The 144,179-nt window shown below is 36.2% G+C and overlaps 9 protein-coding genes, 1 non-coding gene and 1 pseudogene across 11 annotated transcripts; 8 read left to right on the top strand and 3 right to left on the bottom strand.

Moving 5' to 3' along the window:
• The first annotated feature begins 19,089 nt into the window (after positions 1-19,089).
• Positions 19,090-19,196, top strand: LOC116135257. The gene has a single exon (XR_004128867.1). It is a non-coding gene; the product is annotated as a small nucleolar RNA R71 (small nucleolar RNA).
• Positions 19,197-26,006: 6,810 nt separating this feature from the next.
• On the top strand, positions 26,007-26,474 carry LOC116135231 (uncharacterized mitochondrial protein AtMg00810-like). The gene has a single exon (XM_031420927.1). The coding sequence runs from the start codon at positions 26,007-26,009 to the stop codon at positions 26,472-26,474; it is 468 nt and encodes a 155-aa protein (XP_031276787.1).
• Positions 26,475-37,129: 10,655 nt separating this feature from the next.
• LOC116135232 (polyvinylalcohol dehydrogenase-like) lies at positions 37,130-41,379 on the top strand (the record flags this gene model as incomplete). Its single annotated transcript, XM_031420928.1, is given in 6 exon segments — positions 37,130-37,147; positions 39,404-39,541; positions 39,544-39,841; positions 40,240-40,853; positions 40,926-41,122; positions 41,124-41,379. Coding segments are annotated over 6 exon segments (1,521 nt in total), but the record flags the coding sequence as incomplete, so codon positions are not given.
• A 626-nt stretch (positions 41,380-42,005) lies between these two features.
• On the bottom strand, positions 42,006-47,028 carry LOC116135250 (protein IQ-DOMAIN 31-like). Its single transcript, XM_031420944.1, has 9 exons — positions 46,946-47,028; positions 46,730-46,802; positions 46,274-46,392; positions 45,619-45,909; positions 44,441-44,644; positions 44,076-44,156; positions 42,896-43,668; positions 42,564-42,805; positions 42,006-42,044 (listed from the first exon to the last, which is right to left on the bottom strand). The coding sequence occupies exons 3-9, from the start codon at positions 46,358-46,360 to the stop codon at positions 42,013-42,015; spliced, it is 1,710 nt and encodes a 569-aa protein (XP_031276804.1). The 5' UTR covers positions 46,361-46,392; positions 46,730-46,802; positions 46,946-47,028; the 3' UTR covers positions 42,006-42,012.
• An 18,183-nt stretch (positions 47,029-65,211) lies between these two features.
• Positions 65,212-69,674, top strand: LOC116135233. The gene is made up of 6 exons (XM_031420929.1): positions 65,212-65,606; positions 65,730-66,060; positions 66,129-66,743; positions 66,963-67,732; positions 67,994-69,149; positions 69,660-69,674. Exons 1-6 carry the CDS (start codon positions 65,212-65,214, stop codon positions 69,672-69,674), a joined length of 3,282 nt encoding a protein of 1,093 aa, XP_031276789.1.
• Positions 69,675-77,201: 7,527 nt separating this feature from the next.
• On the top strand, positions 77,202-83,339 carry LOC116135234. The gene is made up of 12 exons (XM_031420930.1): positions 77,202-77,448; positions 77,525-77,601; positions 77,720-77,770; positions 78,779-78,886; positions 79,218-79,306; positions 79,716-79,738; positions 80,194-80,297; positions 81,292-81,346; positions 81,465-81,530; positions 81,828-81,863; positions 82,783-82,862; positions 83,220-83,339. Exons 1-12 carry the CDS (start codon positions 77,202-77,204, stop codon positions 83,337-83,339), a joined length of 1,056 nt encoding a protein of 351 aa, XP_031276790.1.
• Positions 83,340-100,506: 17,167 nt separating this feature from the next.
• Positions 100,507-103,321, top strand: LOC116135255 (probable LRR receptor-like serine/threonine-protein kinase At1g14390). The gene is made up of 7 exons (XM_031420952.1): positions 100,507-101,773; positions 101,907-102,040; positions 102,131-102,374; positions 102,465-102,656; positions 102,740-102,794; positions 102,879-102,990; positions 103,075-103,321. Exons 1-7 carry the CDS (start codon positions 100,507-100,509, stop codon positions 103,306-103,308), a joined length of 2,238 nt encoding a protein of 745 aa, XP_031276812.1. The 3' UTR covers positions 103,309-103,321.
• A 352-nt stretch (positions 103,322-103,673) lies between these two features.
• LOC116135235 lies at positions 103,674-109,026 on the bottom strand (annotated as a pseudogene).
• Positions 109,027-109,317: 291 nt separating this feature from the next.
• Positions 109,318-111,464, top strand: LOC116135241 (pentatricopeptide repeat-containing protein At2g02750-like). The gene has a single exon (XM_031420937.1). It carries the CDS (start codon positions 109,318-109,320, stop codon positions 111,166-111,168), a length of 1,851 nt encoding a protein of 616 aa, XP_031276797.1. The 3' UTR covers positions 111,169-111,464.
• A 4,420-nt stretch (positions 111,465-115,884) lies between these two features.
• On the top strand, positions 115,885-119,250 carry LOC116135244 (vacuolar protein sorting-associated protein 32 homolog 2). Of its 2 annotated transcripts, none has more exons than XM_031420940.1 (8): positions 115,885-116,090; positions 116,215-116,325; positions 117,387-117,486; positions 117,682-117,767; positions 117,841-117,932; positions 118,360-118,474; positions 118,593-118,788; positions 118,907-119,250. In XM_031420940.1, the coding sequence occupies exons 2-7, from the start codon at positions 116,254-116,256 to the stop codon at positions 118,782-118,784; spliced, it is 657 nt and encodes a 218-aa protein (XP_031276800.1). In that variant the 5' UTR covers positions 115,885-116,090; positions 116,215-116,253; the 3' UTR covers positions 118,785-118,788; positions 118,907-119,250. The 2 variants fall into 2 exon arrangements, with proteins under 2 accessions (XP_031276800.1, XP_031276799.1); XM_031420939.1 differs by having other exon boundaries at positions 115,886-116,090; positions 118,912-119,248.
• Positions 119,251-137,415: 18,165 nt separating this feature from the next.
• On the bottom strand, positions 137,416-139,773 carry LOC116135243 (glucose-6-phosphate/phosphate translocator 2, chloroplastic). Its single transcript, XM_031420938.1, has 5 exons — positions 139,133-139,773; positions 138,609-138,834; positions 138,311-138,533; positions 137,924-138,137; positions 137,416-137,691 (listed from the first exon to the last, which is right to left on the bottom strand). The coding sequence occupies exons 1-5, from the start codon at positions 139,640-139,642 to the stop codon at positions 137,680-137,682; spliced, it is 1,185 nt and encodes a 394-aa protein (XP_031276798.1). The 5' UTR covers positions 139,643-139,773; the 3' UTR covers positions 137,416-137,679.
• Positions 139,774-144,179: the final 4,406 nt, after the last annotated feature.

Consider the following 144,179-nt stretch of genomic DNA (forward strand, 5'->3'; position numbering starts at 1 on the left):
TCCACATGTCTGTCTGCGGGCGAACTCTCTCGATAATGAGAGTCCGAACAGACTTTTCGGGAGTGTGAGCTACTTTGTGGAGCTCCCTATGGAACCTGTCAATATAAGATTAGAAGAGCTCATCCATCTCCTGCGTTATGTTGCTCAGGTAGCTTAGTGGCATTGAGAACTTCCTGTTTGCCTGGAAGTGCCTTAGAAATGTCGAGCTCATTTAAGGCCATGAGGAGTTGACTGATCCTACTGGGAGCGACCTAAACCATCACTTGGCATGGGAGGTAAGGGTCACTGCCAAGCAACGGCATTTTGCCAAGTCAGAGACTTGGTGAAGTTCCATGAGATTGTTGAACTCGTACAAATGATCCTGCGGATCAGAATTCCCATCGAATGCTCGCATGTAGGGCATTCTAAATCTTGATGGGAGGGGAGCGGCTAACACTGCTGGAGAAAAGGGAGAAGCTTTTGCGACTTGCCCTTGCTCATTTCGCTGAGCCTTAAGCTGATCCAAAGCTCGCTATAGCTCCTTAATCTAAGGCAGCGAAGCTAACTGGGGATCATTTTCCGTAATGTGGGTTCGACCCTCACGGTTGGGGTTGAGGATAGACCAATCTCGACACACATTGGCTAGAGTCGTGTGATGGCATTGAGTGATTCGGGGAATCTTCCCGACCTCTACGGTGGTGCAAACGACCCGTGGATGGTGGGGATCCCCTACACGACGTCGATCAAAGTCGTCATTTTGGCAATAATGGGAATCTCCCTGCCTTGCACTTTTGTGGGAGTGCTCATGCGACGTGGCGCAGGATGGCTCAGGTCGCAACATGTCACCGAGTTGCAATGCCATGGGTATTCTACCCGAGGCACGATCGGTGTTCGCTGGTCCCTCAGAGCCTCTGGGTCAGCTGCGCACCACGTGTTTTCCCTTTCTTTGATGCGCTACAGTGAGCATGGTATGGGCTTTTGCCCTTTTCCACGCTTTCACGCGACCTGCAGGCTTTTTCGGCGGTGGCACCGCCTCATTGGATTCGTGTAATAACTCCATTCTATTCAAATACTCATAAAACATGTACATAATAAAATACATATAAAATAGCATAAAAAGGTTGGGCCCAAATTTTTCTTTTATTAAATATATACATTCTTTAAATACAAAAAGTTGTATCATGTACAAAACATCAAAATAGGGTGGACAGTGTAGCCATTTCCCTTCGCTTGCCGACGCCCATCTGACCGTGTCCTCACCTAGATCCTGCAAAACATGAAAAACAACGGGGTGAGCACAACTAATGCTCAGTAAGTAAATCCTCTACGCATCTATCCCCGTAACTATCTCTCTCTAATTCTTTCCTTACAATTCTCATTTACTCTCTCTTTATACTTCTCACTACTTTCTCTTTCTCATAACTCTTTTTACTAACTCTCTTTAGTAGTCACGGCCTCATCTTACCGGAGGCACGGCCGGGACTCGCTCCCACTCTACGTGACTTCTACTCATTCTAGCCGATCGAACTTGGTTATGCATGGATTCGGAACCCTTGGCCACGTGAGTCTATAATCTCTCTCTCGGGTACTCGGGTATAGCCCTCATCCGCATGCACTCTCACGGGCTACACCACTTTTCTCTCTCTCATACTCATGCCGCTCTCTCAATGCGGCGTACATGCGGGAAACTCTACCCATTACTCACGGGTTCCCCATCGCATAACCTACTCTATTCTCTTTTCTCTTCGTTCTCTAGTGCTCATTCTCTCTTTCTCTCTCTTTACTCTTAAAGTAGCTTATACTCACATTCTCTACTATGTCTCAAGCTACTTCTTAAGTGCATAAACAATGTGTATGGATAGCTTATGCTCACTAATGCACTAATGAAATGCTAAATACAAGATTTCGTCAAAACAGTCATTCTGCACAGGTCACACTAAAAAGGCCATAACTTGCGTTATACACATCGGATTGCTACGGTTTTAGTCTCGTTTTAAAGCTTAAAAACAGGGCTACAACTTTTATGTTTTGGTCGCAGCCCAGTTCAATCCGTAAAATGCCCAAAATTTACTTAGAAAGTCACGGCTGTGACAGGGCAGATTTCACTTAGGCATTTCCTCAAACAACTCATGTGCATACCAAAGCTCTACTTATCTATAACTCTACTCTTCTCTTTAATCATCAAAAATGGGAGGAAAGCTCACTCATACAATCAGAATTCCTGCCAAAGGAAACACTCCCAAAAATATTCATACACAACTCCTCCAACTTCAACTCAAACTCAGCTCATCATTATGCAATCACAACACTTCTCATAACTCAATTAAATTCATATCAACATAGATAAATACTTATAACATCTCAATTTCTCAGCAAGCATACACATACATATACATACACAATCTCTACTTAAAAGCTTATTCAAAACTCAACTTGGTTGGATTTACTTACCTTGTGAGGGAATAGCTTCTCTAACACTTTTCCTTTCCTTTGGTAGCTTGATTTCTCTCAACAACTTTAAACAACAACAACAACAACAACATAAGACTCTAACCAAAACATACTAAAACTCTCATCTAAAGCAAGAATCCTTACCTTAGGATGCTTTAGATTAAAAATCTACTCAAAACTACTCAAAAAGTCCTTGGAAATCTTGAAAGATTGGATGGAAAATTGAGAGAAGTTAGAGAATGGTTATGGCGGTGGAAATGAATGAATAAAAGGTTTCTCTACACTTTAACTCTTTTTAACTCATATTATAACCATCATTTCCCATTTTGCCCTTGCTCTTCCTTTGAAATTCCATCCATATCCTTTGATTCTTTGCAAATACACCCTTATTACCAACACATTCTCTACTTAATTTCCTTACATTTTACTCCCCACTATTCCTACTAATTAGGGGTAGAATGGTCATTATGTCCCAAAGGAAGAATTCTCTAGAAAACTCAAGAAAGTTGTTGTTAGGCTCTTCGCCGCGGCAAAAAACATTCCGTCGCCCCGGCAAAACATGGCAGAACCTACCCGTGGGTGCAGCACCTCATCGCCGCGGTGAAGATTCTCCTTCGCCCTGGTGAAGATTGGATTTCCAAAATTCACCAAATCTCAACCAATTTCAAAGCAAACACTTAACCAATACAATATACAAACTCAATTGAAACTGAATCAATGAACTTTTAAGTAATACAGCAAATCTTAAATACGTACCTCAAGCGGGGCGTTACAATTCGGGTGGCACGATTCGATCCAATCGGTCTAGCCTTTGGCTGACCGTTTGGAGAATATTGTTGAACCTCTCCAGGTAACTTATGACGGCTGGATCAAGCCATGAGCTTGAAGAGATATCCCCCATGGTATTTTGCTAGGCTGGGGGCACTTCAAGAGAAATGTCCTCCTATACCTGGGGGATCTCTTCATTACCATAATTGGTTCGCTCAGATTCAAAGCCACGAGCCATTTGCTGTAGTGGGACCGATTAGTCAGAGATTTTCCTGATGAAGAATAGGTACTAAATCTGGCCCTCCTTCTAGCGCCAAACTTTTGATGCTTGATTTTGACACCAACTACTCGGACGTTAGAAATGCTAAGCGGGCTTAGAAGTCACACATGATTATGGAAATATTTAGCTTAGTAAAGGGTAAAGAACAATGTTTAAAGTGGTTCGGATGCTCAAAGGCGAATCCTACGTCCACTAATATTGTATTAATGAGAGTAAAGTCAGGTCGCGTTCAACGAGCAGAGTTACAGCTTAGAGAGTACAAGGGAGAGAGAGGGAGAGAGATTATGCTATTCCAGAGTGAAATTAGCCAGTCCCGCAAATGAGAGAGAAGGCCTCTATTTACAGCGGGATTAATCAAGGTAATGATTACTAAATCTGCAAGTGGGGTGGATACCGTGCAAATCCTTCTCTGCTTGCTCACCTGCCCGAGTGATTCCCTCGACTTGTGCAGGGATTGGACACGTGGATGATTTCCAACCATCCGCTGACCTGGCGTTCACCCACTGCACTGACAGGGGCATGCCACCCATGTCATCATGCGACGTGGCTGCGTCTGATCGGTCGCGAAACCTTCCTGAGTTCTGACCACCCTATGCTGACAAGACTCTACGTCAGCCCTACTTTTTCAGGCATAACAATGTACGTTGAGTTAGTGAACCTGGACGCAGATTAAGGTTATATGGGACATGCATCATGAGAGAGAAATATTGAACAATCCTGCCACTCCGTGTTAGCATTCATCTCATCCAGATATTAAACGAGGCTAAGTAGTGTATGTTGTATTGAGTTGTTTAGCTAATCCAGTTGAGTTGATTACTAATTTGCGAAACATTTGTCTGAATGTGGAAAAAGATAGAAAAGGTATTTAAAAAGGCATGGAGAAAGATTACGACCAGTACTCACTTCAAAATATTCTCGAGACTTGATCTTCCGCTCATTCAGACTAGATTCAAATGACTAATTTCAGTTGAGTAGCTTTATCTCCTTTTCTATACTTGGTCCCCTACAAAATGGCTGGCTTGGTGATCACCATTTTTCTGTCACATATCCAACCTGATTTCTATATAAATACAAGTGATAGAAAGCAAAGGAAAATCAGAAATAGTCCGTTGTCAACTGGAGTTCCCTTGACCACTTCACTGGTGCACATTTGCAACCCACTGAAGTGTTTGGGGGAACTCTGGCTGCCACCTGACATTTAATTTATTTACTACTGTATTAGTAAAACATGGTTGGTTGGATTATCCTCAGTCTTCAGCTTGATGGTATGGCTCATTTCTTCTATAGTCTTTTTATGCATTGTCCTTTGCTAACAGTCTATAATTTTGTATTTAAATCACAGTTTCTTGTAATTCTATAATATAAAGTGATCACACTCCCAGAATCGTATTTTTGTTTATCAACGGGACGTTTTTTGCCAAAATCTTAGGACACGGGTCATAAATTTTTTTTTTCTAAAATTCTTAATAACAAATTGAACCAAACAGTTTAAACCAGACTGGAGTCCATGCTAGTCTCCTTTTCCGATTCCTAGTGGATATCCTTCTCCCGGTAGAAGTTGACCGCTTCTTCTTCTTTTTATTAGCCTTATTCCGTGGGACATTAGTAGAACTATATACAAGCCAGGATATTTTACCTTCCTCAATCATTTGAAGTTTCCAACATCTTGAAAAAACTGCCCGTAATGCTTTTTAATCGGTTCAACGTTTTTCCCGGCATTTTTCTTGGCGATGTTTTCAGAAAATGAGAGAAGAGAACTAAGTACTTGAGGTCCATAAATAGATTGCTTTCTTGAAAAGTCTACTCATTAATTATGCTTTACTTTATAGGTTAATTGGTGGTGCTGGGGAGCGAAGCAAATAAGTAATTAAAAGAGATTAGATAGATTTGACAACGTCACCATTAGCGACAAAATTGGAAAAGGAAGATATACATTTTATGTTATTAACTGGATGCTTAAAAGAGAAAGGAAAAAGATTTTTATGTAAACTGATCTCCTTCAAAAGCGAGCAGAGAGACATTGCGTTTCTAAGTTCATGATTCTCAGTCAGGGCAACTCATGTATTTTTATATAGAATTGTTTCATTTTGCCGGAAATATATGAAAATGCAGATGATTAGCATCCACAAACGAAGGCAAAATGAAGATTCAAGATAATCTTCGATGATGTTCTTAGTCTTAAAGTAACATGCAAGGTGTTTAATTGATAAAAGAATTAAAGAAAGTATGAGAAAAAATAAGAAAATAAGAGAAAACCCTGGAGAAAATAAGATCTTCAACCTGAGTCGGTTTTTATACCAGGATCTATGAGGAAAAATGGTTCTCTTATTCTCTCAACTGATGCAACTTAATTCATAATTTTACTTTATGTTCCTATACATAATCCTCGCAAAATCTCATGAGATATTTGCTTTTTTGGTTGCACCTAAAAGAAAAATGCTTAATGTATGTATGTGTGTGTGTATTTGTATATATAAAATCAATATATATATATATATATATACAACAATTATATGAATATTTAACAATGATTTAATTTAAAATTTGCATAAAATTAATAGTGTAACAAAGTAGTTACAAAATATGATGACGAACAACATATGTTTATTGAAAGTTTTTCCAATATTTTGCAAAGAGTTTTTAGAAGGCAATTCTCACATCCGAACTGACTCTGCCTTCTTCAATATACAGGCATAGATTTATATTACACAAAGAGACGAATTTCAAGTACTCTTGAATCCGTTACAATGATATCAAATAAACATAATAATAAGAGTTAACCATTTCTTTCCCACCCAAATAATGGTTTAATGACACTTTTCTATCCACAGACTTTTAAAATACAACTTTACCACCCAAATTTATATTCCAACAGCAAACAGAGAGCAAACTCGGTCCAGACTGTTGGGACTTTTGAAAATGGGAGGCTAATGAGTATTTTGATGGTGGAAGGTTGAATTTTGGTGGTTGGGATTGATTGGAATTTCACTTAAGAGGGGCGATTGCATAAATCCTAATCGCTCGATTGTCAGTAATTGATAGGGTCAACGGGAGTAAGGTTTAAGGGATTTTAGTGAGTGATGATTAGGAAAGATAATGGTGGTGGTATAGAGTCGTAACGATGTAGAATCGAAAACGGAATATTAATTTGGTTAATAAAATAATATTTTAAAAATCTATGGGTGAGAAAGTGTCATCACCCTATTATTTGGGTGGGAAAAAGTCATTTACTTTAATAATAAGTGATAGCAAAGTCAAAAGTAATTAATAGTTCCTGACAATTTTGAAACATTCTTCAGTGATAGCCCCAATTTTTTAAGAAGAGTCGATATTGATTCATGAACCGTGATAACTGGTATAATAATTTTCTTCCTCATGAAGGGATGACATGGGTAACGATTCTACCAAAAACCAGCGGGTAGAACTAGAATCGTAATCAAAACCTACCCGAAACTGGCCTTCACAAGATAGGTTTTAGTTCCAATTTTTTTGAACCGCCATTGTGCGGGTCTGGGTCTAGTTCTGGTTCCTGCAGAACCAGGCCCGGAACTTGGAATGGGAACCAAGGTTGGGAAATAGAACGGGACTTAAAAGGAATATCAGTAAAGATGGGGGGGTCTCTGGAATTTTACATATAAAAAAATTTTAAACGGGATTAAAACACATGGGTGACGTGTGTGGACTGTGAGGCCTCCACTTGGTTGGTGTAGATTATATTAAACAATAAATAATATTTTAAAAATATATATATTATAATATTAAAGTTTTTATTAATTTAGCGTATAATTGGAATTATGATCTAATTAAAAATGTTTTAATGTTATTAAAAGAATTATTTTTGAATAAAATAGTATATTTGATTGAATAATATTTAGTTATTTATTTCAATTATCAAGTTCTAAGTATATCTATAGTAAATTAGTAACTAATTAATTATATATGATAAATTGATGAACATTAGTACATTACTTAATTAAATAATTATATATTTAATTAATTATAATATTATAGTATGACAACTCATGGTATATTAAGAAAGATAAGCGTTTTGTAATCAAACTTAAATTAATGACATAAAACTAACTTAGACTCATACTAATTATTTAATTAAAATTCATAAATCATATTAATATTTAATTTGATTCTTTTATCACAATTAATGTTAATTTAACTTATAGGCAAATTCAAAAACTTCATTTTCACTCTAGTAATTATAATATTATATAAATTATTTTTATCTACTCATAAGTATGATTGTATGAATCGAAATTCAACAAATACCAAAGATAAGTGATTAGTCATTAATTAATTAAAATACAAAAATCAAAGCCACCTACTAATTGTGTATGAAACTTTTTTTGAAATAATCTAATTATTAGTTATTTTATTTTATTTCTCTATTAAAAAAAAGATATTATAATGTTAAAGTTTTGAGGTCTTGTGATTAAGACTTAAGAGAATCAAAATAGCTTTATTAATTATTTGATTAATTAAGTGCATAATTGGAATTAGGATCCAATTAAAAGTGTTTTAGTGTTATTAAAAAAATATTTTTGAATAAAATAGTATATTTGATTGAATAATATTTACTTTAATTATCAAATTCTAAGCATATCTATAGTAAATTAGTAATTATATATGATAAATTGATGAATATTAGATTAGTACATTACTTAATTAAATGATTAAATATTTAATTAACTTATGGGCAAATTCAAAAACTTTATTTTCATTCTAGTAGTTATAATATATATATTTTTGGATAGTAAAGTTCACTAAAATTTCTTTCCCAAAATTAATTCCACAACTATATTTTGATGTAAAATTTAATAATTTATATATATAATATATTTCCAAGGATCTTGACTATGATTGGATACAAATGAATAAGTAATGAAAAGTGAAAACTACTAAATGCTCATTTTCTTAATTTTTAAGGGGTGTATTTACATTTTAAGATTAATTTGTCATTTTTTAAATTAATAGGGGGTAATTAAAATTTCACAGGGTACTCGATAATGCAGATTTCGATTTCAGGAACCTAAGAACCGGTTCCGGTTCCTCCAAAAATTGTAGGAAACCCAGAACCACTCACTCCTACTCATGATTACTAGGCTCTTGAGTACTACTGACACTTGATTTATTTGACGTAAAGATCCCGTTGATGTGTTTGACACTAAGCTAAGTTTACCATAATTTTTTACCTTTGTGCCAGAAAAGTTTATTGATGTTGTGGCTGACATAATTGTGGATGTTGTGTAATCCATTTATGAATTTCTGGTGGACTCATGTTCTGAATAGAAAAGCTAGACCACCATTCATAAGGAATTTCCTCCTCAATTATCTAATTTTAGAGGAGAAGATGTTGTAATAGTGAATTGTCATCTCATAATCCAAGCAATTAAAAATTTTATGGAAAATGCTAGTAAAGGTTCATCACTATTATTGAACTTTTTTTTTGCAAATAATTGAAAACCTTCCCAAATAGAAGGTAGGAAATTAGTTTCATTCAAACCAAAACATTGAAACCATTTTGGAAATGATTTAGGGAAAGATTTATCAAAAATAAAAAATCATGAATGTGTTGTGTTAGATAAAAAGAATGTATTGAACCATGCTTTTTGACAATCTTTGTAAGAAAGTTCTTGAGGAATGAAAGTTTGAGAAAGGCGAAGTCTTTCATAAATGTTGAGCTACCAATGTCGGAGTGTTAAAACTCTATTTTACATTTTGAACATGCAATTTTGTTGGGATCATTTTCATCATGCTTATAAGTAATTTCTACTAAACCTGTGTCAACTAAAATGAATTGATAAAATGTTCTTGTTTTTAATAAATCATCAGGAATGAAAAGAAATTCCAAAGGGAAAGTATGTGATAAAGTTTTTCCCTAGAACTCTGGTTCAATTATACAAATAGGTTGAGTTATTTTCTTTTCATTGTATTGAGGGGCTTGATTAAAGATAATAGGTATTAAAGAAGAGAATACAATGGTAGTGGAGGAGGAGCCAAAAGGGCTTGACGGTAATTTTTTGGAGGAGATGAAGAAATAGATTCTTCAACAAGTAATTGGAATTGATTGGGATGTTTGGTGGTTTCATTAGTTTTTTGCTTAGTTGATTTGGATTGATTTGATATTGGTTGAAGGGTAATTGGATGCTAAGGTATCATTACATATGCTGATTTCTGTTGGGGGGAGGCCTTAGCCTCATCATTATTGATTTCGAAATTACTTTTATTGATGGGAGTGCCCATCACTTTTCTCTCTCTCTCAACGTTTTCTTTCCTTGTAAGAATTCATGGGAAAGGAAATCAGTAATGAACTGTTTTGGCCTTTAATGTGTTCTAGGTCAAAATCAAAACAGGATAATATGGCTTGCCATCTGGCAAAGATTTGTTTTGAAACCAAATTTTTTACACCCTTTTCAAAAATGAATTTCGATACAAAAGAATTAGTGCGAATAAAAAAAAAAAATTGTTGATTAAAACGTCTTGAAATTTTGTTAGTCATGAAAATGACTATATTTTGGTCATAAAAAGACCCCATGTGTAATTAAAATGAAATCATAATGAGACAATTAAAGAATTATGAGATTATTCATGAAAAATCACATTTTTATTTTTCCTTACAATTTGTGCATGTTTGGAATGAATTTTGAGATTGTGTAAGTTGATATTAGGGTGTGATTTATTAATAAGGGTTGATTTTGTCTCATTTATGCTATTCAATGGTCAAATTGTCATATTTTCTTGGGTTGATTTTGCACTTTTCAATCGTGTAGGGACCAAATAAGATTTCCCACGTTCTATATAAAAGGAAAGTGCAATGTCGTAAAACTCTAGCCAACTAGCTGCCTCCAAACCCTAGATCTACAGCCAGCGACCTTTCCCTTTCCATTTCCGATGACTCTCCAACTCCCATTGCACCGATCATCATCATCTCTCACTCACTACTGTGATTTGTGCGTTTGTTGGTGACATTTTGGCTTCCCCACAAATTTTCTCCCATTTTCTGGTGACCTCCGGCAACAATCCACCTCCCTAGCCACTGATTCCTTCATCCCATTACCAAGAGCCGTCGGTCGACACCTTCTATCACTATTTCACTGTACGACACTTCAACTTACAATGTCGGTGACCCTTCGGCTTCTAGTCGTGTTTTTGCTCACTTTCCTACGACAATCCATCTCCCTAGCACCTGATTCAAACTCCCCAACACAAGATCTACCTCCCGGTACCCTTGGATCGTCATTCCGCCACCTACCACCAGAAACCAACACCGGGATCCAACGAGTTGCAACAGTTCATTTCCCTGTGTTTTCTTTGTCTTCTCCATCTCAAAGCATGCCATCTCGTTGTTGGTTACTTGCTCTTCAGCATGACCAGCAGTATTCTCGATTCTCTAGCTACCAGCGACACCACCATGGGCGGATGAGCTTCGATTGCCCGTTAGGCAGAGGCAAGACTAGCATTTAGGTGATATTTTTCTTTGCTTAAATTTTTGACTAATTGGATTATTAATTACATAGTGGACACATGATTTGATTGTTGTGAATTGTGATTTGAGAATTTCCTTGTTTTTATTCGATTACAATAATGTTGCATGATTTGATTTATGAATTGCTTTGTTGGATCTGTGCTCGTTGTGAAATCAAATTGATTGCATGTTTAATGTTGGGTTTGAGAGTCCTGAATGATGGATTATGGTTTCCAATTGTTTCGATATTGATTACAATCATGCTATATTTTGTCATTTAGTAATGGTTCTGCTATGATTTCATTCAATTGTGATAAATTTGTGATTGTATTACAAGGATTATGGATTGTATTATTCTCACCGTACCAATTAGTGATTTTAATTGTTTGGGTCTCTCTATTAATCGAAGATAGTCTTTAACCAATCAACCTATAACTAAGACAACAAGAGACATAATAGATTATACCTAGGTTGTTGAGGGACTTTTTATGTGTTTTGCCTAGCCTTGTAGGTTTAGGAAATCTAGGAGTGAGAAGAAGAATTGTGTGTCAATCATGAGTTGAGTCGAAGTTGTAGGGCAACATCTTTAATATTTATGTCCTCGTTAACAATTAATTTCTTGCAATTAATTTCTTAGGATATTAGTTGATTAAAAATAGCCAATTTTATTTTAGTGACTCAATTATACATTGGATTGATAGTAATTGCTCCTTGTGGATTTGACCCTACTTACCACTAACTATAGTACTGACGTTTAATTTTGTAATCGTGACAACCGGCTTGACAAAATTTTGGTGCCATTGTCGGGAAGCAACATGCTTTTGATCTTGTGTGTTTTTGAGTTGTGATTTGTTCTTTTTACTTAAGTTTTCTGCATTTTTTTAATTTAATTTTACTTTATTTCATTTTCATTTTAGTTTCAATCAAATAGATTCATTCGCGTTTGTTTTGTTTTTGTAGAAAGATTGCAATTGGGGAAATGCTACAGCATGTCATGTGAAGCGAAGTTTTAGCGTGAACTGATTGTGAAATTCTTTCATATTTTCAGTTTTAGTTCTTTTTATTTTTGGTTAATCATTTGTGTGGTTGATTGCATGTTTTAAGTATGAGTTTAGTAATTGTGAGTGTTGCCTATTATGGTTGCATATTGTGTTTTTATTCAAAGGATTCAATTTTTGTTTTAGTACTTAATTATTTTTGTGTGATTGGTAGTTTTAGTTATTTGATTATGCCTTATTTGTTGTGTGAATTAGTTGGTTAGAATCTTATTGAATCTTTATTTTGTTCAATTTTGTTTTGTGAGCTTATTGAAGTTGCTTTATAGTATTTGCATATAGTATATTAGTTTTAATTTTCTTTATTTGTGTATTTTGAATTTTAATTCCTAGGAATTGTTGTTAGTTGTTTTTCTTTTAATTTTTGTTGTGGTTGTTTTAAAGCCTCACGTGTGCTTGATTGATGAATGCAAACTAGACAGTCGTGTCACGAAGAGTTATTAATTACCCTTGAACCTAGAAATACAACGTACTTGTAAGAGGAATAGAAAACAGGCATGTAGGATGTTAGTGTATGCCCTAGGAACCAATCGTGTCGTCGGTTCCAAGGCATTATGTTTTGTATATATATGCTAATGTATATATTTTGTATATACATTTTTATCTTATCAATAGAGGAAATTGTTCTTATTTCACATGTAGTTTATTGCTTTATTTATATATATGTATTACATGTGAAATGTCCGGATGATACAAATCTTTAGATGATCAAAATCATCAAAGTATTCCCTGCATATGTAATATTAATTGGGTAATAATAGTACATAGTAGGCATGCTGAATGCCTCCGTAGAATATCATGTGATGGTATTAGTGTGGGTGATTATTAAAGTTATATCACTAGGGCATTAGCATGGATAAGAGGTTAGTGAACTGTTTATCGAATATGGCCATTTATGATTAATCACATAGACATTTAAAATATAGTCAATGATTCATCATAAGATCGTACTAGTGTATTATTAATCCTTACACCTGAGATATCACGGTTGGATTCTGCATAAACGTATATGGTTCATATGGTGTATAAACACGAGGCTAATCATGTCATGTGTTAATAAGCCGATTTGGCCATGTGTTGTTTATGTGTAAGGACAAGTGATAGTCAAGATGGGATCCATTGACTTGGTATAGATTGATATCAAGTTCCTAGATAAATGTCAAGATACATTGGAAAAAGGAAATCTCCAGCCGAGGTATATAAAATGTTACTTGAAAGGTTGTTTCAAGGTGACATGTTCCATATGTATTGATTGTCAATTTGATATAAAATTAAGATAAGGATTTTGACATACCATGAATTCATTCTTAATTGGGATTAGACAACAGAATGATTTGATTATACAGCGCTTATGATTATAAAAAGGTTCGTTGGAGTATATCTTCATTGTGACTTAAGGGTTATGGAGTATTGCTAGATGTCTACCATAATCGGTGGGAGTTTTGTTCATAAAGGTTATGACAAAACATATTGGGATAGACTTTGATATTGGGCTCACGGCTAGGCCACAGTGAACATGAGAGGTCACACATAAAAACTAAAGAGAATGGAGAAATAACCAAAGAGAGTTGATTATCCAAGGTTGGCTAGCACCTACGAAGGGTAATAAAGTTATTTATATTATTATCATTAAATTAGATTCAATGGAGAGTTATACTAGTTATTATAAATAATTTAAGAGTTAAATTGCTAATTGGAATTAAATGGAATTCCAATTCATAATTAATCATTTTCTTTATATTAAATTGAATTTAACAATGGGTTGTAATTCTAAACATATGAACAATTTAAGGGTTAAATTGTTATGTAAACAATTTAAGAGCTAAATTGTTAATTGTGATTAAATGTTAATCCAATGTTATTATTTAAAGAAGTTTAACAACTTCATATAATTATGGAATTATTTACAACTCCAAAATAATTATGGAATTGTTTAAGGAAGTCCAAAACAATTATTGAATTGTTTACAAGGCTACATATATAAAGAAAATGATATATCAATCTTGAGATAGAGATCAAAAATTTCTAAGAACCCCAAATGTCTCTCTTGGCCTAATTCTTCTTTTACCTTAGTGTGGATACTCTTTTGTTTAATTTCTCCTAAAATTAAAAGTCTCTAAGGTTGCTAAGGACTTAAGGTAACAAGTTATACCTTACTTGTTTTCAATTTGATTGAAAGTTTTTGCAAAATAAGAATATACATGTTATAGTATCACATGTATCATTTTCCATGCATTCCATCTTTCATAGGATAGGTGATAACCATGCACTCGAACATATGCCGCTTAATGAGCATTTCATTCCCACAGCCTAAACATCAACCTCTTGCATCTGTATTCTAAACATTCAGGCCCAACATTATGTGATTAAGACTAGCGTTATCCAATTGTTGCCATTATACTACGGGAATTTAAATGAGAAACCGTATAAACACTTAGATGAATTTTTAGAGTTTGCTTCACTATTCGACTTCCAAATGTAAATGAGGATATCGTGCACTTAATCTCATTCCCATTCTCACTAAAGGATCGAGCCAAACAATGGCTTAATTCCTTGGCACTAGGGTCCATTACCTCTTGGGCCCAAATGCAACAAGAATTCCTAAAAAAGTATTTTCCCATAGGTAAAACCAATAGCATAAGATGAGCCATCACTAGTTTCACTCAGTTAGATTGCGAAGAATTTTATGAGAGTTGGGAACGTTTAAAGGAAATGCTTAGGAAGTGCCTCCATCATGCAGTCCCTAGGTGGTAACTAGTGCATAGTTTTTATGATGGACTAACCAAGAAGCATAGGAATATGGTAGACGCCTCTTGTGGAGGAACATTTATGCACAAGGACGAAGATAAGTTATGACAACTCTTCCAGACCTTAACTGGAAACTCCATGCACCACATGTTTGCGTCTAGAATGTTGTCTCAAGGCAACTATCCAGAAAGGATGGTGTGTACGAGGTGTCATGCTTAGATGACATTATTTCTAAGCTAAAGTTGTTGGCCCATTGATTTGACAAGTTTGTATCCATTCAAGGGTAGACCTCTACGCAATCATCTTAGAGTCAGGCAAACTAGGATGCCTTTGTTTTACAGTCCACTCTTGACCATCCCACTAAGGAATTCGCATCTGACCCTTTTGAGGAGCAAGTGCAAGTGGCACAAGGCTTCTAAAGACAAAACAATCCGTACTCGAATACTTACAATCTAGGGTCGCAAAACTACCCTAATTTTTCATGGAAGCAACAATCACCTCCCAATGCCCCAAACAATATGCCATATAGGAATTATTCTTCCAATCAACAAGAAAATTATAGGGAGCAACCTTCAATCCAACCACCCATCCAATCTAGGATCTCACCCCCCATCTAGCAACCCACTCCAATGCCCGATTCACTGGAATCAATGATGGCTTAAATGCTCCAAACCATGTAGGAGCAAAAAGTCGACATGAACTCTAGGTTACAAGACTTAGATCAAAATACACAACTAGTACATTTCCATTCCTAATCGATCAGTAAGCTAGAGACCCAGATTGGTCAAATAGTCAAAGTAGGCAATTGGATGGAATAAGGCCAATTGCCTAGTCAAGTCATAGGTAACCCTAGTGGTGCTTCTCAATAGAAAGGGTATTCCAAACAAGCTAAGGTTGTGATGACTCTTCAAAGCAATTGAGAGCTAATTAGGCCTAAGCGGGAAGTAGTAGTCTAGGGTAAAGAAAAGGAAAGTCTAGGTAGAGACCAAGCCAAAGAGAGTAAGAGCAAGCCACTTGTAAAGTTAGGGAGAAGGAACCGTCTCCTACATCGTACATACCGAGAACACCTTTCCCTCAATGGTTAGAGCTCTAAAACATTTTCATTGCTAGGAAAATGCTAAGATGATGGAAATTGTTGAGTTGTTTAAACAGGTACAAATTAACATTCCACTCTTAGATGTCATTTAGTAAGTACCTGCTTATGCTAGATTCCTTAAAGACTTGTGCACATAAAAGAGGTGACTTAAGTCTCATACGCCTAAGACTATACATTTACTAAAGAATATAAGTGCGATTGTCTCAAACCGTGTTCCCCCAAAGTTGAAGGATTTTGGAGCTCTTATTATTTCATTTGTGATAGGTAATATCACTATTGATAAAGTTCTCTTAGACTTAGGGCGAGCCTGAACTTACTAACCACTTCCGTGTATGAATAGTTTAACATAGGTGAGCTCAAGTCTACTGAAATCATCCTGCAGTTAGCTGACCAATCGATCAAAATGCCTAGGTGCATGATTGAGGACGTGTTAGTTAAGGTTAAAGAACTATATTTCTGGTGGATTTCCTTATTCTAGACATGGAATATACTAGTAGTGGAAGCATGCCATGGATTATTTTAGGGAGACCTTTTCTTACAACGACCAACGCATGTATTAACTGTCGATTATGAGAAATGGAAGCATCCTTTGGAAACAGAAAACTTAAGTTCATTGTGTTTAACACGGGGTTAAGACCGGTGACTGAAGATGATAATGAGTTTTTCATGGTTGATGCTACTAACGGTTTAGTGGAGGCTCGCGCCCCACAGATGTTATGTGATAATGCAATTTACACTCTTATGAATCCGTCTGTTGAGGAGATATGTAGCCTGAGTGTTGTGTCTGAGATTCAAGAAGTTAGTGCTTATTTACATAGGTCAACCAATCTAGAACGTAGACCCTAGACCATAAAGTACGAGCCTTTACCACCTCTATCTAAGACCACCAAGCTTAGGTCAATTGAGTCTCTTCCAATTTTAGAGTTTAAGGCCCTTCTTAAGACCGGCAAGTCTCTCTGAGTCGTTTCATTGAGTTTTCGGTAATTAATACACACCTGTCATCCTGTGACTGTCCTTGTTGGGATGAGCTTATTGTTGTCACTCTTTACCATCGCAATTTCTCCCTTCTTTGGCACTACTTGAACCAGACTTACCCATGAACTATTCGAGATAGGATATATTATTCTAACATCCAACATTTTTACAACTTCCTTTCTTACCACCTCTTTCATGGATGGATTCAATTGACACTATGGCTACACTCTAGGCTTAAAGCTTTCCTCCATAAGTATCTCGTGCATACGAAAAGAAGGACTAATACCTTTAATGTTCGAAATGGTCTATCCAATTGTTGATTTGTGATCTCTTAGCACTCTAAGTAGTTTCTCTTCCTTTACATCATTCAAATTAGCATTAATAATAACAAGAAAAGAATTAGAGTCACCAAAATAAGCATACTTGAGATGAGAAGATAGTGGTTTGAGCTTAAGTTTTTAAGGGTCCTCTGACACTTTTTGCAACTTGTCTTCCTTTACACCAAATTTTTTAAATTATTTTTTTGAAGTGAAGTGATTGGTTGTAATGCCTCTAAGTATCTTGCACACACTCTCACCCTAGGATCATCATCCTCAGTATTCTATGACTTGGTTATGCATGCTTCAAGTGGTAGCTTAAGATTTTCTTCTCAAAAAGATTTAGTTGCCAACTTTTCCATACCATCATTTTTAAAACACGAATCTACCTTGGATGGGAACTTCATAGCCTCAATGACATTGAAGGTCACTTTCTCATCTTGCACCCTCAAAATGAGCTTCCCTCATTGCACATCAATCAAAGTCATCCCCATTGCAAGGAAAAGTTGCCCTAATATAAGAATAATTTCCCTATCCTTTTCCATATCAAGCACTACAAAGTCAGCAGAGAAAATGAACTTATCCACCTTGACCAAAACATCTTCCTCAATCCCTCTTGGATGCTTAATTGATCGATCTGCCAATTGAAGAGAAATCATGGTAGGTTTCACTTCTCCTATGCCAAGTTTCCTAAAAACATAGAAAGACATTAAAGTAATACTTGCACCTAAATCACATAAAACTTTGTCAAAATGAATATTTCAAATGGAGCAAGGCATCATAAAACTCCTTATATCCTTAAATTTTGGAGGTAGCTTCTTTTGTAGTATTACACTATACTCATTCGTAAGCATAACCATTTCGTTCTCTTCCAATTTCCTTCTATTGGATAAAATCTCCTTTAGGAACTTTACGTAGCTCGATATTTGTAGCAATACATCTATAAAAGGAAAGTTAATATACAATTTTTTTAAATACATCTAAGAATTTAGTATTTAAAAAATTGCTTATCTTGATTTTACTTTCTCAATCTCTAAAGGAATGGAATAGGCTGATCATATGGTGACAGAGCTACTAGAATCTCTGGATCTTTTTGCGTTTTTTTTCCACTTGTCTTTTCTTTCTTCGGCTCATCCTTAAGGGGTACAATAGTTGCCTCTTTCATCATTGTTTCCTTATGGTCCTCCACCATACTCTTTTTCTATGGCTGCTTTAAAACTGTCCGACTCAATGTTATAGCCTTGATATGCTCTCTTTGCTTGGCAAACAGCCTTGATATCCCTTCGAAAGTTGCTCCGACAATTGCCCCACTTGAGTCTCCAAATTCCAAATGGACACTTCTTGATTCCTAAAGTTGGTCTTTGTCTTATTTATGAAATTTTCCATCTCTTGCATAAACTTTCCAAATATATCTTCCAGATTCATCTTTTTCTCTTGCGGTTGGTAAGTGGCCATCGGTTTTGGTACTTCTTGATTGCTCCAAGAGAAATTTGGATGGTTTCTCCAACCTGGATTGTTTGTATTGGAACATGGGTTATTGTAAGGCATTTGTGAACTTGTCATATAATTCACTTGCTCGCTTGTTGAAGAGGAGAAAGAGTTTCCAGTTTGACACTCCACACTTGTATGATTCCTTGCACAAAATTCACAAGTTAAAATAGGAGATTGAATAGCATTAACATTCATACCTCCCAAATGTTTTTGAAGTGATGCAATTTGAGCTGATAATGCAGTGAATCATCAACTTCATGTAAACCCATTGCCTTCTTATGCATTTCTCAATCATTAGGTCTTTGATAATTACTACTAGCCAATCACCTCAAGTAGTTCATAAGCGTCTTCCAGTGTCTTGTTATTTAATGTTCCTCTACTGTCACATTAATCATAGTTACGTAGTGGAGAGCAACCCATTATAAAATGTTTGAACTTGCATCCAAACCAGTAAGTCATGATGTGGACACTTCCTTAACTACTTCTTATGCCTCTCCCAAGCTTTATATAATGATTCATTATCACCTCGCACAAAAGAGGTGATATCATTCCTCATCTTTGCAGATTTTGCTAGTGGAAAATATTTGGCAAGGAATTTTTGAGCTAATTCTTCCCATGTAATGATAGTTCCTACTAGTAATGACATAAGCCAACCCTTCACCTTGTCCCTCAATGAGAATAAAAAAAATCTCAATCGAATTGCATCATCCGTCACTCCATTATGCTTGAATGTGTCGCATATCTCTAAAAAGTTAGCTATATGCAAATTTGGATCCTCATATGAATTTCCATCGAATTGAACCTATTGTTGGATCATTTGAATGATAGCCGGCTTGATCTCAAAAGTGTTTACTTGAACTAATGGTCGTCTAATGCCAGTACTGCAGCCTTCAACCGTTGGTACAACATACTCTTTCAATGCTCCATTTCTAGTTGCTCCTGCATTTGCTCCTTCCCTAGGTGGATCCATTGTCGTGTTTTGCCTTTCTCTTGCTTGTTTCTTTTCCTTGTCAATGCGTCTCAAAGTCCTCTTGATTTCTAGGTCAATTGGAACTAGATCAAGACTCCTCGATCTCCACATGCACTACAAGAGAAATCCAAATCAAATCTGAAAGAAAATTTAACACTTAACAATAAAAATAAAAACGCCCTCAATTAAGTATTTCAACTAGATGGTATCAATATTAATAAAACTAAACTTTCCCTTACAACAGCACCAAAAACTTGATGCATGAAACTTGGCAAATGCACTAAATCGATCAAGTAATATAATGATAAATAGAGTGTCAATCCCACGAGGAAAGTTTACTTATTAACTACTGAAATCACTAGTTTTAACCCTAATTGGTAACCGAAATTGTGAATGATTGGATACTAACAAAAGTACAAATTGAGAAATTAACGCAAAATAAAAACAGAAAATCGATTATCAGTAAAATCTAAAAGTCTGAACTGATTCAATAAGCATAAAACACTAGAGCATCTGACTTCACCTTGTTAACCCGATACAACTTATAAATCCTATTAATCTAACACTATCTTCCTGATTAATGACCGAATTCCCTAAATTGTTTAATACTCCTTCTCAGGTTATATCGCCCTGCCCTTTCCTATTAACCTTCGAACCAATAATGAAGTTTAATATTCTAGGTTCATTAAGCTCTAGGGAATCCTGCCCTAGGTCACATTGATTGCGTTTATTTATCTCTATTTTTCGCTCAATCTATGGTTTTTATTACTAGAAGCTAACATCATGAATCACTTCTCAATCTCATTATAAACAACATATCTAATTGAATGGTGAACAAGCATGCAACTACATTAAGAGAAATAATAAACACTTGATCAATAAAGTTTCATTTTTGTAATTAGGCTACATCTTTGCCCTGGCAAAATAAAATTAGTTCATAATGTAAAAAATAATAAAAGCAATCATCTCCATAAACATCTTGAAGAAAGAAAACCAAATAAAGAATCTCCTCCTTGTATGTGCTTGATCTTCAAATCCAAGAACTACTATTCATCTCCAAGAAGTTAGGAACCCCCAAAATATCCCTTTTTTTCTTCAATTTATAGTCCTCTTGTATGTAAGACACGAAACCCTAGTCCCCAAGGAGCCCCAATCCAACTAATCTTCTTACTAAATTTTCCTGTGTTACGCTCGCCACGACATTGAATAATCGCAAGATTTCCCCAGCATGCTCCGCCATGGCATTCTTGTCCTTCAATTTTTCTAGAAACCTCATGGCCGCAAGATTTAGATTTTCCTACTGCAGCATTGACTATGCATGCTTCAATCAGCTTTCCTTATTTTGCCTGAAACTTCACGTCAAGTTTTCACCATTTTCCCAACGTAATTAGGTCAAGTCCAAAACAAGAAAGTTGTAGCTCTAGTTCTTAGATTTCTATAGCTGTTGGATTTAGGTCATTCCTAGTTGTAAAGCTCGAGTTATGCTAGTTATTGTGAAACAGGTGCTGACAAAAAAGTATATCTGTAACTAGCATGAACAACTCCATAATTCAGCCCACATCCTTCTCTTATATTTAAAACTGGAATACAGACCTACAAATAATAATCATTCCAATAAATAGCAAATCCATGCCACATAGAAGGAAAAATAACATAAATCCAACTAAAAATTAATGTAAAAACATGTCCAAAAATGGGATTATCAATTGTTTTCCTTTTAACCTAATCTCTCAATTAATATAAGAATTCATGATATTTAAAATTCAAAATACAAAGATTAATTCCCTTGCACTAAACAGGTTTTGCTTCCAACTCTTGTAAGAAAATTGGAATAAAACAAAATAAAGTGTTTGACAGTTTCAATCTATACATAAACTTTATTTTTTTCTTTCACAACTGTTATTTACAGAAAACAAGATGAAAATTGAAGAAATAAACTTTTTTCTTTCTTTTCACAATTGCATATGAATTTTTTTTTTATGAGACAATGGTTTTGCGTAACAATTTTAGTGGTATTTACTTCTATGAATTAATTGTGGAATTCTGAACTGAAATTATATAGTTTTATTTTATTTTTCAATTTTTCCCTTGTTGAAAAAGAAGGTATTGTTTACTTTGTTGAGATTTCTAGAATATTTTGTAATTTCTTATTTTTGTCAGTATTAGGATACTTTTGATATTATGTAATCTTTTAATTATGTCAGTATATTGTATAATCTGTAACTGACATAATTAAGAGATTAAATGGATCATATTCTACCTATATAAAGACTATAACTATGTATTAAAAATGGGTGAATTGAAAATGAGTAATACTACATATACATCATTTTCATACAACATTTCTCATACAACATTATGTGGCAAGATATGATTGGCTAATTTAAAGTTAAAATTAAACTTTCAACTAATCACATCTTGTCACATAATGTTGTATGAGAAATATTGTATGGAAATGATGTATGTGTAACATTATTAATTGAAAATATGATTCTTTAAATTTACATTGTATTAGAGTCAGATTCTGATCTAAAAAAAAAATTGATCATTGTAGATCAGCCGCCAGAAAAATACCGGCAAGTAAGTCATCCAGTCGTCATCCTGACAACACCAACATCATCCAACAGAAATCAAAGACCAAGCCCAGCCATTAGCAACGTAAAAAAAACCATCATCAATACACAAACCTCCAGCCAAAAAACAACCCAATCAGCAACCATACAACCCACACAACCAAGCCACCTTCAACCATTCTGCAAATTTACCCAAGCCAACAAGTTCCCTAAACAGCCATATTTTCAACTACCTTTCGTAACTTCTACCAAATCAAGAACCAACAACCATATTTTCAACCACCAAAAATCCAATCCCCAGTTGTTGCTAAGAAGCTGACACCAAACAACTCTAGAAAAAGTCTACCCATCAAATCCCGCCACTAAACAACTCACATCACCCAATCAACACAAGCAAATCAAAACTTAACAACTCACATCACCACCATCTTTAGCCGCCGCAAACAAAAAAAAAATTCAAACAAATCTGCAACCATCAATCACCAACCCAGTAAATACCCAGAAATCTATCCCAATCAACCATCACCAGACCTGTCAATATCAATAACCATAATCACCCTCCGTCAAAACTGCCAAATCCAGCGAGAAGAAACCGACGAAATCCAGCAAGAATACTTGCCGTCGATCTTTGTTTACGTGCCTATCTGCCCACTGTCAAGATGTCGTCGTCAGCCAACGCGGATCGAATCTCGAAATCGCCAAAAAAAACTGCTGATGTCGTGACTGATCTACCACTGACGACTCCGATCCGCCGCCGATTTGCTATTGTCGTCGACTTCTTTTGCATCAGAAACCGATTTTGTCCAGAGAAAAGAGTTTGTGTTTCAAACTCTGTCGTTCGTTTTTTTTTCTTTTTCATTTTATTTTATTGTTTTTTGCTTCTTCAATCCTCGATAAAGGAAGAGTCAAAGAACGCCAAAAAAAGTGTAAAAAGGTCAAAGTCAAAGTCAAAGTCAAAGAAAAAAAAGATGTGCGTAGAAATTCTATGCAAGAACCCGATTCCAAACTCAGAATGAGAGTCAGATGAAACTCGACAAGCCCAACAACAACAACAAGAAGAATTCTATTGATGTTGTTGCGGAAAAGAAAGAAGATTCCAAACAGTTATCATCATGTGTAGTCACTACTGGAAATGATGATAAATCTTTACATATGTGTACATCCGTTTCTAATAATACATGGATAATTAATTCTGGTGTTATTAGTCATATGACATTCAATTCTAGGCATGTTTCTAACCTTAAAACATCCCCACAAAAATTTGTTTCTACTACCAATGGTGAGTCCACCCGAGTCATTGGGGAATGATCATTAACCCTAAAAAATACTTTACACTTAGATTCCGTGTTAGTTGTTCCATCTCTAAATTATAACTTGTTATCAGTCTCTAAAATAACCAAAGTTTTATCTTGTGTGGTAATTTTTTGGCCTAACTTTTGTGAGTTTAAAAGCATTCAAACAAAGCAAACGATTTTTTGTGGTGTTAGACAAGGGCAGTTGTATTACTTGGCTTTAAAGTCACAAAGTTCTACCATGTTAAAGCACTCTTTGACAGTAGATTACTCAAAAAGGGATAAACAGAAATCTGACATCTGATTATGGCATCGGTGCCTCGGACATGCTTCGTTTGGTTACTTAAAGAAACTTTTTCGAAGTTTGTTTGAAAAAAAAAATGATATTAGTAACTTCCACTGTGACGTTTGTGAGCTATCAAAAAGCCATCGAATCCTATTTCGAACAACATTCAACAAAAGTCCAAGTCCTTTTATGCTTATACATTCAAATGTCTAAGGGTCATTACAAGTTACTACTTTAGGTGGATCCCGTTGGTTTGTTGCTTTTATTGATGACTACAAATATGACTTGGGTATGTTTAATGAAATCTAAAGGGCAGGTTAATTTGCTCTTTCAAAGATTTCACAAAATAGTTCGTACGCATTATAATGCACAGGTTCAGGTCCTCTAAAGTGACAATAGGGGAGAATATCAAAGTTTGTATCTTCAATAGTACTTGGCAACACATGGTATCATTCATCAAACAACTTGTCCTAACACACCCCAACAAAACGGTGTTACTGAGTGAAAAAATCGGCACTTATTAGAGGTCATTTGTGCCTCCTTAATAGAAGCTCACATGTTGTTATCCTTTTAGGGAGAAGCACTTACTTCTGCAGCATACCTAATCAATCGGGTACCCTCTAGTTCTATTGGGTTTGAGACACCTTTTCAGGCTCTTGGTAAAGCAATGAATGCTCCAACAATCCTGAACTTACTGCCTCATGTTTTTTGTTGTATAGCCTTTGTTCACCTCTATAAACATCAACGCAACAAATTGTCCCCTCATGCATTGAAATGTGTTTTCGTTGGGTATGGTGTTCATCAAAAAGGGTATCGATGTTATCATCCTCCAACTCAACAAACGTTTGTGATGATGGATGTTGTTTTCTATGAAGAATTGATGTATTTTTCTTCTGAGTCTGAACTTCAGGGGGGGTATTGTCAAGAAGAAATTCAGACTCTTGACTATGTTGTTCAAGATGTTGTTCAAGATGTGGAAGACTATGAGTCACAAACTAGACCTGTTGTTCGACAAGAAGATGAAGTGGACGATAAAAGTATGGAGGTGGTATCAAACCCGTCCGTATAAGCTTCTTAGTCCATCATTTGTTGAGAATGTTCCTAATTTAGAGTTTGAAGCAATTGAGTCTGAACCAATTAGGAAATAGTTACCACCACGTAGTACTAGAGGAATTCTCAAACCAACATACGAACCACATCTATATAGTAAGGTCAAATACCCTATGAGTCATTATTTGTCTAATTATCATCTGTCAAAATCGAATATGACATTTGTGAATCAATTATCTACTGTATCTATTCCTAATGAGTAATACTAGCCTTACAAAGAGATATACAAAGAGTCAAATCCAACCCTTGAAATAAGGGAAAAAGAGAGAGAGAAATAGGCAATCATGAATTTCAAGGGCTGGATTTGGCTCTTTGTATGTCTCTTTGTAAGGCTAGTATTACTCATTCCTAATAGTGTGCAGGAAGCCTAATCTGATCCAAAATGGAAAGCTGATATGAATGAGGAATTGAAATCGTTACAGAAGAATGAGACTTGGGAACTTGTTGATCGTCCACCAGGAAAGAAGACGGTTGGATGTCAATTGATTTACACTGTGAAGTATAAAGCTGATGGTACAATTGAGAGATTCAAAGCCAGACTAGTAGCAAAGGGGTACACTCAAACCCATGGGATATACTATAAAAAGACATTTGCACCCGTAGCTAAAATCAACACGGTACGTGTTTTATTATCTTTAGCTGCAAACCTTGATTGGCCATTACAACAATTCGATGTGAAGAATGCTTTCCTACATGGAGAATTGTCAAAAGAGATATATATATATATGGATCCTCCACCAGGGTGTATTTCACCAGAAAAACACAGCCAAAAGGTATATAAGTTAAAGAAATCTCTATATGGGTTGAAGCAATCTTCGAGGGCATGGTTTGGGAGGTTTACAAAAGCTATAAAGTCTTTCGGCTACCATCAAAGCAATTCAGATCACACATTGTTCCTAAAGAAACAGAAAGGAAAGATCATTGCACTTATTGTATATGTGGATAATATGGTAGTCACGGGAAATGATCTAGAAGAACGAAAGGCTCTACAAGAGTACTTGTCAGAAGAATTCGAAATGAAAGACCTAGGTTATTTGAAATATTTTCTTGGAATCGAAGTGTCTCAATCTAACAAATTTATCTTTCTATCACAAAGAAAGTATGCCCTAGATGTTTTGTAGGAAACTAGTATGTCAGCATGCAACCAGCAGATACACCAATTGAAGAAGGTTTGAAATTATGTATTAAGACTGATCAAGTACCAGTTGACAAAGGGAGATATCAGAGACTTGTGGGAAGATTGGTGTACTTGTCACACACTAGATCAGATCTTACCTATGCATTGAGTATAGTCATTCAATTCATGCACAACCCTGGAGAACAACATATGAATGCAGTCACGCGCATTTTAAAATACTTAAAACATGCTCCTGGGAAAGGAATCATTTTTACTAAAAATACGGATTACCAAAATGTGAATGCATATACTGATGCTGATTGGGCGGGAGCAATGGATGATAGGCGATCTACGTCGGGTTATTTCACTTTTGTAGGAGGTAATCTAGTCACATGGAAAAGCAAAAAACGGAATGTTGTGGCATGCTCAAGCGCTGAAGCAGAATTTAAGGGAATGGCACTTGGGATTTGTGAAGCTTTGTGGCTATGATTTCTCTTGCAAGATTTGGGCTATCAACCTAATCAACTAATCTAGTTATATTGTGACAATAAAGCAATATGTGATATTGCTTACAATCCAATTCAACATGATCGTACGAAACATGTTAAAGTAGATAGATTTTTCATCAAAGAAAAACTGGATGAAAATATTATTGAATTGCCCAAGATTCAATCAGAAGATCAATTGGCCGACATTCTTACTAAGGTTGTCTCTAAACATATATTCTCACAAGTTTTAGACAAGTTGGGCATGTGTAACATCTACGCACCAACTTGAGGGGGAGTGTTGAGATTTTCAAAATATTTTGTAATCTCCTATTTTTGTTAGTATTAGGATACTCTTGATATTATGTAATCTCCTAATTATGTCAGTATATTGTATAATTTGTATCTGACATAATTAGGAGATTCAATGGATTATATTCTACCTATATAAGGACTGTAACTATATATTGGAAATCAATGAATTGAAAATACAATTCTTCAAATTTACATACTTAATAACAAAGTCGAGCTTATACGACACTACTCTTTTACTTGGTACTGTCTATCATGATTGCTAGTTTATATCTCCAAGCCCCATCGAATCCGGGCTCACATTCAGAATCAAGCAGGTTTTATACCTAAAGGGGTGGGTCTTAAGAAGAACACTTGTCCTCAAAATTCTTTTTCAAGTTGCAACGTATATGTTCTGATCCTTTTTCTCTCCGCCAGACAAATCTGAGACTGAAAGGACAATATGTACGTTGAGTTTGTGAACCTGGACGCGAATCTAGGCTAGATTATTGTACATAACGAGAGAGAAATATCGAACAAGCATGCGCAGTTTCTAGATTAGATAAAGCTTAAGTAGCGTATATATGTTGAATTGATTTATTTATCTAGCTAATGCAGTTGAATTGGAAAAGCATTTGTATGAATATTGGAAAAGATAGAAAAGGTTGAAAAGGCATGTATGGGGAGAGATTATGACCACTCACCTCAAAATATTCTCGACACTTGATCTTCCCATCATTCAGACTACTTTCAAATCAGAAATTTCAGTTGAGTTGATCTATTTCATCTCCTTATCTATGGTTTCCCTACAAAATGGCTGGCTTGGTCACCATCTCTTGATAACATTTCCAACTTAATTTCATTATAAATAGAAGGCATAACAATCAAGAGAAATTTAGAAACAGTCGGTTGTCAACTGGAGTTCCCTTGACCACTTCACTGGTGCATATTTGCAACTCTTTAAGTTAAGACCTTTCCAAGGAATGAAGTGTTTGGGGGAACTCTGGCTGCCACCTGACATTAATTTACTGCTAAATGTATTCGCTAAGCATTGTTATTTATTGGATTATTGTTAATCTTCATCTTGATGTTGCCCCTCTTTTCTTGAATTTTTGTTTTTTTTTTATGCAGTAATTTGATCCTTGGGTTTTCTTCAACTGTGGGTTTATTGTGGAATCTACATCCAAAAAAAGTTACCTGATTGCAGTTCTTTTATCCTTTTTCATGTTTTTGTTTCATCATGTTATGTCTTGTCTAATTATTTCATTGCTTTGAAGTATAATAATATGGACTGATTAACCGTTAGATACATAACTCCACACATGCAGAAGCCTGAAGCGATCATTATATATTGGTATTGATATGCATCACATTCAAACCATCCCATTTCCTTGGATACTACTTCATGACGCTCCATTAATTCCAACTGTGCTGATAATTGTAATATATAGAATATACAACTAACTCTAATACCATAATGTTATCATAGTATAACATTAATAATACGTGAGGGATTCTTAATTATATACTGTATGGTAAAGTAACACAAGAAAGGGAGCTAATATAAAAAGGTATTAGTGTACAAAATAATTCCCCAATAATTATGTTATGCCTAAAAATATAGGGCTGATGCAAGACTCAGTCAGCATAAAAAGTCAGAGCTTAGGTAGGCCCGTAGCCAGTCAGAGGCAGCCATGTCATACAGTGACAGGGGCGGCATGCTCGTGTCAGGACAGTGGGTGCGCGTCAGACCAGCCAGGAGCGATAACGATCCCACGTGTCCAATCCCTGCACCAAATCGCGTAAATCACTCTAGAAGGTGGGCAATGGGACATAAATAAGGATTTGCACGAATAATCTCACCAACTCACAGATTTAGTAATCATAACCTTAATTCAGCCCACTATAAATTGAGAGTTCTTCTCTCATTTAAGGGATTAGCTACCCTCTCTAAAGAAAAAAATAGCATTCTCTCTCTTGTATAATCATTTGTAAGTCAGTCAACTAAACGCGACCTGACCACTATCATTAATACAAAATCAGTGGACGTAGGATTTGCTTCCTTAGCATCCGAACCACTTTAAACGTTATTCTCCACTGCATTTACTCTCATTCTCACATTCACGTGTGTCTTTTGGGCTCGTTCAGCATTTCACACGTACATTTGGTTGGTGTCAAAATCACGCATCAACAGTTTGACATTAGAAGGAGGGCCTGATTTAGTGTTCGTCCTTCATCAGGAGAATCTCTAACTTACTGGTCCTACAACAGCAAATGGCCCACCGACTTGAACTTGAGCGAACCAACCAGGGTGTTAAGGAGATCCCCCAAGTACAGGAAGACACCTCTCCCGAGGTACCTTCGGTTCCGCAGAATGTCCTAGGGGATATCCTGTCGAGTTCACTACTTGACCCTGCCATCAGAAGCTACCTGGAGAGGTTCGATAATACTCTCCAGACGGTCAACCGAAGGTTGGACCGTTTGGACTAGGGCGTGCCACCCGAATCAAATAAGGTGGTGCAACCGCCAAAAACGCCTGTAGGTCGCGCGAAAGTGCCGCAAAAGGCAATAGCCCGCGCTGCGAGCATTGCAACGCGCCGAAGGAAGGGTAAGCAAGTGGCGAAAAATGGGTCTAAGGGCTCCAAAGGGCCAGCGAACACCGATCACGTCCCGAGTAGAATACCCGTGGTGTTAAGACTCGGTGAAAAGTCACAAGCCGAGCCGTCCCATGCCACATCGCATGGAAACCCCCATAAAAGTGCTGGGCGGGCGATTCTCATCACCGCCAAAGAAGCAATCCTGATCATAGTCATGTGGGAGGTTCCCACACTCCGCGGGGCGGTTCTTACCACCGCAGAGGTTGTGAAAATTCCCTGCATCGTTCATCGCCATCACACGGCTCTAGTCAGCGTGTGTAGAGAGAGGTCGAAACTGCCGGCCAAGGCGAAGTGGAATCCAACCTCCGGACTTTTCTCAATCGCAACTGCGAGGGTCGGACTCACATGGGAGAAAGCAATCCCCAGATAGCTCCGTTGCCTCAGATTGAGGAGCTGCAACGAGCTCTAAACCAGCTAAGAGCTCAGCAAAATGAGCAAGGGCAGGTCGTGTTAGCGTCTCCTTTTTCTCCGGCAATGTTAGCCACCCCACTCCCATCAAGATTTAGAATACCCGACATATGGGCGTTCGATGGAAATTCTAATCCGCAGGATCACTTATATGAATTCAACGACTTGATGGAGCTTCACCAGGTTTCAGATTTGGCAAAGTGCCATTGTTTGGCAGTAACTCTAACCTCTCATGCCAAACGATGGTTCAGGTCGCTCCTAGCGGGATCGATCAGCTCGTGGCCTTAGATGAGTACCACGTTTCTAAGGCACTTCCAAGCAAACCGAAAGTTCTCAATGCCTTTGAACTACCTCAGCAATATAAGGCAAGAGAGGGATGAATCCCTCCAGTCTTACATCGACCGATTCCACAGAGAACTAAATAAAGTAACTCACACTCCCGAAGAGTCTATTCGGACTCTCATCATAGCAGGAGTTCGCCCACAGACCGACCTATGGAAAGAGTTGCAGGCTGAGGATGATGTTTCCCTCACCCGCTTCTATAATCTTGCGGAGAAGTACCTCCGTATTGAAAATTCTGTGGCGGTGCTCCACCGCCGCGACCCCGGTGCTTCAAGTAGTGCGCCTAGTCGGGGGGAAAATAGGAGAGATGATCGCAGATGGGCTACTGACGATCAGCAAAAAGGAAAGAAACCGCGCTATGAGCCCAAAAAGTCTTATGCTCATGTTCCTCATCGCGATCGCGACAGAAATCAGTATACGCCTTTGAATGCGTCTATATCGGCTATTCTTGACAAGTCAAAAGAAGCCATCCTGCTTAGAGAGCCTGAGCCCATGAAAAATCCCTCATCAGCTAGAAATAGTAAGAAATACTATCGCTTTCATCGGGATAATGGGCATCTCACCGATAAGTGTCGAGCTCTCAAATAGGCAATCGAATACCTCATCAAGCAGGGGCATTTCAAGGAATATATTGATGATTCTGCTCCCGTACAAGAGAAAAATCAAGGGGAACTAAGAAAGAAGTGACGTGATCGCAAAGGTATATGCAGCGTCAATTTGATCTTTGGAGGGCCACACCTCGCAGGGAACTCGCGAGGTGCCCAGGAAAGGTATGCTCGCGCAGCCCATCATGGCCCTATCAGTGTGATGAGTACGACGCAACGACAACAAAAGGTTCGCAGGGAGGAGGAAATTACCTTCTCCGAAAAGGATGCAGTTCGATTGCATCATCCCCACGATGACGCTCTTGTGATCATGCCCCTAATAGGGCGCCATAACGTCCACAGAATGTTGGTGGATAACGGAAGTGTTGTGAACATCCTGTTCCAAACAGCTTTCGAAAGAATGAACTTGGACGAGGTCAACCTCAAGCCCGCCTCGATCCCCCTGTATGGTTTTACCAGGGACCACCTGATCCCCAAAGGAACGATCTTGCTCCCAGTCACATTGGGTGACTTCGACGAAGTGACCAAGGTAACTAAATTCTTGGTAGTGGATTGCCCATCCGCTTTTAATGGTATCCTAGGGTGACCTCTGCTAAGAAACTTCAAGGCAGTCACTTCGATATACCATCTAAAGATGAAATCCCTACCCCGACGGGGATAGGGGAAGTCAGCGGATCTCAACACGCATCCCACGACTGTTATATGAAAATAGTATAGATGGCGTGCAAAGGGAAGGGCATCTTACGCGGCATTCCCCGACAGGTAACGGCGATCAGTTAGGTCGAGCCACAGCCTGGCCTAGCCGAGGATAATATGGATCCTCGTATTCAGGAATGCCCTTCCAGTGGGTTAGTTGAGGATCTATCTGAAGTATCGGTCGACCAGAGCAAGCTGAGCAGAGTGTTAAGGATTGGGAGCAATCTCAACCCTCAGCTCGCCACCGAACTGACCAGCTTCCTTAGAAAGAATATCGATGTGTTCGCATGGTCACATGCGGATATGGTCGAGATTAGCCTGGATATTATTTTCCATGCATTGAACATCGATAGTGAAGCCAAGCCGGTTTGTCAAAAGAGAAGAGCGATGGATCTGGAGCGATATGCTGCCTTAAAACTTGAGGTGGATAACCTCCTTCGAAATGGATCCATCCGAGAAACGCTCTATCTAACCTGGGTTGCCAACCCAGTCCTAGTAAAGAAGCCCAACTGTAAATGACAAACTTGCGTCGACTTCACCGACCTCGACAAAGCATGCCTGAAAGATAGCTTTCCCCTGCCCAAAATCGACCAACTCGTGGATGCCACCTTAGGGCACGAGCTGTTGAGTTTTATGGATGCGTACTTGGGATATAATCAAATTCTGATGTACACATCGAACGAAGAGCATACATCCTTTGTTACAAATCGGGGGCTGTACTGCTACAGGGTTATGCCCTTCGGCCTCAAGAACGCTGGCGCAACTTACCAACAGTTGGTTAACCAAATGTTCTCCGAACAGATCAAAAAATCAATGGAGGTCTACATAGATGACATGCTGATCAAATCCCATGTCGCTGAGATGTTCAACATCCTCCAGCAGTATAGAATGAAGCTAAACCCCCTCAAGTGCTCGTTCGGAGTATCTTTAGGAAAATTCCTAGGATACATGGTTAACCAACGGGGAATAGAGATCAACCCCGAGAAAATCCAAGCTCTCCTCGACATGAAAAGCCCGACCAACAAAAAGCAGGTCATGAGCCTTAATGGGCGAATAGCGGCGTTAAGTCGCTTCATATCGAGGAGAGCAAGAGATCCTCCTCCTGTATCTGTCCGTCTCCCAATTCGCGGTCAGTGCAGCCTTAATTCGGGAAGAGGATAGGGTCCAATGGCCCGTGTATTACACGAGCAAGCATCTGTTAGATGCCGAGATGCGGTATCCAGAAATGAAACGATTAACTTATGCCTTGCTGATCGCTTCCAGAAAGTTACCACCTTACTTCCACGCCCATACGATCCATGTAATGACTAACTCCCCACTCAGGCAGGTCCTCTAGAAATCAGAGACGGCGGGTAAATTGCTTAAATGGGCCATGGAATTAAGTCGGTTCGATCTGAAATATAGACCAAAATCAAGTATCAAAGGGCAGGCTGTTTCCGACTTCATATCAGAATTCTCATATCATCTGACGAATGAGTCAGAGCAACGGCCCAGCAAAGTCATTCAGGAAACTGCCCAGAATCTGTCGACCTGGGGCCTCTACGTCGATGGATCATCTAACAGAAAGAGGGCCGGGGTAGGTCTTCTCCTTTTGAGTCCCGAAATGGCTCGCATTCACGGCATTCTCCGATTCGATTTTAAGGCAACCAATAATGAGGCAGAGTATGAAGCTCTACTCGCTGGACTACGGTTGGCCAAGGAAATGGGTGCAGTCGCGATCAGTATCCACAGCGATTCCATGCTAGTCGTTAACCAGATTTTGGGAGAGTACCAAGCCAAGGAAGAAAATATGATCAATTATCTGAAGAAAGCTAAGGCCGCGCTCGAGCCATTCAAGCACTTCACGATCACGTAGATTCCCAAAGATAGCAACTCTGTGGTAGATGCCTTGGCAAGGATAGCCTCGTCATTGGACTCTGATGCACCGGAAAGCATTCCTATTCGATTCATCGAAACCCCCAGTATCAGCCCCCCACCCTTGAAGATTTCCTCAGAGATCGCGACCAACCCACTTGGTGGATGCCGAGCTGTGCGCGTCCTATCGCGGAAAACATCCACACGGATGCCGTATTGGTCTATCACCCTATCGAGCTCGTCCTTAGTAAGTACCGAGTAGATCTCTTGAGTGGGACTCGCGGGAATATCTTGCGTAGACGAACTAGTCCCTTCCTCGGATCTGGTCGTTGAGGGGTCTATCCTACTGCAGTCTGCAAAAGTGACAAGCAAGGAATCTTTTTAGCTCTCGTACACCATTTCGTACGGTGACATGGAGGAAAGCAAACACTTCCCCTCATAAATCCCAGAAAAAACCCTAACAGAACGATTCAAGCCACCATTCACGGCTCGAACCCAGCAAAAACATTTCGTCTCCGATCAACTACCGAAAAACCAATCATTTATCAACTACTGGGACTAAGAAACAAAAATAGAACGATTATTGCCTCTCGGAATATGAAGATGGTTCCTTCTGCTTCGAATGTCAGGCATGCACTGGTTTGGAAGGCAAAGAATCCTAGTTTACAAAAGTCTCTTGCTCTCTCTGGAAAGATGTGTGGTGACATTGCCTGAAATGAACCTAGATTTTATAACAAAAGAACTGGCGTTTGGTTTTCCTGAAATCAAACAACGTTTGGGCGGTAAAATGTATCTCACCGTTGATCGCAACCATGTGTCACAGACCCACGGGGAGGGGTGACCGTTACGCTCCAAGAAAACCCAATCGTCGTTGAAAAACCCCAAGCAACGGCACGATTCTCCTGCCGCATTAAATGCGCCCCAATCTGCATTTAATGCTCTGATAAGAGTATATCGTTTCAGCATATCACGCATTTAATGCTCATAAGTGGCATTAATTATGTACAGGACACGTTTGTCAGAGCAAAAGGCGCTTCATTAAATATATCCCTTACGAAAATGCGCCAGGTAACATCTGAAGAGATCGTTACGTAGAACACTCTTTGTCTGGCCAGACACAAAGCAACGTGACTCCTCGGTTCTACCCCTCTGGTCGCTAAACGACATGACTCAATGAGTATTTGGCTTCGAAACAACCCAATCCCTTGTCCAGAGAATTCCAAGTGTAATCAGGTCGTGAACTTCAGAAAATCAAAATCGAAAGCACTGATATGGTCTGAGATCATGTCGTTCACCCTTAAGCAAAGACTGTATCAGATCGCGCGCACGAAAATGAAGTCATGACCTCTTCTCATACAAGTCGGGATCACCAGAGTTTCCTCAAGGGCATCTTGTCACGGCATGAATTATAGTTTCCAAGGTCCGATCCTCGCACCTTAAAAACTAGGGGACTTCTGTTATGCCTGAAAATATAGGGCTTACGCAAGACTCAATCAGCATAAAAAATCAGAGCTTAGGTAGGCCCGCAGCCAGTCAGAGGCAGCCATGTCATACAGTGACAGGGGCGGCATGCTCGTGTCAGGACAGTGGGTGCGCGTTAGACCAGCCAGGAGCGATAGCAATCCCACATGTTCAATCCCTGCACCAAATCACGTAAATCACTCTAGAAGATGGGCAATGGGACATAAAGAAAGATTTGTACGGATAATCTCACCAACTCACAGATTTAGTAATCATAACCTTAATCCATCCCACTATAAATTGAGAGCTCTTCTCTCATTTAAGGGATTAGCTACCCTCTCTAAAGAAAAAAATAGCATTCTCTCTCTTATATAATCATTTGTAAGTCAGTCCGCTGAACTCGACCTGATCACTATCATTAATACAAAATCAGTGGACGTAGGATTTGCTTCCTTAGCATCTGAACCACTTTAAACATTGTTCTACACTGCATTTATTCTCATTCTCACATTCACATGTGTCTTCTGGGCCCGTTTAGCATTTTATACGTGCGTTTGGTTGGTGTCAAAATCACGCATCAACAAATTATAATTATACAAAGCAATGTAAAGATAATCTTAATCATATAATTCACTTTAGAATAATACTATGTGTACGTACAATTCTGCATGCAAATTAATGTTTTACAAAATAAATGAATGAATATTGAATTACTATGGGTGAATAGGAGTTATGTCAGTTTGTATACATTAATTTGTATATTTAGTTTAAGCTCTTTTAACTTTTATTCTTGCCATGTTTTACTGGGACTAGTAAAGATCGGTGAACGGCTTAAGTAATTAAAGGGAGAATTTATATTATTTCTGTTTGTTCTTAAATGACCATGAAGAGTATTGATTAGCCCTTGTAGCATTGTAACTTACCTTATTTAAACTGAAATTAACATTTGTAATCTAGTTATAATAGATTTTCAATATTTATAATCTCAGTTATAATAGATTTCAAACGAATTTTGAATTTAGTCTTCCAATTTTTAAAGTATTACCTTCTACCATCCAGAAGGCATGAGCTGAGTAATCGATCAGAAAATTGTTTCCCATGACATCATAGTACGAGGGCCTTCCTAAAAGAGCTTTGACCAATTTCAACTACCCGGCAGCTTTTACCCGATAATGAGCTGAAATTCAGTTACTTTACTCCAACACTCCATGATAAACTTCAATTTCTAACAAACCCTAGATTCAATCATAGCTACTTCTCCGACAAAGAACACTGAAACCAAGAAACATATCAATCTTTTGATGATCTGGTTGATCAATTCTCTGTTCACACTACTTTTTATTCGGTCTCTTGTACGTTTGTCTATTGCTAGGGAGTTATCCTCGGTTCAAGGTATTCTTTCCACAATACAAAATAAGATTGCCATTTTCTTTATAATCTATTTAAGTGTATATTCTTTTTTTCTTTTTTCTTTTTTTCTTTTAGTTAAAAGATATAGATCCCCTGAGATATTAAACAATAACAAAAACCCCCTGGTGTTTATGAAATAACAAAAAATCCCTTATTGTTAAAGAATCATTAGTGAACCATTAAAATTTACATGTTCCAAGTTAGTAAATGCTACCAAATTACCCTAATATCTTTTATTTTAACACAAGACATTATCATAAACTACCCTTAAAGTTTTTAAGTTTTTCATTCTGATGATAACTTTCGCACTTTTTATCATAAACTACCCTCAAAATTTGAAAGTGTATCATAAATACTCCTTTGCATATCAAATGAACCTTCAAAGTTTATAAATTTTACCACAAATATCTCTCTTTGCTAACCCCGTCATGTTGCCGTTAGGCTGGTAAAACACTTTTTTATAGACCAAAGTTACTATTTTACCCTAACAGTTCCTTATAAGAACAAAGTTACCTTTTTGGTCATCTACAACAATCGGTAAACATAATGAAGTTAGAGCAAAGGGGGTATCCATGATACAATTTCAAGTTTTGATTAAAATCTATGATAAAAAATGCAAAAGTTGTTATCTAAATGATAAATTTGGAAACCTTAAGGGTCATCTATGATATTATCCCGTTTTAACACCTAAAACTTATCGACAAGAGCACTTTTGTTATTTCTGAAATCATTGGGGATTTTTTATTATTTTATCATACTTCCGAGGTAACTATTTTTCTGATAAATTTGATGAAACTCTTTTCTAAAGTTTAACTAAATCTGCATAAACTTCTATTTTTCTTAAGCTTTTTAAATACAGATTCATAAGTTCAATTATAAATTCTTGGGATAAAATATCAACTAAAAACAAATATGTAATCAATTAATAAAAACAAAGAAAAAATAATAATAATGCTATCAATTTAAAATAAACAATAGACAGGAAGAAAAAAAAGAAACTTATTGAAAAATAGTAGCACTTTGAATATGTTTGAAATAATAATTAGAATGCTTATCTTTATTTTTAATCTTTCAAAAACTAAAATTTAAAAGAATCTGTTGTATTAAAGTATAAAATTTATATCATTGGATTTTGATTGGTGTAATGAAAGATAATGAAACCTTATTTGCAAAAAATGTTTAATCTTTTTGTTTTATTTGACTGTGACGCATAATGATTTAATGGTATAATTAATAAAACTAATAATGATTTTAATATATTACATTGGTAAAGAACTTGTTTTCCTAGAAGGGAATTTAGAAAATTATGAAAAAATGATTAATGTCATTCAAATTTCCTTAGGATTTTTTATACATAATGAAAAATATTTAAGACAATAATTTGCCTCTACAAATTAAGTATAACATAATAATAAAAATAGGGGTATTTTTAGAAAACTTCCATAGCTATAGCGATTCTACAAAGCCACCCAAAGTTATGTGAAATAGGATCCTTGCCCACATTTAGTGAATTTTTTTTTTTCCTAAAGCTAATAAGGGTGTTTTTAACCTTTTGTGAAATTTTAATAATAAACCTAATGGTTTTTTTTTTTCACTTTGCCTTTTCTTTCTTTCAGTGTTTTGAAACCTGACCCAGGGACTGACCCGGCCAACAGGCCTATTCTCGGGTCAGGCAATTCAACTTGTTCGATCAGCGGGTTGAACCGGTGATGTCATCATATCTAACAAGTTTGAAATCCAACAAACACACCCTTGAGAAATAACACATCAGTCCCTTCAAGTTTAAAATTCAACAAACACACCCTTGTGATCTAGGCTATCAATTGCCAATCAAAGTTCGGGATGATGGGGGTTTTGATCTAGACATGAAAGTGATGCTTATGGTGGTGTCAATTGGGATGGTTGGCGTCAGAAGCTACCGGAATTAGGGAGGAAGACAGTTGGTCGCACGAACAAGAGGTGGACGGCGAGCGATGAATGACAAGTGCATTGGAATTGAAAATGGTAGGGATTGTCGTGGAGGTGAAGGTGAAGCTAATTAATGGTGGTGTCAAGGAGATCGAACGGTGACGAAATCAGGCCGGATCGGGCCTGGAACTATAGTCGCACGAGTTGTGAAGGAGACGAGAATGTGCAAAATCCAACCAAAATTAGTGAATCAAGGTTGGGAATGGCTAGAAACGGTGTCAGGGTGATGTTTTCTAGTGATTTTGGTGAAAAAAAAAACAATAGAAAACCAGCTGAAATGGTCAGTGGCGGCACTAGCAGTGAATGTAGTTCCCTAACTCGACGGTTGAACCGGCGATTCGACACTGTTCAACCGGTCCAACCGCGGGTCAATCTAATCTAACTATTATAACCGAGTTTAGGATATACCGAGACTGGAAAAGGGGCCGATCGACGGTCAGACCGGTGGTTCCAGTCTGGGTTTCAAAACACTGCTTTCTTTTACTTTTCTCCATCTCCTTTTTTTTTCTTTTCTTTCTCCTCCTCCTCCTTTCTCTTTTGCATCTCCATCAGTCATCATTTTCTGATAGATCTGACCTCCCACGCCTGGATGAGGCCAGGGATGAAAGAGTTACTTTTTAAAACTACTATGGCAAAAAAAATATTTAATAATTTATTTTAGGAATAAATTTTTGAATCAGGGTTTATCATCTATGCGGTTCAATATATATTATTGTCCAAGGATTAAAGATATCAAAATGAGATTTCCCGACGTCACATTATGCGTATAGTCGTTAGCGGCATCCCTCACCGTTAGCTAGATCTCAAACTCTTGTCATTTTTAATACTAGTGATGGAATATGATGATAAAGTTGATTTTGGAACGTCACATTCTATTTTTGTAGTAACAGAAAATTGAAACTAGAACTAATTACACAAATTCTTTCTAGTTGAACTCTAGATTCTTATAAATAGCCAGTTTCATACTGCTTTTTATTCCTCCCTTAGATATTACTTTACTCATCATGGCCTATAATAACAAATCCCATAAGTCTCATGGGATCATCACCATTGTTCTCATGTCCATGTGCTTATTTGAAGCTATGCATTACACACAAGCAGTTCATGCAAGTGCCGATACTTTGTTTAATTTCAGCTGCTCAATGTTTTTAAGTTTAGGAATAATTAAATTTGAAGCTAGGGAGCAAAGTCTCTATATTCATTTTACGTATTTTATGGTTTGTTTGTTTTTTCTTTTTTAGTGGCTAAATCATGGAGGAGACTTAAATAACAGGAGGTATGCTAGTGAAGAGGTGCTAATCGATCCATCAACTGTGAAGAAGTTACGGCTTAGATGGAAATTCTATGCTGGTAAAGACATAACAGCAACTCCAGCAATAGCAGAAGGAGTCACGGAGTGGTCTACTTTCCATCATGGAATGGAAATTTATATGCAGTGAATGCCTTCAGTGGTGCTCTTATATGGAAGAAGAACCTTGGTGAGTTAACAGGATTAAATGGTACTGGGATCATCGTTAACGTTACTGTATCAAGAACAACTCCAGCCATAGCCGGTGGCTTACTGATTGTTGGAATATATGGCCCTGCAGTTGTAATCGCTGTTACTAGATCAAATGGGAGACTTCTGTGGTCTACTCAGCTAGACTCACGTCCTCGAGCTCAAATCACTGTCTAGGGTAAGTGAACCCAGCTAATCTTTAATTTTGGCTTTTCAAATCCATGAGTAAATTTTGTTCATTCAGGGGGTGAATGAAGGTTGCGTAATGTACAGGGGGTGAAATGAAAAGTTTTAAATCCTCAAGATACGATAGTGATCACCGGCGTCAGAATAGGGTGTTAGCAATCTATTGCGACGCAGGTGGCATTGAAATAGCCCTTCTGCTTTGCAGCCGTCGTCGCAATAGAAGTTTTCTGACCCACGTTCTACGATTCCGGTCTAACGTAGTTCCGGATGTCGTATTATAGGTTGTCCGATGGGAGATGTTCCTATTACGACGAAAATAAGTGTTTTCCTTGCGGTGAAATTAATTCAGGATATAGACCATTTGTTAAATTTTCTTTAAAGAACTTCTTGTTTCAATTAATAAGGGCTTCTACGTTGGAGTATCGTCATTAGAAGAGGCATTACCAGCTGAACAGTGTTGTAGTTTCCGGGGCAGCTTTGCAAAGCTAGATGTTCGAACTGGTAGAGTCATATGGAGAACCTATATGCTTCCTGATAATGGAGGCAAACTGGGTGGTTACTCAGGAGCCGCTATATGGGGAAGTAGTCCTGCCATTGATGTAAAAAGACGACGTTTTTATATAGGAACTGGGAACCTCTACATAGCTCCTCCTGATGTGCTACGATGCCAAGAGTTGCAAAACAATCAAACAACACCACCAACTAAACCGGATCAGTGCACTGGACCTGATATCAACTTCAATTCAATACTTGCATTGGATATTGATTCTGGAAGGATTGCCTGGGCAAGGCAACTGGGTGGTTATGATGTATTCTATTTCGCATGTTTAGTTCCTAATAACCCCGACTGTCCTCCAGGGCCAAGCATTGATGCTGACTTTGGAGAGGCTCCTACGCTACTTAGCATATATGTAAACAAGACAATACGCGACGTTGCAGTGGCTGTACAAAAGAGTGGGTTTGTATGGGCCTTAGACCGTGACAATGGTGACACAGTGTGGTTCAAGGTAAGCCTGCAACTCTTATTTACTCTTAATTTTAACCCAAGGAAAATTAATGTCTTATTTCTTGGATTGCAGTTGGCTGGACCAGGTGGGAAGGAGGGAGGACTCTGGGGTGCAGCCACTGATGGTAAAAGAGTGTATACAAACATTGCCAACAGTGACCGAGTGAGTTTCCCTCTTGCACCTTCTACACAAAGAACAACGGCTGGAGCATGGGTGGCTCTGGATGCAAGTACCGGGGAAATTGTTTGGTAGACGGCAAATCCCAGCAATGACTGCACAAGCGCCTGTCACACCAGTAAACAATCTCCTCTTTGCTGGCTCTGTATCTCCTAATGGTCCTTTATACACAATGGACGCCAACACAGGCAAAATTATCTGGTCTTATGATAAAAAAACCACAATATATGGGGGTGCATCAGCAGGCTATGGGTGCATTTATCTAGGAAACGGTTACACAAAGAGCCTGGCAAAGTTCCACCCTGACTGGACTCCCGGAACTTCACTCCATGCTTTTTGCATTTGGTGAATTAGGACCTCAGCAAAGAGATAGAACACTGTCAATAAAAGTGCATCATAGCTGACCCTAATAAGAAATAGAACTCTTCGTTTTTTTCAAGGCAATAATGTGTTTTCACAGTCGCAATAAGAGAAGTTGCCAAATACAGAAGTTGGGACTGATAGTATCAATACAGGCAATCTTAAGAAATCATGGCATCTTCATTAATGGGTCATGTCCGATAATTATGTTTTAAGAATTAAGATTGCTCGGGTAAATCAACAAGACCATCAGAGTGGGTAAATATGGTAACGCAAGATATTTCCTCTGATATATAATATCAGATTTTTCAACTACACCTTCGAAAGGTTGAAGTTTGAATAGAAGTTTCTCACACTTTAATATCTAGAGTTAAAAATACAGTAAAATTAATTGTACATCACAAAAAACATGAAAATAACCAACCCATGCCTTGGGACCTTTAAATATTTACCCACCTACAACCCAACAAGTGAGAAAATTAATTAACACGCTTGGCACAAACCACACACTATTTAGTACCTGACATCCATTTCATTGTTCTACAACTCTTTGATGCAAATGAATCCTACTCAACAATTTTCTTTCACCTCTTTGATTGACTTTTCATGGGATACTGCAAAATCACCTCCTCCACTCTGCTTGGATCACCTTATCTGAAATCGGAATGCCCACAACAATCAATTAGAAAGAGAATTAGCCATTCAAAATCTTTTTCAAGTCAAATAAGAACTCAAAGTATTTATTAATAGCCACCTCTGTATATAATAACCCACCCAACAAAAAAAAAAATAGTTTACAATATATGGTTACCAAGGACTTATGATCCTTTTCAATAAATATAAGTGAAGATGTCAATTTATCAGTAATCATAGACAACAGAGTTGTTCATCTATATTAAGCAGAACTTCAGTGGACAGGTAGGCTACAGCAAAACATAACAACTGTCTAGAGTGAAGGATTCAAATAGGCCCTAATACAAAATAAAATTCCCATGCATAACCTATGCTTAAATCATCCTTAATATCCAAATTCCAAAAGAACCCACCAATAGGTAAATATGTGTATCTATGTGTCTATGTATCTGTACAAATCCATGAACTAGAATTTATGTCGTCACACATAACGAACTTACAAAAGACAGGGCATACTAGAATGGGATCAAATGTTCTTACCACCACCATCTCGGGAAGATGTAAGGGATCGGTCCGGTCTGACTACCCCTTTGCCAGCTGCTTGAACAAGTCTTGTTACTCTTGGAGAAAATGAACTTGGCTTGCCATTGGAAGATGGCAGAGAATGCCGCCTGGTTATACCATTCTTCTCAACTGAATCTTGGAAAAACCTGGGGGAGCTTTGTCCTCTAAGCTTAGCCTTGGCAGATTCAGTTGGTGCCATATAGCTAGGCACTTTTGGGCTACATTCAGTTGGTGCCATAGAGCTAGGCCCTTTTGGGCTACATTCAGTTGGTGCCATATAGCTAGGCACTTTTGGTGTACAATGTAACACATTTTCTTGATGATCAATTTTTGCGGGTAAAGAGGCTCTTCTCTGGCTGTTTTTTGGGTTCTCATTGCTAATATGATGATCCTTAGAGTTGAGCTCCACATTTGTCTCTTGAATATTTTCAACTTTACTATTGCTCTCTGTAGATTTAAAGTCAGCTGCTGGATGGTCAAGTAACTCATCGACTGAACCATCATCTTCTGGCAATTTCAAATTTGTATCAACATCAGAATGTCTAGACACTGACAAGGACACATCCTTCATCTTCTCAATAGAATCATTGGTCCCCTGAACTGGAACATCAGGGACAGCAGAATTTGATGATTTTTTTAGACCATGCTTTGGTTTCTCATTATCAACCTCCAATTGCTCAGTCACTTCTTTTGTGGAGTTGGAATTTTTTCTTAAATTGCGTTTTACCTTCTGAAAATCATTTTGTGGATGTTCAAGAACAGAATCAACAGGATACGTGGAAACTTTCCTGGGATTGCGTTTGGATTTCTCAAACTCAGAAGTAGAACGAATTGAGCCATTTTCAGTGTTCATACTAGATGATTTTCTGAAATTTCTCTTTAAAACACCGTTTTCAGTTTCTACAGTTTGAGAACTGCCACGCTTGGTCCGAGACTTTGATTGGATATTCTTCTTTAATTGTTGGTGGGGTTGCCAAAATAGTACCTTCGTCCAGCGCTCAAGCCACTGCCAGGCCGAGTTAGGTTCCCCTGGGTTGTAGGTCACGCGTAGAGGCATTGCAGAAGGTGATGAAGCCAAAAGCTGACATTTGTCATAAGAATAATGTAATTTACAGCCACATGGTACTAATTAATTGGCATGATGACAAATGCAGCATGGTGCACCTAGATGATTGGTACTTATACAGCCATCACAAAAATTCTTGACTTGATTGACCTAAAGCTGATATGTCAGACAAGCGAATGGTAATGCATCAAAAGTACCAAGGATAGCAATTGGTCTTATAAAAAGCACTCAACGAAGGGAAAAAAATTGACAGAAGCATGTACAAGACCAGGAAATATCCCATCCAGCCACCCATATGGCATAATCCTTCTATCAAGAGTTATCTCATTCCGAAAAGCTGAAGCCATAAACATTTTAGAAGTGGTACCTAAAAGAAAAGAATTTTTTGAGCTATATGCCAGAAATATATAAGTTGATCTTACCTCCTGAATAATAGCATTCTTTGAGAGCTTCCTCACAAGAGTAGATGTACTTATTCCAGATGAATTTGAACAATCAGCAACCTGATGGGAAACATAAATATTAGGGGTAAAATTAAAGGAGAAAAGGTTTGATGAAATTAAAACACACAAAAATATTATCATAATACTGAAAAGAAAATTCAACATGCCTATTCATCAAAACCTATGTTATCTATTCTTTTATACAATGATGAAAGGCTTTTCAATGCTTGTTTACTGTGAAACAAAAACTAAGGGAGCTACATAATCTGAAGGTATTTTTCTCCGATAAAAGATATGATAGGAAAATTCAACAACTACCATATAAATAAAGCAGAAAAAATTACCAGAACTACTCCCTGGCTGCATATCTTTTGTACTTCAATCCCAATATCAGAGCGTCTAACCTTCTGACCTCGAGCTAGTGCCTGAAACTTAACAATGCTCTGGATGCAATGAAATGTAGCAACAGCTTGTCTTCTAACCAAGTGACCGCGAATAAGAGCTTGGAGCCTTATGATGCCCTTGAGGGTTCGAAATGCACGGCGAGCCTTCAAAGAAATTAAGCTAACATCAGCACAACAGAAACTTTACAAAAAGAATCGAATATTTATACCTTACTGAAAACATAAAGCTGAAAGGTGTTTCAACTTCATTCAAACTGAAAGAACTGTTGCCCGTGTTAGCTTTGCAGGATAGTGTGAAGTTAGGAAACTATAGCAAACATCTTATATTAGTGTGACCCTTGTGACATTGTAAAGCCTATATGTCTTCCCTTCAAGCAGGAAATAAATCCAAACTCCAATTTCCTATGCATTCAATCAGTTAACTGTGCAGCACCTTCACCTGTATTATAAATTAAGGAGTTCTACGGCCTAGTCTGTTTAACATGGTCTCTTATTGCCTACATGATCTTTCAAAGAAACATTTCAAAACTAATATAGTACTCATTAATTCATAAAGAAAACATTTGAAGTCTACTAACAGTGTATCAATGAAAGGAGCTCGGTCTTCTGTCTTCATGAAGCGAGCAAAATGTTTCAATACAAGTAGCAGGCACGTTGAGGACTGAAGATCATTAAATTCTTAATTTCAGAGCAAGATAAGCTCATATCACATTTGAATTATTAATTCATTGAATTGCCATAGACAAACTTACATCTAAAGAATGTACTAGAATCAAACACACAAAATGCAAATTTTGCACACTTGTGCCAAAACACACTTAAAGCCCTTCTTTCTACAACGCTTTCACCACATGTCCAATTTTAATTTGTAAAATCTGAACATATGACCAATCAACAATTCTGATACCAGAGTCAGAGTTCATTACGAAATTTCTAGAACATTAAGAAAATTATTGTTGATGGAGAAAATCATTCAATAAAATTAATAGATCAAATCAAAACTTGTAAAAATTGAAAAATAATAGAAAACTAGGTTTGCAAATACGCAACATGAGAATGCTCAGAGTTCATTACGTTTAACTCTCAGACAAGGTCTTAACAGAGCAAGAAGAACTTACCCTATAACCTCTAAATGCAGATTGAGCCTTTGTGGCAGCTTGGTTATGCCGAATTCTATGAGGGTCTTTTTCTGAACCCAAATCAATAACTTTTTGAATACTTCCATCTTCTTTTGCTGACAAAACATTAACCCCTTCATTTGGTAATTCTGCAGCTACACCCTGTTTTGAGTCCACTCCAATTCTAGAACAAGTCTCAAGAGTAGGTGGCGAGATCAAAGGAGGAGCCACGAGTGTATCAGAGACAGGCACTTTAGAAGAAATTAATGACTCTCCTGTGTTTGCAGATTTCTTAAGACAAGATTCAGATACCAATTAGAACTAGCATATACTCAATTGCAGTTACAAAAAAAGTTATGGCATTATAGTCCACTAGCCAATGACAATTCCTCCTTCACTTTCTACAAAAGTCACTTTTAAGCATTTGAACAGTCTCTTAATTGATTATCCTATTTGATCTTCAATCATGTAATGATTTTCATGATTGAAGACCAAATAGGATATGTGAATTTACTTCAGCACTACATTCTAGCCATGCAATTACCCACCCTTTTCGAAGCAATATTTCATTACATGGAGACATATGAGAAGAGAAAAGGAAAGAAGCTGATAAATTTAAATCATAAATATTAAGAAGGAAATAGAAATTAATTACCAGAATATCTCTTCCTTTAAAGCCAGATTTGGAGGATTTCTTCCCCCGAAATAAGGTCTTAATCCATTTTCCAGGAGTCTTTCCCATTACAGTTGCAGTATAAATCCAAATACACCAACCTGCAGCATTTTAATTGTATTAATGCACAATACAACTTCAACACGAAGCACATGACTGCATGAATTACTAGTAAATTATAAGTAAAGCCACACAACCTAAATGTATGTTTTAAATCAACACAAACTTAAGGTTTCACTTAAAAGAAAATTCATGAATACATATTCACAGCACCAATAAACTCAAGTAAGAAAAGGAATAAGATAAGCAACTAAAGAAGCAAAGAACAATAGAGAACTGTTCCTTACAGAACCAAAAAACAAAACAAAATGAGAGTAAACGAGACAGTGAAGTTGAAGTTGATCTATAACTAAAAGTAAAGCTGGATCTAAGCATTACCGGCAATGACGTACTTGAGGAACCTTAACAAGCATTCATTACTTAAGCACCCAAGGAACTGAAGAACATACACCTAAAGAGACAACGAATCCTCAGAGATCTGAACAATATAGACTTGTTTATTAAAAAAAAAAAAAAAAATCAAAAACATTAAAAAGAAAAGAGACAAATGTACTTTAGATTGGTCTGAATAAAATCTGAAAATAGAGAATTCACCTTTTGCTTTACAGAGTTTACTCTACTCTCACCGGTAAGAAAGAAGAAGAAAATGACCGAATTTTTATATATGGAGTCGGAGGGGGAAGATGCCTAAAGAGTAAAGAGTAAAAGGTCTCCTGCGCTGCCGTTTTTGGTCCCATTGCATTGGGCCTCAAAAAGATGGGACCCCTTTCAGGTCCCAATAAGAAACCATACAAAGAGGGTAAAGAAATAATTTCGCACATTAAAGAGTTTTGGATATGTAGAGTGAAAATTTAACTAAAGGGCAGTATGGTAATTTAGGATCACGGTTTTAATGCAACAACAATCAAGTAGGATTAAGATAAGATTGATGGTCTGAGGTTTGGTGGTTGAAACAAGTATAATTAAGTGACAGCTGTGTAAGGTGAGAGGATGAGCTTAGTAAAGTGGAATCATAATTAATTGGAGTTAATGAGTGTTTAGTTAAGTGGGGCCACTGACTCTAGATAAAAGCTACTGGTGTCTGCAACATCCAGCTGGAACAAGAACAGTTGATTTCCTTTTATCATAAATTAAAAAAAAATATTAAAATAGGAGACAAACAACATTCTTCGGTTGTGGGTATGCTTAATAGCAGCAGACCTTTGCGTCTAAAGGTTTCAACATTCAATTGTGCTCAGCCGCGACCACAAGCCCGTCGCTACAATAATCGACTTAAAAAGCACAAGATTTATTCTGGAAAGTAATTTTCAGTCCATTTTTATTTTAGTCGTCTATATTTTTGTTTATGATAAATTTAACCTTATATTAAAATATAAAGAAATCCTAAAAACTTATTGTTATGTGTGATTTTTTCACCAAGCTTGAGCTACCGCGAGGATGTAGCTCAACCCAGGATCAGTCCGACTTCACTGATTGTCCAACCCAACATAAACTCGTCAACATATAACTCGACCCAACACAAGTCAGTCACGAAAAACCTGAATGATCATTCAATTAATTCCCAAATAACTTCAGATCTCAGATATCACAGGAATAACTAGATCAACAACAATCTCTATACAATCACAACGCCCAATCGCGAGAATATCAAAATTGCAGTTCAGATCAATTGTAATCCATTTATTTTCGTTCTTTCCTTTGTACAAACCTTGTACATAAACCCCCTCAAATGATGGAAAAACAGTTACAAAATTTTCATAGAATTCTCATTGTAAGCTCTTACAGCAAATACAAAAAGCAGTGGACATAGGCTTGACAGTTTACTTCGCCGAACCACTTTAAAAAATCTCATTGCCATTTACTTTATTACATTCAATACTTGTCAATCGTTGATTATCCGTAATCACAAGCACATCCATTCCGATCCCACCAAGGTCAATCAGAATTCTCTAGTTGATGCAAATTTCTGTATCAATATTTTGGCACTAGAATGAGGGCTTCCGCTAACATCTCAGCAATTCCTACGAACAGTCGCAACAACCTACCCAATCCAAGCCCACAATGGTGCACACTAGATCAAAGACCACCATCGAAAACCTTGAGAATGTAGAGACCATCCACCAAGAGGTACAACAGGATTCTGCTAGACGCCGACCACCCATGTCGCCAACTCAGCACGGCATAAATAACCAGGGGGCAAGGACGTCAAACCCCAAAAATGGCCATCTGGTGGAGATGATCAGAACGATGGTTGCACAGGTGGTGCAACAAAACGTGGTTGAGTTGAGGAATCAACAAAACGTTGTTAAGCTGAATATCAACCAGTCGTGCTTCACCAATGCCACCCTAACAGGTATGAATTCTATAGGTGGCCAATCTGGTTCATCGGCGCTAGACCTAGGCATTTGGGACTGGTCCCAAAAACTCGGCCCAAAGGACTGGTCCTGGTCCTAGGAGGGCCTATTACTATGAGGGTCTAGTCCCAAACCGGACCAAGCCTATGGGAGGAGGGACCAGTCCCTTGATCAGGCCCTCCTCCAAGGCTTGGGCATGGGACCGGTCCCAAACCTATTTACAAAATTTTAAAATAGTCCTTGTAAAATATCCAAAAACCCCTAATAATTTTGTAATTAATTAAAATATTAAGGGTTAAATTGATATTTTATTAAAAAAAATAAAATAAAAATCCAAATAAACAGCACATGACCGTTGGCTGCCAATAGTCATGTGTTGTTTTGGGGGGGGGGGCGGCGAGGGAGGGAGGAGGAGGGGAGGGGATAGGGTGGGGGGGTTGGGGGTGGTTTTGTCATTTTCCCCCCAAATCCTACACTATAAATAATCCCTCACACTTCCAATTTTTTTCACACCAAGTCTCAACCTCTCATTCTCTAAATCTCTCTACTCCAATCCAATTCTTATTCATATTTTCTTCAATTCAATTTATATTTATATTTATATTTATAATTTATTCATATAATTTATTTATATTTTCTATTATTCAATTTTTCTATTTTTCAATATCATCTCTTATTTATATTATTATTTAATTTTTTTTTCATTTTAATTATTTATTATTTTATCATAAATTCATAATGGAAGGGCCAAATGAGTTCTACGTTCTATCAACCAAAGAAATGGAAGGGTTCAATCCATTTTCACCCTTTCTAGAAGCAGCAGTTGTAATTCAACAACAACCACCACATTCAGCCGGGACGGGGTGCAGCCAAACACAAGCGAGTTACGACTCCACGACCCAACCCCCCTGACCGTCAAAGAGGGTTGTGTCCAATGTAAGGCGACACTTCACCAAATCAAAACGGGCAAAGGCAAATGGGGAACGGGAAGAATCGTGCGGGGTACGTAATTTCTATGGAACCGTTATCGGCGCTGAGACAGGAACTTCGACGATGCGACGTCATTTGGAGAAGAAGCACCCCCAAATAATGCAGCTATCTGGTTCATCTTCAACCGAACCAGGTAGGCAAATTCAAACTCAACTTAATTTTAATCCACAATCCTCAACTTTGTCAACATGAAAATACAATGCACTCCAAGCACGAGAGGAAATAGCAAAACACATAATTGCTACGGACTCTCCCATTTCTTTATCTAAAAATCCTTTTTTTATTCACTTGATTAAAACCGCATTTTGTCTAGCATATACCCCTATTAATAGAAGTACAAGTAGAAGAGACATACTAAAACTTTATAACCAAATAAATATTCAACTTAAAAATGAATTTCAAAATTTTAGAAATATATCTATTGCACTTACTTTAGATATATGGGCTTGTAGATCAAAAACAGATTTTTTAACTGTCACAATACATTACTTAGATCACGATTGAGGTTTACAACAAAATTTGATAGGCTTTAGACCATTATATACTGCACATAATGCTGACACTATTTATTTTACAATACTTGAAGTTTTGCAAGAATATAAATTAACTGATAAAGTTGTAGCACTAATGCTAGATAATGCAACTGCTAACACCGCAGCTATCTCTTTATTTGAAAAGAGATTGGATCCGCTTGGTGAAGACAATTTTTTTCACCAAAGATGTGTTTGTCACATCATCAATTTGATTGTTAAAGTAGGTTTAGAAGCTATAAATTTGAAGATTAAAAGGGTGCGCACGACTATCAGATTCATCGTCGGCGGTAGCAACAAAAGATGGCAGGCATACGTCAAATATTGTAAGCAAGAGGATCCATCGGTTCGACCTTTGAAGTTATGTATAGACATGCCTATCCGTTGGAACTCCACCTACTTGATATTGGAAAAAGTTTTGCCAAACACAACACAAATTACAAATTTCGTCAACCGGAAGAATCCACAAGAAGTTGTCAACTATGATGATTGGACGGTTTGCAAAATTTTTTATGAATCCACTAATACATTAAGTGGTATTTATTATCCTACTACAAATTTAGCGTTAGATATTTTACTTCAAATTTCTAAAACTTTTGCTAAATATAGATATAATGATGTCTTAATGGAAATTGTTTCAGAAACGGAAACAAAATACAAGAAATATTAGTTAGATATTCCGTTCTTATATGGATTAGGTCTTGTTGTAGATCCTAGATTTAAATTACACGTAGTTTTAGGACATGATTATACGTATTATTTGATTAACTTTAAGCAAAAATTGGAAAGCCTTTTTTCTTTATATCAGAGCAGGTACAATGGAACTGGAACATCCAGCAGAGATAACTAATAGGACCCTGATGAAGACAACTATCAAGAATCGAGCATGTGGACGTATATGGAACATGGCGGCAAAAGTAGCAGCTCCAGTGCGTACATACATGGACCAAATGAGCTGAATCGTCACCTACAAATGGACATGTCCTACATGACGAAAAAGGAGAAAAATGAGATGGATGTGCTTCAATGGTGGAAACAACATCAAAGTCGATTCCCCATTGTAGCCAAAATGGCACGTAACATTTTATATTTGCCAGTTTCTACAATTGCATCCGAGTCAGCATTCTCAACGAGTGGCCAAATTGTTGAAGACAGAAGATGCTCTTTAACCAATGAGATGATTGAAGTGATAACGTGTTTATGAGATTGGACTCATGCAGAGAGAAGACTACAACAGCAACCTGAAAATCCTGAACTACTCGAACTCTTCAGAAACACAAATTTGAACAATGTAAATATTGTTGATGATGAATAATTTAATAAAAATAAATTTATTTAATTGTTTATTTGTGAAGTGTGAATGTATGATTGTGTAAATATTACATTTATGTTAAAATTAATTAATTAAATTATTTCTTTAAAATTTAAATTTAAATCCTCATATTTATAAATTATTATTAATTATAATTAACCATTAATTTATTTATTATTTTATAAAATTAATTAAAAATTTATTAATCTCTCGGGGTGGAAAAAATTTTCCAAGCCCCTAAAAATTACATAAACCCCCCTACATAATTTCTTTTGACCCATATATCAAAAAAAATGGGGAGGGGGTAAAAATAATTTTTCAGGCCCATAGGACTAGTCCGGGTCCTGAAATTTCTCATGGGCCTAGGACCGGTCCCAAGCCCATGAGCAATTGGTCCCAATCAAGCCCAGACCCGAGCCCGGTTGGGACCGGTCCCTGCCCAGGTCTAATCGGCACCAAGAGGCAGCCATGATACGTAGATGTGTCCCGGAAAAGGAAATGGAGAGTGTTCTATGGCATTGTCACGAGAGGGAATGGGTGGGCATTTTGGAGAAGCTAGGACATCAGCCAAGGTTTTTCAATATGGGTTTTATTAGCCAACCCTTTTCAAGGATTCTTTTCGGATGGTTTAGGAATGCGATCAGTGTCAACAGAGTGGAAATATTTCAAAGAGAGATGAGATGCCATTGAACAATATCCTAGTAGTTGAGCTGTTTGATGTGTGGGAAATTGACTTCATGGGTCATTTCCCAAATTCTTATGGGAACATGTATATTTTTGTAGCGGTGGATTACGTATCAAAATGGGTGGAAGCAGTAGCATTGCCGTCCAATGATGCCAGAGTGGTGGTTAATTTTGTGAGAAAGAACATTTTCTCAAGATTCGGAGGACCACGGGCAATCATCAGTGATGGAGGATCGCATTTTTGCAATAGGCAATTAGATGCGCTATTGGGAAAATATGGAGTAAAACACAGAGTTGTGACACCATACCATCCACAGACTAGCGGGGAGGAAAGGATGCTGACTTTGAATAAACTCAATGAGTTCCGTCATGAAGCGTATGAGAATGCTAAGATGTACAAGGAAAAGACCAAGAAATGGCATGACAAGCATACCAGGAAGAAGAACTTTGAAAGTGGGTTAGAAAGTGTTGTTGTATAATTCTAGACTTAGGCTTTTCCCTGGAAAACTTAAGTCTAGATGGTCCGGACCCTTCGTAGTTACAAGAGTGTACCCAGACGGGGCGGTGGAGGTGTCACATAAAGAAAAGGGGACATTTAAGGTCAATGGACAGAGGTTGAAGCCATACATCGACGGGGTGATGAGTTGCAAGTCAATTCCCATCCAACTTGACATCCCAACATGAGAACTTGAGAAAGTCAAGCTTCCCGACTATAAACAAGCGTTTCTTGGGAGGCAACCCAAGTGTTTTCAATTTTTTTTCATTGGTTTGTTGTTTGAATTTGTTTAGTTTTTGTATGATTTAAAATGATTTTGATTTTGTGTGTTTTTTGGTGTTTCAGGTGAATTTTCGAACTAAGGCGAAAAGGGAAAATATTCCAGTTTTCGCCGCGGCGAAGAAATGAATTTGTTTAGTTTTTGTATGATTTAAAATGATTTTGATTTTGTGTGTTTTTGGGTGTTTCGGTTGAATTTTCGAACTAAGGCAAAAAGGGAAAATATTCCAATTTTCACTGAGGCGAAGCATATTCTTCGCCGCGATGAAGCACATATTGCACAAAACGGAAGTTGAAAAGTTCCAGACTTCGCCGCGGAGAAAATTGTTCTTTGCCGAGGCGCCATTTTCTCTGGAATTTTTCGCCGCAGCAACAAAAGTTTCTTTGCCGCGACAGAAAGGGTTGAGCAAATTTTAACCAAGGAAAGTTCGTCGCAGCAAAGAATGTAGGCTCTGGAATTTTTCGCCGTGGTATCGACTGGGTTAAAATTTCATTGATTGAAGAACTTCGCCGTGGCGAAACCTGTTTTTTATAAATAGAGACCGCGACTCTTTATTTTTCGCAAAACACTTCAAACACATCTAAGAGCCAACTTTTTCCATCTTCGATCCAGAGCTTTTCCAGTGATTTCCCATCACATTTCCTCACTCCTTAACCTTTCTAAACACCAAAACAACTCATTTTAGCAAAAATCTCTACGAAAAATTGAAAATTTTGGGGATTCAAGAATTTGGGGCTTTTGTGATCTAGGCCGAATTTGGCTAAATTGGTGGTGAATACTTCTTAGTTTTGGTAAGATTTCGAGTTCTCCAAGCTTTTAATTGCACAATTTCGAGTTTTAGAATTTTAGATCTGAAATTTTGATTGTTGATTGAGTTGTGGATTTATAGTGTTGTTGTGCTTTGATTTTGATCGAGGAAGTGTGGATCTTAACTTGTGTGGTGTTGAGGAGTTTGGGTTTGCAATTTTGGTAGAGTTTTGTGAAGTGTGGAAAAATCATAGTTTGGGGGTCTAGGTGCAATTTTTGGGAATTTTGGTGTTTTTGCAAGATTGATTGTGGTTGATAGTAGGGTGCTTAGAGTTGAATTGTTGAGTTAGAATTGTAGTTTGGGGAAAATGCCGCTCAAAGCACCATCCAAGGGCAAAGGAAAAGGGAAAAAGGTGGACAATCGATTTGTGAATGACAAGGCTCGAAAACGATATGAAGGGGCAATCCAAAGGAAAGATAAAGGATTTATTGCTGAATATGGATTGACCTCGAGCCATGTTGTTGAGTGGAGTAGAGGGAGATGTTGGAATTTGTTTATGAGTGAACCTGCACTTGCAGCCGTAGAGCCGATAGTGAGAGAGTTTTATGCCAACCTCCCTGAGTGTGATCCTAGTTTTGTGTTTGTGAGGGGTACTGATATGGCATTTGATGCGAAGGTCATCAATGAGTTTTATAACTTGCCTCAAATTGACCGTGATGAATATGAGGAATTTAGGAAGACACTGTTTGAGGATGACGTGATACTTAAGGCCATAGCAAAACCAGATACCCCTTGGGAGATTTCAAAGAAGGGAAGGAAGAGCATTAAGGGAAAAAATTTCACACCGATGGCCAGGTTGTGGCCGTACTTTGTGTGTGCGAGGATGATGTCGGAGACGCACTATAGTACAGTGACTTATGCAAAAGCATTATTGCTTTATTCCATTGCCACAGGGAAGAGAATGGATGTGGGAAACATTATCCTGACTAATATCCAGCATGCAACCAAACCAGGGCAAGGGAGTTTCCCTTTCCCACATCTCATTACAAAGTTGTGCACTCGAGCGAGAGTCGAGAAGACAGATGATGAGCCACTTATCCATGCTGCCCCAGTTCTCGACACCGCCTACTATAACAAGCATTTTGAGCGTCCACCTAGTGAAGGACCCAAATCCCGCATGAAAAGATGAAGAACTACAGCAACTGCCACGTCATCCGATTCAATAGCCACAATGAAAGAGTTGCTGCAGAAGATGATGGGTAAGATAAAACGGATGGAGCGACGTTAGGGTTGGCTAGCAAAGCAAACCATGATGATTTATAATCTGCAACAAAGCTGCTGCACCAAGTTCGACATTGACACTTCGGAATTCCAATGGGAAGACTGGGATTCAAACGAATGGATGGGCTCCGACTCAAAAGATGACGACACCGACGGATAGGAGGAGGCCGAAGAATGAACTGGAGCACCTGTTTTGTACTTTGTTTATTTTTCTTTGTTTAAGTTGTCACTTTCTTTTATTTTGAACATTAAACTAATTTTCTTTTTGTTTGGGGATTGTTTAATTTTTGTTTGAACTTCCTAGTAGTTGTAAGGATGAGATTAGGCTTGTAATATTTTCATATTAGTCAGTGAAATTTTCTAACAGTGGACACCATAAGATTTCAATTGTTTTACAGATTATGTTGATGAGAAAGCCAAGGAACGGGTGTGCATGCTGTTGAGCGGAACTCCGACTTCACGGATTAATCAGGAAACTATCTCATACCTTTGTAAATTCTATTTTTCTATTCCTACAGTGTGCATAATGTGACATTGGGGACAATGTCATCTTTAGTTTGGGGGTAGGAAAAATTTGAAATTTTTTTATTTATGTTTATTTTATTTTCATGTTTTGTTGTGTATGCCAATGATGAATTACATAAATCTATGATGAGAATAGGATTGTTGGGATTTTATTGTTGAAAAATGTTAAGCATTGCTTCAAGTTTATGCTGATTGACTGAATTTTGCGTGAGGTTTGTTGAGTGGTTCAACCACCATTTTCATTATTTCGGCATGCTTAGATTCATTTTATGTAGTTAAGTAAAGTCTTGATAATGTTAGTGGACTCTAGAACCTAGTTGAGAAGTGCTTGAGGTGAAATTCTAGGAATAGACATTATTGAGGAAGTGATTTAGGCAATTTTCGGAACGTTTGAGCCTTTCCAACCGACCATGAATTTTATCCCTAGTGACCCATTTGAGCCTTATGAAATCATCGTTGCCTTATTTTTCTTGTAAAACCATGAATGCCCAAAACCTTTTTCCCTAAACACGTCCGCAACCTTTAAGAGAATTCTAAACTTAATGCAAACACAAAGAGCTTGGAGAGTTGTGTGAATGAACTAAAAGAATAGTTTGGGGGTTGTGAGAAAGGCAAGAAGAATAAGAGGGGTAATTAACCTCAATTTAATTATTGTTATTGTAACTATAGATATATAATATATATATATATATATATTATATAATATATATATATCTCTGAGAATTACAATTTAGAAGCAAAAACGAGAAGTGCACATGTTTGAGGGTTTTAAAATGGTTGACATCTTAAGTGGAAATTGAGTTAAGTCTTAGTGTTTGCTTAAAGGAAAACGAGTTTCTCTGCTTAGTTTATCCTTTCCTTTTTTTGAAGCCCACTAACCGAGTCTAATGTTACAAGCCGTAAAGACCTTTGATCTTAGTCATGTCTAATCTCATTAGTGAAGAGTAGTTCGATATTTAGGCTTATGGAGTCTGCCGCCATTTGATAAACTTTGCATTTCTGCAATAAATAATCCGGGAAGTCGGAATGTGGACTAAAAGTAGGGATCACTACTTGGGGGACCAATAGAGAAAGATAGTCGATGCAATTTATGACTTCTTGGAGTGTTGAACATTTTCTAGTAATAATTTTCCAACAAACTTTTGGAGACTTGTTAATCTAGGCAATTCTTATGTTGAGTTTGAGTCTAATTTTTGTTTGTTCGTTTTCAGTTTTGTTATTTTTTGTTTTTGGTTGTTTGTTGTTTTCTTTCTTTGAGTTTTGTACCTGATCTCGGGGCGAGCATGTCTTTAGTTTGGGGGTATTTGATAATCCGTTAGAGTAAATGCCCTAGAGCCAATCATATTGTAGAATTGACTCTTTGTAATAATGTTCATTAATCAATAATAAAAGGCATTTTATTCTATATCGCGTAAATCATTATTATTGCAATATGTATAATATATGTCCTTAGAATGGTAGAACCGTGACGAGGGTATCAAGTGTTTCAAATCTTGATAGTGAGAACCCTATGAGCACATATGGTGGCCATTCTAGAAACGTCCATAGCCTAGTATTTCTGAAGTAAGGGCACAGATAATACGGTAAGGCTATCATAGTGTTGAACAACCTGTCGAAAGGCAGTGACTGATTCACTTATCAAGGTTGTTGTGTGACAACCTGGTGCAACACATGGGTGTTGCTGTAGGCGATTATACTGCAGCAAGTTCACTGGAATGACCACCAGAGGATTCCATATGGATGGTAACCCTAGTGTCTATGGAACAAATCCTCTAACGAATGGTGGTGCATGTGATCCTTAGACTTGAGATCACCGGAGCGCCTTGTGCACCGATTGGTGCAGTTTGACAATAGCTAAGCAGTTCTTTTCAAGCTGTCAATACGGTGGTGGATGGCTGCATCGAGGAGTGTATCAAGACTATGGTGGATTGACAGAGGATTCATCACTCCCGGGCACGGGAGAAGTTATCACGGCGCAATTCAGTATATGGCGATGACACTAAAAATGTGGCCACAGGGATGAGTTTTTGCTCTATCCGGATATAATAAAGGTCATTGATCCAGAAACTGAATACATAATATGAGAGTAACCGGAGGTGGCACTATTCTATGCCTTCGTCTCGTCGAGGTAACGAATGATGAAAGGATCGAATTGTACGGTAACCATATCGTTGACAGGTAGCTACTTTGCTGAATCGAATCTATGGTGGCCATGATGCCTTGCTAGGGGCCAATCTTGGTCTGTGTATTAGTGAGACGATTAATTGGTGTTAATTGCGATACTATACACTGGTATGATGAGGAGCCTATGGGTCACACACATAGAAGATAATTTAAGAGCCAAGAAGAAAGAATGGCGTTTTCGTCTTTTAGGCGAAAGGGTATTTTGGTAATTTCACAGTGCAATTAAATTTGCTGAGGTCGTAGCCTTTATTTAATTGTTAAAAAATTAATAAGTGAAATTACGGTTAAATGTGTGTTCGCACATATTTAATTAAATCATCATTATTGTTAAATGTTAATTAAATATTAATTGATTTTAATTGAAATAATGATGAATTAAATTAAAATATCTAATGAGAGTGTTTGGCAAATTTGGGGGTGTTTGGGTTGTAGCCCAAGCCCATTCCATATGAGAATAGGGCAACTAAAATAAGACTATAAAAGGAAAAAGATTTTAGTTGGAAAAGGTGTGTGTTTTTATTCATTCTTCAATTTTGAAAAGAAAAAAAAAAAAAACCTCCAGCCAAAACTCTCCCACGCCACTTTTACTGTTCCATTGAAAAACAAACACTTTTGTTTTTTTCTGATTCTTAAGGCCAAGGAGGATCTAGCAAATCCTCCTTGGTTCTTGTTGATTTTCGTGTGGACCCTTATGGTTAGATCCTACACTTGGATCGGTAGCAAACACGTTCAGAGACAATATTGGTGGAGCCTTCAAACTGGGTATGAATCTAAATGGATTTATTTTTCTGCAGATTCTTATAAAATATAAACTGTAAATTTCTGTGCCCTGATTTTGGGTTCTAAGGAACGATCCATGGTTGTAATTTTGTTTTTTCGTGCGCAACGGGTCGTTTCCTAACAAAATCGAGGATTATGTTTATTTGCTTTTGGCTGGATTTTAGATACTTCTTAGCTCATTTAGCTGAATTGCACTTAATTCCATTTATTTTATGTTTTAGGCTAAAACGGACATTTTGAGCGAATATGAGCGAATTGGAGTTTCTGGACTCAGAAGTCAGCGAATCTCAGATTTTGAAAAAGTTCTGAAGCGGAGTCAAAGCACTATGAAGCTTTCCAATGGGAAAGCATCGAGGATCAAAGTCATGCAAGGAAGCAAGCGGAGGGCAATTTGATAAATGCAGAATTTTCAAGAAGGTTCGCTGCGGCGAAGGTCATTCTTCGCCGTGGCGAAAGAAGCCAAGAACGAGATTCAGCTTTAGTTCATCGCCGCGGCGAAATCCTTCTTCGCCGCGGCGAAGTCTGCGAAATTTTGTTTTTCCCAAAACGCACAGTTTATTTTAGGAAAGTTTAAGGTCTTGGGCGAAGTATAAAAGAAAAACCTTGCCATTTTGAGAGCGGTCGGGAGAGAGTCTGAGTTCGCTAGTTTTCATTTTCCTTAGAATAGATTTGATATTTTTGTGAGAAAGTGAGAAGATTGAGATTCAACCTTGTGGATTCTCAACTAGGGGAGATATCTTTGCTTTTCTCTTATTGCAATATGTGACTGCTATGTTTAATGTTTTTCTTGCTGTTGTGTGATTAGTTATAACTAACCCATTTTGGGTTAGGGTTTGATGTAACTCACGATTTCTATGGGTTAATCAATTGATTATTGTATTCTTATATTCTATTGCACAGATTGTGTGGTTATCGTTTTTATGATTTATTTGATGAATAGATGAGATTAAGAAATGAATCATGTTAAGCTTCTTGGGTAATCACCATTGTAGTATTGAATGCTAGAGATAGATTTGAGAACAATGAAATCAATCTAGGATTCCATTAGCTTAATGAACTTGGATCTATAATCTTCCTTTTGGTGGGTGCGGAAATTTAATAGGGAAAGTAGGAATTCATAGCCGAGAAGGTATGTTGACAACTTTAGAGAATTCGATTTACAATCTGTGCATATGAGCGTAGAAATAGGATAATCCGTAGATTCATCTATAGAGTCCGAATGAAGTCAAAACCCTAACCGTTTGTTTAAATTGATATTACTCTTGCCTTTAAATCTTGCCTTCATTAATTAGTTTTTAATACTTAGTAAGTTTAGTTTTAGTTTTAGTTTTAATCTCTCCCATTAATCCAAACAAATTCGGTTCCTCCAACTTGAAAACAGTTAGGAAATTTAGTGCTTAACAACCAATCCTCGTGGGAACAATACTCACTCATCACTTTATTACTTTGTGCGACTAGTGCACTTGCTACACATTGCATGTTGTAAAATCAACGCATCATAAGGCAGAAAAGAAGGTCTATGGATGCAAAGCGCTCGCAAGCGCTCAAGGATAAAGTTAACAAACTCTTGAAAATCAACTTCATCAGGAAAGTCTAGTACTTGGACTAGCTCGCTAACCCAATCTTAGTTAAGAAGTCGAATGGCAAATGGTGGACTTGCGTCGACTTCACGGATCTAAATAAAGTCTATCCCAAAGATAGCTTTCCGCTACCACGGATTGACCACCTAGTAGATGCGACAGCCAGGAACGTACTACTAGCTTCATGGATGCGTACTTGGGATATAACCAAATCCCGATGTACCAGCCTGATGAAGAGCACCGGGCCAAGTCTCAATTAAGGCTCGCCTCATATCAGCAGCGAGTCAAACGATATTTCAACACCAAAGTAAAAAACATAGACTTTGAAGTGGGCAACCTGGTTCTCAAATAGGTCGTCCAGTGTACCCAAAACCCGAACTTGGGGGCACTTGGACCCAAATAGGGAGATCCTTTCAGGATCTCTGAAAAGCTCGCACCAGGATCTTTTCACCTGGAACGCCTCAATAGTGAAGCGATACCTCGAGCCTGGAGCACCAAGCATTTGTGAAGGTATTACCAATAAGTAGCTTGGGTTCCACTTATTTTTCTTTTTTTATTCGTTGTAAGGCCGCTTACGACCAAAAAGCTTGATCAACAAAAGAGGTATTATTCATTATTTTTCTTTGTTAATGTTCTTAGTTTGTTTAACATTTATTCATTGTTTCAAACATCGCGACCTACGCGATGATATTCCAAAAAGAAAACTCGGAGATAAGAGTCCGAAAAAGGCAGCTTATCTCAAAAAGCCACGCCAAAATCCAACTCTTTAAAGATGAAACATCCTAAATCGATGAAGTTAAACTTGAAAAAATTCGAGAAAAAACACGTCGAAGGAAATCGGCCTTAAGCTGGACCAAAACTCAAAACGAATAACTGATCTGATATCGGATGTCGCAAAAAATTTCCTCGCACACATTCAAAAAAGCTCTTCAAGAAGCGAGTTATACATAACTTAGAGCGAATTCAGATCTTCTATTACAAGTCCAACTAGGACAAATGAAATAACTCCGCAAAAATATAACAATCTTAGCTCGATGAGGACATGTTGAAAATTTTTCTTTTCATTGATAGAATTCTATTACATTCTAAAAAAAAAAAAAAAAGGAAAAGAACCTTACCGGAATAAAAGAAGTACAGAAACTCGCTGGAAAGAGCACTGTGACGACGACAAAGCAGCAATGAAGTGAACAAAGGCATCAAAAAACTTCTGTGGATTGAATGAGCATTCTGACGACTTCGCCACCTTTTATAGTGGTTTGCATGGAAGACGAAAGGGCGGGGTTTAATCGCAGACGTCAATCTACAGTGAATCTTGACCCTCATTCGTCAAGCAATCTCAGCCCTTAGACATGGCCACGTGTCATCCATCCATGAGGGGCGATGAAACATAGACTGTTGCACTAATTATAACCATTGTCGCACGTCATCTTGACTTCACACGTGGACAGTTGAAGACACCCACATGCGACGAAGCGTGACTAACAAAGGCTGCCACATTTAATACGACATGACCGCATGGAAATTACATATTTGCCCTAACTTTTCATATTCTGAGTTCAAAGGTATCGTAGGAAGCAAACAAGTGTGAAGCACATGCCTAGACATGAGGTCGACCCTAAGAGCTCAGCCGAACCTGCATCCAAAGACCTGTTGTTAATAGCGAGCTTGGTATCAAATCAAGTAATAGTCTTTGAAGCACGAAACGAGCATTGAACACTAGGGGGCAGATGTTGTGTGTGATTTTTCCACCAAGCTCGGGCTACCGCGAGGATGTAGCTCGACTCAGGATCAATCCAACCCCACCGGTTGTCTGACCCAACATAAGCTTGTCGACATATAGCTCAACCCAGCACAAGCCAGTCGCGAACAACCTAAATGATCATTTAATTAATTCCCATATAACTTCAGATCCCAGATATCACGGAAATGACTAGATCAACAAAAATCTCTACACAATCACAGCGCCCAATCGTGAGAATATCATAATTGCAGCTTAGATCAATTGTAATCCCTTTATTTTCACAGAATTCTCCCCCTCAAATCATGGAAAAGGGGTTACAAAATTTTTACAGAATTCTCATTGTAAGCTCTTACAACAAATACAAAAAGCAGTGGACATAGACTTAAGAGTTTACCTCGCCAAACCACTTTAAAAACTCTCATTGTCATTTACTTTATTGCATTCAATACTTGTCAATCGTTAATTATCCGTAATCATGTGCACATTCATTCCGATCCCACCAAGGTCGATCGAAATTCTTTGGTTGGTGCATATTTCTATATCAACACTTATATATAACACTTATATCATAATAACTCATAACAAATATATAACTCACAAAAATGAATTAAAAAATCCTTTCAAAAATCTTGTTTGAGACTTATCGATTAAGACTTTAAATTAAAATCTTTTTATCTTAGATAATCTTTGCTCTCTTATCCAAAACTATTAGTAAGATCAAAGAATGACAACACAGAAAGTCTAGTAACACTACACCAAAAATGACCTACAGTAACACTGGACAGTTGCGCTTTTTTACCTCTATTTCTAACTTTTGAATGATCTAAAGTTAAGCCATTCAATGATTAGAATTATTTTTATAATTTTCTTTTTTTACAGTAAGAGATTTATGGCTGTGTTTGTTTTATTATTCTTATCCTTTCTTATTCCTATCCTACCCAAAATACATATTTGTTTCAATATTCTCAAAATTCAATCCTATTTTATTCAATTATTTTTAAACCCCCTAGGTTTATTAATTTATCTAAACACCCCCTACAATAAAACATTGAAATTTAACAAAAACACCCTTATCCACCCATTAAATGCCGGCAGCTGGCCACCACTATCGAAGGGTGGTCGGAAGTCACCGTAATGGCACACGACCAACTGGATTTGGTCGGTCGTGCACCGATCTGGCTAGAAAAGGTCAGATCTTTGGCCAGATCTAGTCGTCAACGACAGCCAAGATATAGTCGTCGTTGACAACCAGATGTAGCCTTTTTTGGTCAGATCCATACACGACTGGCCAGATCCAGCCGGTCGTGCGCTATTACGATGACTTTTGGCCACCCTCTGGCAGTGGTGGCCAACTGTCGGCATTAATGGGTGGATGGGGGTGTTTTTGTTAATTTTCAATGTTTTATTGTAGGGTAGCTAAATTAACAAACCTACGGGGTGTTTTTCTTAGTTTTCAAATCCTATCATCGCAATAACTACCCAACTCAACTTTTTCAAAAATATTACTCAATATAATAAAACAAACACAACGTTTTTTTATCTTTGTTTAATAAATTTATTATTGACAATTATGGAGTTTCTTTCTCTTCTACTTGAGACGCCATTGTCATTCATTAATGAAAAAAATAATTTGTCCATTGTCATACTGAGTTGAAGAAAAATTTCTGTCAAATTCATACTCCAAATTCATTTTTAGACCCCATCTTCTTATTCATTAGCCCCATTTAAAAAAAAAAAGTATAATAAAGAATATTAGATAAAATAAAAGTATTGTATCTCTTTGTTTACCAATACATCCCACAAATTCTCTTAGTGTAGTGTCTAGAAGTCTTCTACCTTGTCGAAAGGCAGTGACTGATCTCACTTGTCAAGGTTGTTTGCCGACAACCTAATGCAGCACATAGGTGCTTGCTGTAGGCAAGTTAATGGAGATCGAGGTGCTGACCAAGTTAATGTTCCCAAATATTCTCAAGATCCTTTGCAAGGAATTAGCGGTCCGATGACTAGGGCAAAGACAAAGAGGATGAAAGAGGCTTTGCAAGGCTTGATCATGGAAGTGCAATACAAAGAGGCTGTACTAGAAGACTCTAAGACTAAATTTGAAGATTTCAAAGCTTCACCAAGGATGGCCTATTATCTTTTTATGCAAGGGGTAGATTCGGAAGATCAAGTTGGATGCAAGGATTAATTTAGGAATTAATTTTCATTTATTTAATCTTGGGTTTTTTTTATGTTTTAATTATCATTAGATTCTTTAGTCTTTTATTTATTTAAGGTTCATTTAGGCCCAATTCGCTTGTACTTAGGCCCAACCCGTTTTTCAATTAGCTAGGGTTTTCTTTTAGGGTTTGTTGCTTATAAAAAGGAGTAGCCATCTTATTTTTTAGGGACAGATTATTATCAATTGAAGTTTATTTCAGAAAGCTATTTGCTTTGCCTTCTTGTGTTCTTGATTGAATGCTTAAATCTCGACTTATCAAAGGGAGTGATCAACCTTTGTGGTGTCTCAAGATTAGGGTTTTAAGGACTTAGTTTCCTTAGGGTTCTAATTCGATCATCCTCAACACGTTCCTAGCAAAACAACTTGTTCTTATTCTATCATTTGGTATCAGAGCTTTGGTTGCTGGAAACAGATTATTTATCTCCAACACTCTTTGTTTGCGTTCTTGATTCAAAAAATAATAATAATAATTGAATTCTTCTTTTCATAGTTCTGCTGCATTTAAAAAAAAAAAAAAAAAAAAAAGAACAATGTGGCAATTTCGAGTTGTTAAGTTTCCCGTTCTTGTTCTCTTTGCTAAGTATCCTATTTTTGTTCCATTAAGTTTCCAATTCTTGTTTTTTGTTGCTTGAGTTTCTTATTCTTGTTGAATTAGTTTCCTTTATTATGTTCTAGTTTCCTTTTTATTCTGTTCTAGTTTCTCTTTATTTTTGTTCTAGTGATTGTTTCAAGCATATACAAGGTTGTTTTGTGTCTTTTGCCTTCTTAATCATTTAGCGTCAATTCCAGTGATTTCTTTCACATGTCTTTTGCCTCCTTTTAGAGTTTTCTTGTTTTTCTTGGTTCTTTAGAGTCATCTTGGGTCTTTCTTTCTGTTCACTGTTTGCCTTAACTAAGTTTTTAAAGTTCTGATTTTTGAGATTGTCACCATCTAACCGATTTCTTCTTAAGATTTGTTGAATTCTTTGATTCTGTTAAGAACATAAAGGGGGCTGGCTTGGCTTTGAGTGGTAAAAGGCAAGAGATATCATCATCAAGAAAAAGCCAAAATAGTGTGAAACACAAGTGATAACAAATTGATTTGAGTGCAAACACGTGAGGGAGTGTGTGAGGAACAACACCTTTTATTTTATTTTATTTTACAAGTTGAAACCATGAGTAAGGAAGGAGGAAAACCACAAGAGGTTGACATGAAATTCTGCATCAAGGCTGTTAATGACCAATTTAAATTGCTGAATGCGAGATTGAATGATTTGGAGTCCTTTTCCGCTTCTAAATCACATAGAAGACATGAGTTCGACGAAGAAGATGAAGCTGATTCCGAAGTGGAGAGAACAAGTTATAAACGGGCCAAGAAGGTTGACTCTAAAGGAGATAACAATATAGGCAGTATAAAGATGGCAATTCTGACGTTTCAAGGAAAGAATGATCCTGAGCTGTACTTGGAGTGGGAAAGAAAGGTTGAGCACGTATTTGATTGTCATAATTCCTCCGAGGAGAAAAAGGTAAAGCTAGTAGCCATGGAGTTTATAGATTATGTAGGTATATGGTGAGATCAATTGGCAATCAATAGGCGTAGAAATGGTGAGAGACCTATTCGATTATGGGAAGAGATGAAGTTGGTGATGCGTAAGAGATTTATACCGAACCATTACTATAAAGATTTGTATAGGAAGTTGCAAGGGTTGGTTCAAGGTTCCATGAGTGTAGAGGATTATTATAAGGAGATGGAAATCGCCATGATTAGAGCAAACATAGAGGAAGATAGAGAAGCAACAATGGCTAGATTCATTGCCGGATTGAACAAAAAGATTGCTGACGTCGTTGAGTTGCAACATTATGTAGAGATGGAGGAGCTACTGCACAAAGCCGTTAAAGTGGAGAAGCAAATCAAGTCCAAGAGGTTCAGATCTGGTTTGTCCTCTAGCTCTCCGTGGAGATCAAATTGGAAGGACAACAAAGTTGCCTTCAGAACAAAAGAAGAAGCAAAGTCAAAGAATTCGGTTGCTGTTCCTAAAGATAAACCCAAAACTAAAACTCTTACTAAGTCACATGATATTAAGTGTTTTAGGTGTCAAGTGACAATGAGATGCCACCATTGGAGGATTGTTCTGATGTTGAAGTGGAAGAACCTGTGCATGGTGATTTACTTGTTACAAGGAGAGCCCTGAGTATACAGCCTAAGGATGAAGGAGATGAGGAGCAACGTGAGCATATTTTTCACACAAGATGCCATGTAAAAGATAAGGTATGTACATTGATTATTGATAGTGGGAGTTGGACTAATGCTGCTAGTACTTTATTGGTAGAAAAATTGAATTTGAAGTGGAAGAAGCATCCCAAACCGTATAAGCTACAATGGTTGAATGACTGTGGAGAAGTGAAGGTAAACAAGCAAGTTCGGGTTCCTTTTTCAATTGCCAAGTATGAGGATGAGGTTCTTCATGATGTGGCACCGATGTATGCTGGTCATATATTGCTTGGCCGACTGTGGCAATTTGATAGGAGGGTGTCGCATGATGGGTACAAAAATCGTTATTCTTTTGTAATGAACAACCGAAAAGTTGTATTAGCCCCTCTCAAACCTTTGCAAGCTTATGAGGACCAGATTAGAATAGCAAGGGAGTGCAAAATGAGAGAGAAACAACAGTGTGAGCAAGAGGAAAATAGAAAGAGAACAAGTGAGGTCGAGAGGAAAAATGGAGAGAAAAGTGAGCAAAAAGGAGAGAAAAGTGAGCAACATGGAGAGAAAAATAAAAGAATGAGTGTACTTGCTGAAAAACATGAGGTTAAGAGTGTAATGATGGCGAGGCAACAAGTACTTGTACTTATGTACTAGGATGTTTATTTTTCTACTAACGACCTTAACTCATCTTTGCCTAGTGTTGTCATGTCTTTATTGCAGGAATTTGAGGACCTATTTCCTGAGGAGATTCCCCATGGATTACCTCATCTAAGAGGAATTGAGCATCAAATAGACTTCATACTTGGTTCTGCCATACCAAATCGACCTGCTTATAGAGCTAATCCCGAGGAAATGAAGGAGATACAAAGGCAAGTGGATGAGCTGTTGCAAAAGGGATTTGTAAGGGAGAGTCTCAGCCCATATTCTGTTCCTGTCCTCTTAATCCCAAAGAAAGATGGAACATGGCGCATGTGTGTGGATTGCCGAGCTATTAATAAGATAACTAGTATTAGTGTTGATAAAGAAAAGGTAAGGGCAATAAGGGACTGGCCTACACCTAAGAATGCGAACGAGGTGAGAAGTTTCCATGGTTTAGCAAGTTTTTATCGAAGGTTTGTTAAAGATTTTAGTTCTATTGCTGCACCTTTGAATGAACTTGTTAAAAAGAATGTTATTTTTAAGTGGGATGATGTACATAACCGGGCTTTCAAAACATTGAAAGATAAGCTAACTAATGCACCTTTGTTGTGTTTTCCTAACTTTGATAAAGCTTTTAAGATAGAATGTGATGCATCCGAGATTGGAATAGGAGCTGTTTTGATGCAGGATTCTAAACCAATTGCTTATTTTAGTGAAAAGCTAAGTGGGGCAGCGTTGAATTATCCTACTTACGACAAGGAGCTTTATGCATTAGTGAGAACTCTTCAAACATGGCAGCATTACTTGTGGCCAAGGGAATTCATCATTCATTCCGATCATGAGAGCTTGAAGTTCTTGAAGCCCTAAGGTAAGCTTAATAAAAGATATGCTAAGTGGTTGGAGTTCATAGAAACGTTTCCTTATGTAATCAAATACAAGCATGGGAAGGAAAATGTTGTGGCTGATGCATTGTCTAAGAGGTACATATTACTTACTCCATTACAAACTAAATTACTTGGTTTTGAATTGCTTAAGGATTTGTATGCCAATGATTCTGATTTCAGCCAAGTATGGAATGCATGTGATAATTGTGCGTTTGGTGATTTTTATAGGCATGAAGGATTTCTATTCAAGAAAGATAAAGTATGTGTGCCTATTTGTTCTGTTCATGAGTTACTTGTTAGGGAAAGTCATGGGGGAGGTTTGATGGGTCACTTTGGTGTTCTAAAGACTTTAGATATATTACGTGAGCATTTTTATTGGCCTAAGATGAAGCATGATGTACAATCTGTTTGTGATAAGTGCATTACATATAGTCAAGCAAAATCTAAAGTTAGACCGCATGGCTTGTATACCCCTTTACCTGTACCTAATCAACCTTGGATTGATATATCGATGGATTTTGTTTTAGGATTACCAAGGACTCAAAGTGGTAAGGATAGCATATTTGTTTTTGTTGATAGGTTTAGTAAAATGGCTCATTTTATTACATATTCTAAAACAAACAACGCAACACATATTGTTGATTTGTTCTTTAAAGAAGTGGTTCGTTTGCATAGGTTGGCTACAACAATTGTTAGTGATAGAGATGGTTGGCGCACTTTATGGAATAAATTAGGAACCAAACTGTTATTTTCTACTGTTGCACATCCTCAAACGGATGGTCAAACTGAAGTAGTTAATAGGACACTCACTATTTTGTTGCGTGTTATCATTCAAAAGAACTTAAGGCAGTGGGAGAAGTGTTTGCCACATATTGAGTTTGCATATAATAGGACTGTTCATTCTACTTCTTCATTTTCTCCTTTAAAAATTGTTTATGGCTTTAATCCTTCAACACCTTTGGATATTTTACCTTTGCCTACCAATGAGCATGCTAATCTTGATGGTAAGAAAAAGGCAGATTTTGTGAAGGATTTACATGCCAGAGTTCGGGCCAACAGTAAAACGAAGAATGAGCAATATGCTAAGCAAGCCAATAAGGGGCGTTTGAAGGTTGTCTTCCAACCTGGAGATTGGGTTTGGGTGTACATGCGTAAGGAGAGGTTTCCCACACAAAGGAAATCAAAATTGCAGCCTCGAGGAGATGGACCTTTTCAAGTCTTGGAGAGAATCAATGATAATGCCTACAAGCTAGATTTGCCAAGCGACTATGGTAATGTTAGTGCAACTTTTAATGTTGCTGATTTATCTTTGTTTGATGTAGGAGATTCAAGGACGAATCCTTTCAAAGAGGAGGGGAATAATGGAGATCGAGGTGCTGACCAAGTTAATGTTCCCAAATATTCTCAAGATCCTTTGCAAGGAATTGGTGGTCCAATGACTAGGGCAAAGACAAAGAAGATGAAAGAGGCTTTCCAAGGCTTGATCATAGAAGTGTAATATAAAGAGGTTATACTAGAAGACTCACTAAATTCGAAGATTTCAAAGCTTCACCAAGGATGGCCTATTATCTTTTTATGCAAGGGGTAGATTCAGAAGATCAAATTGGATGCAAGGATTAATTTATGAATTAATTTTCATTTATTTAATCTTGGGTTTTTTTTATGTTTTAATTATCATTAGATTCTTTAGTCTTTTATTTATTTAAGGTTTATTTAGGCCCAATTCGGTTGTACTTAGGCCCAACCCGTTTTTCAATTAGCTAGGGTTTTCTTTTAGGGTTTATTGCTTATAAAAAGGAGCAGCCATCTTATTTTTTGGGGACAGATTATTATCAATTGAAGTTTATTTCAGAAAGCTATTTGCTTTGCCTTCTTGTGTTCTTGATTGTGTTAGGAAACGATTCATTAAGGCAACGGAAAACAAAAACAATAATAACAAGGATCATTCCATAGAACCAAGATCAGGGTACAATTTTACAATTTATACCAAATAAGAATCTGCAGAAAATTAATCTAGAGTTTAAGAAATCATACGCACGTTTGGAGGCTCCTCCAAGTTGTCTCTAAATGTATTATGCTACCGACCCAAGTGTAAGATTGAACCAACGTAGTCTACATGAAGACAATCGCAAGGAACTAATGAGGGATTTGCTAGATCCCTCTTTAGCCTTAAGAAACAAGAAGAAATGAAGAGTACTTTGATTTTCAATCAAAACCAAGTTTGGCGTGGGAGAGAGCAAAAAGGGCTGTGTGTTTTCTCTTTTACAATGAAATGAGTTAAAAGAATTTCTCAACTTTTTACAGTTAAAACATTTCTTTTATAGTAACATTTTAATTACCCTATTCCCATATAGAATAGGCTTGGGCTCCAACCCAAACACCCCATATTTCCAAACACTCCCAATTAGATATTTATTTTAATTCATCATTGTCTCAATTAAAAATCAATTAATATATATTTAATCTATATATTAACATTTAACAATAATGATGATTTAATTAAATATATGCAAACACATATTTAAACATAATTTCACTTATTTAATTTTTTTAATAAATTAAATAAAGCCTACGACCTCAGCAAATTTAATTATACTATAAAATTACCAAAATACCCTTTCACCTTAAAAAGACGAAAACTCCCTTCCTTCTTGAGTCTTAAATTATCTTCTATGTGTGTGACTCATAAGCTCCTCATCATACCAGTAGTGTGTAGTATTGCAATTAACACCAATTAATCGTCTCACTAATACATAGACCAAGATTGGCCCCTAGCAAGGCATCATGGCCACCCGATAGATTCGGATTTAGCAAAATAGCTACCTGTCAACAATATGGTTACCATGCAATTCGATCCTGTCATCATACGTTATCTCGACGAGACGAAGACATAGAAATAGTGTCAACCTTCAGTTACTCTCGATATTATGTATTCAGTTTCTGGACCAATGACCTGTATCATAATCCGGATAGAGCAACAACTCAATCCCACTGTGGCCACAGTTTTAGTGTCATTGTCATATACTGAATTGCGCCGTGAGATAACTTCTCCCGTACCGAGGAGTGATGAATCCTCTGTCTATCCACCATAGTCTTGATACACTCCTCGATGCAGCCAATCACCACCGTATTGACAGCTCTGAAAAGAACTGCGTTAGGCTAATGTCAAACTGCACCAATCGGTGCACAAGACGCTCTGGTGATATCAAGTCTAAGGATCACATGCACCACCATTCGTTAGAGGATTTGTTCCATAGACACTAGGGTTATCATCCATATGGAATCCTCGGGTGGGTCAGTCTAGTGAACTTGCTGCGGTGTAATTGCCTACAGCAAGCACCCATGTGTTGCACCAGGTTGTCACCAAACAACCTTGACAAGTGAGATCAGTCACTGCCTTTCGACAGGGTCGTTCAACACTATGATAGCCTTACCGTATTATCTGTGCCCTTACTTCAGAATAATACTGAGGCTACGGACGTTTCTAGAATGGCCACCATATGTGCTCATAGGGTTCTCACTATCAAGATTTGAAACATTTGATACCCTCCTCACGGTTCTACCATTCTAAGGACATATATCAATACATATTGTAATAATAATGATTTACGCGATATAGAATAAAATGCCTTTTTATTGATTAATGAACATTATTACAAAGAGTCAATTCTACAATAATTGATTGGCTCTAGGGCATCTACTCTAACAGATTGAATGCTTGAATCTCGACTTATCAAAGGGAGTGATCAACCTTTGTGACATCTCAAGATTAGGGTTTTAAGGACTCAATTTCCTTAGGGTTCTAATTCGAACATCCTCAATACTTTCCTAGCAAAACAACTTGTTCCTATTCTATCACAAGTTCACCATACCAGAGGATTTCATATAAATGGTAACCGCAGTGTCTATGTAACAAATCCTCTAACAAATGGTGGTGCATGTGATCCTTAGACTTGAGATCACCGGAGTGTTTTGTGTATCGATTGGTGTAGTTTGACACTAGCCCAACGTAGTTCTATTTAGAGCTGTCAATACGGTAGTGATTGGCTGTATCAAGGAGTATATCAAGACTATGGTGGATCGATAGAGGATTCATCACTCCCGGGTACGGGAGAAGTTATCTCACGGCGCAATTTAGTTAATGACAATGACAGTAAATCTATGATCACAGTGTGATTGAGTTGTTGCTCAATCTAATTTATTATTCCGGTCATTGGTTTAGTAATTGAATACAAATATATCGAGGATAACTGAGGTTGACACTATTTCTATACCTCAGTCTCGATGAGGTAACAAATGATGAAAGAATTTGATTGCATGGTAACCATATCATCGACAAGTAGTTATTTCGCTAAATCCGAATCTATCAGGTGGCCATGATGCCTTACTAGGGGCCAATTTTGGTTTGTGCATAGTGAGACGATTGATTGATGTCAATCGCGATACTACTTACTGCTGGTATAGCCTAGGGGTCACACACTAAGGAGACAGTTTAAGGGTGGCTAACTATGGAAGGGTATATTTGTCTTTTGGACGAAAGGGCATATTGGTAATTTTGCTATGTAATTAAATTTATTGAGGTTGTTGCTTGTGTCCAATTTAATTATTGGAGTTATCTAGCAAAATTACGAATTTAATTATTGAAGTTAATATTAATATTAATATTAATATAAATATTAATATTTAACTAAATAATTAAACAAGGACATATAGCAAAAGTACAAGTCTCATTTTGAGTCGCGGAATGAAAAACTATGAGAGAATTTTTTTTCTCTCTTCCTTTCTTCTTCACTTCATCCTTCCAAACCTTGAATCCTTAAAGCTAAGGATTGGATCTAGCAAAACCAATCTCTGGTCTCTATTGTACTGTTTTCGTGTGGACAACGTGAGTTCGATCCTACACTGGGATCAGTAGCGAGATTGTGTAATGCTTTCTTTCTAGCTAGAATACTCATAAAATAACAGTGAAACTCACTAAATATATATAAGAAAATATACATATAGATGAGTTTAAAATAATGGGCCCAATTTTTTTTATAAACAAAACTTTACATCATGTAACAAAACTTCTCGAAATAGTCTCGATAGTGTTGCCCGCTCCTTCCGCTTCTTGACACTCCTTCGGACCGCCTCTCATCTACTACCTGTAAAAACATTGAAAACAACGGGGTGAGCACTAACTGCTCAGTAAGTAAACCCAGTAGGCTACTCCTTTCTCTCCGTTGTTCAACTTCTGAATTTCTTTCCTTACAACACATTTCTTTCTTTTTCTCTGTTCTTTCTCTACTCTTTTTCTTTCTCTCTGTTCTTTCTATATTCTTTCTCTCTATTCTTTCTATATTCTTTCTCTCTGTTCTTTCTATATTCTTGTTTCTCACTTACTAACAAGTAAGCAGAACTAGAGAAACTAACTCTAAATAATATGAATGCCATGATGCATATGCATAAATGCATAAAGAATGCAATTTCTTTTCTGTTTTCTGTTTCTCTTCTTTTTTTCTATTCTATTCTTTCTTTCTGTGTTCTATTCTTTCTTTCTTTCTGTTCTGTTCTTTATTTCTGTTCTGTTCTTTCTTTCTGTTATATTATTTCTTTCTTTCTTTCTGTTCTTTCTTTCTTTCTGTTCTTTCTTTCTATTTTTTCTTTCTTTTCTTTCTTTCTGTTCTTTCTTTCTATGCCGATCGGACTCGGTTGAGGCATGGATTCGAAACCCTGGCCATGTGAGTGGGTACAGTCCTCATCTACATGCACTTCTATCGAACTGTACAACTCTTCTTTCTGATTCTGAGGCCGCTCACTAAAGACGGTGTGCATGTAGGTAAATTATGTTGGTACAGTTCTCATCCACGTACACTTCTAACGAACTGTACACTTACTTTTTTCTTATTCTGAGGCCTCTCACTGAAAGCAGCGTGTATGTGGGACTATTTTTCTCTGTCACTCACGGGTTCCCCATCACAACAACCTTCACTTCTCTTTTCTTTTTACATTTCTTTAAGTAAAATTTCAGATTTGAATTCTTCTTTAAGTATATTTCTTTAGATAATACTTCTACCTTTAATTCTTTACTATTCTCATCCATGTGTATGTGCATGGAACTATGCTATTTCTTTACTATTCTTTCTAAATGCAAATGTGAGAATGTGAGAATGCATTATGCCATATAAAAATATCATTAGAGAACTAGTATTTTTTGCCAACAACATTCCCATACTTGAAATCAATCATAGATTATTAGACTAAAAATATTTTGAGGTAGTTATTCTGCACATGTCATATTCAAGAAGACATATCTCAAGTTATACACATCGGATTACTACAATCTTGGTCTCGTTTTAAAGCTTAGAGACAGGGCTACAACGTTTATGTTTAGGTCTCAACCTAATTCAATCAGTAAGATACCCAAAAGTCACTCAGAAGGTCATGGCTGTGACAAGACAACCATGGTAACATGTTTTCTCTTAGGATTTTCATCAAACAAATGGCATGTATACTCAAACTCTAATTTGGCTACACTTCTACTTCTTTCTCAAGCCACCAATATTTGGAGCAAAACTCCCTTAAATCAACACTAAACCTGGCTAGGAAAGTACACTCCATAAAGTCTACTCAAACTCTTTCTAAATTCAACCAAACTTCCATCAATCACCATATAGGCAAAGTCTACATTCTCATAGCTGAATTTTAATTATCATCAAGTATCAATCTCATCAAAACTTCTCAAAAACATAAGCACATACATACATGTACAAATCTCTACAAACTTACTCAAATCAAACTTAGAGTTAGATTTACTTACCTTGATCTTGGGTAGTTCTACACTAGAAACTCTCTCTTTAGGTAGATCTCCTCTCCTTCTTAAACCATAAGCATATAACTATAAGAATTCAACACTTTAAAAATTAATCTCACATCATATTGCAAGAACTCATACCTTTGGATGCTTAGGATTGAATATCTACCAAAATCCAACCAAAAATCCTCTAAATTACCTTGGAAATTTGATGAAGAAAATGAGAGAATTTGGAGATGAAAGTGGCGTGTGAGGGAGTAGAGAATGATAGGGTTTTCAAGAATGAACCCAAAATATCTCATTTATTACTTCTACTTTCCTATTTTGCCCTTGCACTTTCTATGAAATTTCATCTATGTCCCTTAGTCAATTACAATAATGCCCTCATTTTAATTAACTTCTCCATGAAATTCTATCTCTTTTCACTCCCCACTTTTTCAACTAATTATGAGTGAAAATACTATTTTACCCCTAATGAAATTTTAAGGCACTTTCTTCACATTTTCTCAAAATAACTTTAACAAAAAAAATCAACTAAGGGTAAAAAGGCATAAGTTAAGTTACGTACCTCAATGTGGGCGTTACAGATCACATCCAGAGACATTGACGGAGCCTCCAAACACTGGTATGATCTGATCCTTGTTTGGTTTTTGTGTTATTTCAATTTAAGCATGTAACATATATACATATTAGACCTTGATTTTGGGTTCATCAGAGTAATCGATGGGAAAAATTTTGTTTTCCGCTATGTTTACCCCATTGATTTACTTACATGAAGTTGATATTTGTGCCTTGTCTTGGGAACAATAATGTTAACGGGAACCACCACTAGGTGGTTTGATGGTAAAAGACTGAAAGAGTCTAACATGAGATCTTGAGTTCGAGTCTCTCATGCATTAAGAGCATCTTCAAAAAATTCTTTATACATTCAAACTCTTTATTATAACGAGTTTATCCATAAAAATAAGAGTCCAACAGACTTTTTATTCTTTAAATATAAATTAAAGAGTGAGTTTAGCTTTTTTTTTTTTTTTTTTTTTTGAAAATAAAGAGCATCTTCATTAAATTTAAAGAATGCATTAGATTTGTATAAAAAAATTGTTCTTTATATTTAAAGATTAACGAAGATGTTCTTTATTTATATAAAAAATGTTCTAATAGGGGTGACCATTGAGGAAATATACTCAGTCGTTCATTTCAGAACCTCAAAAAATTAGTTGAGGTATACACAAGCGGGCTCAGGTAAAAAAAAAAAAAATTGTTAACTTATTGGGTTGATCAAATATTAATTCCACTATAAACTATTATTTTATCATTTTTTTTTTTTAAAAAAAAATTTCATCTTCAATATCACTGTTTCATTAACAAAAAAGAACCAGTAATTAATAACCACAGATGGGTTAGGGTTTAATAATAAAATAAGTGGGGCTAAGGGTGAAAAAGAAAAATAGTTCCAGTAAGGAATCTCATTCATTGAATGATATACGTGCCACGTGTCTTTAGATGATCCAAATTCAAAGAATGGTCATTTTCATTTTTTCACGAGTTTTTTATTACATTTCCAAAATCTTGGTGGCTTTAGATGATCCAAATGGTTCTCTTATGCTATATCGAACGACTTATACATACCCAAGATTAGCCGTATCGATAAAATGGTATCTAAAAGATTTTAAAATGATAAATAGGTACCTTCCGTCATGTATTGTTAGTGATTTTTATTTGGTAATAGTGAAAATACTAGAATGCCCTTGAAAGTTTGATATTTTAGTTTTTTTGTAAATTTAAAAATTTTTAAAAAACCCCCTAGGTTTGATAATTTAGCTAAACACCCCAATATATAAAAATTTTGTAAAATCACAAAAACACTCCCGCCACCTGCAGTGCCAGATTCCGGCCACCACTGCCGAAATTTGGCCGGAAAATTGTGTTACGACACAGACCCATCAGATTTGTGTCGTAACGAGTAGATCTGGCATTTTCCAGTCAGATCCATGGCGGATCTGGCTGGAAAAGGCCAGATCTGGCCGTCGAGGCCGCAAAAAACTCGACGGCTAGATCTGGACGTAGATCTGGCCGGAAAATGCCAGATCGACGCGTTACGACACAGATCCGAAGGGGTCTGTGTCGTAACTCAATTTTTTGGCCAAATTCCGATGGTGGTGGCCGGAATCTGGCATTGCGGGTGGTGGGGGTGTTTTTATGATTTTACAAAATTTTTATATGTTGGGTTGTTTAGTTAAATTAGTAAACCTATGAGGTTTTTTAGAAATTTTTAAATTTATAAAAAACTAAAATATCAAACTTTCAATGGCATTCTAGTCTTTTCACCATTACTAAATGAAAATCACTAACCGTACATGACAAAAGGTACTTATTTTTCGTTTCAAAACCTTTTGGGCACTACTTCGTTGTTACAGTAAACCTTGGGTATGTGTCGTTCGGCTTGTGCTTTTCTTATTCTAACATTTCAAAAGTTTGGTGGAGTGTATATTTACCAAATGCGATCAAGTATGAGATCAAATAGTCTCACCAACCAAATGGGTTTTTTAACAAACCTTCTGGAAGAAGACGTAGAGAACTTAGGAGCCATAAGTTTTGTAATTCCCTTTCTCTCTGGTTCTCCTTCTCCTTCGTGAGAAAACAATGTGGGTAGAAGTTAAGTGGAATGATCAAATACATTTCAAAAAGGGATATAAATTCAAGGAATTATGGAGAAGATGGATGTCCAGTGAGCCGAAAAGAGATTTGCGGTTTGTGGGGAATGGAGGTTACGGAAGATTAGGTTTAGGGAGCTTGGAGTCTCAGTGGAGGCCTGTCCCTGTGTTTGCTCTGCCTGAGAATCAGTGGTTAAAGCCATTGCTTGTGGTGGCGCCATACCCTCTTCTTACTGGTATGGTTTTCTAACTTCAATTACTTGATCTTTATCAGTTTCAGCTCATAAATTAATAATCCTCCTCGTCACACAGATAATGGCCGCGTTTATGCTGCTGGTCTTAATGATTTTGGACAGCTCGGCAGATCAGAAAATATAAGTTATTCTTTGGTATGAATATTTTAACTTTTTTTTTTTCCGAATTGAGAGTGTTCTATGTTTGGACTGCTGATTCTAGATGTTCACTTACTTACTCATTCTTATTATCTTTATTTAACTGGTTTTGCAGGAGCCAATTGAAGTATCTGGATTTGGGGAAGGGTTGTGCACATCTCAACTGGTTATTATCACTCAGCTGCCATTACAGTGAGAGAACTTCTGATGTTCAAAGTAACTAATGTGGTAAATGCTAGAAATAATTTAATTCTTTATGTTCCTCATTTTCACATTTAAGGCTTCTTGGACAAAGATTACACTATCAATAATTCTGTGTCTGTATTTTGAGACTGCGGCATATCAGTATCACTAAAAACCTTGATGTCATGAGAGGGCTTCCATGAGAGTGGATTGAGATAACACTTGGTACTGAACTAAAGCCAGTGCGATCCATATTCTCACATTGATCAGTTGATCTTATAGTTTCACAAGAAGGATACTTTGAGGTAAATTTATAAAAAAACTGGTATCATATGTGAAATGTCAATATGCCTGAGTTTTATCATGGAAAGCTCGATTTTGTATTGTAGTGCCATGATGCATACTAAATATGAAATGTTTTGAACAACTTCTCCCTTATAATTTGGTGTGTTAAGTGATAAAATAAGAACACCTTTAGGCTCAAGACTTGGTATGAGTAAATGAACTTACTGTGCATGTGGAGTCAAAGATTGGTCAGTGATTTTCTTTTTTATGTGTTAGGTACAGGACAATTTTTTTATGTGACTAAGTTAGGCATGGCAGAACTATATGTCCTATTGAAGAGAAAAATAAGATTCAAAATAGATTATATTGTGTCAGGTGATTTGAGAGTATCTAGGCAAGTCTATTTATATTAGTAATTTTAAATCAGGGCTATTGTAAATTTGGCAGTATAAACTCCATTTTTTTCTGATCTCTCTCCTATATATGCATCCGCAAGGGGAGCCTAGTCTAGATAGCTTACAGTTGAAATAAAAACCACATAACAACCTTGCATGGGGAAGGGTTGGGATGATCCATGGTTAAAAGAATATATGCTAGTGTAATACATGTCTATGATGTCCTTGTATATTCCTAATCTTTTCTAATATATTTTCTGAAGCATTCATTCCCTTTTTATTTTATTTTATTTATTTTTTTTTTTTTGTAGTGGATGGGGAGCTCTACATTTGGGGAAAGAAACTCCAATGGACAGCTTGGTCTTGGAAAAGTAACGCATGAACCTCAACTTAATGTTAATGTTATGTCTGCGTCTTATGTATATTTTTCTGTCGGGAATGTTTTACTTACTGCAGCATTAGTTTTCTAGTCAGTAAAGAAATGACATTCTAACTTATTCTCAAACTGATACTATAGGCACTGAATACGATATCGAGAAGCAGCAAAAGTAGTTTCTGTTCCGACAAAAATAGAGTGCTTGAGTGGAATCCGCATAAAACTTGCAGCTTTGGGTTCTGACACTCAGTTGCTGTTACTGGTTGGAACTGAAAAGACAGATTCTATGTTTGATGTAGTAGTAGCTTCTTTATTAATTAAAAAATGCTAGGTTGTAAACTTTGTTTGGCCTTGATTGTTTATATTTGATCCAGATGAAGGAGAGGTTTGTTGGGGAGGAGGAGGGTCTGGAAGACTTGGATGGCCATGAATCAAGCATTTTAGGGTTCTTAAGAAGCTCCAGGTTCATTTGTTGATTTATAATCTTTAGTGGTTTAAAGTGAAAAGAAATTTTTTTTTATTTTTATTTCAAAATTAGAACTTTTCACATTTCCACTGCTTGAAAATCTGACAATCGTTTCTCTTAATTAAGTATATACAATATCTTGTTAATTGGTGATGTTCAAGTTTCTACTTCTATAATTTGTCCCACATATTGCGGTTGATTTGATACATTTGGAATGAGTATGTGGAAACACCAGTAAAACTTGTATGATGTGATAGCAAGATTAGTGACAAATTCTTTGTTCATGAATTGTGTATGACTAGTATTTGTTTGGATAGAAATAAAGAATCCTTTTTTTAATCTACTTCTGAGTTTTTGTTTATTGTTACATTATCATTTTTGAATTTTATTTTTCTGGTATTTTTAGTGTGATACAATCTAGCTACCGAGGTAAGTTAGTAAAAATTTGGAAAGAACTGAACTATGCTATGATCATACTTAATGCAACCATAGATATGGACCTCTTGAAGTTCACTTCACATCTTATGTAACTTTATTATGTTTAAGGTTAATGGAATCTTAAGTTCTCTGGAAATTTCTGAGGGCGGAAGTTTTATTTTTTGAATGAATATAGCCACTATGTGGAAAATTTCTTCTCCCTAGAGACGCATTTTACTTCATTTGTCTTCTCTACTTATTTCCTCCGTGGGTGGACAGAACTCTTTGTTCCCTTTCAGTATGAATTAATAGATAATTTTTGACAGTGAATACACACCAGACTTATCAAGGAACTTGAGAAAGCAAGGTATTTTATTTGTGTCGATTCAACTGGTGATTGATGTTGTCAGGCACTGAAATGAATGTCATTTTCTCTTAACATTATGGCCTTTTGACCTCATCGCTAGGTCAAAATGCAGCTGCTGGGCTTCTGCATTCGGCGTGCATTGATGGTATTTCATCAACTTTTCTTGTGCCTAATCTTCTCCATGATGTCTCTTATCTGACTAAGGTTAAACAATCATGACTTCTTCTGAAATTCCAGAAAAGGGCTCTGTCTTTTTTTTGGTGAAGAGGCAGCAGATAAGATGGTGAGTTCTAGTATTTGTAATTTGATAGGTTCTGGCAACCACAGTTTAGGTCATTTGTGTAGGCTCTTCTTGTAGCATTTATTTACCTCGTCAAATGATAATATATTAATAAAATGAATGTAGGTCTTCAAGACAGAAAAAATGCAACAACACCATCCATGATTAGAAGCTACCATATTCAGATGAAGTTGCATGTGGTGGTTATCACACGTGTGTTGTGACAAGTAAATTTTTACCCCTATTTATTATTATTTTAATCTAGGCTTAAAATTTCTTAAGTTACCATGTTATCAAGGAGATGATTGAATAGAGAAGCTTCAAAAGCTTATGAATATGGATATGTGATTAGTTTTTTATTCCATATTGATGATATTTAAGTGCAATGTAATCTTCATATGACGTCCAACAGTTTATTTGGCACCTCACTTATATTCATCTCATTTACAGAGTCCTGCCCTTGTGATGTGTTTCTTGTTCTTATTAAATATGTGCAACATACCTTACCACATCCACACCCACCCCCCGCAGCCGCCAATAAAAAAAAAAAAAAAAAAAAACAAGAAAGAATAAGTCATGTTTATATGTAGCTGTTCTCTTTGATCCCCACCAGCAATATTTTATTAGGCAACTGCTGGCCCAAGCAACCTGTTGTAGTTACTGGAAGTAGATTAAGATTATTGGGACAATATCCCTGGCAAAAGTTCATTATCATAGGGTATGGCCCTTCGCAACTCATAAATGAACTTCTCTAGCCATCTTTGTTAATTATTCTCTATTTCAACTTATATTATATGTGTCAGATTGTCACAATTTTCATCAGCAAGCCCTTTTCCACTGACCATTAGTTAGATTATGTCCTGGGTGGTTAGTATTATACTAAACCATTTTTTCCCTCGTTTTACCAATTGCTTATAGGTGGTGGGGAATTATACACTTGGGGCTCCAATGAGAATGGCTGCCTTGGTATCGGGTATCTTTCATTTCGAGATTTTCTTGAACCTATCTTAGCTTGTTAATTTTAAAACTTGCAATAAGTTTTAGTTGTTGAAAACTGATTTCCTTTATGGTAATGTAATTTTTGTTACCAGTTCTACAGATGCCTTTCATTCACCTGAAAGAGTTCAAGGTCCTTTTTCTAGATTCCTGTTTACAAGGTTTGTGCTGCAGTTTACTTAGAAATTTTATCTGGTTGTACACTGCAAACGATAGATGGAAATAACTTGAAGATTATGTTATTTTAATTGATGCTTTGACTGCTCCATCCATATTTTTTTGGCGAAGTCATGCTTTAACTCCATTTATAAATGATGCTTTGACTGCTCCATCCATATTTTTTTGCCAAGTCATGATAAAACCTTTATAAATGAGGGAAAAGCATGACCACCCAATTGTTAATAGGTCTACTCCGTACATGATACATCGTTACTTTATATTTGATATTACATTTGCAGGTCTCTTGTGGCTGGAAGCATACAGCAGCAACTCCGGTAAGAGCTTGTTTTGAAATATAAGGCCTTTGCAGGAGAATACTTTATCAAAAAATCGGAATGTTGGACGTTAGACAAAATAATTTGTGCGCCTGTGTGTGCCACTGGCATGCACAGTTTAAAGGAGCTCCCTTATGTGCTGAAAAATGTGTGGCTGCTTACATTCTTTTGATAAGAAGCAAAAACTATTTCAATATAGAAGAAGAGCACAAAGAATAAAGGAGAACAAAGTCCGTCCCAAGTTCTTTAAAGCTAACCTTGAAGAAACTTATACAGCATATCAAACAATGAAGAAATCAGCTGAAAACAACACTCTCCTGTGCTTTTGAAAATTCTTGAAATGAAAGCTGATTTGCAACCCATAATGCAGCGAAATACATATCTGCTTTTCAAATTATTTTGAACTCTTACTTTATTTTTAAAACGCTACTATTTCTTTTTTCCATTCCTAGAGCAATGTTTTTATGGTTTTCCATAAATAAAAATCCACCTTAGTTGTTGAGAGAATCTAAGTACTCTCTTATGTTGCCTTACCACCTCAGTCTCAATTTAAAACTACTGGCAACTACTATTAATATTGGTTGTTCACCAATTTTATTTCCTGAACATACAGCATATATGAGATTATTATTGTTATGTTTTTTTAACTCAAATTAGTGATCATTTATGTTTTGTTCATCTCTCATAACCATTATTCACTTTGCTCAAGTGAATTTCTTTTCATGATGTTTCTTTGGGTGTGTTTGTATCCTCTAATTATACTTAAGCCTATTTTGTTTGATTGACTTTTTTTCCCCTTACTACTGAAAATTACATGGCATAATGTTTTTACTGGCAATACACATTACATGACTTAATATTGAAATATTTCTTTTTGACTTCTGGACTTCAATGATGTGAATTTGTTGTTCATATTCAGAAGGCAACGTCTTCACCTGGGGCTGGGGTGGTTCTCATGGAACATTCTCTGAAGATGGGTACTCGTCTGGTGGACAATTGGTTTGTTTCCAACTTTCTTATATAATGTTCAATTGTTTTTTGATCATTCTTATTTCTTTCATTTTCCTTTAATTGATTTAGGAAGGGGTAGAGAGAAAATAATAATAATAAAATTGCGTGGAGCTTCTATCATTGATCATTACAACTACATATAGTAAGAAAATTTGTGTGGGTGTATCAAGTCAGGATTTAGTACATCCATTGGTAATCTTTTGTCGGATTGTTTTTTTTTTTTTTTAAAAAAAAAAAGAAAATTGTAGAATGCCTTGGAGTTCAATACTCATGTCTAATATCTTCTTTCTTTCATTTTCCTTTAATTTCAGTTTACACAGTTATGGTATTTGATATTATTTCCAGGGTCATGGAAATGATGTTGACTTCATAAAACCTAAAATGGTAAACTTTGGAAAGAACGTGAAAGCATTGCAAGTATCATGTGGATTCAATCACAGTGGTGCAGTACTTGAATATGTCTAATTTTGAATCATAGTTCCAGCTACAGGAAAAATAATTTGGCTCTTTGGCACGCTAGAATAATGTTGTCACACACTACTTGATGTGAATAACACATATTTCTATGTAAATCAATATCGAATAAAGATTTAATCATACAAACGTTTTGGAATGCTCAGGCATTTACTTGTAAACTAGAGAATGTCTGTTTAGTGTTTTATATAAATGATACATATTTTATGATATTTTTAATAATATTATATTTTTACGATTGTGATAAACAATTAAAGTTGAGAATTGCTTTCAGCCTATATTTAAACTTTCTATTACAATCAAGGACGGATGGAGGGGGGTCAACTGACCCTCTTTTTAAGTTTTTTTAAAAGAAAATTACTAATAATAATTTGATAAAGTTAGTGTTCATGCGAAAGGTAAATAATCAATCAAAATCGAAGTATATTATGTCATTTTGTAGCAAGTATCTTCTACATAATCATAAGGTGAATGACAAGTTGTGGATATGCTTATCAGTCTTACATTAGATAGAGATTGGTAGGGCTCCATTTTCAAATCATATATTCTATAATTTTTAAGCTTTTGAGATACCTTATTATTTCTCATCTCCCCAATTTGGCCATTGATTTAGATATCAATTTTTAATTATTACTATTCAAATTTAACGTTAAAGCCACTTGTTATTTGATTTTGATTTGATGTCGTGTTCGTTTATTTATAGGACTATGAAAATAAGAATAACAACATTTATGAACCATTGAATTGACATATAAATTTCGACCCCGCACTTTCTTGCTCCTCGTGAATTTCATGTTTTTATTTACAAAATTACCACTCTTAAATTCTTTCTACATTTCAGAAAGCCCAACTTTATGATTCTATTTCTTTATACAGGCTTTGCTTATTCCATCATTTATTATTATTTTTGTATATCTTTATTATCAATCATTCCATTTTTCTTATTATATTTGTTTTAGTGTAGAGATAACATTTTCAATAATAAATTTTGTGAAGAATCATTTGCAAAATAGAATGAGTGATCAATGGTTGAATGATAACATAGTTGTGTATATAGAGAAAAATGTATTTGATAGTATTAATAATGAAGTCATTATACAATACTTTCAAAAGATAAAATTCCGTGGAGAACAATTATAAATGCATTAATTAATGATAATTTTATAAATACAAAACTTGTGCTTATTTTAATTTAAAATTGTATTATTCTTTCAACTTTCACCACCCTACATTTCATTTTTTACTACGTCCCTGATTACAATTAATTTGATAATATCTCAATATCGCATTAATATATTGATAATATCTCAACATCGCTTTAATGTATTGATAATATAAGAGGTTCAGTTGTAGATGGGATGAGACACGTTAGAAATAAAATCAGAAATAACTGCTTATTTGACCCTATTTTAAGAATAAAATTAAAAAATGATTCATCTTTTTTGTAAACATGGCATTTGATGTAAATTTTGGACAGTTTTACCCTTCTTCAATTTTCTTATTTTCTCTTCTTTCTTCTCTTTAACGTTTTTTCATTTATGTTTTTTTGTATTGTTTGTATATATCTAGGGTGTATATTATGTTCATTTTTGTTTAATATAAATGACATAATGCATATTTAGGGAAAAAAAAATATGCACTTTCAATCGGACGAAATTTCCAAAAAAACTGTAGAAACTTGAGTCACAAGAAAAAGTCTTGCACAAGTCCCGTCTCACACGAGTGCGGTATAATAATATTAACCTCGCTTGAGTGAATTTTTTTTATATTTTATGAGGGTTATAATGATATTATACATAATAAATTATATGTAAATTATTAATTTGAATCATATAAAATATTAAAAAATTCCAATCGAGCGAGGCTAATATCATTATACCCCACTCAGGNCGATTGTGATAAACAATTAAAGTTGAGAATTGCTTTCAGCCTATATTTAAACTTTCTATTACAATCAAGGACGGATGGAGGGGGGTCAACTGACCCTCCTTAAGTTTTTTTAAAAGAAAATTACTAATAATAATTTGATAAAGTTAGTGTTCATGTGAAAGGTAAATAATAAATCAAAATCAAAAGTATATTATGTCATTTTGTAACAAGTATCTTCCATGTAATCATAAGGTGAATGACAAGTTGTGGATATGTTTACCAGTCTTACATTAGATAGAGATTGGTAGGGCTCCATTTTCAAAACATATATTCTATGATATTTAAGCTTTTGAGACACCTGATTATTTTTCATCTCCCCAATTTGGCCATTGATTTAGATATCAATTTTTTAATTATTACCGTTCAAATTTAACATTAAAGCCATTTGTTATTTGATTTTGATTTGATGTTGTGTTCATTTATTTATAAGATTATGAAAATAAGAATAACAACATTTATGAACCATTGAACTGACATATAAATTTTGACCCCACACTTTCTTGCTTCTCCTGAATTTCATGTTTTTATTTACAAAATTACCACTCTTAAATTCTTTCTACATTTCAGAAGGCCCAATTTTATGATTCTATTTCTTTATACAAGCTTTGCTTATTTCGTCATTTATTATTATTATTATTATTTTTGTATATCTTTATTATCAATCATTCTATTTTTCTTATTATATTTGTTTTAGTGTAGAGATAACATTTTCAATAATGAATTTTGTGAAGAATCGTTTGTGAAATAGAATGAGTGATCAATGGTTGAATGATAATATAATTGTGTATATAGAGAAAGATGTATTTGATAGTATTAATAATGAAGTCATTATGTAATACTTTCAAAAGATAAAATCCCGTGGTGAACAATTATAAATGCATTAATTAATGATTATTTTATAAATACAAAATTTGTGCTTATTTTAATTTAAAATTGTATTATTCTTTCAACTTTCACCACCCTATATTTCATTTTTGACCACGTCCCTGATTACAATTAATTTGATAGTATCTCAATATCGCATTAATATATTGATAATATCTCAATATCGCTTTAATGTATTGATAATACGAGAGGTTCAGTTGTAGATGGGATGAGACACGTTAGAAATAAAATCAGAAATAACTGCTTATTTGACCCTATTTTAAGAATAAAATTAAAAAATGATTCATCTTTTTTGTAAACATGGCATTTGATGTAAATTTTGGACAGTTTTACCCTTCTTCAATTTTCTTATTTTCTCTTCTTTCTTCTCTTTAACGTTTTTTTATTTATGTTTTTTTGTATTGTTTGTATATATCTAGGGTGTATATTATGTTCATTTTTGTTTAATATAAATGACATAATGCATATTTAGGGAAAAAAAAATATGCACTTTCAATCGGACGAAATTTCCAAAAAAACTGTAGAAACTTGAGTCACAAGAAAAAGTCTTGCACAAGTCCCGTCTCACACGAGTGCGGTATAATAATATTAACCTCGCTTGAGTGAATTTTTTTTATATTTTATGAGGGTTATAATGATATTATACATAATAAATTATATGTAAATTATTAATTTGAATCATATAAAATATTAAAAAATTCCAATCGAGCGAGGCTAATATCATTATACCCCACTCAGGCATTGCAAGAGTTTAATCACTTGAATTTGTTGATAAATTTTCTGAAAAAATCATTTTTCAACCTAATTTTAGTTAACACTTTTTTTGTGCTTAGGGTGTGTTTGGTTGGGGGCACTAGGGAATTACTGAGGTAATATCATCTTTTATTACTTGATTATTATATTTAGTTGTCAAATAATATAAGATTTTGGTAATATTTCAAAACCAATAGGCTACATCTGGATCGGTGGTATATAAGATAACAAGAGTAATCTTTATTTATTTTGCAAGATTCCGGTGTTTAGTTTGCAAGTAATAAAATATTACAGGGAATCTTTTATTGCAAATAGTGTTTACTGTTGGTAATGTTGGGGGTAATCCGATACACCCCCCCCCCCCCCACCCAACCCCACATTACCGAGTAATCTTATTTTTTTACCTATTTTGCCCTTAATTAAATGTCATTTCAGACACAAGTACCCTCAAATGTCTACCAAATAACAATTAGCTTAGTCCCCCTACATTTTAAAAATTAGCTAAAACACATCAGCCACAAAAAAGTTTGAAAGTTAACAAAATATCCACAACCACCTAAGACCACCGTTAGCTGTTACCACCACCGGTTACTGTTGTCAATCACTGTAATGGTACACGACTAGCAGGATCTACCCAGTCGTGTGCTGGTAAGACCTTTTCTGGCCATAGATCTATGATCCATGGTTGGAAACAGCCTAATCTGGCGTTTCACGGCCAAAGATTTGGCCTTTTCGATGTGGCCATGAAAAGGCCAAATCTTTGGCTGTGAAATCGCACAGCCACATCTTTGGTCGTGAAATGACCATAAATTTGGTTATGAAACGGCAATGGATTGTGATCCATGGACGAAAATGGCGCTGCCAACGCATGGCCGGCCATATACAGCCAGTCGTGTGCCATTCCGTTGACTGCTGACGATGACCAACGGTGGTAGCTAGCTGGCAGTAGTGGCTTAGGGTGGGTGAGGGTGATTTCGCTACAAATTTCAATGGCAAGATCAATGCGCGACCAACCAGATTTGACTGGTCACGCGTCATTCTAATGCCGATAACAGTGGCTGGTGGCCAATAGTGGCCGTCGACGATCGATGGTGGTTGTTAGCAGATGATGGTGGTCTTGGGTGGATTAATTTTCAAATTGGAATAAGTGAAAGATAATTGTTTTTAGTTTAATAGAGTCGGAAAAATGTTTAGTATAGGATAATAAAAAACAAATCCTCCCTCTTTTCATTTTCAATAGAAAAAATCTTATTTGATTTGGATTAATTTTTAGAATAATGATCCTAATAATTAAACAAACACATATTCTGTTTTTTTAAATCCAAATAGGATAACAAATAAATAGTTCAGAAGAGTGAAACAAACAAGGGTATAGTATTTTTCAATGAAGCCCAAAAATTGGGTTATTCAATTAATTTCCCTACTATTTTTCATTCATACTTAAAATACAATGCGTTAAACATTTTTTCTTTTTTCCTTCACAAAACATATTTCTAAATTCTCATTAAGTACAATATTTCTCAAGTGGATTGCGATCATAACAAATACAATTACTAAGTTCAAATATAACGCATTTCAAGAGTTGGCTTTTTAAACTATTTCTTGAACTTTTCGATTATAAAATAACCTTTTTGTTTTATTTTTCAATTTTTTTATAATTTTTATAAATTTAGAATGCAATAACTATAACTAGAATTAACAAGAAAGAAATTGTCAATTCGACAAAAGATAAAAAAAAAAAAAAACAAGGAAAGTATAAGAATCGAGAAAGGAAAATGAAGGTCTTTCATGTCAATTGATAAAGTATTTAAATGAGTAAAATAAAAATAAAATTCATAATTATAAAATTGTACATAATCAATAGTAATTATTATTTGTTTTAAAAGATTTATTAGAATCTTATATTACTTAATACTCAAAAGTAATAATCAAGTAATATAATCATGCATTACCCCAAGCTAAACACACTCTTAAGCTTTTGAATATATAAAACCCCATAGATATAATTAATTAACTTAAAATTTTAATAGAAACGTCTATTCTTCTTGAATAATAACACATTTCATAAACCCATTTTTAGCATAGTGTCCTAATGTGCACATTATTCCAACGGATCAATCATATGTTACCTATTACCGGAGTAACATATCAAATCAATCATCATCATCATCAACTGTAGACTTTAACCAAAACCTTTGTAAATGTATTTTTTCTATTATTTAAATAAGATGATAGAAAAACTAAAGATTGAGGAAATTTTTAGACAAAAAAAAAAAAAAAAAAGGATATTAATAATAATTTTTTTGGAATTAAAAATATTTTCCATTTTCAAAAGAATTTATAGAATATGAAACATTGTTTAATATTATAAATATTTTACTTAATCAATATTTGTACTTGTTTTTAAGTCAAAATAAGTTAGAAAAACTACTTTACATAAAATAGCAATTTTAGCCTTACTTTCATAAAATACAAAACAAAAATAATTTCTTCAGAAACTAAATCAGCTCAATTGAAACACCAGAACTAGGTTTAAAACAATTTTTGTCTCTATTTTCTCAGTTCTGTCATAAAATTCCAAATCTAGGTTTAAAATTGTATACTTACCGGAAAACCATAATTTTTTTGAACGTTTGAAATGTCTTTGCAGTAGGAAGTTGTGAATAAGTAGCGTTTAGCTTAAAGAAATGCGATAGTGACTTCAAATTTGAAAATTACTAAAAAAAGAAATAAATATCTCTCATTCAAACTTAACAAAAACTCAATCACTTGATTCAGATATTAAACACGTAAACAAGTCCTGATCTATCTAATTTTAAAACTTAAATAAGAAAGAAAATAAAACGAAACTACTAGTGTTACAATTCTTCATTCCTTAAAAGAAATTTCACCATGAAATTTTTAATTCCTCAAAGTTTGAAAACTTAGGGGTTGCCTCATTTGTTTCAGTTTCTCATCCCTTATTCCGCAAAATGATTCCTCTACCACACTTTCACCCAAGGAAGTACTAATCGCATTAAGCAGTAAAGTGAGGATCATGTAGAGTATCAATCCCACGAGAATAGTGTATTAACAATCGGTTTATCTAAAATGAGTCCTAATTGAAGCAATAAAGATTTGAAGGATACAATATGGACAAAACTAAACATAAACACTAAAGAATGAAATTGAAGATAAACCCAGTATCAACACAAATTCAAAAATGATTAAAAACTCTAGGGTATTTGATTTTACCAAGATATTCTTACCCAATACATAAATTTTTCTACCCAAACTCCTAATTTTTTTATTGAAGACCGAATCCCCTATTGTTTAGCACTCCTTCTCAAGTTATGCTACTCCACTCATTCCCATTAACCTTTCACACCCATAAATTGAAGTTTAATAGTTCAAAGTCTATTAAGCTAGATGGGATTCTACATGTGTCACATAGATCGCGTTTGTCTATCTCTAGTTTTTGCTCAACCTATGGTGTTTATCACAAGATGCAAAGATCATGAATGACCTCTCAGTCTCATCATTAACATCATATCAATTGCATGGTAGCCAATCATCCAAAAGGTGTAATAAACATATAAATAAACACTCAATCAATGAAATTAGAACACAAGAGCATATTAAATCATATGTACTGAGTAATTGTATCAAGGATACATCAAAACCCTAGATAAACATTTAGTTCCTCATAGAAATGGAAATAAAACTATACAAACAAAATAAAATAGAGTTCATCATGGAAAAACAAGAGTAAAGGATAAAGAAAATCTCTCTAGGATGATGAATCTTTGCTTCTTCTTCTCTTCACATTCCCTTGCCTCCCAAGTGAGTGAACTCTCCTAAAATTTCATCTTTCGGCCTTTGTATAGTGTTTCCTTTTGTGGTTGAAAACACTATAGTCCAAAAGGGGGAGTTTTATTTTTTTCTTTAAAAGTGTAGTTTTGCCACGGCAAGAATTTATTTTTGCCATGGTGAAACCTGAAAATCCCAAAACCCTGATAATCCAGTAAGAATTTTGTCGTGGCAAGATTAAATTCTCACTGCGACAAAATCAAGCTTTTCTGTATTTTTGCCGAAAATGCTCTTTCTTAACTTAATCCTTTGAATCTTCATTTCTCTAGTCTTCTTTATGAGAAAGTCTTCAAGAACACTTCCCTTCAACCTCAGAACTTCTCAAATTCTTCAAATTCTAAATCCTTTCTAAGTTGAAAAGCTTAAAAATCACCATTTTTGCTTCAAAAACCCTTTAGGATTGCAAAGTTAACAATTAAGAGGAATTACTATTCTATAAGCTCAAAATGCATGAAAAGTACTCTAAATCCTATTGAAATATAATGCAAAATCACTATGAAAAATAGGATTATCAAATACCCCCAAACTTAAGATTTGCTCGTCCTCGAGCAAAGAGGAAAAATAAAATAAAAAGACATGAAAAATAAAACACAAGAAAGATACCCAACTTGAAACAAGAAAATGGTTTATACTTGTTTGTATTGTGTTTGACTGTTTGTGACTTTGTGTGGTTGCTGTGATACCTAAAACGATCTTATTCCTTATTAATTGTGATTCTCTAATATTGATTGTGATTCTGTGAAGCATACAACCTGGAAGGTTTCACTAAAGTAACAAAAACTTTTTTTTCTTTTTTTTCTCCTAATAGTTTAACAAAACTGATTTTTATTTTGCTCCTTATTCAACAGCATTCAACTTGAGCAGACAATCAAAGACATCTCAAAATGGAGAATTGGAAAGATTCACATCTGATCTAAGATTTGAATTCTGAAGTCAGCATCACTTTAAGATGGTTGAAGAAGACTTTGTTTAGTTGAGAGATACAATTGCAAATGTTTTCACTTTTTTTGCCAATGTTTTTGTTAATCACTAATGAATAATTGAATGATTTATCTCTTTATTCCATACTATGGATTCGACATGTCAAAATAGACATGTATGTTACTATATTTTTTTGTTTTCTGATTGCCTTAGGTAACTATGTAGAAAAAATCTAATTTGAGGACTTGAAACTGTAGGATTAAGAATTGTTTTTAAAAAACTGGTTTTCTAAACCAAATATTCAGTTCATTCAAAACCAGTTCAAGTAGAAACCATTTCAGTTCAAGTTTGTTCGAGTCTATTTCAGAGAGAGAGTAAAGTAAATTTCTTCATATTCAGCTCAAGAAGTTAACTGTACAAGAGTTAATAACAGCTATATACAATCCGCAGTAACTATGGTTAAGTTAACCATAGTTAATTATTTCTAACTAAACCATAACAGCATTCTAACTAACCATAACAGTAGTTAACTAACTATAAAAATAATAACTACTTTGTTAACTAATTACAACAATTAATCAATAATCCAAGATCCCCCCTCAAGGTGGTGGGTGATGAATATCGAGCACCCCCAACTTGGACAATAAATGGTGATGAAGAGAAGGAGGAACAACCTTAGTAAACAAATCAGCAGGCTGCTCTTGTGTGGGAACATGGACAAGATGCACCAAACCCTCCTTAAATTTTGTACCAACGATGTGGCAATCAATATTGATGTGCTTTGTCCGTTCATGGAACATAGGATTGGAAGCAATGTGAATGGCTGATTGATTGTCACAGCCAAGGGAAATGGGCAGCTGTAGTGAGAAACCAAGGTCATGCAGAAGTTGAGTAAGCCAAATAATTTCACAAACTATGGATGTTTAATGCACGATATTCAGCTTCAAAGGATGACCTAGAAACTGTAACTTGACGTTTAGATTTCTAGGACAGTAAAAAATTTCCTAAGAAAATGCAAAAACCAGTCACTGATTTACGAGTCATAAGGCAAGAAGCCTAATCAGAGTCACAAAATGCTTGAAGATGCAAGGAGGCATGTGCTGGGAAAAATAAACCCAAACCTAGAGACCCTTTCACATATATGACTATCTTGAGGGCAGCAAGTAGATGTGATTGTTTAAGTTTGTGCATAAATTGGCTGAGGAGGTTTACTGCAAAACTGAGATCAGGTCCGATGAGACACAAATAAAGCAATTTTCCAATCAATTTTTGATATATCGAGGGATCAACTACGGCTGGATCCTATTGGCCAAGAAAGGTTGCATCATACTTGACATTAGTGAATTTTAGATAAGGATCAAGAGGAACCAAAGCTGGTTTGGCAGTAGCTAATCCTGAATCAGCTATCAATTCCAAAGCATATTTCCTTTGACATAGACTTATACCTTTGGAGGATCGAGCAACTTCAAAACCTAAAAAATATCTAAGAGAGCCTAAGTCCTTTAGCTTGAAATGAGAATGTAGGAAGATCCTTAGTAGCTTGAATCAGGGAACTGTCACTGCCAGTGATGACCAAGTCATCAACATATACAAGCAGGATAACAATGTGCCCATTATGTTTATTAAAAAAAAGGAGTGATCTGATGGGGATTGTTGAAAACCACCTATCAACAAGGCATTTGTGAGCTTAGTATTCCAGGCCTTGGAGGCTTGTTTTAAGCCATATAAGGACTTGTGAAATTTACAAACTAAGGACTTGTCGGGTTGTTTTCAAAAACCTTGTGGCAAATTCATGTATATTTCCTCTTGAAGATCTCCTTGTAAGAATGCATTATCAACATCTAAATGAAAAAGAGGTCAATCTTTCATGGATGCAATGGCCAAGACTAACCTCACTGTCACCATCTTTACTACAGGAGAAAATGTCTCCTCATAATCAATTCCAGCCTGCTGAGTAAACCCTTTGGCCATTAACCTGACCTTATACCTTTCCAAAGTCCTATCGGCATTATACTTTAGCTTATACACCCATTTACACCCTATTAGAATCTTACTAGGAGGCAGGGGAACTAGAGACTAGGTCCCATTTCTTTCCAAAACTTGAATTTCCTGTTGCATAGCTTTAATCTAATTGGTATCTTTGGATGCATGCTTGGGTAAAGGATATGGGTTCAATGATAGTAGAAATATTTGACAAACACTTTCGATAGGTAGAAGAAAGATTAGTATAGGTAATGTAATTGTGTATAGGATAGTTGACAATAGAGGTCTGATTTGACTTGGACAAAGTAGGACACACAAAATCAGTGGTCCAAATAGGAGTTTTAGTGGGTCTGTTAGACTTTCTAATTTGATTGTGAGATGGTAAGGGAATATTAGGTGCAGAAGAGGGTAAATGGGAAACTGAAGAACTAGGTGTAGTTGGTTCTATCTCATGAAGATCATTTGTAGAATTGGTATGCAAAATTGAATCAAAGGATGTAGTTACTTCTTCTTCCATGAAAGTTTCAAGAAGAAAGGGAGGTTTAGTGGACTGATGCAAAAGAAAAGGAAAAATGTGCTCATGAAATATAACATCTTAATTGACACATACTATTTTGGAGTGCAAATTATATAGTATATAGCCTTCTTGGTAAAGGAATAACCAAGAAATACAAAAGGAATGGATCTTGGAGTAAACTTATCCTGGATAGGCAGATTTGTAGCATATGCCAAACAACCAAAAACTTTCAAATGATCTAACTTAGGCTTGTGACCATAAAATTTTTCAAAAGGGGAAAAACCATTCAAAACTTTGGCAAGCAGTCTATTAATAATATAGAGAGTAGCTTTGACTACATATCTGATAATCCGAGAATTATACTATTTTATTAAGGCTTTTTGGTCGGATTTTGGATACTTCTTATGTCATTTTGCCTGAATTGCAACTTAATTGCATATGTTTTATGTTTCAAGCCAAAACATGCACTTTGAGCAAATAATGAGCGGAATCGAGTTTCTGGACCCAGAAGCAAGCGAATCTCAGAATTCGGGGAAGTTCTTAAGCAGATTTGAAGCACTATGAAGCTTGTTACCATTGGAGAGCATCGAAGATTGAAGATTCGAGCAAGAAAGCAAGCGGAGGGAAATTCTATAAATTCAGAATTGTTCAAGAAGGTTCGCCGCGTCGAAGTTCTTTCTTCACCGCAACGATAAACTCTCGAGAATTCGTTGCCGCGGCGAAGTCTGCAATTTTCAGTTTTTAATTAAAACACACAATTTTATTTTGGGAAAGTTTTTAGGTTTTTGGACTAACTATATAAGAAAAACTTAGACATTTTGAGAGGAGTTCGTGATCTTTTAGAGTGAGTTTAACACTTTTGGAAAGAAGGAGAGGAGATTGAGATTGAACCTTGTGGATTCGTCCAATAGGGAAGATCTTTGTTCTCTTATCTTAGTTTCAATATGTTGAATACATTGCTCACTGTGTTTACTTTGATTTGTGTTAATTTCAGTATGAACTAACTCATCTTGGGTTAGGGTTTTGATGTAATTTGGGATTTCTATGTTTAATCAATGAATTAGTGTTGTTTCTATATTCTATTGCATGGATTTTGTGATTTCTCTTGTTTTTCTTGAAAGTATTTGTTGAACATGATGAGATTGAGAAATGAATCATGTATAAGCTTCTTAGGGAAATCACCATTGTTGTATTGAACGCTAGAGATAGGTTTGAGAATCAATGAAATCAATCTAGGATTCCATTAGCTTAATGAACTTGGATCTATTAATCTTCAAATTGTTGGGTGCGGAAGCTTAATAGGGAAAAGTAGGAATTCATAGCCTGAGAATGTATGTTTTACACATTAGGGAGTTCGATTTAAAATCCGTGAATGTGAGTGTAGAAGTAGCATAATTCGTAGATTAATTCATAGAATCCTAATGAAGTCAAAACCCTAACCGTTTGTTTTACTTGATATTACTCTTGCTTTAATCTTGCTTTCATTAGTTAGCCTTTTAATTACATAGTAAATTTTGCTTTCAATTTAGTTTAAGTTTCTCCTGTAAATCTAACACTTTCCGGTTTCTCCAACTTGAAAACAATTAGGAAAATCAGTGCTTAACAACCAATCCTCGTGGGAACGATACTTTTCTTATTACTTTATTACCTTTTGCGACTAGTGCATTTGCTATACATTGCATGTTGCCACAAGTAATCTAGAATATGAGATTGAAACTTAAAGGCTCTAGCCTTGTTAAGAATGTGTCTGTGCTTACGTTCTACCACTCTATTTTGCTGTGGAGTGTAGACACAAGTGCTTTGATATACAATGCCTAAGCTGGACAATAAATCATGACATTGTTGGTTGAAAAATTCTAATCCATTGTCAGTTCTAATATATTTAGGTGTTTGACTGTATTGATTTTGGACCATATGCAGAAAGTTTTTTAAGGTTTGAAAGACATCAGACTTGAATTGCATAAGAAAGATCCAAGTTGTCCTAGTAAAATCATCAACAATTGTAACGAAAAACCTTGCATTACCCCAGGTTGCAACTCTATAAAGGCCCCAAACATCTAAATGCAGCAGTTCAAAAACATGTGATGTTGCTGTTTCACTTAAAGCAAAGGGTAATCTAGTTTGTTTAGCTTAGTGACAAACTTCACAATGAAACTTGTGCTGATCATTAAGTCCATGATGTAAGGTTTATAGAATTGGCAAAGATGCATGTCCTAACCTTCTATGCCAGAGAACAATATCTTTAGTTTGAAGAGGTTCTTTTATTGACGAATTAGTAGCTACATTGACAGAATTGCAAACTAACAATTTATTACAATCAGACTTTTGTATGTCAAAGCCTTTTCCTATAGCTGAAACAAAATTAGGAAAACACAATTTTAATTTTGAAATTGGTATGAAATGATATAGCCCCTAGCATTGTTTACCAATCCCCTTCAGTTTGCCACTCCAAAGATCCTTAATAACACAAAAATGTGGATAAAAGGTGATGGAACATTGACTGGTAGTAGCCAATTTAGACACTGACATCAAATTGTACTTAAAATCTGGTATGTATAAAACATTTTCAAGAGACAAATTTTCTTACAATTTGACAGAACCAACATGTTCAATTGAGGTTTATGTTCCATTTAGGAGACCTACATTACTAGCTATGGATAGTTTACTAGCAATAGAAGACTCAAAATTTTGGAAATTATGGGTCATATGGTCATTAGCACCAGAATCTAGAATCCAATCATCAGTAGTATTGTAATTTGAGTATAAGGAAACGATTTTACCTGCCAAATTAGCAGATGGTGCTCCCATGTTCTCCTTTCCCAGTAGCTGAAGTAATTGTGCATACTGTTCTGGAGTCAAGACATTGCCTAGATTAGCTCCTCCTTTTTTATTGTCGGGTGCAGAATCAATGTTCAACACTTGCTCCTGACTTGAGTGAACATGATTAGCTTTGACCTTCGATCCTGACTTCCCTTTATTAAACTGGAAATCTGCAAGATAGCCATGCAATTTGTAACAAGTATCTTTTTTATGCCCAGCAATATGACAATAGTCACATTCTATGTAAGGTTTCTTCCCTTTGTATTTTGAATTTTTAGTTTGATTCCCTTGTGAGTACAGTGTTGTAGTAACTTCAGTATTATGATTGAATCTAGTCAATACCTTCTGACTCTCATCTTGACTCACTATTGAATAAGCCTGTTTAACTTATGGCAGAGGAACCATCAACAAAATCTGACTTTGCACCAAGGCATATGATTCATTAAGTCCCATGAGGAGCTGTAATAGCTTTTGTTGGTTGAGATGAGCCAAATAAGCCTTGGCTGACTCACTATCTGGTGGCAGCAGACTCACCAATGAACTCAGTTCATCCCACAAAGTTTTCAATTTGTTGTAATAAACTGCAATAGTATTTGTTCCTTGTACCAAATTAGCTACCTCTCTGTGAATACCAAACACTCTCGTACCATTGACTTTATTGTATTGTTCTTGAAGATCTTGCCAGACCTGATGAGCACTGGTAGAGTACACAATACTGTTGAATATTTCCTTCGACACAGTGTTGAAAATCCATGCCAAAACTAAGGAGTTACAACGTTCCCACTGTGCATACAGAGACTCACTGAATTTGACTTCTCACAAGATCTGTCAACAAAGCCCAATTTGTTTTCGCCCTTAGAGAGATTGTCATCGCACGACTCCATATCTCAGAATTCTCTGTTCTAGTGAGTTGTTCTGAAATCAGAGTTGAACCTGGGGTGTCCGATAGATAAATGTAGAGAGGAGAACCTGAATAAGTAACATTCGACATCTAGAATCGATTGACTTTAAGAATCAAACTAATCAAGAACTGATTTAGCAAAAAACCAGCTTAATCAAGGACGAACTTTGATGATGAAGATAGAAGAAATCAACTTAATCAAGAACTGATTTGGCATAAAACCATTTTAATCAAGGAAGAAATTGATGACGACAAGGAAGAAATTGATGACGAAGATCAACCGATCTTGAAGGATGATACAAATACAGCTTTTATTTGAGCTTGATTCTTTGATTGAAAGATTGTCAATTTCGCAGCTTAAAACACTACTCTGATTCCATGTTCTAGTCTATTTCAGAGAGAGAGTAAAGTAAATTTCTTCATATTCAGCTCAAGAAGTTAACTATACAAGAGTTAATAACAGCTATATACAATCTGTAGTAACTATGGTTAAGTTAACCATAGTTAGTTATTTCTAACTAAACCATAACAGCACTCTAACTAACTATAAAAATAATTAACTACTTTGTTAACTAATTACAACAATTAATCAATAATCCAAGATTCTGCTTGAATTTGAAAACCGGTTTGATTTAGAAATTACCCTATCCGATCCGACTAACCGGAATTCCCATCCCTAGATCTACCCACTATCCATTATACTTGATGTGAGATTTAATATTTGGCACCTTGAAAGGTGAGAAAATGTAGAACTCAAGTTAGATGCTTGTATAGTGGCTGTGTTAAAGTATGACATAAACTTTTATATTGGAAAGCGTTATTTTACGATAGTAGCATGTATTTCATACTACATGTGCTTAGCGACCATGAATGGAGATGGGAGAATGAATTCTTGCTTCCTCACCGTGTGAGTCCATAGAGGTTAATATATGACCAAGTGAGTGAGACTTTTGACTATGTCATGAAGTGACGAATTAATGTTCAACTACTTTGACATGTTACCTATGATCACGAATGATTTCTGAGCAGAGTGACACAAGGGCAAAAGGAAGATCATCTATCGACAACTCAATATAAGTGTGGGTATCTCGTTAAACCGGGGAGTTAAGTATCATTCTTAGAGGGATACTTGAACTGATGTGATTAGATGACAATAGTCTTTTTCTTTGACTTTATCTTGAGGTTCTAGTATTGAGCTCCCACATGGAGGTGTTCAAACAAACCATTGACTTGTATGAATGGTCTTATTTATGTGAATAGATTTGAGAAAAAGAGATGCGATAGTATTGTGCATTATGTGTAAGTGAGAGATGTTGGCAGGCGTGAGGGGTGAGGTTACTTAGCAATCGCTCAAATAATTGTAGCAATAAAGAAGCTACTAATGAATAGACGGTTTACAAGATCCAATAAATGCTGGACCTTGACTTTGAAGATTTGCTCAAACCCAAAAAAGTACATCAAACGATGACCATTCACGATTCCATGGACCTAATTAATATTTCTCAAGAGTGATGAAATAGACTTTTAATGTAGTTATATCGTGCTATTACATAATTAGCTTTTAGATCTATTAATTTATATTGATATAATGTATCAAATACAAATGATAAATGGGATGGTAGAGCTTTCATATTGTCAGAATAAAATTAAAAAGCCGTTTTGGTAGATCCATCGCCTGCTCGGCATCTAATCTCGTTTGAAAATATACATGGATCCATCTAACACGACGACTTCATATTTAAATTCTATTTCTTTATTTACTGAGTGCATTGTTTTCAAGGCATATCATGTGCAATGCCCACTAAACAAAACCCTCTTGCCTCTATTAGAGTAAAGTTTTCTGACATTTTTATTAGAGCAAAAAATGTACAAATTAGGTTGTGGCAGCTACAATTATGTTATCTTAATATAAACTGTTATGTGTTCGATAGGATGACTCTCACAAGCAGAATACAAGGAGATGATCCGAGCAGAAAAGAGCAAAAGTTTAGGGTGGGAACATGAACATCACAACTCATTCATTAGTTAATTACTGTATGTGTAGACAACAAGAATTAGGTAGAACTAACTAAACTTTCATGAATTAAACTATAATACCTGGCTCATATCTCGTGATTTCATGGTCATCTCAAGGGCAACAACTGTACATCATAGCCTTGCCTTCGCGAACCAAGGCGCTCGACTTGGAGATTTTACCTGGTGTACCATAATAAGCGTCCTTCTCACAAATTGCACCCTTTGAATTCCCAACCCAGTTGACTTTCTCCTTTTAAGTTTGGTTGATTCAGGAAAATCACGAATCAAAATACTCCTCTGCAATTTAATATTATGGTTTTGCGTAACATGTAATCAAGAATACACTCCATAGTTTATTAATTACACATCATTTATTAAATTTTATTTCCCTCCCTCCACACAACTGAATTCTCTTCTCTACTGTCAATGCTTCACTCCTTTAAAACTTTCCCACTTTCTCAAATTCTTCAGCTTTCTTTAATTTCCCAAGAAAATTTGTTTAGTTCAAATTCATGATTGTTACATTAGTAAAAGCCAAAGTTTGTAGTTTTAATTAGTTCTTGAGAATTTTTCTATTCTATTTAATGGAGAAATTCAAGGCTGTTTCACCATGTATCTTAATTTGTATAGTCGTTTTTGGTCTGCTGGTTCCAGTGTCAATAGAACAAGCACTGAGTTCAGGTGAAACCAGAAGTCTCTTCCAAGTCCAGAAGCTTCTTGAGTATCCTCAAGTTCTTCAGGGATGGACTAATTGGACCAACTTCTGTTATCTTCCTTATTCTCCTTCTCTCAAGATTGTCTGCTACAATAACCGAGTAACAGAGTTAACCATCGTTGGAAACAAAAGCTCTCCTTCCCATTTCTCAAAACTAACTTCCGGGAAATTTTCACCTTCTCAACAAAGCCTGTCTTCTAACTTCAACATTGATGCCTTCTTTACTTCTCTAACAAAGCTTTCAAATTTGAAACTACTCTCACTCGTGTCCTTAGGTTTATGGGGTCCGTTACCTTCCAAGATCAATAGATTTTGGTCACTTGAAGTGTTGAACATCAGCTCAAATTTCATTTATGGAGAGATTCCTCAAGAGATCACATCATTGAAAAGTCTGAGAAGTCTTGTTTTGGCTGATAATTTGATGAATGGGAGTGTTCCAGATCTCAAGAAATTACAATCTCTTCAAGAATTGAATCTGGGTGGTAACCAAATTGGTCCTAAATTTCCCTCAATCACCATCAATCTCGAAAGTATCATACTGGGAAATAATTCTTTGAGATCTGACATTCCTTTAGGACTCAAGAACTTTAATCAGTTAAAACATTTAGACATTTCTGCCAATAAGTTTGTTGGACCAGTCCCATCTTTCCTTTTCTCTCTTTCTTCAATTGAACATCTCATTTTGGCTAAAAACCAATTGAGTGGAGCTCTTCCGCTGAACATATCGTGTAGTGCTAAGCTTAGCTTTGTAGATATTTCTGGCAACCTTTTGATAGGAAAGCTCCCTTCATGTATTGCATCAAAGTCTTCGAACAGAAATTTAACTGTCATAAGTTCATGGAATTGTTTGTCTGCTGGGAACACAAAACTTCAGCATCCATATTCATTTTGCCATAAAGAAGCAGTGGCAGTGAAGCCTCCACTTAAGAGAGAGAAGCAGGAATCCAGCATCAAACTAGGACTAATTCTGGGTATCCTTGGAGGCATCGTGGGAATTGTAGTGGTTTTCGGCTTGTTGGTTTTGGTCATTATCAGAAGATCATCAGAAACAACAGGAGCTCAAGATAGCAAATATGAGAGATCCAATGCAGATAAAATGTCTGTTCGTAGCTCACCAAAACCAGCTATTGGTTCAAGTAAGGCTGTGTTTCTGAATTTCTGGCTATATATTACGAATTCAATATATAAGTTGCTTGAATTTTTTTTTTTTTTTTTTTTTTTTTTAAATTTTTAGTTCAGTGAATTGAAGTAAGCAATGAATTTCTGCAGGGAAAGTGCCTCAGACAATGAGGTCAGCAGCAATAGGGCTTCCACCATATCGAGTTTTCAGCTTAGAGGAAATAGAAGATGCAACAAACAATTTTGACCCAACAAATTTGATGGGTGAAGGATCCCAGGAACAGGTAAATTAAATCATTTCCTTTGAACTGTTAGATAAAATAAACAAGATTGATGTTCAGGCATGACAAATAAACAAGAATTGACATTTGCAGCTGTACAAAGGTTGTCTTAGAGATGGATCAATAGTGTTGGTGAAATGCCTGAAACTAAAGCAGAGGCATCTACCGCAGAGCTTGGTGCAACATATGGAAGTGTTGTCAAAGTTAAGACATCGGCATTTAGTGAGTGTTCTTGGACATTGCATTGTTACTTATCAGGATCATCCCAATACAGCCAGCACTGTGTTTATTGTCCTTGAGCACATATCAAATGGATCATTACATGATTACCTAACTGGTAAGCAAATGGCAGAGATCATATTGTAAAGAAAAAGTAGCTTTAAATCCTTTGGGGGGGAAAAACTGTAGTTTACTTTTATTTTGGCAGACTTGAGGAAGAAGGAGATGCTGAAATGGCCACAAAGAATGGCAATTATTATTGGTGCTGCAAGGGGAATTCAGTTTTTGCATACTGGAGTTGCACCTGGCATTTTTGGGAACAATGTGAAGATTGACAACATCTTGTTGGATGAGACTCTTACTGCAAAACTAAGTGGTTATAACATTCCAATGCCATCGAATAAGGTGAGAAACAAATTCAAACTCACATTTAAACCATTTTTCTAATTGTTAAATGTTAATGGTTGCTCTTTAAATTTCTACAGAGAGGTTCAGAGAGCCCTCTCAATGGCCAAGACGTCTCCAATCATCTGGGAAGGTATCAATTATAATCTTTTAAAACCTCCATTTTCTCTCTTACATCCATATTCGTATCTACTTATATAATCATCTCTTTATACAGCATGGAAGATGCCGAAAAGGAAGATGTTTATCAGTTTGGTGTTATCCTTGCTCAAGTTATTACTGGAAAGCCGATCAAATCCACTCGTGAATTGGGGGAGTTGAAGCTTGAGGTAGTACTTATACATCATATTCATCCAGTAATAATAAAACTGGCTCCAGTTTAATTAGACAATTTTTCGTTACTCCTTTCACAGCTAGAGAAATGCTTAGCAGAATCTCCATCAAAGTTACGGGGGGCAGCCGACCCCTCAGTCCGGGGCACTTATGCATATGACTCATTAAGAACGACAGTTGAAATCACCACCAATTGTCTATGCAAGGATGCCGCCGGTCGCCCATCAATAGAAGATGTTCTATGGAATTTGCAGTATTCAATTCAAGTACAGGAAGGATGGACCAGCAGCGGAAATCTTAATACTCATTTCTAGTTTCTTCATTACATTTCCTACAGTAATCGTAAGTTTATTACTTCTATTATTATTTTGGCAGAAGGTCATCTGCATGCTGCACACACTAACGTCTGAGATCATAATTTCCAGCTGTGATTTGCTCGGTCAAAAATAGCGCTTTTTGGCCTTAAGGCAATACTATAGGAAAATCAACCTTCTTTGACGCATCTGTCTTGTTGAAATTTCCTAAATATTCTATAAAATCTTCAATTATTTCGTAATCCTTTAATTATATTAGGTTTATTATTCTCAAATATTATAAATATATTGTAATCTCTTAATTATATCAGATATTATATTATGTAATCTGTAACTGAAATAATCAATAAATTGTATACTCTCTATCAAAAGTATATAACCCTTGATTGAAAATTAAATGTATTGAAAATACAATTCTCCGTACAAGCATACTGTATCAGTGCGTGGTGTCCATCCTCAAGCATCGGGTTCGAGTCCCCACACCACAACAACAAATTAATGTTGTGGGCCTTAAAGGGTAAACCCAAGTTGGACTGACCAACTTCTTGGTGGAGATGCGGGGAAATTAAGGGAATAAATGTTGTGGCCTTAAAGGGCAAACCCAAGTTGGACGGACCAACTTGTTGATGCTCTTCTGGTGTCTGGGATTTGATTATGCTGTTCTTTTCAATGACCTCTTTATACCAAGTTTCTGATAACTTAGGAGTCCTCTTCAGTGTGGCATAATCAACATGGTGAAGTCCAAATCTTGTCTATTCGAAGTTGTCTAGCAAGGACCAAGCAAAGTATCCCCTGACATCTGCTCCATTTCTGTTAAAATAGGGAGAGACATTGGCCAAGGAAATATTCATTAACATAGAAAGATTGTGAAGTCTTGGGAGCTTTTTGATAAAGATCAATGCCTTTTTGATTTGATTGTTTAAAAATTCTAATCCAGCACATCCTTACCTCATTGCTGTCAACAGTGCATCTAAGTAGCAAGTCATATGTTCGACCCTTTTGACATCATGGAGATATTCTTCTGTGGTGGAATTTGGAGTATTTATCTCGCCGTATCCTGCAAAGAAAATGAAGGTATGCAAGGGCAAGGATAAGTAGCAAGTTTGTGCCTTGACAGCTCAGTAGATAGCTACTTACCATTTTCTGTAATGAACATGGGTATGTTATTGTATCTCTCTTTCACGTAGTTTATAACCTTCTCCATTCCCGGTGGGTATACATTTAGCCACTCCAATGAGGTCTGCAAAGCAAAAAGGTTTCAGCAACTGCTTTATGAATGTGAAGTCAGTATGCTTGTGATGAATTTAGATTGCATACGGATTCTCCTATGGGGACACCATTTCTTTGGTTACTTCGTCCGCAAAATCCTTCTGTCTTGGTAGCTCCCCATCCAGGTTCGCATACAAAAGAGATACAGTCTCGGATATAGTAACTGGTGTAGTGATTGATTCCTATAAAGTCCAGTCCCATCTTCAATTTCTCTTTATCTTTGCTTGAAAACTCGGGTAATATAGTTCCCTCATCTCTACTGGATATTTTCCATATGTAATTGGGTCCAAAAACCTGCATTCAACCAATAGTGCAGTATCTTTAAATCATGAAGATAAATATGCATTATGTGTGTTTAGTCATGCGAAACAATTGAGTGAGAAGTTGAGGATTAACCAATTCATGAACAAGGATTGACTTCCTTCGCCTGCTAACTTGTCTGCTGTGGACTTGCTAATGTAAAAGTCATGTTGATGTCAGCTCAACAAGTACTTAAAAGACAAAGTGTATTAGCTGCTACGCCCATATCGTCTCAGAGATATTTTATACTAACCCTATCTTATTTTAAGATAAGGATGAATGAGAGCTCTCCATGTGTCAAGGCAACTTGCAAAAACACTTATTACATTGACTTCAAAAGTGTATAAATTGGCACTTCTCTTCACAAAAAGAAGAGGCTAGACATACGAGAGCTAGTCATAGATTTGAGCTTTATTATTTTTCTCTGTAAACAAAGTTTTTCTCCATCTTTGTATGTCTTACGGGCAATATCATAGAAATAGTCAGAGAATAGCAAAATAACAGTGGATGTAGGATTCGCTTTAAGTATCTGAACCACTTTAAAAACCTCTCTTGCCAATCTTTTATTTATGTTTTCTGCAAACGTATATAATCTCAGCACCATATTCAAATCTCATAAATCCATCATGTGTAATTTCTAAGACTCTCTTAGCACTTTGCACGTGCGAGTCGTTGGTGTCAAAATCAAGCATCAACAGTTTGGTGGCCCATGCAAGTCTCCAACCTGCGTCCAAGGTCTCAGATGGCGTGGTCAAATCGCAGATCGCACGCTCAGATCATTTGATCTTCAGCTTCAGATCGCGTGCCCAGATCACAGATCGCACGCATCATAGTTCTCGGATCGCGTGGTCAGATCGCAGATCGCACGCATCAGAGTTCTCGGATCGTGTGGTCAGATCGCAGATCGCACGCATCAGAGCTCTCGATCGCGTGGCCAAATAGCAAATCGCACGCATCAGAGCTCTTTGATCGTGTGGCCAGATCGCAAATCGCACGTATCAAAGTTCTCAGATCGCCTGGTCAGATCGCAGATCACATGCATCAAAGCTCTCCGATGGCATATCATATATCGCACGCATCAGAGCTTTCAAATCGCGTGGCCAGATCGCATATCACACGCATCAAAGCTCTCGGATCGCGTGGCCAGATTACAGGCATCAGAGTTCTCAGATGACGTGGTCAGATCGCAGATCACACGTATCAGAGCTCTTGGATCGCGTGGCCAAATCGCAGATCACACTCATTAGAGTTCTCGGATCGCGTGGTCAGATCGCGGATCGCACGCATCAAAGCTCTCCGATGGCGTGGTCAAATCGCAGATCGCATGCATCAGAGTTCTCAGATGGCATGGTCAGATCGTAGATCACACGCATCAAAGTTCTCTAATTATGTGGTCAAATCGTAGATCGCACGTATCAAAATTTTTAGATGGCATGGCCAGATCGCAAATCGCACGCATCATAGCTCTCGAATCACGTGGTCAGATCGCAGATCGCACGCATTGGAGTTCTCAATCTCATGGTCAGATCGCAGATCACACGCATCAGAGATCTCCATGGCGTGGTCAGATCGTAGATCGCACGCATCAGAGCTTTTCAATCGCGTGGTCAGATCGCAGATCGCACGCATCAAAGCTTTTCAATCGCGTGGTCAGATCGCAAGCTCAGATCGCTCTGATCTTCAGCTTCAGATCGCGTGGCCAAATCGCAGATCGCAAGCATCAAAGCTCTCGGATCGCGTGGTCAGATCGCATATCGTATGCATCAGAGCTCTCCAATCGCGTGTGGTCAAATCACACGCTCAGATCATCCAGATAGTAGATCGCACGCTCAGATCATCCTGATAGCACGTTCAAGATCGTTCAGATCACGTAGATCGTGTGGCTAGATCGCACGCTCATCCGGACCGCGCGTTCAAGATCGTTGAGATCACGTGTTCAGATCGTAGATTGCATGCTTAGATAATCTAAATCGCATATTTAAGATCGTTGAGATCACGCATTCAGATAATTTAGATTGCGCTTAGATCGCTGATCTCGAGTTCTCAAATCAAGCTCTGCGCTTTCTGATTGAATTTCTTCTGTTCTCATATCAAGCTCTGTGCTTTCTAATCGAACTTCTTGTTCTCAGATTAAGCTTTGCGCTTTCTGATTGAACTCCTTCTGTTCTCAGATTAAGCTCTGCGCTTTCTAATCGAACTTCTTGTTCTCAAATCAAGCTTCGCGCTTTCTGATCGAACTCTTTCTATTTTCTGATTGAACTCCTTAAACTCTTAGATCACAAAGAGCTCTCAAGCTTTCAGATCGTAAAGAGCTCCCAAGTTCTGGGATCAAGCTCCTTATGCTCTTAGATAGAGCTCTTTATGATCTTAGATCGAACTCTTTATGGTCTTAGATCGAGCTCCTTATGATCTCATATCGAGTTCCTTATGCTCTCTGATTGGGCTTATAAGCTCGCTCATTTTAAATCGCGTGCATCAGATCGTTCAGATCGCACGCCTCAAACTCTTAAGTCGAGCCCTTATCAGATCACGATCAACTCCTAGCTCTCAATCACAATCAGCTCTTAGCTCTGAGATTGCGAATCGCCTTAGGTTTTGTTCTCAACTCTCAAACCGCAATCAGTTCTCCGTTCTCAGGTTGCGACTAGCTGCTAGCGTTAGAAAAAACGCGTAGAAAACTCAAAATAGCCCCAATACATGCTGAAACGGTGGATTTTGGCCCTGAAAATGGTCTCAACTAGGTCTCCTAGTTACCACAATGTATAGCTCGGAACGAACTTTCTGTGGATATCTTACGCGCTCCAAAACTCCTCCCGGATCAAAAGTTATGACTATTTTAAGTTGGCTTGTCCGTTTAAGGCCTCTAAGCCGTGCGTTTGGGCTTCTGATGTTAGCGCCCTCTGGGAATTCATCTACTGGATATTTCATGTCAGTTATCAGATCACGCTCAGTTTTGGGTCGCTCCAAGCTCTCAGATCGCAATCTTAGCTCTCAGCACCTAATCACGCCATGCATAGTTCGAGCTCTTCAGTTCGAGACTGCAGCCTATAGTGCGACAGCCATTTAGATCTACGACATGAGTTTTTGAAACGTGATTACGCACTCCAAAAACTGGGGGGGGGGGGTTCTGTTATGCCTAAAAAATTCACGCTGATGTCAGCTCAACAAATGCCTAAAAGACAAAGTGTACTAGTTGTCAAGCTCATACCACCTCAGAGATATTTTATACCAACCCTATCTCATTTTAAGATAAGGACGAATAAGAACTCTCTATGTGTGAAGGCAATTTGCAAAAGCACTCATTACATTGACCTCAAAGGTGTATAAATTGACACTTCTCTTCACGAAAAGAAGAGGTTGGGCATATGAGAGCTACGCATAGATTTGAGTTTTATTATTTTTCTCTATAAACAAAATGTTTCTCCATCTTTGTATGTCTTACGGGCAATATCATAGAAATAGTCAGAGAATAGCAAAATAACAGTGGATGTCGGATTCGCTTTAAGCATCCGAACCACTTTAAAAACCTCTCTTGCCAATCTTTTATTTATGTTTTCGGCAAACATATATAATCTCAGCACCATATTCAAATCTTATGAATCCATCACATGTAATTTCTAAGACTCTCTTAGCACTTTGCACGTGCGAGTTGTTGGTGTCAAAATCAAGCATCAACAGATTCAAACCATGCGGCGTGCAAAACAATCCCAATGCTACCTCCTTGCTCTCTCTAGAGTTTCACTGCTACTGTTAAGTCTACTCCTATCCTCTCATCCAGAAACTTTTAGAAAATAAAACTATTACTCTTTTCATTGTATATTGTTACTGTTATTACCTAGTATTTGGTTCTGTATATATGAATTGCAGTAGCATGTGATAGGATAACATTTTGAGCTGCAATGAAAGGCTTCATCTCTGAATTGCCCGACTGCAAATTCCAAATGCCCTTGAGCAATGAGATGGAGGATATTCACCTAAACGATAACCAAGGATGACCTGATAGTTTGGCTCATTGAAGGTGACCCAATATTTCACTCGGTCACCGAAGGATTTAAAACAAATGTTTGCAAAATATCCAAAATCCTCCCTGGAATAAAGGATAAACTCCGATGAGTTGAAATTAGGATTTGTGTACTCTAGTTTGTGCATGGTAATGTCTGCATACACTTATACTTTTTTTCCGGTAATCAGGGGTGTTCAGGTCAATTTGTGCCCACTTCAATTAATCCTTCGAAACCCTGAAGTTAATGACAGTGGTCACTTCTATTAGCAACCAAGAGGGATCGACGCAGGGGCCAAAATGTAATTATTTCCGATTCTTAAGGCCCAAACATTTACTTGCAGTCAAACTTCGACTTCGTATAACTCACAGTATGAATTGCCAACATTGATTCAGTAACACGACCAAGCTCATGCCCTCCGCGGCTCCCCTACCATCCAATGAAACACCAAATACCCAATCTGGTCAAGAATGGCTTCTACAAAGAAGCACTTTATTTGTACGCACAACACCACTCTGCCTCGTTGCCTCCGCAAAACTTCACTTTCCCTCCTCTGCTCAAAGTCTGTGCCAAGCTCCAATCACCAATTCAAGGCCGAATCCTCCATACCCATCTCATCAAAACCGGGTTTTCGGTAGACGTTTATTCAGCTACAGCTCTCGGCGACATGTATATGAAACTTAATTTACTTGGTGATGCTCTTAAGGCGTTCGACGAAATGCCACAGCGAAACTTGGCCTCATTGAACGCTGTGATTTCTGGATATTCACAAAATGGGTATTCCAGAGAAGGTATGAGGGTTTTCAAAGAAACGCTCCTTGGATTGTTTAGGCCCAATGCGGTTACTGTAGCAAGTGTTTTGTCTGGCTGTGACAGTGTTGAAGATGGCACGCAAATGCATTGTTTGGCAATAAAGTTAGGTGTAGATATGGATATATATGTGGCAACTGCATTGTTGACTATGTATTCGAACTGTAAAGAAATAGGTTTGGCTACAAGATTGTTTGGAGATATGCGTAATAAGAATGTTGTGAGCTATAATGCTTTTGTTACTGGGCTTCTGCATAATGGGGTTCCACGAGAGGCGTTAGATGTGTTCAGGGAGATGAGGGAGTGTTTAAGTGAAGAACCTAATTCAGTTTCTCTTACTTCGGTTATTTCGGCTTGTGTAAGTCTTCTTAATCTCCAGCTTGGTAGGCAGATTCATGGACTTATAGTGAAATTGGAGATGGAATTTGATACTATGGTTGGTACTGCACTTATTGACATGTATTCAAAATGTGGTCGTGTGCGCTGGGCTTATGATGTATTTAAAGAACTAAATGGACGCAGGAATTTTATTACATGGAATTCGATGATTGCTGGGATGATGCTAAATAATCAGACTGAGAAGGCCATTGAGTTGTTTGAACAGTTAGAATATGAAGGACTTGAGCCTGATTCAGCAACATGGAATTCCATAATTAGTGGGTTCGCTCAATTAGGGAAGGGATTTGAAGCTTTTACATACTTTAAGAAAATGCAATTAGCTGGTGAAGTACCGAGTTCAAAATGTGTTACAAGTCTTTTATCAGCTTGTGCAGACATGGCTGCTCTGAAGTGCGGAAAAGAGATTCATGGGCATTTTATTAGAACTGATATTGGTGATGATGACTTCTTGTGTACGGCACTTATTTTCATGTACATGAAATGTGGGTTTCCCTCTGCGGCACGAAGAGTTTTTGATCAAATTAAGATAAAACCTGATGATCCTGCATTTTGGAATGCCATGGTGTCTGGATATGGAAGAAATGGAGAGTTTGAGTCTGCGGTTGAAATTTTTGACCTAATGCAGGAGGAAAAGGTAAAGCCAAATTCAGCAACTTTTGTTAGTATTCTGTCTGCATGCAGTCATACTGGTCAAGTTGAAAAGGGACTGCAAGTGTTTAGAATGATGAGCGATGATTATGGTATCAACCCAAATCCAGAGCATGTTGGTTGTCTAATTGACCTTTTAGGTCGTTCTGGGAGGCTAGATGAAGCTGAAGAACTAATACAAGAATTATCAGAGCCTTCTGCTTCTATTTTCTATTCTCTGCTTGGTGCTTGTTGGTCTCACATGAATTCCAAGCTGGGAGAAGAAACTGTGATGAAGCTTTCGGAGTTGGAGCCAGAAAACCCAACTCCTTTCGTGGTTCTATCCAATATATATGCTGTGTTGCAAAGGTGGGAGAATGTGGAAAGGACTAGACAGATGGTAAATGATAGAGCATTGAGGAAACTCCCTGGAATTTCAATTGGAGTTACTTGAAAAAAAGAACTACAGGAAATAAGAACTTCATTTGAGTAATATCTGGTGTCCGCTCATGAGGTTATAGATTTTAACAACAAAACTATCATTGACTCAACATTTCTTTGGCTGACAACCCAAAATGGTCGTCGAAATGATTAGGAGGCTCAAATATGAAGCAAGAGATCACATCTCTTAGGGTAATTACACCAGCAAGTTCATCTTCCTTGTCAGCTACTACATAGACTCTGTGAACAGACTTGGAAGCAAGAGTCTGGATCACACTGCCGAGGGTTGAATCCAGCTTGCATGTTATTGGTGGGAAGACTCTGCCAAAATCTTGGGTTGTTGAAACGATAGTATTCATGAAATCTCTGACAGTGGGCTGCCTGGAAGTAAGAAAAATAGCAGAGAAAACTTTAGTTAAGCCATCAAGATTGCATGGAACATGTTTCTTCTAAGTTGACTTAGATATNTTTATAAAAAAGGATAAATTTCAAAACTACCTTGGAGTTTCAAAATTCAACAGAAACTACCCCTAACTTTGCAAAGTTGATTTTTCATATAAAATACGAAATTACCCCATTTTTAAGGTTAAAGAAGATACCCTATTTAAATTATAAAAAACTAGGAAATTGAATTTATACCTTATATAGTTATATTATTCATTGATATTACAAATTAAATTATATAGATGTAGACAGGATCAATGGTTGCTTAACTTTACATAACTTTTTACATCAATTTTTATCCTTTAGATTAAAGAACAATCAACGGTTCAGATTAGATGAGAATCAATCTTCATTTAATGCGCAAGTCTTGTGACTTCTTCTTGTGTAGAGCCCAAATTTCTCAAGGGCCAAATTGTAAATATTTCTAATGGATCTTACTCACACCCTAAGCATGCAATCTAAGAGATATCTTCCTAAAGAAGTCGAATCATAATTCAAAGAGGAATCTGGCAGGAATTTGTTGGGGTTATGCCCTATGAATACAATGATTTTCTGAAATAATGTAAACAATTGTTAAACAAATAAAAATATTTTATTTGTATCATCATCACATATCTCCTTTATATTACATGTGTATATGTAGATCAAAGGTTCTTGAGCTAATAGATAAGATAAAATCCTCGTTTATATGAAGCAATCATATATAAGAAATGCGAGATTTTATTGTAGTTTGAAATTATGTTAACAACCATATAACACAAGCTAGGCACTCTGTTTGATAAGGATGTTGTGTGTCTGTTTTCGTGAGGGTAATAAATCTCGAATCACTAAAATAAGGATTTTAGAGCAGAAACACTTGTGCATTAGATATGCATTGAACTGGACCAAGTGAAGTTTATAATTCTGAGTAACTACCGTAACGGAAAACATAAACTTCACACCTTAGCAACTTTGGCATATGTAACTTAATCCTGAGTGGGTAGTGTACCTTTGATTTGTAGACTATAGTCTTTGATTAGAGTAGAAGGTGAGATTCAGTTATTTGATGGATCAATACACTGGCTTATTGGGATTGTAGTTCTATGGGTCAGAGAACACTATTCCATAGATATTGAATTCATAACTCCGAAAGGTTTAAGGAATATCATCTTATGGGTTTTACAAGGTCCTGAATGATGAGATTTGGCCAAGCGCTTAATGAAGTGTTTGTTAAACATTTATCATTCAATAGATGTAAAATCACTGTTTTAAAACCTAGCTCAGCCCGACCGGTTTAATCAGTTTAACTAGGACCCGGAAGCCTAGATGGGTCAGGTTTACATTATTCCTATTCACTCAAAACCCTAGAATTTAGGATGATGATCGGCAAACAATTGAAGGTTGGGGTGTTGGGGCTTTTGAAGAGAAAGTGCTAGTGAGTGTAATGGTGGCGACAGAATTGATTTCTGATGAGTAAATCAGCCGGAAATTGAAAAACACTAGTGGTGGCAACAACCTGCTTTTGCCGACGATTAGCGAGACTAACGGAGGTGGGGTGAGGTGGGTTTTGGTTGGAAGGAAGAGGGAAGTATTTTCGGGGTGCCAAGGAGGGTTGTCAATGTCGACGTTGGTGCGATTTGTCTTGGATTGCCGATGCCGGCGTCGGTGAGATTTGGCCAAAATCCAACCGTATCTGCCAAATCTTGGGTAGATTATTAAGGAAATGGACTCAAGGGACGATTGGGATATCTACCCAAGATCTGGCTGATATCAGTTCGATTGAGATATCTACCCAATCTCGGCCAAATCTACTTCGATAGGGGTGTTTTTGGCCATCAATATGGCCAGAAACGGCCATATCAGAGCCTCTCGGTGATGGTGGGCTACTCATGGGGACTCTAGGAGACTTCCGGTGGCGGATGGCAATGGTGGGCAGTGGCTTGGGGTGGTGGGGGTGATTTTGTTATAAATTAAAGTTTTATATAAGCAAGAGTGTTTTAAGTAAATCTGAAATGTTGGGGGTTAAAAGAAACTATTCAAAAATTAATAATAAAAATAATATTATATAATATTTAAAAAGAGGGTAATTTAGTAATTTAAATAACATACCTATCAATTTATTTATCTAAACCAAACATATTAATATAACATATCCACCCATTTATTCCAAGTAACTAAACACATTTTTTTTAAAGATTCTCAATAATCTATATTACTAACATTAACTACTATTGGCATTGAAAGATTACTAGAATCTTATATTATTTGACAGTCAGATGTGATAATAAAGTAATATAAAATAACATAACCCTAGTAATCTCATATAATCTACAACCAAACGCCCCTTCAAGGTAATATAAAATTTTAGTAATCTAACATTTCCTGAATCAAACACACCCTAAAAGTAAATTGGTTCACTTTCTAAGTTAGAATTTAATACAACTAATAAAGAGTTATTGAAATCGAGATTTAAAGTATCTCTAAGCATGAGTAATATATGAATATTTTGCCCTAATCAAAATAATGGTTGTTGTTAGAGCAAACGACTTTGTCTTACCTGAATAATAGCGTAACGACACTTTTCTAACCTCTAACTTTTAAAATACCAATTTACCACCTATTAGATTTCTTTAATAGTTTCGTTAAAAACAGTAATATTCACTATAATGACAAAAATGCCCTTGATTGTTTGAATTAAAAAATTATTTATTATTATATGTCATGTCAATCCATTCTATCACCGTCTCTCCCATCTTCACAAAACCTCCATTAATCAAGCAAATCCACAAATCTACAAGCCCCATGAATCTCTTTTCTTCTTCTTCACCTTTCTTCGTTCTTCTCCTTCTCTCTTTTTATAATCCTCCTCTTTTTGAACTATCTCTCCTTTCATTATCAATCCCACTTTTTTTTGGCTCAGCTTCACTGAAGCCACTTCTTCTCTCTCTGGATCAAAGAGTAGACTGACGTTGGCCACTTGGCCCCAAAACTCCTTGCAGTTGAAATAGAACTCCGAGCTCCAGAATAACTCATCAAATCACCACCTTCTTTTGACCCGAAAATCCCACTGCCCCTGAAGCTACAAAGAGACCTGGACCTTGACACAGTACCCATATAATCAACAACCCATAAATCGCTTGTCTCATCACATCCACCAACACTTCTGCCACAATCTTTGTCCCTTTTCTTCCTAAACAACTTGTGTCCCGATCTGGCCAACCACCAATCTTTAAGATATCATGCCATCATCATCATCATACTCATAGAATTAAGACCATTTCATCTTAATCTTTTTTTTTTCTATTTTTTTCCCGCATAATAGAGAAAAACAAAAACAAAAAAAATCTATTGACTAATACCACCATCAGAGACATAAAGCGGTGCACTGCAGACCCAAACCCACCGCGAGGGCCAAGCAACCATGGAGAGAAGTAGAGAAGAAAGAAAGGAATGAGAAGAGAAGAAAAAAGAAAGGAAGAAGAAAAATAAGAAGAGAAGAAAGAAAGGAAAGAGGAGGAGAAAGGAAGGAATTGATGGGAAAGAAATGTTGATTCAGAAGACACAGAAAATGTGAAATAAAGGAAGAAGAGAGTGGAAAACAAAAAAGAATAATGTGAGGAGGAAAAAAAAAATTTTATAAAAAAATTGAAAGATCCAATTAACTTTTAAGTTAAATTGTAAAGGATATTTTTGTCACAATTCCGCACTCACTTATAACTTCTTTCTTTTTTTTTTTTTTTTTTTTTTTTTCCATCCTTGCCCTTTCTCTTAACTTAATTATTAACATAGTTTAGGTAGTAAATTAGTATTTAAAAGTTTAAGGATGAAAAAATGTTATTAGATTATTTGTTGGTGCAAAAAAATTGTACTGATTGTTGTTATTATTATTAGGCCAATGCGCACCGTCATTTTTTTTTAGAAAAAATTCATAATTAATAGATAATCATGATATGAAAAGTACGTGAATTTAGTGTATAATATATATATATATATATATATAATTTTTTTTTTTTTACGTAAAATAAAAAAAGTTAATTTCCATCTTCCTGATATGATAGGATATTCAAAATTTGAAAAATGAAAAGATTATATTTTACTTTAGTTTTATACATAATTTATTTTGAAAATATTAAAAGTCATTTTAACCAAGTTTTAAGAGAATGTATCAAATCTCTTAACTTCGAAATCCAAAACAAATGCATATACATCCACCTTTAACATGCTGTTCATTTTAGTTTTCTATGTTTTTTTTTTTTTTTTAATTAAAAAAGTAAAAAATAATCCAAACAGGGTCACAGACTCACAGTATTACAACAATGAACAACCCTTCCGAAGCGACGTCGCATTCAGTCGGAGGAAGTGAGAACATCCGTCCATTAAAATAGAGTCAAAACAACACGATTAAGATAACACGAAACCCAATCTTTCACTGTCTCTCTTATAATTCTCAGATCTCTTTCTCTCTCTCGTGTATCTTTTAATCGAACTCCCAAAATCCGTTAATTTTCACAGGTACTTCAATTAAAATGATTTTAATTTTATATACGGTCCGATCGTTCGTTGAAATCAATAGTTTCGGTTAGGGTAGAATTTCAGAATTAGGATTTTGGATGATCTAATAATTTGATTCTAACAGGGAAGATCGAGGGTTTTGAATAATCACGGAGAATCAACCATGTTTAATCGGCTTTTTGGGAAACCTAAACAGGAAACCAATGCTCTCACAACGCTTGACAAGTTAAATGAGGTATTTTTTTCACATTGTTGCTCTTCTTTTTTATCTATTTATTTATTTTTAATTTTTTTGTACTGGGTTTACGAATTTATTATGATTTTTGCTGGGCAATTAATTAATTAATTAGAGGCTGTTTGTTGATCGGTGGAGTGCAATTGTTTACAATCGAAACTTTTATGTTCTCTTTAACTTTGACTGTTTCTTGTTGCATTATTATTTGAAGGAAATATTTTGAATAAGAAAAAAAAAACAATTTGAATTAAGAATGATGTTTCTAATTATACAATACTATACTTTTGTTATTCACTCCGCAACATTGAGGAACCATAACCAAGACCAATTTTTATGGTAGTAGAAACTAGAAAATACAGTGGTGTTTAATTTTGATTTTCTAAATGCAATTGAATCTGTTAGAATTCAAGCCCAAGGGAGAGCCCAACCCAAAAGACCGGCCTGATAGGTGAGAGAGCCCCTAGGCTTAAGTACCACACTCAGTGGGTGTGAGATCCCGATGTGGGATCCTAACATTGCACCCCCCTTCAAGAGTCGACGTCCATGACAACTTTCACTTTATCGATACTGACCTGATGGTAGCTCTTTCCCCCTTTGGGCAGCTTTACTCACCTATCAGTTATTCAATGCAGCACCTCCTCCCAAGGAGAGCACACTACCCCTTAATCTAGCCTATAGGTAGCCCTTTTCGCAGCCCAACTCTCAACGAAAAGCACCAATGTTAGAACTCAAGTCTAAGGAAGAGTCCAATCCAAAAGACCGGCCTGATAGGTGGGAGAGCCCCTAAGATTGAGTACCACACTTGGTGGGTCTGAGATCCCGATGTGGGATCCTAACAGAATCATAGTATGGTTCTCTTGCACATTTCTAGTATTAGTGGTGTTTAAGGATTTTATCCAAATTTTAGCACTAGGATATTTCTCTTGCACTTGAATCTATTGTGACTTGACTTGTTTACACATTTTCAGTGAGATTTATGATGCTGGTTCTGTCTGGTATGTTGGTTTCTATGTTGCTATCATTGTGCATAGTGTAAACTGTATCTTCTTTGCATTGTGTAGACGCTTGAAATGCTTGAGAAAAAGGAGAAAGTACTCCTGAAAAAGGCTTCTGTAGAGGTTGAAAGGGCCAAGGAATACTCCAGAGCAAAGAACAAAAGAGGTATGGCTGAGAAGCGCAAGGAGATCTCTATTTTTTTTTTGTATTTTTGTATTGTATTATTGTCAGAAATTATCATGTAGTTTCAGTGAGAAAAATTTCATTTATCTTTTTTGTTTGCTTGGGTAGTTTGTAAATAAAATCTCCAGAGCATGTATGATTACTGGCTTACTATTTACCTGTGTTGCATGCATGCAGCTGCAATACAATGTTTGAAGAGGAAGAGGCTATATGAACAACAAATAGAACAGCTTGGGAATTTCCAATTGCGCATTCATGATCAGGTGATGATGGAACTTTGTAATCAATGTTTAGTTTTTGCTGCATGCTTATACTAATTATGTATAAGGTCAACAGATGATTATGTTAGAGGGTGCAAAAGCCACAACTGAGACTGTAGATGCATTGAGGACAGGAGCATCTGCAATGAAGGCAATGCAGAAAGCAACGTAAGTATCTGCTTAGATTCATCTGTTTATTTGTTATTACCAGAGTTTTTAATTCCATCATACATTAAATTGGTTTTAGCATCTTCATTGTGCATGTTAGTGGAACCGGTTACCAGGGTATATGGCATATTTTCTTTGTCTCAGGTTTTTACCCCTTTTCCTTTTAATTCTTTTCCATTATATAAAGGGACAAGTTTGTGTTGCCTGGTAAGTTTTGCAATTTGATACATGGTCTGTTCTACAATTTGCCTTTTACTGGAGAAGTTGAAAATATTTATAAGTCAGTTGGAACCTACACTAATGTGTATACCTTGTTTCTTTGTTTCATGAAAGACATGGAGAATCATATAAATATATCACCACAGAATTTAGATGATAATAATAATAACAATGGCTGATGTGTGTTATAATGTTGGGTTGTTTTCAGGAATATAGATGATGTGGACAAAACCATGGATGAGATCAATGAGCAGACTGAGAACATGAAACAGATCCAGGAAGCTTTGTCAACTCCTATTGGTGCAGCTGCCGATTTTGATGAGGTCATTATTCTCTTGATGTGTATTGAAATTCTTCTTAGAGAACATTTTGTTTTATTCGCATTTATTCTACGTTCTTTGAAAGAAACTCTGAACATTGTTGGTATTTTTGGCAACACAGGATGAGTTGGAAGCAGAACTTGAAGAACTGGAAGGTGCAGAGTTGGAAGAACGGCTTCTTCAGCCTGCAACCACAGCTCCAGCTGCTCCAGTGCAAGTTCCTGCTGGCAGGCAACAAGCTCGCCCTGTTCCACAGAAGCGCACGGCTGAGGAAGATGAACTTGCTGCCTTACAAGCTGAGATGGCACTTTAAGCAGGTTCTGAACCCTCCTCCTATTTCTTTATTCAATTTTCCGTTTTAATTGGTGCTTGCGAAAGCTAGTAGCAGTCGTAACACTTTATTAGCATCTAGCATTGACTTATCGCCTGAACTAGTGCAGGTGTTGTTACCCAGGTATGAAGAGAATGTTTTAAAAACTGGCCATATTCTATACGAAGATTTATGCTCTATTCCGATAGGGTTTGTGTGTGCATTCAATGAATAGACTGTATATAAGATTGCATAAACCGAAATGAAGTCCCATTCAAATTATGTAATATGTATCATGCTTTTTAAACCATTAAATTGAATTTATTGTCTGGCGATGTATTTTTCCTTTTCTTTGGGTTTTTAAGCAAGAAAGTTTGTAGCTTTGAGAGACTTTGGCAAAATTTATATCTCATGAAATACTGCCAAGTTAGTTATGGCAATTTTATCTGGAAGTCATATACGAAAAGGAAAGCATTGCAAATATTCGATTGGGTTATCATTATTCATGGTTGTACTTTGGAAGTCTGGACGGTGTGAGTTACTATCTGGTAATTAAATCGATAGGGTAAATGCAGTGGAAAACAAAATTTTTGTTTTCTATCGATTACTCTGATTAACCTAAGATCAGGGTCTGAGATGTATATATTTTACATGCCTAAATTTAAAAGAACAAATTTAATATTAATCCAGACAAGGATAAAAGATCTTACGCATGTTTGGAGGTTTTTTTAAATATCTTTGAATCTATTTCGTAACTAATCGAGAATAGGATCGAACGAAAGGTGATTTATATGAAGACAATTCGAAGAACCAAAGAAGGATTTGTTAGATTTTTTTGACTTTAAGAATCAAAGCAAAATAAAAGAAAAATCTTCTTTTTGACTTCAAGAATCAAACCAAAATCAAAGAAAAATCTTTGATTGAAAAATGGAAGGCAAACGTGAGAGGAGTAGAGAAAATGAGCTGCCTCCTTTTTTCGTTTTCTTTGGTTGAATGAATGAATTAATTCATTCTCTAGTGTATGTGTCAAAATCCTATTCTAATGAGGAATAGACATAACTCTAACCTTGTATCCAAACACCCCCTTTGTGGTATTTTTATTTTAAATTAATTATTATTATAATTAAAGTTAATTAATATATTTATGAAATATATTAACAATAATAATTCATTTAAATATATGCGTATATATATTTAAATATAATTTCACTTATTTAATTTTAACATTAAATTAAATATAGACAACAATATTAGCAAATTTAATTGCACCGTGAGATCACAAAAATATTACTTCATCTTAAAAGAAGAAAATGCCTCTTGCACAAACTAATTATTAAATTATCTTCTATGTGTGTGACCCGTGGGCTCGTCATCATATCGGCAGTGAGTGGTATCGCGATTAACACCAATTAATTGTTTCACTACACACATACCAAGATTGGCACCTAGTAAGAGATCATGACCATTCGATAGATTCAGATTTAGCGAAACAACTACCTGTCAACGATATGGTTACCGTGCAATCAAATCATTTCATCATCTGTTATCTCATCGAGACTGAGGTACAGAAATAGTGCCAACCTCAGTTACTCTGGATGTGTTTGTATTCAGTTATTAGACGAATGACCAGAATAATAAATTGGATTGGGCAATGACTCAATCCCATTGTGGCCACAGATTTAGTGTCATTGTCATTTACTGAATTGCATAATGAGATAACTTCTCTTATATTCGGGAGCGATGAATCCTCTATCGATCCACCATAGTTTGATACACTCCTCGATGCAGCCAATCACTATCGTATTAATAGCTTTGAATAGAACTACATTGGGCTAGTGTCAAACTACACTAATCAGTGCACAAGGCGCTTCGATGATCTCAAGTCTAAGGATCACATGCACCACCATTCGTTAGAGGATTTATTCTATAGACACTAGGGTTACCATCTATATGGAATCCTTTGGTGGGTCAGTCCAGTGAACCTGCCTACAACAAGCACCCATGTGTTGCACCAAGTTGTCGGCAAACAACCTTGGCAAGTGAGATCAGTCACTGCCTTTCGACAGGGTTGTTCAACACTATGATAGTCTTATTGTATTATCTGTGTACTTAGTCAAAATAATACTAGGGCTACATACATTTATAGAATGGCCACCATATGTGCTCATAGGGTTCTCACTATCAAGATTTGAAACACTTGATACCCTCGTCACGGTTCTACCATCCTAATGACATATATCAATACATATAAATATGATTTATACAATATAGAATAAAATGTCTTTTATTGATCAATGAACATTATTACAAATAGTCAATTTTACAATAATTGATTGGTTCTAGGGCATCTACTCTAACAATCTCCCACTTGCACTATAGCCAATCATTCATATATTTAATATCAAATGACCTCAAGTGTTGTTCATGTTTTTGTTGTGACAGAGGCTTTGTTAGTGGATCAGCGAGATTGTCATCAGTATGCACTGTACTGATCTGCACATCTTTCCTCTCAGCCATTTCTATAATGAGATAGAATCGTCTGAGTATGTGTCTGGACTTCTGATGAGATCGTGGTTCCTTTGCTTGAGCTATTTGCTCCATTGTTGTCACAATAGACATCTATTGGATCAACAATCGTGGAGACCACACCAAGTTCGGTGATGAACTTCTTAATCCAGACTGCCTCCCTGACCGCGTCGAATAATGCAATATACTCAGCCTCTATTGTAGAATCCGCTACAGTGCTTTGCTTGGAGCTCTTCCGGCTCATTGCATCCCCATTGAGACAAAATACAAACCCGAATTGCGAACGATAATCATCTTTGTCTGTTTGGAAACTAGCATCATTGTATCTTCTTACAATGAGCTCATCTTCCCTTCCATAAACCAAGAACACATCCGTAGTCCTCTTCAAGTACTTAAGAATGTTCTTGACAACCATCTAGTGACGCTCACCTGGATCTAATTGATATCTGCTACAAGTGCTTAATGCACATGAGACATCAATCTGAGTACACAACATGACATACATGATTGATCCAATTGCTGATGCATATGAGATCCTCTTCATCCTATCTCTCTCATCTTCCGTTTTAGGACACATATCCTTAGAGAGATAGACACCATGTGACATAGGAAGAAATCCCCTCTTGGATTCTTCCATATTAAGTCTCTTCAGTACTTTGTCAATGTATGTACTCTTACTTAGGTCAAGTAACCTATGCGATCTATCATGATAAATCTTTATTCCAAGGATGAAGGCTGCTTCTCCTAAGTCTTTTATGGAGAAGTACTTGGATAACTAAGTCTTTACCGACTGCAAATTCGGTATATCATTCCTTATCAGAAGTATGTCATCAACATACACTTTATCGAATTCTTGAAAAATTACTGAATGGAGTTTGATTGCTAGTTGTTTGCAATTAACACTTCAATCTACTGTCTTATCACCCTCTGCGACTTTAGCTACCATACAAAACTACTAGGCACTTTCTTTCTGGTTGAACATCTCAATGTTAGAATACTTATAGGTTTTCTATTGTTCTTTAATTGTTTGATTTCTCATGCCATACAGGTTAATTCTAGTAAAGTATCAGCTACGGTATGTTTACATCTTGTCACATTTTTTTCTTCCTGCTTGTTGACAACTTATCAATTTCAATAGTATGCTGGTCTTGAAACACCATTTTATTATATTCTATTGAAACATGAGAAAATTTTAAAGGTTGATTATATCTTATCAGACGCTGAACAGATTCTCATGTATAGCGTTAGTAGGCATGGCGACGGAATATCTATTATATGGATATGTTAAGAGTGGCCTTGCTGATATAAACAAGGTTCATACAGTTCCTCTCCTCAATTTTCTACTCAAAGCCTATCCATGAAAATTTATTTCATCGAAAAAGAGACAGAACTATGCAAGTATCAACATTACTAATTGAACTAGTGTGATTATGAAACAGTTGGATTCATTACTTAAAGGCTTAGGCTTCACACAGAAGAAAGCAGATTCTCAAGTCAGATGGGTTATACTAAACACAGTCTTACTTTTGCACCACCACGAAGTAGCTTGGGCCAAACTTGCTGAAGCCATGTCCATGGGAAAATCTGTAGCATCCTGCATTGACATTATAGAAGATACCATAGATGAATTTGACATTTAGTTCCAAATGGTTCAAAGTTGCTGTCCAGCAACATAAAATACTAGCCATCTTGTTCTAATTAATCTCCAAATTGCCTCCACTTGTGAATTACAACTTGTCAGATTTAGCATATGAGATTTTACCATAGCCATGTATAGAGAATGTGAAAATTTATGTTATAGATTTACAGTAATGGATTTACTTGATTAGTCTCTTCTTCAAAAGTAGTAGTTCTTGAATCAGTAATGTTCAGCTGCTCACTTGTGTTGAGTTTGAGTGAAGTTCAGATTTGTCGCAGTAATTTTTCAAGAATGCCATTACGCTCCCACTCACTTTCTTGTAAACGCAAGGCTCATATTCGTTCTTGATGAAACTGAATTCTTTTACGGCTTCATTGAAATGAATATTCTAGCTCCTTGAAGCTTGCTTGAGTCCGTAAATGAACCTCTGCAACTTGCATACCTTATTAGCTTACCTATCAAGAATGAAACAATCGGGTTGTGTTATATACACATCCTCTTTGAGGTTTCCATTCAAAAAAGCCATTTTGACATCTATTTGCCAAATTTCATAGTCATGATATGCGGTAATCGCAAGCATAATCTAGTTGGATTTTATCATGGCAACCGATGAAAAGGTTTCTTCATAGTCAATACCATGAATTTGTCTAAAACCTTTGGCAACCAGTCGTCTCTTACATGTATGCACCTTGCCATCCGTGTTAGTCTTTTTCTTAAAGACCCATTTACACCCTATGGGTTTTAACCCTTCAGGTGGATTCACTAGAGACCACACTTGGTTCTGGTACATGGAGTCCATCTTAGATTTCATGGCTTCAAGCCATTTAACGGAATCTGGATCTGATATAACGTCTTCGTAGGTTCTGGTTCATTGTCTTGGTAGACCAGTACGTCACCATGTTGAGTCATGATATAACCGTATCTCTTAGGCTCATGACGTACTCTCCCAGATCTACATAGCTCTTGTGCTACCTAAGGTGGTTCACTTTGATCCACAAATTGTGAAGTAACCTCCTCACGATGTTCAACCATCTCTTATGGCACATTACCCCGTCCTTCATCTAATGTATCTTGTGGTACTAGAACTTTATCGAGTTATATTTTTCTCCCATTAGTACTTCTTAGAAAAAAATCATTTTCTAAGAAAACACCAGTACGAGCGACAAAAATTTTGCGCTCTTCTAGATGGTAGAAATAGTATCATTTGGTCTCCTTAGGATACCCTACAAATATACATTTACAGGATTTCGGGCTTAGCTTGTTCGAAGACAATTTCTTGACATAAGCTTCACAATCCCAAATCCTTAGATAAGACAAGTTGGCTTTCGCCCACTCCATAGTTCATATGGAGTCTTATCTACAGACTTTGATGACACATGGTTCAATACGTGAGTCACAGTCTTTGGAGCATAAGCCCAGAATGATGCAGGTAGATCACTAAAACTCATCATGGATCTAACCATGTCAAGTAAGGTCATATTCCTCCTCTTAGACACTCCATTGTGTTGGGGTGTATACGGATGAGTGAATTGTGATACTATCCCACATTCCTTCGGGTATTCAGAAAACCCTGAGCTTAAGTATTTACCTCCTCGATCAGACCTAAGAGCTTTAATACTTTTGTCCAACATATTTTGTACTTCATTCATGAATTCTTTGAATTTATCAAAGGCTTCAGATTTATGTCTTATAAGATAGACATAGTCATATCTACTGAAAGTATCAATAAATGTGATGAAGTACAAATATCCACCCCTGGCTTCAACTGTTAATGGACCACATACATCATTATGGATGATGCCTAATAGTTCAGTAGCCTTGCACTTTATCATGTGAAAAGAGACTTGGTTATCTTGCCTAAAAGGCATGACTCACATACCTCGAATGATTGGAAGTCAAAAGAGTCAAAAACTACATCCCTTTTAAGTTTTGCAATGCGAGTCTGATCAATATGACCCAATCTGCAATGCCAGAGGTATGTCTAGTTTCGATCACTATGTTTAGCTCTCTTGGTTTCAACATTGAGAATATCCTTATTGTTTAAATCAAGAACATATAACTCGTTATATAACCTTGTAATTCCAAATAGATACCATTTAAACTAAAGGACAACAATCCATTAGAAATCTCAAAATGATACTCTATATTATCCAAAGCAGATACTTAAATAATATTTCTGGAAATAGAAGGCACGTAATAACAATTATGTAGTTTTAATAACAAGCCCGTAGGCAAAGATAAACAGTAAGTTCCTACAGCCAATGCAGCCACATGTGCTCCATTTCCAACTCGTAGGTCCACTTCTCCCTTGGTGAGTGCTTTACTCTACCTTAGTCCCTACAAATCCGTATAAATGTGAGTACCACTTCCTTTATCAATGACCCAAGATGTTGAGGAAGAGAAGTTAATCTCAATCATGAACATACCTGAAGTTGAAACCTCTGACTTTTTCTTGCTGGCGAGGAAAGCCTTGCAGTGCTTCCTCTAGTGGCCAGGCTTACCACAATAGAAGCAAATTACTTTCCCGCCCTTCCCAACACTACTCTTAGGCTTAAGAGCATCCTGTCGTTTGGGCTTATGCTTGGGTTTGGCCTTGGCTTTTCCCTTGCCTTTACCATTTCCTTTACTGGCAGCAACCAGTAAAACAGGTTTGGACCTTTCCATGTCCTGCTCTGTAGTCCTCAGCATGTTCAGAAGCTTTGACAGGGATTTCATCATTGTGTTCACGTTGAAGTTCATTACGAACAGTGCAAAAGAATCAAGTAAGGATTGCAAAATTAAATCCATTTGTAATTCTACATCCAACGCAAAACCCAAAGTCTCAAGCCTCTTCATGTGCTCGATCATTTTGAGCACATGAGGGTCAACTTCGGCTCCCTTAGTCATGCGACTCCTAAACAGTGCACTCGAAACCTTGTACCACTCATGTCGAGCATTTCTTTTGAAAAGCTCCTTGAGATGCAGAATAATGGCAGCAACATCCATATTCTCATGCTACTTTTGCAGTTCAGGTGTCGTTGATGCTAACATAAGGCATCGAACGCCATCAACATCATCAAGAAACTTTTGATAAGTATCCTTTACTTCCTGAGTGGCATCAGGACTAGACTCAGCTATATAAGGCTTATCATGTTATAGTAGATGCCCTAGAGCCAATCAATTATTGTAGAATTGACTCTTTGCAATAATGTTCATTAATCAATAAAAGGCATTTTATTCAATATCGCGTAAATCATTATTATTGCAATATGTATTGATATATATCCTTAGAATGGTAGAATCGTGACAAGGGTATCAAGTGTTTCAAATTGTGATAGTGAGAACCCTATGAGCACATATGGTGGCCATTCTAGAAACGTCCATAGCCCTAGTATTATTCTGAAGTAAGGACATAGATAATACGGTAAGACTATCATAGTGTTGAACAACCCTATCGAAAGGCAGTGACTGATCTCACTTGTCAAGGTTGTTTGGTGACAGCTTGGTGCAACATATGGGTGTTTGCTGTAGGCGAATACACCGCAGCAAGTTCACTAGACTGACCCACCAGAGGATTCCATATGGATGGTAACCCCAGTGTCTATGTAACAAATCCTCTAACGAATGATGGTGCATGTTATCCTTAGACTTGAGATCACCAGAGCGCCTTGTGCATCGATTGGTGCAGTTTGACACTAGCCTAACACAGTTCTTTTCAGAGCTGTCAATACGATAGTGATTGGCTGCATCAAGGAGTGTATCAAGACTATGGTGGATAGACAGAGGATTCATCACTCCCGGGTATGGGAGAAGTTATCTCACGGCGCAATTCAGTAAATGACAATGACACTAAAACTGTGGCCACAGTGGGATTGAGTTGTTGCTCTATCCAATTTATAATACAGGTCATTGGTCCAGTAACTGAATACATAATATCGAGAGTAACCGGAGGTTGACACTATTTCTATGTCTTCGTCTCGTCAAGATAACGTATAACTATATCGTTGATAGGTAGCTACTTTGCTGAATCTGAATCTATCGGGTGGCCATGATACCTTGCTAGAGGCCAATCTTAGTCTGTGTATAGTGAGACGATTAATTAGTGTTAATCGCGATATTATACACTGTCGGTATGATGAGGAGCCTATGGGTCACACATATAGAAGATAATTTAAGAGCCAGGAAGTTAGAAAGGTGTTTTTGTCTTTTTGGGCGAAAAGGTATTTTGGTAATTTCACAGTGTAATTAAATTTTCTGAGGTCGTAGCCTTTATTTAATTTGTTAGAAAAATTAAATAAATAAAATTACGTTTAAATATGTGTTCGCATATATTTAAAAAAAAATATCATTATTGTTAAATGTTAATATATATATATATATATATATTATATATTGTAAATATATATTAATTGATTTTTAATTGAGATAATGATGAATTAAAATAAATATCTAATTGGGAGTGCTTGGAAATAAGGGGTGTTTGGGTTGGAGCCCAAGCCTATTCCATATGGGAATAGGGCAATTAAACTTGACTATTTAAACAAAAGTTTAATTGAGAAACTTGTTAAGAAATTCATTTCATTCATTTTCATTGAAAGAAAGAAAACATACAACCCCTTTTCACTCTCACACGCCAGTTTTGGGTTTTGATTGAAAATCAAAATATTCTTCATTCTTCTTCTTTGTTTCTTAAGACTAAAGAGGATCTAGCAAATCTCTCTTTAGTTCCTTGCGATTATCTTCGTGTGGACTACGTCGGTTCGATCCTACACTTGGGTCAGTAGCAAAACACGTTCAGAGACAACTTGGAGGAGCCTCCAAACGTGCGTATGATTTCTTAAACCTTGAATTGATTTTTCTGCAGATTTAATATATATTGTATAAACTTTAAATTTGTATCCGGATCTTGGTTCTAAGGAACGATCCATGTTGTTTATGTTTTTTGTTTTCCGCTGCGTAAATGGGTTGTTTGCTAACATATCAGGTATTTACAATTTCTTTTCGAACTTCAATATAATCCGAAGATTTCGATACCAGTCCGAGAAATTGGATCCATCCAGCTTGTACTCTTTCTCGATTATCAGTTGCAGGTTCATAATGCTCATTTTGGTGAATCTACAATTGCAGAAAAATAAAAGTCATTATAATGTTCATTATAGTTTAATATGGTCTTTTATTAAAATACTCCCACTATTTTTTACAAGTAAATAGCTCTCACTATTAACTCAAGAAAGCCATTGGCTTTCTTAGTGGACTGAGATCCCATCTAGCCCATTTTAAACCTTCGTTTTGGCGAACAAGCCAAAATGGGTTGATTAGGTAGGCGAACAAACTTAATCCACACTAGTTGATAGCTCTCAATATCAACTTCAAATGTGAAGCAAGCCAACAAGCCAATCACACAATCTAACGACCTAGCCATAGTTCTCAAGTGTGATTCTTAGTATTAGTATAGTAGACACTACATGTCGCCACCTACACTGTACTATGCCTATGACATGCTTATCAACCTTCACTTTGGTGAACAAGCAAAACACGTCATTTTAAGTCGACCCATCACCATTAAGGAAAACTCCAATGAACTTTAACCTCCTACTGGTAGAAGTGTACCCTTCGCTTTGGCGAACAAGGTTCCGACGAACAGCGGTTTGATTAAACCCATGGTGATGGAAGGCTTACATATGACTTAATATACTTTATTTGAGGGTTTTTATTTTACGTCTTGCCAGTTTTATTATCTTTGTTAGAATGACATTATTTGACATGTTGTGAAACATTCAACCTTAGCATGTATTTTAAGCAAAATATAAACGTACTAGTACATGACCTAACTAAAACCGATTTCCTTGAGCCTAGAGGAACCAGTGGATCACCTAAGGGTCCTGTAATAAATATCTTGAGTCTTCAAGTATGATTGTCTCATCCGTGCTCCGTCTTCAAGTACATTACAAAATACATCACACTAAATTTATAGTGAAATTAATTATTACACTAATTTTACATCAATAAATTTAGAAACCTCGATTTACATTCGAGGGGAATGAGATGAGAAGAGAATGTATATCGAGAAGGTAAGAGAAAGGCAAGGCACGCATACCCTATTTAATATTACAATCATACATACCCCAAAATACTTTAAAACATTCACCATAGGTCCAAGGCTCATGTACCGGGCACCATGCAATTTTTCAAACAAGAATTATTACATACATTCAAAACAATCAATTTTGAATTGGGTGGGTTGATTTATAAAAATTAACTTTTTGGATTTGCAGAATTACACATCGATCCAGTGTTAAAAACGCTACAGCACCATTCACACTGCGACATGGTTTTATCACATTGCGGTGCACAACAGGAACATGTTTGCACCGTGGTGAAGTTTTATTTCGTCGTGGCGTAAAACTAGCAACTCGTGCTTTGACAACGCATTTGCGTCGTGGCGTATTCCTCTTACGCCGCGACGCAATCACGCAATCTTATGATGCGGTAAACTACATCGTCGTAATCATGCTACGGCGTAGTTTTATTACGCTGCAGCTCAAATGCGCGTTTTGCATTTGACGACGACTTTGTGTTGCGGCAAAGTGTTATTTCGTCATGGCTCAAATAGTGCGATTGTGCAATCACACTGCGTAATCACACCATGGTGAAGTTTTGTTTCACCGCAGCCCAAATGCGTGATTACGATCGCTCGGCATTTTCCTGCAATTACGCCGTGGCGAAGTTTTATTTCGTCGAGGCGCATTTACGTAATCCTGGTTTACGAAACTCTACACCGCGGTATAGAATAACTGTGTCGTGGCGCAAATTTTAATTTCCAGATTATTGTTCATGCGCGTATCACAAAAAAGATCCAATGCGAATCCCTCAACAAATCCAACACACCAGTTAATCAATTTAAGCAATATTAACAGATCAATAAATCAGACATGCAATAGCCAGCAATCAATTCAGTTAATCAATCAAAATACTATTAAAATATATACAATCAAGGCCCTAGGCTTTGATACCACTGTAAGTAAATCGATGGGGTAAACGCAACGGAAAATGAAAAAAAAAAGTTCCATTGATTACTTTGATTAACTCAATATCAGGGTCTGATATGTATATATTTTATATGCTTAAATTGAAAAGAACAAATATAACATTAATCCAGACATGGATCAGAGATCTTATGCATGTTTGGAGGCTCCTTCAAATATCTCTGAATCTACTTTGCTACCGATCCAAGAATAGGATTGAACGAACGGTGATCCACACGAAGATAATTCGAAGAACCAAAGAGGGATTTGCTAGATCCTCTTTGGCTTCAAGAATCAAAACAAAATCAAAGAAAAATATTTGATTCAAAAATGAAAGGCAAACGTGACAGGAGTAGAGAAAATGAGCTGCCTCTTTTTTTCTTTTTCTTTGGTTGAATGAATGAATTAATTCATTCTCTAATACACATGCACTTATATAGTGCATGTGTCAAAACCCTATTCTAATAAGGAATATGCATGGCTCCAACCTTGTATCCAAACAACCCCTTTGTGGTATTTTTGTTTTAAATTAATTATTATTATAATTAAAGTCAATTAATATATTTACGAAATATATTAACATTTAATTAACAATAATAATTCATTTAAAGATCTGCATAAATATATTTAAATATAATCTCACTTATTTAATTTTAACATTAAATTAAATATAGGCAACAACTTCAACAAATTTAATTGCACTGTGAGATTACCAAAATACCCTTTCATCCTAAAAGACGAAAATGCCCCCTGCACAAACTAATTCTTAAATTATCTTCTATGTGTGTGACCCGTAGGCTCCTCATCATACTGGCAGTGAGTAGTATCGCGATTAACACCAATTAATCGTCTCACTACACACAGACCAAGATTGGCCCCTATTAACGCATCATGGCCATCCGATAGATTCGGATTCAGCGAAACAGCTACCTATCAACGATATGGTTACCGTGTAATCAAATCCTTTCATCATCTGTTCTCTTTGAGACTGAGGTACAGAAAGTGTCAACCTCAGTTACTCTCAACGTGTTTGTATGTAGTTATTAGACCAATGACTGGAATAATGAATTGGATTGGGCCACAACTCAATCCCACTGTGACCACAGATTTAGTGTCATTGTCATTTACTGAATTGCGCAGTGAGATAACTTCTCCTATAACCGGGAGCGGTGAATCCTCTGTTGATCCACCATAGTTTGATACATTCCTCAATGCAGCCAATTACTATCGTATTGATAGCTTTGAAAAGAACTACGTTGGGCTAGTGTCAAATTACACCAATCGGTGCACAAGGCGCTCCGGTGATCTCAAGTCTAAGGATCACATGCACCACCATTAGTTAGAAAATTTATTCCATAGACACTGGGGTTACCATCTATATGGAATCCTTTGGTGGGTCAGTCCAGTGAACTTACCTACAACAATCATCCATGTGTTGCACCAGGTTATCGGCAAACAACCTTGACAAGTGAGATCAGTCACTGCCTTTCGACAGGGTCATTCAACACTGTGATAGTCTTACCGTATTATTTGTGTCCTTGATCAGAATAATACTAGGGCTACGGACATTTCTAGAATGGCCATCATATGTGCTTATATGGTTCTCACTATCAAGATTTGAAACACTTGATACCCTCATCACGGTTCTACCATCCTAAGGACATATATCAATGTATATGAATATGATTTACACGATATAGAATAGAATGTCTTTTATTAATTAATAAACATTATTACAAATAGTCAATTTTACAATAATTGATTGGCTCTAGGGCACTTACTCTAATACTATCAATATTTTTATTAATACTAAGTGGAAATGAGAGAAATTTCGTGTGACATGTATAATTGATGAGATATCCTAATTCTACTTGTTATACACAAATAATGTTATAATTTATGAATTTCTAAGACTAATGATTTTAAATGGTCAATATTAAATGAATTTGCATTATTTGTTAGGTAATTTATTGTATAGATTGGATGTTATGAGTACCATGTCCAAATTAGAAGTGTTATGAAGGATGAATTGACATTGATAATCCCTCTAGGGGGCGTTTGGTTGGGGGTTATTGGGGATTACTAGGGTTAAGTCATCTTATATTACTTGATTACCATGTTTGGTTGTCAAGTAATATAAGATACCGGTAATCTTTAAATACCAAAAGTGGTTACTATTAGTAATATTGGGGGCCCGTTTGGATCAGGTTTAAATTTTTTAACAAGGGTAATATTTGTTTAATTTAGCAGATTACCGTGTTTGGCATTTTTGTAAAAAAATTTTACGGGAAAAAAAGATGACAAACAATGCTCAAAGGGGGGTAAATTGTCGGGAATATTTGTACCTCATGGGGGGCTGTTATTAAAACGTTACCGGGTAATCATAATTTATGTCCAATCTTGCCCCTAAACAGTATATTATGCAGACGAAAATATCCTTGGCTTGGTTAATAATTACAAAACACCCAATTTGTAAAATGACAAAAACACCCCCACCACCACAGTGCCAGATTCCGGCCACCACTGCCGAAATCTGGTCGGAATCTACCGTTACGACTCAGAGTGGTCAAATCTAGCCATTTATTCACCGATCTGGCCTTTTCCGGCTAGATCCACCAAAGATCTGGTCGGAAAAGGCCAGATCTAGCTATCGACGACCGAAAAAGGCTAGATCTGGTCGTCAAATACGGCCAAAGAGTTGGCCGTCGTTGACCATCAATGACCGCCAAGAGTTGGCCGTCGTTGATGGCCAGATCTGGCCTTTTCTGGCCAGATCCACCACAGATCTGGCTGGAAAAGGCCAGATCGGTGAATAAACGACCGTTTTCGGTCGTTTTTAGGCCGTTGTGATAGATTTCGGCCACCACTGACGGTGGTTGCCGGAATCTGACAACTATGGGTGGGTGGGGTTATTTTTGTTAATTTTTAAACTTTTCTTTTCTAGGGGTGTTTAATTAAGTTAGTAAACTTAAGGGTCTAAAAGTAATTAAAAAAATAGAATAGTATTTCCCAAAATAATTAAACAAAAAAGTAATAATTAAAAAAATAAGTATTTTGGGAATAGGATAAAGAATACGGCTTCAAATAATAAAATAAACAAGCCCTTAATTATTTATATATAATAATCATCTAAAGGGCATTTTAGTAAAAGTTATTTCAGGACATTTGTTATTACTATCAACCAAACACATTAATTATTAATACATCCCAATTGAACCAAGCATAATAATAATTTAAACCCGGTAATCTACAAGGTAATCTTTCTTTCCGATAATCTTATTACTAAGATAAAAAAACATTATATGATTCAAACGCCCCTTGGAGGTAATTTGATTACCTCTATTTTTTTGGATATTCTAAGATTACTAGGGTTATCTTTTTTTGTTACAATTATATCCCTTATTAATAAAATTTTAGGACAATAACGCCCTTATTTTTAAATTTATTTACATGAATATGATTTTTACTATTTCACCTCAATTAATTAACTTTTTGGACAAAATTATCCTTGAATTCAAAACAAATTGCAGCCCACCTAAGCCACTACCCCCACCCATCTGCCGCCGCCTACCGCTGGCAACCACCACTGCGACCAGCCACCGTCGCCGCCGGAACGGCGCACAGAAGGCCGAAAATGGTCGCCGTGCGCCAATATGGTCATTTCCGGTCAGATCTAATCTGGTCGTCAAAGGCCAGATCCGTCGATTTGGCAGTCAACAGCTAGATCGATGGCGGTTAACAGCCACGTCTGTGGCCATCAACGACCATCAATTTGGCCGTTGATGGCCAGATCTATCACGTTTAGCCATTTCCGGTTGAAAATGGCCATACGGCGCACGAAGACCATTTCCTACCTTCCGTGCGCCATTAGGTTACTGGCTGCTGACGACTGGCAGTGGTTGGATTGGTGGGGGTGCTTTGTTGATTTTCCAAACTTTTATTACGGGGTTGTTTTTGCTAAGTTTTTAAATACAGGGGGGTTACATAATACAAATAATAATCAATATTTAAAAATAATATAATAATAATATTTAATTAGAGGACAATTCAGTAATTTAAATAACATACCCACCAATTTATTCCTCCCAACCAAACATATTAATATAACATACCCACCAATTAACNAACATACCATAAAGGGTGTGTTTGGTTGCAAGGGTGAACTAGGGTTGGAGCCCATGACTATTCCTAAGTGGAATAAGGTTTTAATTGTTGCATTAAAACAAAGTGATATATTCATTCAATCCAAAACCTTAGCCACCCTATCTCTCTCTCTCTTTCACGTTACACTCTTGTGTGAAGAAGAAAATTTTTCTTGTTCTTCTTTCTTTATTTTTGAAGCCCTTGATTGTTCTAGCAAAATAATCAAGGGTTGTGCGAATTATCTTCGTGTGGACTTCCGTGAGTGCAATCCTACATTGGATCGATTAGCGAAGAATCACGTGAACAGTAGACGGTAAACAATACTGGTGAACAGTAACCAGTGAACAGTGTCAATGAATAGTATTCATGTCTGAAATCAGAGATATTCGGAGGAGCCTCCAAACGTCGGTATGAACTAAATCCTTGTATGGATTTGTTTTTAATACAGTTTTATTTTACGTTTCAGTTTATGCATGAAAACGTTATAATTCGTACTCGGATCTTGGTTCATGTAATTGATTGATTCGTTTTAAATATTATGTTTTTCCACTGCGCGAATTCGGTCAGTTACTAACAGCCTTGGCTTTGGCGAACAAGGTTCCGACGAACAGTGGTTTGATTAAACCCATGGTTATGGAAGGCTTACATATGACTTAATATACTTTATTTGAGGGTTTTTATTTTACGTCTCGCCAGTTTTATTATCTTTGTTAGAATAACATCGTTTGACATGTTGTGAAGCATTCAACCTTAGCACGTATTCTAAGCAAAATATAAATGTGTCAGTACATGGCCCAACTAAAACCAATTTCCTTGAGCCTAGAGGAACCGGTGGGTCACCTAGGGGTCCTGCAATAAATATCTTGAGTCTTCAAGTATGATTGTCTCGTCTTTGCTCCGTCTTCAAGTACATTACAAAATACATCATACTAAATTTACAGTGAAATTAATTATTACACTAATTTTACATCAATAAATTTAGAAACCTCGATTTACATTTGAGGGGAATGAGATGAGAAGATAATGTACATCGAGAAGGTAAGAGAAAGGCAGGGCACACAATCTCTATTTAATATTACAATCATACATACCCCAAAATACTTTAAAACATTCATCGTAGGTCCAAGGTTCATGTACTGGGCACCATGCAATTTTTCAAACAAGAATTATTGCATACATTCAAAACAATCAATTTTAAATTTGGTGGGTTGATTTATAAAAATTACCCTATTGGATTTGCAGAATTATGCATCGATCCAGTATTAAAAATGCTACAGCACCATTCACGCTGTAACATGGTTTTATCACGTTGCGGCGCATAGCAGGAACATGTTTGCGCTGCAGCAAAGTTTTATTTCATCGCAATGTAAAACTAGCAACTCGCGCTTTGACGATGCATTCGCACCGTGGCGTATTCCTGTTACGTCGCGGCGCAATCATGCAATCTTACGATTCGGCACACTACATCATTGTAATTATGTTGCAGTGTAGTTTTATTACGCCGCGGCTCAGATGCGCATTTTGTATTTGACAATGACTTTGTGCTACGGCGAAGTGTTATTTCGTCACGGCTCAAATAGCGCGATTGTGCAATCACACTGCGTAATCACACCGCGGTGAAGTTTTGTTTTGCTGCGGCCCAAATGCGCGATTACAGTTGCTCAACGTTTTCCTACAATTACGTTGTGGCAAAGTTTTATTTCGTCGCAGCGCATTTACGTAATCTTGGTTTACGAAACTCTACGCCGCAACGCAGAATAACTGTGTCGTGGTGCAAATCTCAATTTCCAAATTATTGTTCATGCGTGTATCACAAAAACGATCCAATGTGAATCCCTCAACAAATCCAACACATCAGTTAATCAATTTAAGCAATATTAACATATCAATAAACCAAACATGCAATATCTAGCAATCAATTCAGTTAATCAATCAAAATACTATTAAAATATATACAATTAAGGCCCTAGGCTCTGATACCACTGTAAGTAAATCGATGGGGTGAACGCAGCGGAAAATGAATTTTTTTTTTCCATCGATTACTTTGATTAACCCAAGATCAAGGTCTGATATGTATATATTTTACATGCTTAAATTGAAAAGAACAAATGTAACATTAATCCAGACAAGGATCAGAGATCTTACGCACGTTTGGAGGCTCTTTCAAATGTCTCTGAATCTACTTTGCTATCGATCCAAGAATAGGATCGAACGAACGGTGATCCACACGAAGACAATTCGAAGAACCAAAGAGGGATTTACTAGATTCTCTTTGGCTTCAAGAATCAAAACAAAATCAAAGAAAAATCTTTGATTAAAAAATGGAGGGCAAACGTGAGAGGAGTAGAGAAAATGAGCTGCCTCTTTTTTTCATTTTCTTTGGTTGAATGAATGAATTAATTCATTCTCTAATACACTTTGCACTTATATAGTGCATGTGTCAAAACCATATTCTAATGAGGAATAGGCATGCTCCAACCTTGTATCCAAACAACCCCTTGTGGTATTTTTATTTTAAATTAATTATTATTATTATAATTAAAGTCAATTAATATATTTATGAAATTTGAAACACTTGATATCCTTGTCATAGTTCTACCATCCTAAAGACATATATCAATACATATGAATATGATTTACACAATATAGAATAAAATGTCTTTTATTGATTAATGAATATTATTACAAAGAATTAATTTTATAATAATTGATTGGCTCTATGACACTTATTCTAATACTATCAATATTTTTATTAATACTAAGTGGAAATGAGAGAAATTTCATGTGACATGTATAATTGATGAGATATCCTAATTCTACTTGTTATACATAATTTATTGTATAGATTGGATGTTATGAGTACGGTGTCCAAATTAGAAGTGTTATTAAGGATGAATTGACATTGATAATCCCTCTAAAGTCATCTTCTGTTAACTTCCATATCACCAATCAGTAATCACCATATTTAATGATTTGTGGTCTAACCTCTGCTTAAAACAAGAAATGATGTCCCTGAGAAAGACCTGATAATATGAAATATTTATACAGTAGCTTGGTTCTTTTTCGAATCAATCCGCACAATTTCATTTGATTCAATTCTAAATGTATTTTTTTTTTTTAATTGAAGTTCCCATTTTGAGGATTTTATGAAAAACAATAATGTAAGTGCTTAATATTGTTTCATGACTTGCTACAGCCTTCGTCAATTAACTCCTATTTCATATTTTTTTGCCTTTATTTCAAGCTTAATAGATTTATCTATGAGTTTTTAAATATAAAATTTAAAAATTATAATTTTGCCCATATAAACAAGATGGATTATTATTTTTTTAATCATATGATTTGCTAAAACATGGAATTATCAAGAAATGAAGTGCATTTTCTAATTTTTACATATTTATAAATATATTTGAAGAAATTAATACATTGGATTAAGATTTCTAGGGCTCATCACATTATTCTTATCTACTGCAAAAAATGCCTTCTCCCTAATCACTAGAGGAACCATCGTTCAGTCCACTTGAGCTCAACATTATAAATCAATCAAACTTCATTATCGATGATTCCACCTCAACTCTCCAGTTCTTCACATTTTCGCCTGCTCAATAAAAAGATATCACAATGTTAGTCGCCTAAACCATTCAACTCCAGGACCCATTTCATGAACTGGCCCTAAACAAGATTGAAGGGGTTTTTGTCACCATTCATACAAGTGGACATTACAAAAATTTTCAAACAAAAAACTAAATGCATCCGCATACAGCATGTCAAATGGTCCAGGAATAAATATAAATGACTCTTTTTAAGTAGAAAGAGATGATATATTTTACCTGTGAATAGAGGAAGGTGCCAAGAATTGCGATGGCAGCTCCAAGAGCATTGATGGGTCGGACAGGCGTATGGAAAATGATGATGGAGGATACTATCACGGATATTCGCTTCATTGTGTTTCCAATGCTGAATGTCAAGGGTGATATCTGATCCAGTGACATATATGAAACCTGATTATACAAGTGATAGAAGATGCTCTGAGCCGCTACCCACCTGTGTCAATTGACACCGACACAAATTTTTTATTTTAGCAACCATTTCATAATTCTAATGCTACTTCGTTAATTTGAAACCAACCAAATCAGGGAAAATAACAGCTAATTATGAAATTTTAAGTCCACTTTTGAATTGTGAAAGCAAATCCAAGGTAAAAAAAGAGTATTTACCAAACGAAATTTGGTCCGATTTGAGCAAGAGCAGTTTGCCAGCCAACAGCCCACATATGAGGGCCCTCCACAGCAAGTGCAAATGGTGTGAGAATCAAAAGAGACATCATGGATAAACAAGCATAGTAGTTCATTCCACTAACTGAGTTTCCCTTCATCCCTTTCTTTGAGAAGATGTTACGAAACACGAATGCCAAATTCGATATCATAGCTCCCATAAATCCTAGTCAGACCAAGTTCAGTCAGCAATCTAATACAAAAACTTATTTCAACAACTAAACTATACCATTCTTCTCACCTGTCAAGTTAAAATTGAGCTCTGTGACAGCTGCAAGCGCACAGCCTCCAATAATGGGCAAAAGTGACGCATAAACCGCCAAAGGAAACGCCTCACCCAATAAGAACCTTGAAACCAAAACACTGAAAGCAGGCTCACCACTCTTGATGATATGGGTGAATGAAACTGCAACTTTCGACATACTCACCGTTGCTGCTACATGCCCAATTGTATGGGCCACTGCAACCTACACACAAAATTCACCAAGAACAAGTACTATTAATCTCAATTGCGTAAAAAATACTACAAGTTTCATCTTCATAATATATCTTATTACCAGTTAGTATTCAAGCTAATAATTTCTTGTCATTTTACACTTTCTGGGACAACCAAACAAAGCATAATTCTTAATCATCAAAAATAGAAACAAAATTGGCCTCAACTATAATTGAAACTTTTTGGCATTTCAAATGGGCAGAAAGTAAAATATAGCAAGAAAACTCTGAAACCAAGAAATCATAGGATCAAAGAGAGAAAAAACTCACGGGAAATAGAGTCTTCCAAAAGTCGAGATCAGTTTTAGGGGCGTCAGCAATCCTGGTAGCCCAAGAAATCAACATCATGAGAGAGCCACAGGCCAGGGAAAGCGTAGAAGTAAGCCAAGGATAAGGAAACGCATTCAACACTTTCTTGTTATAAATATTGAAGACCACATTCAACGCCCACCAAGCAGCGAAGTAAATGCCAATCTTGATTTTGTGGGAAGCCTCAAATCGAGTCTGCTCTTCAAGAACCTCGATGTTCAAGTCCAGAGGGCGAGACCTGTCTGCTTCATAAGCATTGCACTGCGTTTTGAGCTGTTTTGGTGAAAATGTGAAGTTGTCAGTAGAAGAAATGTGAAGAGGTTTGTCTGCAGAGAAGGAGTTGTTAAAGGTGGAATTTTGGATGATTGGTAGTGGAGAAAAATTTAGTCTTGTGGGTAAAAAACGTTTCTTGGGCAAGAAATCTGGAGAAGCAAAACATGGAGATGGAGTGTTCTTAATTGAAGAGATCATAGTGTTTAGAAATGAGTAAGAATTGGAAGTAAAATGTTGGTAGATTGGGAGAAGGAAATGAAAATTTGGTGAGGGAGAAGGAGGGGAAGGTGAGAATTTATAGTGAAGAAGGGAAGGAGGGAGGAAGTATGGGCTGGCGATGGCTGTGTTGAGTGAAAAGACAGAAGTAAGCTACTGACAGCTTCGCCTTTGTAATGTTTTTGTCAAAATTTGGTATAATTTATTCGTTTTCACCGTTGGTGTTTGTGGTAATAAAATATCTGAGGAGGCCAAATATGATATATGTTTGATGTTTGAGTTTGGAGCAATTTAGGAAAGTGAAATTAAAGTAAGGTTGTCGGCTGTAACAACAATAGCAAGTTGATCGGTTGGTAAACTTGCATGAGGGATAATAACAATATCACCCTGAGATTTGATTCAAATGACACTTTGGTATCCGTTATTAAATTTTAGTCCCGTAACTGGCAAATTATTAATATTAAAAAATGTTGTTTTTTAAATCAAAAAAATTCCATATATGTATTTTACCAATTTGTCCTCTCATCTATTGAGAGCAAATTCAGGAACTAGGATATAATTATTTTCACTAAATCATTACTTTAGCTTAGGAACTATAAATCATTTCTATTAATTATCCTTATTATAGGTTAATATCCCTTAATTACAGGTTAGTATTAAATTATTTAATATTTATATATAGTAGATAATATGCATATAATTAAATAAAAATTTAAGAAATTATATAAAATGGAAACTTATATTAATAAATAAATTAAATAAAAAATTGTATTTAGATACCAATAATGTTGTCTTATCTGGCCAAAAAAATTTCAAACGGCCAGAATTGGGTGACTAGCACTGCATTTCGGCGGCTGGGAACTTACTAAATTAATTAAAAAATATTTTAAATATAATAAATCATAAGAGCACTTTTAATATTTTTATTTTACTGTAAATTTATTATGATTAGGGGTATTTTTGGTAATTAGGTTTATGTATATAAAATTAATATGTCTATTCTCTACATTTTAAAATAAATATTTTATTTTTTAGTATTTATTTAAAAATGATTAAGAAATATTATGTACATTAATAGCTCTTGATCAAAGGAGATTAAAAGGTTTTGTTAACATTAAAAAAAAAGTATTTGAAATAATTTCTAGTGAAAATTTTATATATAGTAAATTTTTTTGAGAATTTTTTTTATAACATTTTTAATCAACGATTTTTTCTTCAATTTTTAGGGAAAATTTTCTCTACTTGAACTACATTTGTTTTAATTTGTGAAGGGTATATAATTTTTTTTGAAGAATTCGACTAAATTATATGAAATTTGAACAATTATTATGTCAAATTTCTCTATCCAAGCTGTTATAATCTGAAATTTGACAAATCCACCATTATTGAATATTAACATATGAATTGTAGTTGTTGGATTCTTTTTTTTTGGGTTCTCCGAAGATACCCAGAAAACCAGAACACCGCCACCACAAATTTCGGTTCTTATTATTATTTTTGTACAATGCCATGATGGGAGAAACATCATAGATTTTACCTGAAATTAATAAAAAAATATCATGATAGATTTTCCCTGAGAAAAATCTCTCCAATGATTTATAAAAACCTATCTGTATGTTAATATTTATAAAGAATGATATAATATGAAAGCCTGCAGATTCCAGACCCCAATGAGATCGATGTAAACATCACATGAAATGCATTCAGCTTCTGCAAATTCTCAGCCGCTAGTTTGTTTGCAGCAATTGAACACAAAAGACAGTTTAATTGAATCAGAACCAAAATAAAAAAAATCTGATTGAAAAAGACAGACACCTGGCTTCCATAATGAAATAAGGTGTCACATTAATACTAGTTGTTAAAACACTTGTCAAAGTTGAATTATTAATGCTTTATTTTGACGGATCAGAATTTCTCCAAGAAGAAGAACAAATCAGACTTTTCATTTAATATTAGCAATTGGCATGCCTTGATGTTACTTGTTTCCAGTTTAGAACCGTCTCTTTAAATTGCAATTGATTTGAACCAAAGCAACGATGCTATAAACTTTGTTTGATTAGATGGGTGAAGATAATAATGAGAAATAATAATTTACCCCATATCGGTTTTATTAAGATTTTCGTTACCCACTGACATTTTTCCATATTCGTGAAATTGAACTGTAAAAGTCTAAGGAATACTTATTATTGTTTCAAGAAATATTGTCTTCTTTGGACCAGAAGTTAGATTGTTGATAGACCTGTACAGTTTTATCTAGAAAAAGTGCTTCTGAATAGTAAGAGTGTCTTTGTGCTAGATAAGCGATCAAGACCCTCATCTCTTAGCCAATGTGAGAGTTAGACATCAACGCAACTCCCCAAACGAGGGGCTTGAGAGGTTTACGTGGGTGCAAACCGGCATGCTCAGCCCAGGAAAACTCGGACCCTCCTTTTAGCATCATTTGTTGTTATGCTGTCTCTAGTCTCATAATAAGTGGGTTCTCAGAAGTATTGTCTGCTTTGGGCCACACGTTGGATTGCTAAAAACTTGCACAATTTTGTCTTGAAATGACGCATTTGGGTGATGAGAGTATCCTTATGCTAGATAAGCAACCAAGACTCGCGTCTTTGAGCCGATGTGAGAGTTTGATATCAACACTAATGATACCAACATAATTGGTATTTCCAATACTTGAGGGAGAAAATTGTTATTTAGTGATATATTAAATAGAAACACAATTAACTCTGTTTAAAAATAAAAATTATTGTTACGATATAAGACTAATAAGGTATGTTATGCGGGTTGTGGAGTTAATTATATTTATCCCCCTGGGGTTTAGGTGCATTACTAAGTTTTGCAATTTAAAGTATTGGGATATATGTATACCCCCCTGATTGTAGAAAATACTAAGAAAAGTAGACAATTAGGGGTAGATTTAAAGCTTTTAGAACTTGGAAAATATCCAAATAAGGGGTTTTGCTTTATAAACAATAGAAACCCTTCCAATTAATCGACTATATTAACATTTATTAAACTTCAGAGAGTAAATCCTAGTATTTTAAAATACAAGACCTAGACATAATTAACTGAAACTCCGTTAAGAAGGGATATTTGAAGAAGTATTTATAGTCTCTTTTTAGAGTATTGAAAACAATTTTGAACATAGTAAAACTAAATAAGGCACCCAGTGGTATCATGAAATTTACTATTAAATAAGGATGGATTGCTAATATGGAACTTTTTTTTTTTCAATCCAAAGCCTTATTTTGGACTAGTCTTCATATATATTCTAAAGGTATATGTAGTAAGTTACAAGAAAATAACACTTTGTATAATATCAATGTAACTTATTTAAAAGTTTAATTCCAATACATTAATACATCAAAAATCTTATATTTTTAGAACATAAATTAAGATCAATCCTTTATATACAAATGTTACGTCACCGAATGATTTATATCATTAATTTGGCTTTATGTTTTATGAATTTTGATATTTTATGTCATTAAGATACTTTACTATTACCTCTATAATGATATTTGATTAGTGAATATTATGAATTTAGCTCTTTCGTGATGAGGCGAAGGTATGAAAGGGAAGTTTGGTAATAGATATGTTTAGAAACAATGATGCTTGAGTTACCGATTAAACTACTGATTTGACATACTGATTGAGTTAAATTTTGAGATTTGGGTAATTGGGCAGGTGGGTCGGTATGTAAAAATCGATAGCTTAATCGGTAAGTGTAGTATTACTGGTTTAGAAATAGGAAAGAGTGACTTTTATGTTAGGCAGGATGGGATGTTTGGAATGGACAAATTTGTAATATTAGGGACACATGACTATCATGTGCCACTGGTGATTGTTTATTCAATAATATTATGTACACTAACCATTTTGTACTAATTCAAGTACTAACATAGAAAATTTGAATTTTCTTTTTTTAGGAGGGAAATTTCAAATTTTCAATATTAGTACTTGGATTAGTATAAATGGTTAGTACATATAGCATTGCCCTTGTTTATTTGTTCGATTAATGTTCGTCCTTTTGGACCTTCCAAGAGGAAGAGGCTCATAATACTTTTCTAACTTTCAAAAGCTGCCACTATTTTTCATTTTGGCTTCTCATTTCGTTTTTATTATTAAGATTCACCCTCAACTCCCATGCCCAACCCTTCAAACCTACTCAAAGCCAAATACCCTTCTGGCTTCAACATACAAATTCATATCCAAAACATTTCTTCCTGAAGTCAAAAGCATTTCAAGTTGATATCTTAAAAGTATTTATTCGTAATTTTCAATAACAGTTTTACAGAGTTTCCCAATGGACCTCCCGTAACTTCAAAACCCAACACCAAAAACTTGTTTTCAAGCAGAATTTTGAACAAATTAATTACACGAAACATTCATCTTGGTACATTAAGAGACAAAAAACATACTGAATCAAGGCTAAACTCACAGGTTTAGTTTAGTTATCTTGAGTGTTTATTTCTATTGTAAGCAATTTACCACTAGACGTCTAGATTAATTAAACGATTTC

This window comes from Pistacia vera, unplaced genomic scaffold (assembly GCF_008641045.1).
Source record: "Pistacia vera cultivar Batoury unplaced genomic scaffold, PisVer_v2 Contig297, whole genome shotgun sequence".
NCBI classification, from domain to species: domain Eukaryota; kingdom Viridiplantae; phylum Streptophyta; class Magnoliopsida; order Sapindales; family Anacardiaceae; genus Pistacia; species Pistacia vera.

Excerpts from the sequence above, each read along its gene's own strand:
- LOC116135231 (XM_031420927.1), top strand. The coding sequence starts at position 26,007 with ATGCAACCAGCAGATACACCAATTGAAGAAGGTTTGAAATTATGTATT.
- LOC116135250 (XM_031420944.1), bottom strand. The coding sequence starts at position 46,360 with ATGGGAAAGACTCCTGGAAAATGGATTAAGACCTTATTTCGGGGGAAG. Across the intron at positions 42,806-42,895 it reads ATTGATCATCAAGAAAATGT|CCCAAAAGTGCCTAGCTATA; the intron begins GTTACATTGTAC and ends AACTGAATGTAG. Across the intron at positions 42,045-42,563 it reads ATCTTCCCGAGATGGTGGTG|ATAAGGTGATCCAAGCAGAG; the intron begins GTAAGAACATTT and ends TTCCGATTTCAG.
- LOC116135233 (XM_031420929.1), top strand. The coding sequence starts at position 65,212 with ATGAGTAAGGAAGGAGGAAAACCACAAGAGGTTGACATGAAATTCTGC. Across the intron at positions 65,607-65,729 it reads ATAGATTATGTAGGTATATG|GAAGTTGCAAGGGTTGGTTC; the intron begins GTGAGATCAATT and ends AGATTTGTATAG. Across the intron at positions 67,733-67,993 it reads TCCGATCATGAGAGCTTGAA|GCATGAAGGATTTCTATTCA; the intron begins GTTCTTGAAGCC and ends TGATTTTTATAG.
- LOC116135234 (XM_031420930.1), top strand. The coding sequence starts at position 77,202 with ATGTGGGTAGAAGTTAAGTGGAATGATCAAATACATTTCAAAAAGGGA. Across the intron at positions 79,739-80,193 it reads GATACAATCTAGCTACCGAG|GTCAAAATGCAGCTGCTGGG; the intron begins GTAAGTTAGTAA and ends CCTCATCGCTAG. Across the intron at positions 82,863-83,219 it reads ACTCGTCTGGTGGACAATTG|GGTCATGGAAATGATGTTGA; the intron begins GTTTGTTTCCAA and ends TATTATTTCCAG.
- LOC116135255 (XM_031420952.1), top strand. The coding sequence starts at position 100,507 with ATGGAGAAATTCAAGGCTGTTTCACCATGTATCTTAATTTGTATAGTC. Across the intron at positions 101,774-101,906 it reads AAAACCAGCTATTGGTTCAA|GGAAAGTGCCTCAGACAATG; the intron begins GTAAGGCTGTGT and ends GAATTTCTGCAG. Across the intron at positions 102,375-102,464 it reads ATTACATGATTACCTAACTG|ACTTGAGGAAGAAGGAGATG; the intron begins GTAAGCAAATGG and ends TTATTTTGGCAG.
- LOC116135241 (XM_031420937.1), top strand. The coding sequence starts at position 109,318 with ATGAAACACCAAATACCCAATCTGGTCAAGAATGGCTTCTACAAAGAA.
- LOC116135244 (XM_031420940.1), top strand. The coding sequence starts at position 116,254 with ATGTTTAATCGGCTTTTTGGGAAACCTAAACAGGAAACCAATGCTCTC. Across the intron at positions 116,326-117,386 it reads CGCTTGACAAGTTAAATGAG|ACGCTTGAAATGCTTGAGAA; the intron begins GTATTTTTTTCA and ends TGCATTGTGTAG. Across the intron at positions 117,933-118,359 it reads AAGGCAATGCAGAAAGCAAC|GAATATAGATGATGTGGACA; the intron begins GTAAGTATCTGC and ends GGTTGTTTTCAG.
- LOC116135243 (XM_031420938.1), bottom strand. The coding sequence starts at position 139,642 with ATGATCTCTTCAATTAAGAACACTCCATCTCCATGTTTTGCTTCTCCA. Across the intron at positions 138,835-139,132 it reads TTTGGAAGACTCTATTTCCC|GTTGCAGTGGCCCATACAAT; the intron begins GTGAGTTTTTTC and ends TTTTGTGTGTAG. Across the intron at positions 138,534-138,608 it reads GCTCAATTTTAACTTGACAG|GATTTATGGGAGCTATGATA; the intron begins GTGAGAAGAATG and ends TGGTCTGACTAG.